The sequence below is a fragment of the Erithacus rubecula genome (genome assembly GCF_903797595.1).
Source record: "Erithacus rubecula genome assembly, chromosome: 1".
Classification (NCBI taxonomy): domain Eukaryota; kingdom Metazoa; phylum Chordata; class Aves; order Passeriformes; family Muscicapidae; genus Erithacus; species Erithacus rubecula.
This window is the reverse complement of record NC_136658.1, coordinates 59407192-59551370: the sequence shown is the minus strand read 5'-3', so window position 1 is coordinate 59551370 and position 144179 is coordinate 59407192.

Sequence of the window (144179 nt, the reverse complement as noted above, 5' to 3'; positions counted from 1 at the left end):
CATTCATTAAAAACATTATTTACTTCACTCACATAACAGTATTAAAAAATATCTAAAACTTAAAATTGCATAGATGATGAGTTGATAACTGGTGGTCTTCAGTGCTGACAATTAGAACTCAGTGTTTCAAAATCCCAGTCTTTTCCATCATTGCCTAGTATTTTCAATTCAAGTTGAGAAACTGCTGCTCCCACTTATGCTGGAAAAAATACTACCCTACCACACTATTCAGCATAATAAGACTGCTTGAGGAATAAGACACTGTATAAGACAAGTACAATCTGCAAAATATCAGCATGAATAGTATTTGAAAATATTAATCTCAGAGCAAAAAGCAAACTTTGGCAGACGCAGAAATGAAAAACTTGAAGATAAAATTACAAGCCTATAAGAAAGATCTTAGTGTAATGTGCATTTTCATTAAAGGAAAAAGAAAGCAGATAGTTACAGGAAAATATAACTGCAAAGCAATCACACAGAAACCACTTCCAAGATGCCTGATAAACCAGAGCTGAAAAAGCAATGAACTTGAAAAAAAAACAAACTAGTAAATCCTTATGAATTAAAAGACATTTATCTAACTATTTGAAATACATTCAGATTATTGGTATGCACAAAACATGTAAGATATGGTTTTCCTGGCAGGCTGACAAATAATCACTTAGCTGGATCACTCTTTGTTTCTCTCTTAAAAAAAGGTGCATTATCGGTCATATGAATTATCAGCAGATTTATGGTCTTTAGTAGTTAGGAGCTGCAACTTATTCAGTATCAAAGCAAGTAAAATTGAAGTGATGAAGAAAAACTGCATCATGCGTGTTATAAAATCCCAGAAGATAAAGACAAAATATTTTTAAAATTTTCTTTTGGAAAAAAGGGCAAACTTTTAACAATAGTTTTGTCATTCTTCTTGTCTCTTGTGCATGTTTTTACCTGTGACAAGTTAAAACCAGGATTACCACCTCAGAAATAAAGCTAGAATATATCTAATTTTATACTGTGCAGAAACTCTCCTCTATCAAAGAAGTACTGAATCAAAATAAAATATGAGAGATAAGAATTGCACTACTGTGATAAAATACCACAGACACATGCATTACTTAAATTTCATTTGTTTAAAGAGTTAATTAATAGTCTATATCTTTGTATTTTAACAGGAATGTCCAAGTAGGTAACATTTTCATTAACAAAGTAGCATTAATTTCTTTAAAAAAATAATGTTATGTAGAGGGGTTGCCTTTGTTGAAGTAATTTTCTCCTGGCTATTTTGCTAACAAGCTGACACAGTGGTAATGCTGTTGTATATTCTGCCATTGTACAGCCATTTCTTTTTTATCAGTTCTGAGAATGCATTTCTTGAACCTTCGTCAAAGCATTGTCTCCCTGCATCCTTAAAGTCCTTTTATATTTAGAGCATCATCTGATTTCAATATTTCTTTCCATCCTACCCTTCTAATTCTGCCTTCTAATCCATCCTTTCTGGTTGTAACAATTCTTTTTTCACTTTCAATTCTCCAGCCTGTCCATTGCTGTTCTTATAAAACACCACCCTAGAAAAGCCCTTACACTCATTTCAAGCTATGCCTATATTGTCAATCTTCTCTTTCCCAGTAATTTGCTTCTCAACTCTACTTTGTGTCAACATTCTAATTTATTTCGTTCTCCCCACATGCAATGGCTATTACCTTCCATGGTCTCTCAGACATGTCACTTGTCTGTAGTCAGCCTAAATCTCCTCTTCAGCTGAATTCTCAGACTGAAAGGTTCTGTCACAGCTAATATTTCTCCACAGATCTAGAGATAATGAATAGTAGTAAAAGTGGTGTTTATTGTTCAATACATATTTGACAGCAGAGTTCAGATATTGCAGAAGTGGAAGAGTAAGAGACTATGATTGTGGAAAAACCTTTATTACTAAAATCAAGTTTCAGAAAGATAAAGAATGTAAGTATAAGGAAGTTTAAAAAGAAGCAGTATACATTAGTGAGTGCATGCTGAAGAGTCAGATACTACATTTTATGATCTGTAAATGTGAATTAACAGAAAGGGCAAGAATTAATAAAAAGGGCAGTTTGGTTATTACTATACAAATACAACTTTCTTAAACTTTGACCACGTCAACTCTTAATGACTTCCTGTATTTATTTTTGCTTGGTTTATTAAATAATTACAGTGTGTATTCTTTCAAAAAAAAGAAAAAAGTGGAGCAAGAATCAAAAACTTAATTGCACATAAGGAAAATAAACTAAACAAATCAAATCTTGGACTAAATTTCTTCAAGAATGAACACTATTGGGACATTTAAGTATAGAAAAATATTGAGCATCATCTGAAAAGCATTTATCAAGCAGTACAAAAGCATGAATTGTAGCTTTCAAAATCTAGAAATCTAAATCATCTTTATTTTAAAATTTTTCAGAGTTTTAATATGTTCCAAGCACAGTATCTGTGTTGTTTAAAAGAGAAATAAATAAATCAAGCTTAACAAATTGCTTTCTTCAGCTGTTTTTACCTCCAAAGAGCTTTCATTCATTACTGTTTTGGAGAAGAAAAGCAGATAATTAAATAAATCAGATATATTTCCATTCATTATGCTATTTTCCCACAAAATGTGTATTTTTAACCTTAAAATATTTTCTATAATATTGCCAGATGGAATTATTAAAACAAACAAACCCCCCAAAACACAACCATGTGGATATGCATATATATATATATATATACACATGCAGGTGTGCATATGCAAACACAAAACAAATTTCTTCCTTTCAAGTTATACCCTTATGTTTGGAGTCCCATAAATGATCTTTCAGGTAAAAAACCCTTTACTACTAAACTCACAAGAAATTGGATTCTTTTATCCTTGCAATCTGTTGACATTGCCTGTCCACATTGTAACACTGAAGTGCCACAGCAAATATACTTTTAAAACCTTTAAATATGTTGCTTCATTCAGCTGGAAATTTTGCATTATGGAATTAGTTATTAATTATTTATAATTTTCCAGAATTGTGGGTGAATCTATTAAAAGTTCTTTCGTGTATTCTTTGTAACAAATTAGTTTATTCAAATGCACAATAGGCCCTGATTATGGTGAATTAAATCAAATTAGTTGGTCATAGGCAGGCTTGTAAAGTCTGGAGAGGAAATACATAACTCCTAATCTTAAAAACATTACTGATCTCTATACCTTCTCTATGTGAACAATGCATAATTTCACTGTAAATAAGGGTTTCTTTCAAAATGTGTGTAAAACTTTAAGGCAATTAGGGCTCATGTCTGCTGGGAGATTCTTACAATTGAGATATAAATCCCAGTTGTAGCAATATAAATGCCAAATATGTTTATGAAAAGAAAAATCATCTAATCATTTTAATTAAATCTCTTATTAGCTGAATTGACTAAAGTAAAATATACAGTGGAAGTTATATGTAGGATGGAAAGCAGCATTTGCTCAAGTAAAGGAAGAAACAATTTATTTCATTTAGCCCTTGTATGCATGTTTGTGTTAACAGTGGTAAGAGAGGGTGCCTTTACCCACAGTCCTGATCATTGGATCTTTATTTTCTCCTTTACTCTGTGTTAAAACTAGTTCTGTATATAACTTCTATTTTAAACTTCCACAGTTTATTTCTTTGAATCAGTCCACAGCAAAGATACTTTTCTCTTGCCTTAAATATCCAATTTACCCTCAAATACACAACAGCTTTTTATCGTGTATGTGAAAAGCTTGAAAAACCAGCAAGTAACTGAAGAGTAAGAAGTGGTATGATCAGCTTTTGGACATAACAATGAATGTTCAACAAATGAAAGGAAAATGACAAACAAAATTATCATAAAAGATGCATCTTCATAGCTCTGAGGATATGATAAATGCCTGATTTTCTATTTCAAAACACATGTTTTGGTTTCCCTTCCTAGCTGCTCTGTATTGTGCCAATAATGGAGGAAAATGCCTCCAGTCTTGCAGACCTTGGTGCCCCTGTAATATAACGCTTAGAGAAAAGCCTGACAAGGAACTTAGGGTGTGCTGTGGCAAAACTTGTTACTTCAGGCACCCGGTACCTACTGGGAGAAAGAACATGCAGTTGGAACCTATAATGTTCTGTAACTTCAGTGTTTTGTTATGGTTTCTTACATTTGTAAACAACTATAAAAGTTGAGAATCTAGCCTAAATTGTGCCAAGAGTGGCTTGCCCCACGATCACCAAGAAGTGAAAGTGGTGGTGCAAGTTAACTCTGTTGGCTAAGCTGTATCTTTAGTGTAGGTAGCCCAGATCAAAACAGGGAATCAAAAATTCTGTGAGTTAATTATTTATGTATCTCATAATCTTCCTTAATTATGAACGTTTCAGGTATCAGATTTTTTTTTTAGAATTTGGTTTTCACTCTTTTAGTTTTCCACTAAGAGTATTGTCCTCTGGTGGTTTTCACCAGTAAAGATTACCACTTACTTGTTCAGAATGTGCATTTAAGCAATTATAAACACACACACAGAAATATAACACAAAGATCTACAGCTGTTATTTGAATGGTGATGTTAACATTAACACACTACGATAAGTTAAAGTAATTTGATGAAGATACTACTAAATCTGGAAAATAAAATTTTAAAAAATAATTTAAAACAGAAACAAGAAACCCCACACGTTGGTGTTTTGTTGGGGTTTTTTTTGGTTTTTTTTTTTTTAACACTAGGCAAATATAGTTTTTCTTTACCCTTAATTAAAAATGTCTGTCCTAGAATTTTGAATATGTAAGTCATAAATCTTAAAATTGGAAGTTGCATCTTTTAATTACATTGTGTGTTCTATGACATAATATACTGGGTGCAGGTGCCCAGTCAGCATCAGGGGGGTTTGCAGGGGTCTCTGCAGGCACAGCCAGTCCCTGGCTCTGACAGATCCACCAGGGGCATGTCCGAGCCCCACAGCCAAAGCAGTCACACCTTGGGAAAGCATGGTTCAGAAAGGAAATAATGCTGCACAGCAGAGAGGGGAATGAGGGCCAAATTTGTGAGAAATAAACCTGCAGACAGAAGGTCAGAGAAGGAGGGGGAGGAGGTGGTCCAGACACTGGAGAGATTCACTCCCCTGTGGCCCGTGAAGGAGGCGGTGGGGAGGCAGGCTGTTTCTCTGAAGCCCATGGGGGAGATCATGGCAGAGCAAAGAAAGTGTAGGAGGGAGAGCCAGACTCTCATCTATTGATTATGATTACAAAATCTACTTTTATAAGTAATAATTTCACCATCTTGCATCATAATATATATGCTATGCATTTGTTTCATCATTCACAGCAAAGAGTAATGATACCACAGTCCCCAACCCATAGTAAAATTGTCCATACATCCTCCCTCTTATAGCCTGAAAAGCATGTCTGCAAACATGATTTCCCAAAACATTGTTAAGCAGGATAGTGACATTAACAGGGGAAAATGTTTTCTTTTTCTTTCTCTGTCGCTCTGTGACAGAAGCTGTACCAGTTGCTCAGACACTTGAACACCAGACTCCTGGCTAAACACTGGACCCTGTGCCTTACTGTATGACAGAGAGACAAGCATCAGAATGGATCTGTTTTATTCAACTGGAACCAAAGTGTACCTGCACTTCAAAACTGAACTAAAATATTTTAGCAGAGGTTAATGAAGAAAATGGAAAGACCCATAGTGACATAAATATGAAGCAAGAACTAAGCACATAAATGATTCTGTACAGCTCATTTATAATAAGTATCATAATACTGCATGTGACAATTCTAGCACTGGCAAGTACAGCTAGCTTACTTTAGCTTCCACCTTGTCCAAAACAGTATAATAATATTAAAGTAAAACAAACACACAATATTAAGTGTAGACTGGGCATTATATACTGGTGTAGGTGTTATCTGTATTCTATGAAGTGATGAGTTTAGTTTCTTTACAGATTTTGTTTCTAGTGTTCAATTAAGTTGCAGGTTAATAGTAAAGTACGGTATCTTCTATGAAAATAACAGAGTTTCTTGATATTTCTGGCAAGCATACAAGACAAAATTTACCTTAATTTATAAAATTTTACGTAATGGAAATATTGAGAGGGTGGCTGAAATTTAATCTATGAAATCCAAACATCATAAATCATCTAAGGGTTTGCTTCAGGGTTTTTTTTCTGTGTAGAGTGTAACTTCAGAAAATTCATGTAATGTGATTGTCAAAATTTAAATATGTGTCAATATTAATATGCATCTCTTTAAAATAATTATGTACACACAAATGTAATAAAGTGGCTACTGACACAAAATTACATATAGCAGATAGCAATCCTGTGATAGAAAAAAACCTCACTGACAAATCTTTCTCAAATTTAATATTGTCTTGCTGGCTTTGGTCCCATGCTGTTCTTTACAAGGTGAATAAATATTTAGGATTGTAACTGCAGTTATCTAGTAGCAGACTGAACAGACTAAAAACCTTTTTTTGTCTCATTGAAGTTGCATAGAGTTTAATATTTGACAATAATTCTTGTTAAGATGCTGTGTTATGTTATCGAAGATACATGATATGATATATGCTTTTTCAGTCATCATATGAAAGCATATTAAGATTCATGTTATGGGTTATGTTTTAACTAGCTTTTTTTTTTACTTTTTACTATGGAGCTGCTGGCTTTTTTTTTAAGCTGTTTTATTTAGCTGGGTGTTTTTTGGCTTTTTGGGCTTTTTGCTGCTGCTTTTTGCTGCTGCTGCTTGCTGCTGCTTTAGCTGCCTTTTTGCCTTCCTTTTTTTTTGCTGCTTTAGCTGCTTTTTTTTTTTTTTTTTGGCTGCTTAAACCGCTTTTTTTTTTTTTTTTTTTTTTTTTTTTTTAATTTGCACTGGCTTTAGAGGAAACGGATTTGAACTTTGAAAACTACTTTTAGAAGTTTGCCAAAAAAGCTTTGCTGCTTTTTTTGGCAAAAAATTGCTAAGTTTATTTTTTTGGGGTTTGTGCTGAGAAGTGTTTTTTTCTAATATTTGATAACTCTACAGATGAACACCATATTACAGCAAAAATTAAAGTTCAGGTCAAACTGAAGAAAGACAGAATGATAAAATGGTGAGTATAACCAGCCAGTTTCTTCTCAGCACAAAATCATAAACAATGAATGAAGCACTAAAATTGCAGACAATTTGGAATCAGAAAGTCCATATTCAATGCTTGTCTAATAATAGAAATAAATAAAACTGTGTGACAGGAGGACAGCTTATCTTTTTACAAAAAAAACCCCATGTTGATTCCTGCATATATCTTTGTTTAGGTGCTATTGTAATTTCATATCTCAGTCATTAAGTAGGATGGACATAAGATTTGCAGAAAAAAATTCAACTTAATTGTTGCTAAATACCTTACACTATGCAAATTTAAACAAAACAACACTGGGACTACAAATATGCATATTACCCTCATAGGTACAAGACACGGTTTTTAATTCCCTAAAGTATTTCAAAAAAATGTGATTTATTTCGCTGCCCTCTAAACAGTGTGACAAAACATTTTTCATTTGATATTGAGATGCAAATTAAAAATATTCTTTCTGGGCAGCTGTGAAAACAACATTGTAAAGGATTCATTCCGGGAGCATAAATTTTGTAGCCCCAGCCATTTTATCACACTAATTTCCTTTTTTTTTTCCCCCAGAACAAAGAGCTGAATGACTAATTGAGTGGGAAAACAGTTCAACAAACAAATTTTCTATCCCTCAAGCATTTCTTTAGATCTAAGCTCTAACTGTATTTTGAAATGACTTATGTCAAGGCCATTGAGATTTCTATTCTTAGAACAATAATTTGGTTTTGCATAGAATTACTATGAACTGTTTTGTAGTCTGCAAGCTAGAGAGGCAATAATAGAGGAACATTCACATGGTCCATTTACTGGATAAGGTTGCATAAATTCCATCTGATTATGTATAAGTGGTTATTAGGATAGTATCTCAAACAAGAGCCATGAGAGAGTAATAAATCCTCAAGCTGTCTATTTCAGAGTCATTTCACAGGATCTGTGGGTTTATGAGTATTGGATACTTGGTTGACTAGGATTTCTGGACAACAACAAATGGATATTTTTACTGGCAAGCTCCAAACTGTAGAGTTCAAGTGCCAAAATAGCCTGTACTTTTAAATCAGAAATATTAAAAGGAAACTGGAGGGATAGCTATTGATAACAGCAAACTCCTTTGGGGCTTTAGAGAATGGAACTTTAAAGCCTCAGCAGATTTCTTGTGGCATTATGAAGTTCTGAAGAGAGATATGTTTTCTTATGAGAACTGAATGCAATAATTTATCAGCATAAAGCTTTGAGTTTGCACAGATCCTTGGGCTGCAGCACAGAGAAATGACAGAAAAGCTACTAGTATTCAGGGGACAATTTTAAAACTAGTAGTTTGTGTCATTAAGATACAAAGTCCTGAATTCTTTAAAGTTTGCTTGTTCACTAATTCATTCCTTTTCAAGATCTGTCATCCCTACTATGATCCAAGACTATCCATGATCAGAGAGAACTTCTAGTGGGGCAGAAAGAAATCCTATGGTGCTAAAAAGACTTTGAGGGAGATCCTATTACTGAGAGTATCCCAGGGTGCAAAAAGACATAGGAGAGCACATTTAGAACATTGCACCCCTAAAATACAGTTTATACCTTGCTGATTAAAGGTGACACAATTTCCCAATACTTTCAAACCTTTTCTTTTATGCTACCCATGCAATGAAAATTGCAGTCAAATGCTTGTGTCTTTATTTTTCCTATTTATTTTTGCAAGGCTTGGTCATTTTGTGCAGAAATCTTATGAGCAGTTTTGCCACTAGAATCATTATTCATTTACATAGAATCAAATATTTATTTCACTTTTGTATAAATGTTTCTGTTTTTTAGTATCTCTTATGAAAAATAGACTTTGGGTAATAAACACTTCTCTTTCCTGGATAGAAATAAATCTTCAGATGCAAACCTGAGACCTAGTATAGGATGAGCTAAAGAAACTATTTTTGATATAGAGAAAATAGAACCTGAAATAAATTTGAATTGAACCTGCCACAAAATAAATTAAGTTAAAAACAATCAAAATATCTTGATACATTAAAAGACCAAGATATATATATATATATATATATATATATATATATATATATATATATATATATTTTTTTTTTTTTTTTTTTTTTTTTTTTTTTTTTTTGGTCTGGATGATATTTTTATTTCGAATTTAAATTTAGGCTAAGGATTCTGTGCTAAAGAATTTTTTGATGGCTATGGTATTTGGAATGGTTGACATCTGCTCACTCTTTTAATCTACACTGAACTTCAGTAGCTGCCTTCATTAAGTTTCAAAATGGGACAGGATAATTTGAGTTTGCATAAAAGAAAAAAGAAACTTAAGAGCCCTGAAGATAACTGCTTACTGTACTGTACTGTTTCTTAAGGAAAGTTGAAAGTATCTCTTGAAGGTGAAAAACTAATATTGATTTCATCATCAATATAATGAAATTAATTTAAAAAACTACCTTAAGAATATTTTCAGTAAAGAAATACCAAGCTACTTGAAGCACTTTGCAATCAAGTTTCAGCAAGTGAAGCGGAATTTCAGTGTTTCTTAGTAGACCATTTTTATCCTGAAGAAGTGGATTGTCTGAGGAAGATTATAATTATCCTTGTAAGTTCAGCGTGCTATCAGATCACCCAATTTCCTGACACCCTGCCCCTTGCCTGCAGTGCAGACAGAATCCTCCCCTGTTACTCCACAAGGGGTGGCTCTGTGTGGTAACTGTGCCGCTGTGCAGACAGGATGTGTCAGGCTCTCTCCCACATTCAGAAGCCTTTGGCACTCTCAGCTGGTGCTGCCAGACCAACCACAAGCTAAGTGTCACTGGCAGCCCACTGGAGACATGACGTCACTTATGATCCTGTTTTTGCTGTCAGTGGTTGGGTGAGTCATCTTATGGATGTGCTGTTCCTAATCTTTCTTATTGTGTCAATAAACGTATTGTGATATCTGTCAGACCCCATTTCTGTTCAGACCACAGAGCAGAAATGAATATCAGTCATTCATAAGGGAAGGGGTATCCTCAACAGACAGTCAACACAGAGATATGCCTAGACTGTCTACTTGGCTGTAGATCATCTACCTTTTTGGTACAGAAGGTGGAGAGAGAAGCTCAGAGGAAAAAAAACAAAAACCAGATTTATTAGATGGAAAGTGAAGGCAGACAAATTAAACTAGAAGCAAGTTGGAAAAACAAGAAAACAAGAACAATAAATCACTGTAACTATTTAGAATCACTTGGGAATTTCCAAGGAGAAAATACTGTGGGATTTTTTTGAAGCAAGGTAGTGTTTTGTGTTTATGGAATGTATTTGCTTAAAAAAAAAAAAAAGGAAAAGGAAAAGAAAAAATATTGCTTCCATTTGAGCAGTAGCAGATAATTACAGTGAGGTATTCTTGCTTTATAATATAACAGAATTACTACAGCTTGATGCTGTGTTTTTTGTACTGAAAGACAAAGAACAGGAAGCACAGAGAACAGTAGTAATGAGAACAGTAGTATCATAATAATGGAGCCAATCCAAATTAAAATAATGAGGGGAGACTGTGTTTTTTGAGATCCCAATTGGGCCACAAAGGTTTGCACTATTTATTTAGGTGCATTTTGCTTACAGTACTAAGGAGGTCTATATGGAATTCCTGTAACTGATCTGAAATTAGCTCCAGTCCTAAGACTCCACAATTCTAACATTTCTGTTCCTCCTCCAGGTTAGCTCTTGTGTCAAGGTGCATTGGTCTACAATGCCAAAGAAATCTGTACAATAATACCAATTTTTAGAACCATTTTGACTGTCTTTTTCTCCTTCTCCTCAGTCAGTTTTGGAAACCCCTGCTTGGGTACACAAAAGATAGTGACTGGTCAGGAGAACAACCTCTTGACTTCAATTGCATTCAGAATTTCAACTTTCTGGCTTTTATTAAATGTTAATTAAAGCATTCAAGGGGTGCAAATCATGCTGTTCTTTTTTAAACAAATTCCTTTAGATCATCTGTGTGCCTGGTCAACTACTTAGATATCAATAGTCAAGTTATTAATCTCATCTGAAATTCTAACTACTTCCACACAAGTTAGCCAAATATCAGAAAAAAATAGTCTTATATTCATGCTTGTGGTCACTAAGGTTGTGACCAGGGCAGAAGAGACATTCTTCCTCTGACCATAGTGATTTAATATAGCTTGTAGTAACTTCTTCCTCTCAAATCACTTGGCATATTGAAATAAATTATACTGCAGACTTGCATCAAAAACATGGTTTCATTAATTGAAAATGCTTGACTAGGATTACCTTCAGACAGTAAAGTAGAAAGGGACACAAAAGGAAATCCTGATTTTCTGCAACTTTCTTTCTAAAGATTTTGAATTTTAGCCATTAAGCTTAACATGTCCTTAAAGACCACAATGTTTTATGTAATTCCTTATATTCTAGAAGATTTTTGCCCCTAAATCTAAATTTTAAACTACAGGCAATAATTTATCTTTCTCGAGCTTTTAAAAAGGAAGGAGGAGACATACCTTGTTTGTCTTTAATATCTTGTTTCTGTAACAATGTTAAATTGTTAAATTATCATTTGTCGAGGATACATTGTGAAAATGTGATAATGCATCACATCTCATCAAAAAGACTGAAACAAAGCTATGCCTTATTACATTTCCCTTCCAACTTGAGTATTTGTTTTAAACTACTGTTTTCCACTGCATATTATTGAAAAATGTTCTCTTGCTTTACTTTAGGATCAATGGTCTAAATTGTATTGATATCTGTAAAAAAATTAAGCATATGGATATAGGGAGATATCTAGAAAGGAGCTATATAATTTTCTACTATAGTTAAAAGATTATCAATACATTACAGTAGTTCTAAAATCTGAGGTGTCTTAAAGGATGGATATAGAGGCCTATATCTCAAAATGAAATAATTAACACACCATGATGATCCAGTCCATTCCTTCAATAATCACCAAAATTCATTATTATTAAGACCACCCTAAAGGTAGAAAGGCAGATCTGGATGCCAGTATGTCGTGTCACAACTTCCTGATGCAATAACTAGGACAACAGCTGCTGAAGGAAATGTTCAATCTGTAACATATCTACTGGCTGAAAGAAGGGAAAAAGAGATTGGTGAAGAAGGGCATTGATATAAATTATCCTCAAAACTGGATTAATAAGAAATATAATAGAAAACTATGAGTGAACTTAGACTTCAGTGTTGCTACAAAGCCAGATAACTGCCCATTCAATACTGTTTCTAAGCTGACAAGATGACTTATAAAATAAATATGGAACTACCTGAACTTCCATCAAAAACTCAGAACAACTTGGATTTTCACAGCAAATGCCATCGTGTCCCTGTAACCTGAAAACATATCAGTATGGATTAAATTGAGTTCGTCTTTCTAAACTGAAGATATGCATGCTGTTGCCAGAACCCTAAAATGTAATGCACATAGGACTTGTGAACCTGTTAAGAATTCTCTGGCACAAGAAATCACATAGGGAAAAAAGGTTAAATAGCATGGTTAATAAATAAGTTAAAGTACACAGATGTACTGAAGTTTTTCTCGTATACTGTAACACTATATTCTTAGAAGTTAAAAACAGATGAAAATGGAAGTTCAAGTGGAAATGTATATTAATTTAATTATTCAAATCAATAACTGCTATTGTTGTTGACATGCTGCTATAAATTGAGTGAAATATCTGACACATGAACTATAAGAATGAAGCTGCGGAAGGAGTTAATTTGTGCCAAAATTTTCAAGAGTGACTGGTCTCCTTCAGTGACAGGTATTGTTAGGGTAAGACAGAAGGATAACATTTGGATACCCGATGAACCAGAGAATAAAAGTCTATCGCTGACATGAAGCAGTAGAATGTGGCATTATCTTTTACCAAGTCCACATCATCATATCAAAAACACCTGGTGAAAATGTCACTTGGTTCTCTTACTTCTTGTCACTCACAACAAGCATCAAATTTCAACAGCAAAACTCTATACAGTTATTTCTGCCTTTTATGGGAATGTAGAGTTTTTTTATGTTTCTAACTCCTCTTTATCTGCAGTGCTGGGGTTCAGATGGCTGTGACCAAGAGTCAGAAAAAGAAATGTCAGACTACTAAATCTGCTCAAGAAAATATCTGACACTTTGATTGGATGTCAGCAGGGACACCTTGCATAGCAGAAGGATGCTATCGGTACATCAGCCACACAGAAAGAATGTAATGAATCCAGTTACTGAGGATTCTAACTTTAGTGCTCTACTTAGAATAGACTCTGTCCTCACATCATAGCTGGGCCTTCTACAGGCATGATTTGTTTCAACTGGAATTTTAGTGCTAAGTCCACATACATTTCTAAAATCATACAATTTTCAGTTAAGGAGTATGTGGATTGTAAATGGCAACAGGAACTGGAAAAAGCAAAAATTATCAACATTTTAGTTCATGTCTTATGCTGCATATTCCATGCAGCAATAACTCTCCATTTTTTACCAGCAAATGCCTAATATTTTGTGTCCCTGGCCATTAGAATATCTCAATTTTAGTAATTCCTAAAATTTCTTCTCTTGTGATGCATTGTTCACAGCAAGTTCACAGCACACTGCATCTGATAGCTGATGTTTCTGCATTTAAAAAAAAAAAATTATCCTATATAATTTCACTGAATCACAGAGTCTATGTAAAATGAGTTGGATACCGACACTTCTTCAAGTGGATATTGTGACACTGCACCCTATTAGTATAATTATGATCAACCCCTACATTTACTGTTTTATTTCATTTGTTGTATTTTCTGTATTTCAGAAAAAAATCTAAATAATGATTTATAAATATGCTTCTAATCATGCATCTATCCAAGAAAACCCCTAACATTTCACTGGTATTCTCAAATAGAAATTGCAGTTTCAGAGTATCTCAGTTTTGTGATATTGTCTCACTCTAGCTTCCTTTCACACTATTGTTTGCTTTGCCCATAGGTTTCTACATTGTGTCAGGTACTGTATGAAAAATTATTTCATTCTTGATGCTCTAATTTTGCAAGATTTTTTTTTCAAGAACATTTGCAATTGTGCTGACTTTCTAGAAAGCTAACAATGTTCCTAAGAGTTTAAGTATATGTCTCTTATTTATCTTTTCTTTTTTTATGATAATTCTCAAACTCTCAGATTACTGAAGGACACATGGCCACAAGTATTTGCACCAAATGTTATGCAACTAGACAAATTTTGAAAAGCTATAGTTCATTTTCAGTTTGTGCATATGAATACAAAATAGGTACTCCAGAAAAGCTCATCTAAATGTTTCCATAAATACTCTACTTTGGGTTGTCACAGGCTACCAAGCAGTCTCTGCTTGCAACTGTGGTCACTAATACTGTAATGATAATGTAAAGGCATTATTATTGCAATGCAGATCTGTGATCCCAAAGCAGTAAAAACTGACAAAACTGTCATTTGCACTTCATTGGTCCACTTGCTGTAACCATGTAGATCTTTCTGCAGAATGTAATCCCCTGTCATTATAAAGCCTATGTCTGGAACACTATTATTTTCCAAGGCACAAACCCAAGACTGTGGGATGCAAATTGTATTTTGTTCTTGTCGAACAGGAGGTCTAAAGCTGTGCACAAGTCTGTAGCTGTAAAGTCACCTCTTCAAGGATATTGGGTTCCAGTTTCAGAAGTAATTTTGAACTACACATGCAAATTTCAATGCCTGCTTGTTTATGTATGTGAGTTTTACCATCACTGAGAGCCTTTGATTTTTCTATTAAGGTCTCAAGTAGCTCTATTTAGTGCCTGGGTATTAGGCACATTAAAATGTAAGCTGAAACAGCCATAACATTTGGTGACCAACCTAATGGTGATCTGTTGCATGACTAAGAGATTTTAATATATTTTCATTTCAAAGCTGCTTAAAGAGCTATACCCATGTTATAACTTCCATTTATTGTCCTTGTGCATGGTCACTGTACATTAGGACTTCTTTCAGGTTACTTGTGGCTCCAGGAGAAAACAAAATACAATGCTCATTTAAAAAGGTTTCTAGGCTGTATTTACCTTCTGTTCAGAATTTAGTGGAGAGTTACACTTTCCAAAGATTTAATGGCATAAATTAAAACAATGAGTCTATATTTTCATGCAACTGTGGAAGAGTCTGATTGTTCGAATTCAGCATTTTTTAAAATGTTACCTTTCCTCTTGAGAAAAAAAAAAAAAAATCCCAGTTTTTTCCTTCATTAGGTACAGGTCCTTCCACAACTTCACAATTATTCACAGTGTCAAATAACGATTTTAAATAATTGCTTTAACAGAGATGACTTAAAAATATACTGAACTGAAACCCACACTTATTTTAATCATAACAAATTCTAAGAAACTGAACTAAATTTATACAAAATAATTTTATGAGTACATTTTTATAGGAAAATGAGCTGTTGATGCTCCTTAGCATACATAGAATGGTTATTCAGGCCCCAAAGTAATCATGTGAATCACATTGTTTCTTTCTGATTTTATTTGCCTGACCTGGCTTTTGAAAACAGGAGGCATTCCATAACTCAGCTTGATGTGGCTTTGATTCTCACTAGAAGAGGATGGACTCAGCAGGGAAGTAGCACTTGAAGAAAGAGTTGCCAGGAGATAAGCAAGACTCAAGGAACTGTCAGTCTGGACATGGTTCTATATTGCTCTGTGCAAGCAAAAACCTTCTTTAGTTGTATATTCTAAGTGAAATCTGTAATTCAAAGTTCTTCATTAATGGGAAACCAGAAAAGAGAGAAAATTTTAGATTCATTATTGGATGAAAGCCTACAAATTCTTGATTATTAATTTTAAACAAAGCAAAGATATGTTACGTAATATGAATAGTAAACTCATCAGAAGTAGAGAATTTTTGTAGAGTAAGTCAAATTTCCTATTTCACAAAATATTACCAACCAGTAATATTACCAATATTATATTATTTTAAAAAGAAAAAGTCTAAGAACAATTAAGAAGCAGTTACTTTTTACAGCAGTTACTGCAACAAGGAAATACTTTTATACATTGGACCACAAGCCAGATTTTTATGGAATTTTACACAATAGGAAATTAGACCTTTCCACTATTCTGTGCAGTTGATTTCATTTCATTACATTGAGTTTTATGCTACGTTAAAGGTTAAAGCCAGCATTTCTGCTTTCCCTCTCTGAGTTTATTGAAAGCCTTGGGATACATAATGTAGTAAAAACCACTTGTGAGGCAAGAGTAGATTCAACATTTTTTCATTGTGAGAAATGAAAAACACAAAATGAAAGGGAGCTTTTCAATAACCAAATATTGAAGACACATCAGCAGGAGATTACAAATTCTCATACAATACTACCTTTCCACAAGTGGTCAATAGACCTAATGTAGAAAATCCTTATTTTGTGAAGTCTTATGCTGTTCAGTGTTAAAGCCTGCAGTTTAAGAATAAGAGATGAAAATGAGAAAAATAATTAAAATCTTATTTCAGTTTCTAAGTAAACAGGTTGTTAGCCTTATGACTGCAAAGAAATGCATGAAAAATTAACCCAAAGATACCCAAGGGGCTGAAAAGACAGAAGTCAAACTGTCTTTTATATAAAAATATTACAAGTTTTTGGGACCTAAGTCATGCATTCTTGGCAATTTGGTCTTGACAATATAACTGTCCAGACTCTGAACATGGAATAGAATTAGGGTGAAAATGAAAATGAAGTGTTAGAGTCCATGATTGTGAGGTACTAAAGGAGTGACAGTAGCAAAACCATGACAATGGATTTCAAAAAGCAAACAGTTCATCACACTCTGGAAACGGGTTGATATGGTAATAAGGAAAGGATTTTCAAACGAAAATAAAAGTAATAAATGGAACTGCAGGACAACTGGTCATTTCCAGGATGTAGAACTTAAAGAATGACTTTGGAAGAAAGGCAACTATATATGAACAAGTACATATATATGCACATAGCAGCATGAAAAATATTATTTGACTTGACATGAAAAAGAAATCTTACCATTTAAAATGGAAACAAAAGTTTATAAATCAGTATGAGATTAAAAAGAGAATACAAATTTAGAGGAGAAAGATGTCAGATATACAAAGGAAAAAGAATCTAAAATTTTAACACAGCAAGTATCAGATAAAAAAATAAATTGATTGCTTAATACTTGTCAAGAAAGGATATTGTGATTAATGAGGAAAGCAAGTAGAAGATGTAAAAGAAAATACTGTAAAGGTCAATTTCTTTTCAACAACATTCTTGAAAAAAGGGTTTGACTGTGATGAAATGTTTAACAAGTGAAAAATGGACCTGAATGAAGAAAGATTAAAGATTATGTAGATAAAGGTATTTAAGATAACATGTTCTGATGAAATTTGCTATATTTAAAGAAGACACTCAAAACCCTTTCTGAGTCATTGACAAGTATTATGGAAAATTTACAAAGGAAGAATGAAATCTCAAGAGATGGTAAAACAGCAAATACAGTATCTGTGTTTTAAAAAGATTAAGTGCATATGGGGGATTTACTGCTGGGAATTACAGCCATTTTTGGTATCTGAAAAGATGCTAGGACAGATTATTAAACAATCCATTTGTAAACACCAGGAGGATAATAAGATTGTAAGAAACAGCTTAGAGATTTATCAAGATCAAATAATGTCAAACAAATCTAATTTCCTCTTTGCCCTAGATAACTGACCAAGAAAGCAGAAAAGAGGCTGCGGAAGATTTTTTTTTCTTTACTTTGCCAAGTCATATAGACACATAAAATCTCATAAGCAAATTACAGAGAAATAGTGTAGAGTAAACAAATATAACTCTGGCACTTATGGGGATGAAAACCTTTTCCCAAAGAGTATGTATCACTTTCTAATTGCTAGCCTTGGTGGACTACTCAGATATGATCCATGTGAATAATATCAAAAAAATACATGGGTTTATAATTATTTTCAGAATATATACTGGTAACTCACAGCGATGTTTAAATGGGAATTTGGCAGAATTGTAAAGATTTTTGTACATACATTCTAAAAAATAATCTAAATTATTTTAAAATATTTTAAATAGATATTATTTTTTTCATCGTGTTGAATAAGGATGATACTGTTTATTAAAAAAACAGCCATCAAATATTCAAGATAGGCCTATATCAGAAAAGGTTATTAAAGGAATAACCAGAAAGCTGTATTCTAGACTTTTAGATCTTTCACTCTTAGGTCAGAAGAGAGGGTGGATTATATTCCTTCCTTGTGTTGGGATGACATAGCAAGCAAATGAAACAGTTTTGCATTAAGCTTAGGAGTCTTTCTCCCCAACAAAAATATAGTTGGTTGTGTCTAAGAAGCTTCATGGTGTAAGTGTAGACAAATTCTCAGTAAATTTGATACCTCAGTTTTTCTTGATAGAGTTTTTATTAACACTATGATCAGCTATTTGTTCCAGGACAAATATAGTATATCTAATGTTAGTAGATACTTGATTATTGAGACTCTCTTAATTAGAACATGGTGCTAAAATCACCCCAGATTGCAGGTTCAATCTCTGTACAGACCATTCACTTAAGTGTTGGACTGGTCTCTCTTTGTAGGCCCCTTCCACAGGGCCTCTGCTTGGTCTGATGGATGCTCTGCCATTTTCCCATTAACAAAGTCAACCTGTAGCAAAGCAACCCTTTGCTACAAGCAGATCCACACAGGACATGGACATGGATGCAGCATCATAATAATAAGCATTATAATCTGCATCAGACAAAGCTCTGCCCCCAGAAACCCCCACACACAGACTCACACCAGACACATAACATACACAGCCACATTCCCTAATCATCTTGGGCTGGTAGAGGCAAAAATAACTGGTGCAGCACACATCACACTCCCCAGGGTCACAAACACACAAACACACATTCAGGGATTTCCCAAACACCAGTCTGGCCCCTCTGCCCACCGGCACCTCCACCCAGCCACCTTTACCTGCCCCACAGATCCCCAAAAGCCAGCTGCTCCAGCTGTGTGCTCACTGGATAATCACAGCACTATTCCTTCACACCACTCATGTGAGTCCTCATGAGACAAAGCCTCCATGCACCTGATACTCCTGCCCAAACCCAGAATTCCTACTTCTCACATGGGCCTGCTTACAGTTTGCCAGTAAATCCATATACAGATCCCACACACACACAGCTGGGCATGTGTTACAACCTGCCCCAGAAGGCAAAGGTAAACCAGGTTCTTATTAATAGATCCTGTGAGGAGATTAGAGTGAATAGCACTGAATTTGTAAATATATATATATATATGTAGGAATTTGGTTTTGGAAAAAAATTGATTGTAATAGAAATCAAGTATGCAGCCATTTTTGTTGTTATTATCTATAGCAATATAAGGGTATAAAAATAGCCCTTAAGAAAATGAAAGAAAGAATAAAAGTAGAACAATATAGAATCCCTACCTGTTAGATCCAGAAATTATACTTGATTGTTGCAGTTTTGATGTCCCATGGTTGAAGTGAAGGTCATATTCCTGTTAAAATGATGATATTGATCTGTCAGGGAAAGTCCATGAAATTCAAAGATTTCATGAGTTATATTAGCTCAGGTGGGAATGACCAATCTCCCCTGGGGCAAGGAGTTTCACACTGGATGATGTAATACTGTGAGTCAGAAGTCCCAGTGGTTCCAGATGCCTATTAGGCCAGTGCAGTTGAGTTCATTACTGCCTATCAGTAGAGGTGGACACCTTCAGGCTGCGTGTGAATGACCCAGTACTTCCCAGGGAACTTATCACAGCTGAATTCACTTAGCTAAGGATAAAGAGACAGTATCCTACCTGTGTCAAAGGGTTTGCCTCTTCCTTTATTTTGTTCAACACCAGCTGTTAGACTGAGGTGTCAGGTGGTCTCTCCACCTGCACCTGTGAAGAAACTTTGCACCTTGGCAGTTTTTCCTGACTGTTTTGAACCTAAGCATTCCACTTTCTCTTCCAGTATCACTTGTGGATAGACTCTTCTCCCTAGGTCTGGGATGATTGGACTATGGTGCCCCCTTTGTCTTCTCTCAAATTCCCATCACAGTCTGTATTCCAGTTAGTGGGCATATTTGGGGAGGAGTGGGATTCGGTGGTCACCGATGAGATGAGCAACTGCTTCTTTGCAGTTTGCTTTAGTGACAAAGGTCCTCCTATGACTTTAGCAATGTTTAAGCCATCAGCCATTTCAGTCCTTCTGGGAAGGTACAGACACAGCATCCAGTAGTCAGCACTGGGTGCACTGGGGCTGTGTTCCACAGTTCTGCTCCAGTCACAGGTAGGGAGCCCTTTCCATTTGCCTTCTTCACTCCAGTCCTCACCTCGGTAGCTGGCATTGAGTCCTCACAGCACTGTCACTCACAGGACAGACAGTAGTCTTCTGCAGAGAGATCATTAAAACAAGATTTAATGTCATGTAAGAAAACAAGAGATTGTGATAATCAGAGAAGCACACAGACTGCCTGGTTTTTGTGCCCCTTTCTGTCTATTCCTGGTTCCCTCCCTCTCAGGCTCCCTTTCTGGAGCATTTTGATCTATCTGCCTGTAGTTCAATTGGCACACCTCTGAACTCCCCTAATAAATACCCAGGATTCTCACATTTGCATCCTTATCATCTTGAAAGAGCATGTTGGCCCTTTCTGAAGCGGTGCCTGCAATTTCTTGGTAGCCCATTGATCTGATCTGCAAGGTTGTTTTCTTGTAATTGTCTCTATTGTTTTTGTAAGGTCTACCTCCTCCTTTTCTTTACCATTCTGCTTCACAAAATCCTTTCCCCTGGTTTTGGCTGGCATAGACTTAATTTTCTTCTTAGTAGCTGGTACAATACTGTGATTTGGATTTAGAATAGTGTATTAGGTCTGGCTGAGACAGAGCTCATTTTCCCACAGCAGCTCTCACAACGCTGAGCTTTGCATTGGTAGCAGGAAAGGTGTTGATAACACATCAGTTCTTTGGGCTCTGCTGAGTTGCACTGGAACAGCAACAGTGATGTCTCTCAACATTCACCCCACATCAAAGGGTCAAGAGCTGGGAAGATATTGGGAGGGGACACAACTAAGTCAGCTGACCTAAATAAATCCAAAGGGGTATTCCTTACCATATGATCCCAGATATAAAAGCTGACTGGTGCCTTCAGAATGGAAATTTTGACTGCCTCAGAAAATTTGTTCGTTAGGGTGGAAGACAGAAAAGCACTTTAACAAAAATATGCTAACATATTTTAACTTTAGTTATTTTTTCTGTCTTATTTATTTAAAGTTGTTTCTCTACTACCAGCCTACTTTTATACATCTTATATATGATCAACACAAGAGACAGTAGCTTAATCCATATCTTCTCTGATTGGTTGACCACATTTTACCACAGCTTGGTGAAAATGAAACGTGGGCCTATTTGTGAATTGATAAAGATATTAAGATATAAGATACACCTTTCTTTCATCTAAGGCATTCTTTTCTTTAGAGAAGAAATATTGTAAATTTTGTAAATATGTAAATATTGCTCAGCATTGAAGTTCTTTCCCTCATTTGGAGAAAGAGCCTTGCATAAAGAAGCTGGTAACTGGATTTAAGATTCCTTGATGTTATGTAGAAATTGTTGTTCTACATCTAGTGTGTGCATAAACTTATTGGAGAAGACATCATCAAGTATTAGCTACGTATTTAATCTAAAGGATGGATTTTCATTCACCTGCACTAGAAGTTCAAAGTAGAATCATGACATTCATCCCTCACAGACACATCCTCAGCTCTAATGGAGCTGATCAACTCAAAATTATGTACATTACCTGACTTATTAAAATGATTGATATTTTAAATGTCTACTCTAAAGATATTTCTCAATTAATAAGACAATTTAAAAAAATGACAGTACTTCTTAGCATAACTAAACTAATTCAGAGAAAATTTTAATTTCCTGATTAATCAAATTTTATTAATTTGTTATGGGGTTGTCTTTTTTTTCAAAAACATCTTATACACAATTATTGTTTCCTATTTTAAATAAGAATAATTTCCAATAAATTTTATGCATTAAATTCTAATCACAAAAAATCTCAAGTCCTGTTATGGTTTGGGATATTTTTAGGCTTTTTTTCCCTTCTTGTTCATCATTCTGTTCACAATCTATTTCAAGCACAAAGGAAAAGGTCATTTTCTACCTATACCCATCCATTTGGCACTTTTGTGGATATGAAAGAATAACTCCTAAGTTTAATGGCAACTCATGCAGAGTTATGTTCAAGTGCCTTCTTCAGATTAATTTTTCTTGGGCATATTAATGCTTTAGTTTTGGCTTGGCTAGGTGGAAAATGACTTTTCATGCTTTGGGGTAAAACTGGGAAATATCAGTTAGTATCCACTGAGATAAAGTGACGTGAAAGAAGAGTTGCCATGATTTGACAAAGTAAGACATATGGATTTCCTTAAGCCTTTCTAGAAGTTGAATGAATAAGGTATTTGTTCCATATAGAATATTTTTCTGGATCATTTGTTTATATTGAATATACATTTTTAAATAACTAAGACTTCATTGTCATTTATACTTACTCTAAGAATATTGTTGCCTTGAAATCTTTAGAGTAACAGGGAATGAAAGAGAGTATGAAAGTCTGTATGTATCTGGTGATCTCTTGGGAAAAGGGTCTACTATAACTATTCCCTACAAAATAATATTGAAAAGTCTACTTTGGTGCTGTTTCCTGCTAATGAAAAGTACTGTCTCAAAAGATCATTTACTGAAATTCTGTAAAAGTCATCACATCAGCCAGCATCTAAAAAGGTATAAAGAAGACCCAAAGCAAATGGAAAATCACAGCCAGAATTAAGCTGCAATTTAATCTTGAAATCAGTTTTGTAATATGATATCCTAAACTTTGAATATTTGAACTAGAGGCAAAACTGGGGGCTGGCTTTATTTTTGCTAGATTAAATGAATAAAATAAAAAGCAGAAGAAACAACAGCAAGGACTTCAAAGGTTGAAAAGCAGAATTCACACTGATCTTGCAACAAAACTGTGCAGATGAAGACCTAGATGCAACTGACTTGCATACTACTATGCATTCCAGGTTATTCAACAGACTCTCAGAAATTGTTGAAAAGCAGTAAATGAGTAAAGACTGATAGAATTGAAAGTTTTAAGAAAAAAGATGCTGAAGGACTATGAATATTGATAATAGGAAAGAAGTCAGGAGTCAGGAACATACAGCATAGGGAGAAGGATTAGGTGAGCTTATTGTGTGGGTTATCCACTAATATAAAAAGATGCCTGAATTTTTCTCCCTCTATCTCATCTGGAATTTCTATTCCCCTGTAGGTGAATATATAACACTTTGAAAGCTAGGAGCACAAAATTAGGATTACTTAGATTTACATAGCAACTAGTCTGAATTCACAAGAGTAGCTGACTGAAAGTGTGAAATATTAAAACTGGGAAGTGGAATTGGAAGTTTTAGAGAGACCATGTAAATAGAATGCCATCTAGATCAAAATTTAAGGTATTTAATATGAGAAATATGCAGCTTTGTGATAAGCAGCTTCCACAAAAGGTATCAGACAGAAAGCTGCAACTTCTCTATGAGGTTGTAGCTTTTAAAAATTAATGACATGTTTAGAAACAAAAAAGTGAGCTGGAAATGTGGCAGGGAGATCTGTGTGTGTGGTGGGATATTAGAAAGGGAACAGTAGATGAGTACTAAATTGTTATTTCATTCCATTGCTCCCAAGAGTTCGTAGAGTTACTATAATTACTATCTAATATTTCAATCATGAAGCCATATTCACCCTTGCTGCTACTAAATATGTTAACTCTACTGCCAGCTAACATATATATAACATCTAATCACAATAGCCCCTAAGCTGTATGAGAAAAAGACCACAAAAGGAAAAGGAAACTCTTTAATAGCTTAGAAAGGGAAGGGTATGTATTTCTCTGTAAAGAGAAAAACAGCTGAAACATTTGCCTAATTACAAAAGCAGATTCTTAAATCGGAGTAACCTTGTGCTTGGAAAAACTACACATCCCGAAACCTAGGAAATCTCGGGTTTCTAGACCAAAAACTATTTTTTTGTTTATTTTTCCTGAATGTAATGGCAATCTCTAGGCATTCACATCTTCAGTCTCTCTCTGTGTTGGAAGTTTCATCTCTTTGAATGCTGATCAGCTCTGGAGGGTTACCATTTTGCTACATTCTGCTTTATCATGCAGTGCTAACACTCTTAATCATGATTAAATAACCAGACTTCATTCATATAATATGTATTTCCAGCAAGTCCCCACATCAAGAAGATCTCTACACCGACTTCACAGAAGCTGTGCAGCACAGAACTGGCTTGAAAGGTATGTGATATTAATATACATATGTACCTTCATCTATCTCCTTGCACACAGAGGGAAAAGGCTCTTTCCTTCTAAAAGATGTTGCTGACTTCTTAATCACTTTGCTACAGTCTCAGCTCTGGCAAACTGTCCTAGAGGATCCATCCGTTATCCTGTATTTTTCACCCAGATTGTTAGGTAGTTGGTGTACTTGTATGCAAGTTCCACTATCCATTACAGGAACAGGAGATGGAAAGAAAAAGGAAAAATTCGTCTCTCTACCTAATCTGCCATTTACCTTTTTATATCTGTTTTGAAAAAAATTGTTTGGCAGTTCGTTTATTTGGGTTGGAATTTTGCTGGTTTGGTTTATTTTGTTTGTTTGTTTGTTTGTTTCTTCTTTGGAACTGTCCATTTGATCATTTCAGTGTAATGAATGGAGCAGCTGACTGTATTCTTGTCCCACTTGATCACATAGGAAATGTATAGCATTCCCAATTATATCAATTGAGAGTTGAATAATAATCTGAATTGGCTAAAATTATATCATCTTTCTGCCTGAGGCATATAAATGATCCTACAATGGTGTGCATATATTATGATAAAATTAATTTTTATTCTAGGGAAGAATCAAATAGATAATGGGAGTGGTGAACATATTAATCAATTTCAAGCAATAATTCACAGTTCAAGTATTGAAGAGGGAGAAAATTGTTTTATAGGTGCAAATACTAAGAAGTGGAATCCTCATTAACATTGTCTAATCTTTTTAGTTTGAACTATATCATTTATCTGAACTGCATAATTTAAAGGTCAGATAAAGCTTCCATTTTTCAAGTAAGAATACAGACCTTGACTTTCAGAACTTCAAGCAGCCAAAAATTCATTTTGGACAGTAACCAAAAGTCTTGTCAGAGGGAAGGCTTTGATTTACAGGTGGTGAAAACTTTTCTCAGTCTCAAATGACTAGGTTTTATTGCCTTTGTAAGCAGAGATCTCTTAAAGCAAACATTTCTTGACCCAAGAAATTATTTTACTTTTTAGAGTTTCAACTGATAATTCCAGTGGCTGAGATCTCAGGGCAGTTTGTGTGGTGTTCAGCAAGATGTCATGTTTATCGTAGCTAAAGAAGACATTTATTGCTTCACACACTGGGATCTCTTTTGGGATTCTTATTGAAATACCTGCCATTAAATCACCCTCAGCCAGTTGCTGCATTGATGGCTGTGGGACATCTGCCAAAAAGCAGAGGCTGAGGCTGAATGTAATACCAAATGATTTGGTCTGACTCTTTCCATCTAACTTACAAAAGAAAACAAAAAAAAACCCAACCAACCAACCAACCAACCAGAAAGACCAACCAACAACAACAAAAACAAAAACAAAATAGAAACAAAAAAAAAAAAAAAAACAAAAAACAAACCAAAAATAATTCCATAATTTAACTTCCTTAGTCAAATCTCCATAACAATAAAATGTGTTTTATGTATGTGGAAAAAGTCTGTTTCTAAAACATGAGAAGTTTGTTTCATGTACAATATTTATAGGTCTTATAAACTGAAAAGCAAAAAGTCTGTTCATTGAAATAAATACTCTTTCCTACTATGATTTAGGAGTTATTCAGTTTGTTTAAATTATTAAATTAACTTTTTGAGATACTGAAGGTATACCTTATGATACTGATCAATGCAATATACTCACCACACATTTGGAAACACGGGAGAGCTGGAACCCAAGATTCTTAAGCCTACCTCTTGATGAGTAATACCTTCCATGAGAGACCAGATCAGCAAATCAGGGATACAACATTATTTATGTTTCCCTTTTTACTGCTATCTGAGCAGCTAGAGTAAAATACCATTTGAATTTTGTTAGGTCCTCATGTGATTTAATTCTAGAGAGATTTTCCACTTACTCAAAAGAATCTCTATATCTTTATATATAAATCTATGAAACAGTCTTCTATACCTCCGGAAGTCCCTTTCAAACTAAGGTAATTAATAATTATTATCTGAGAAATCATATTAAAAATATAATAAATTATTTTAAAAGGTAATCTAATAATTGAAACCAGTAAAGTGATGACAAAAACAATTACTTAAAATAGTTGTGTAACTCCTATATAAAATGAAATTTACATAAGTTTTAAAACAGCTGATGAGAAAGTAAAGAATTAGAGGAATACAGGAAAAAAAAGTGTGCAGTGTTTAAAATAGTGTAAAAGGTGATTCTCTAAAAAGTGTCACCAACACTTAGATATAGTGGCTAGATCTCTCTCAGACTGACCTTACTGAGCTAAATGTCGATCCAAGTTGCAAGGAGGGAATCTACAAATCTTCTCACTGATTGTCATACAGCATATCATCTGAAGATAGATAGAAGAACATATCTGTCATGGATATTTAGAACATAGACAGCTAGTTTAATCTAAATGTTTAGTTCATAGATAAATGAAATGAGTGCTGAACTTTCTACCCAATTCAGTCCCTATAAATCATATATATCCCTTTGCTTTTCCTAATGTTCAAGAGATACAGGTGTTGTACCAGAAGAGAGCACAAATGAAATAAAACAACATATGATATAACCCTGCTAATCTAAGAAGGAAAAAGATCCAATACTTCCTTCTGATCTGATAAGCCTTGGAAGACTGAAACCCTCCAATGATATATTAACCAGATTAACCAAAGTTTATAAGGATTTGCAAGTGAAATCCTTAATTATATTTTACTATTTTGGAAAAAAAAAAATCTAAAATAATTTGTTTCTTTCTGTTCTTCTATTTACATCTCATCTTTAATATATATTTAGATTTCTTCTAAAATTGATTGGAACATCACTTGCTGTCCTTAGTTTCTAAACTATTTCCATTTACTGCAAGAAATAGAAAAGTAAATTAATATATTTTATATCATGTTAGTAAAACATATTTTGTCTTGACACTTCTGAATGGGACACAATGAAAGCACATATTACAATCCCTAAAATATTGCAATCCATAAAAAATATTTTGGGGAATATTTTTAATTGCTAATACCATTTCAATTGTTTTACTGTTAACTTAGAGTCTCTAACAGAATTCATCCATGGGAATGGGTCAATTTAGACATCTTCAGGAAACAAGCCGGTAAAGGATTAACTCGTGTCATAGCATGAAATTAGAATTGGGAGATCCTTCATTTCCTCATATGATATCTGGCATTATTTCATAGAAAGAAGTAGCTAACTTCTAGATGTCTGCACTTATTTAAGCTTAAATACGCTTTTCGTTATTCTCTGCTTATGGTGTATGGCCTGAACTATAACAGTGCAGGTTGATGGGTAGCTGAACAGGCAAGACCCAAAACATTCATCTCTGATCTGAGCTTAGCTGAACATATATTAATGTATCTTACTGGCACATGCTCCTGGAAGCTTTGAGCAGAAACTGCCTTTACTGTGTCTGTATTTTGGACAAGAATTACAGCCAGTAAAATGATTAAGGGATTGAAGTATTTGACATGCAAGGAGATGCTGAGAGCTCAGAAAGAGAAGGCTCAGGTGCATTTTATCATTGTGCATAAATACTTGATGGGAGGGGGATTCAGAAAGACAAAGTCAGAATACCCTCAGAAATACAAATTGCAACACAAGAAACTCCACTCAAACATAAGAAAACCTTCTTTTTACTGCGAAGGAAGTCAAACTCTGGAGCAGGTTGCCCAGACAGGCTGTGGAACTCCATCCTTGGAAGCACTCAAAACCTCAAAACATAGTAAGACCAGCTCATTCCAGGTGACATAATGATTGGGTCAATCATTCTGTGATTCTTTGATAGTTTCTAGCAGAGTTCTTAGATCCCTAATGAGTGGTGCCAGTCAATTTCATGATATATGTGTAGATAAAGAAATAAATAGACTTAGTATAAAAGAAAATGGCTAAGTTACATATGCTCTGGATGAGATTCTTCTTGTATGTCTTTTTGTAATATGAGATTGCTTCCTTCTGGAGGTGTTTTTTACCTCAGCTACTGCAGATAGTATGTCAACAACTAGCCTAAAAAAATATGTTTTGTATGACCAAAATTAGGAGATATTAATTATTTCTAAACATTTTCCACAAAAACAAATAAAAACAATGAAAATGGCAACAACAACAGCAAACAAAAATAAACCAAACAAACAAAAATACCCAAAACCAAACAAACAAACAAGTTAATTTAATTACCATATAACTCAAAACGAAGATTCATTAGTATTAACTTTAAAATGTAAGAAAATATTTTTGGAGGTGCATTCTGAGGCAACATATTTTTAAAGAAATTTGAAACAAAACCCTCATGAGTAATTTTTACCACAATGTAGCACAGGAGGTGCATTTCCTTGTAAATAAGAAATATCTAAAGACATTTTTCTTGTCAAAAAAAGAAATATAAATCCCTTCTGGAAGTAGGGGAAAAGAGAATTTTAATTACCCTAAGCCATGTGACAGTTTGCATTTGATAGCTTGACTTTTAATTTCAGTGGTTACTCACAGAGCACAGTGCATTTGCTCAGCCATATGACATCTTATTTCTATTACAAAGATAAAGATACATTTTCTCTTACATGGCCAAATTTCTAAGGAGCTGTACTGATAAAATTGGCTTGGCATTAACCACAAGAAGCTATCATGCTGGGCTAGCCAGTATTCTGAGAATTCATGTGTTTGTAATGTAGCTGATAAACTATGTAGTGCAGCGACTGAAGTTGTTCACAGCCTACTTACAGATTTCCTATTTAGTACTTTTAAAGGAAGATGAGTATAAAAGAAAATTCCTGCAAATAATTATTCCACTTCTCACACAGGAGAGATCTAAAAATAGCTCTTTTATATTTTCTTTTCTTTTCTTCTTAAAAATAAACTAGATTCTTCTAGTTTGTAGTTTGTAGTTGATTAACTCAAAACTTTTTTAGCTTGTGTTCTTTGTATTTCACACTTTTCATAATTACAAGGAATTTCTGGTTTCATATGTATTTTAGAATTGTATCACTATTAAAAATGGCAACTTTTGCACAAATGCATTTTTTCTTAATAAATATTAGTATTGATTTTGCAGTTTATAATCAGAGTAACCAGTGTCAGAACAGCACATGGGGAGTCAAAATGCCTTTTTTTGTTTGTTTTTCTTTTTCCCTCTGGCATACAGGCCACTTCTTGTCCAGCAAGACTCCCAGGCCATATTCTGTCAAGCTGCTTTCCAGTCAGCAGGCCTCACAGTCCATCTTGGTGCCTTGGATTGTTCTTGCCCCTTGCCCTGTCATGGCACTAGTATTTCCCTTGTTGTGCTTTATAAGATTCCCATCAATCCATTTCAATAGCTTGTCAAGGTCACTCTGAATGGCAGCACAGCCATCTGCTGGTACCATTCCTTCCAGTTTTGCATCCTCTGAAAAATTCCTGAGAGTGTACTCTCTCACATCATCTGGTCATTAATAAAGAGATTAAAAAGTACTGGGCCCAGCAGCAATCCTCACTGTATATTGTTGGTGCCTGGGATTCAGATGGATTTTGTGATGCTGATAATGAGCCCCCAAGCCAAGGGACTCATTTCACTTTTCAGTCCACCTTCAGTCCTAATCACTTAAGTCCAAATTACCCTGCCATGCCAAAATAGCTTTTACTACCCTATCACTGAAAACTAATTCAATCATATATATAAAATCAGTTTTAGTACTTACAATTAACAGTAGCACTAATAAAGTTGAACTTTCTGTAAAAGGTATTTTTTTCCATAACTGTAAACATATTTTTTTGCTCCAAATCACTGAAATTATGCTGTTTAAGATAGATGATGTTATGGCTAGGGAATTATAAGATCCTCCCCATAATGAAATAGAATCCTTAGCCAGAATTCTTACTAAAGAGATGTGAAAATAGTACAAAATGTGTAAAATCATACCTTTTATATTATTGCTGAAATTTACTACTGTTGTTTGAGTAGTGGAAAAGTACACCATGTCCATTTCTGGAAAATATGACTGATCTTCCTAGGTACTCAAGAATAAAGTCACACAAAGGACCATTACAGAGCTTCAACGTTGCAATAAAGATCTTTTTCATATGTAGAAAAAGCCTCAGCTACAAACTAATTTTTTTATTATTCTGGGAAACAGTCCTTTACCTGTTTACCTAAATGCACTTTCCTTGTTGAAGAATGCAATTTGTGGCCACTGAGTTATTTCTGAATGGCATTTGAACTCTCATTAGGAAGCATTGAATATACTATGGCTACAAAAAATAACACTTGAACATGAAATTAACAAAAACAGAGAGTGATTTAAAAATTATGAATATCCATATCATGAACAGTTGCATACAAGTTTTATAAAGGTAAATTATCTTTCCGAAGGAAACGGAAAAGATTTAGATTTTCCCACACCCACCCTTTAGAAAGAACAGCAGAGAACAGAACTGTTTCAAAAACTCATAGCTGAAAGCTTCTTTGACATAAAGAGTTAATTAATTCCAGATCCCTCATATAGGAGTAATGCTAAAAGGGGTTTCAATAACAATTTATGGTTTGAAAATCACTGGCACAAATCTGGAGCAGAAGAGTCCATTTCCACCAGCACCAGCAGAAAACGGAGCAACAGAAATTCACTGCTGACTTGTATGGTGATCTGACCAGGAAATGCTGAAGTGTGAACCAGAAAGACTCAATTGTATAAGGCTGCAAACCAGTCAGCTCTGAAATATGACTTGATAACTCACAATTCAACTCCAAGAATAAATGAATGTCTGGAGTTAAAGCTCTGCCTAGGCCAGCTGTGAGAACACTGTTCATTTTACTCAGCTTACTGGATTACTATCATTCCGTCAAAAGGCAGACACTACATATATATTTAGAATAGGTAAAAGGGTTGATTCAAAGCTAGAAATCCTTCTGTTGATGGCCCTTCTTTTACCCTACTGTTATTTTATATTTGCCAGCACAAAGAGATCAAGTGCTAATGGCAGTGGCGTTCGTGGTTATCTGGTGGGCAATAGCTCAGTTTTGTGATTAGCAAAAATGAAATACTACATTCTCTTTTGCATCATAATTTCAAATCTCTACAAAAGCATTTAAATTGTTAATTATGCTTAAAAGCTATTTCAGTATTTATAACTTTTCCTGCATTCATATTCCTGTACTTGATGATAAAGACTACTTGTATAACCCAATGATCTACACCCACTGTCTTCAGGAGCACAGATTAGCTTATTCATGTCAAAACATTTAATTATAAAGCTGATCATGTTGCTTTAGTACATCTTCTAAGAAGGGAAAAAAAAAAAAGAAAAAAGCTTAAATTTTATCTTGAAAAGTCTTAAACATAAAATAGGAAATAGACATGTAATTTAGGAAGAAAGTAACTTGGCAGTTCAAGGTAATTAATGAGCTTCTTATACTCTCTAATGATGAAAATGACTACAGTACCCAGAAAAAATAACTCTCATATGCGATAAAATTATGACAGATAATGAAAAGCTGCTCCTAAAACATATGCAATTAGTAATTGTGGTTTCACTTCTGTTCATGGCTTTGCTCTTCCCGACAGTTAACAAAATAATAATGTAAAATAAATATGCATAGTAGACTTGGCTAAAAAATAGTGTTCTTGTTTTTCAGTAAAATATTCTTTTCCTCCACATTTTTTGCATTTGCATGAAGATGGATTAACAGAAATCCAAATGAAATAAAATGGAGTTTTCACTAAGAATTTATTTACTTTATGTGAAAGGAAGATAAGGGTTTTCTTCCTCAAGGTAGTTGAACTGCATAATTGGGGGATTAAATCTGGGATTTCCTTATTTAGTGTGATGTGGAAGGTCCTCTAGGGAGGATAGGGGAAACTTGCAAAATTATCAAATGATCTGAATTTCACAGAGATTTGTTGTGATTTTTGTACTTCTGTGAGTTCTAGGAAGGAATGTAGAAGTGAATTAGAGTGAAATAAGTTCTACCAGCAAATGTAAGGAAAAGGTACACTGCATCCTCCAGCTAAGAAATCATGCTCTCTGCTGGGATTTGGGGGTAATTAAAAAAAAATGCTGGGGATGGGGGTAAATGTGTGATGGCAAAACCTATTAGAATATTAATACACATAAACAAAAAGGGCTGCCAAAGAGGGATATTTTCAAGAGTTAGAGATTCTACATGCTCTGAAAGGATAGCTGGAGAAACAGTTACTAAGGAAATTTTTGAACTGAAAGTCCAAGATGAGCACAAAATATTCTTCAGCAAGAATTCAAAACCATTATTGGTCAACTCATACATATCGTGCATCATAATGTTTTCTTGTCCCCAGTGAAGAACTTTCTTTGCTGGCATCAGCCCTCTGGTTCCATTTGCACGCTGTCTGCATTCCTGTATTATGCATTTGGATTGCATAAAGATCACAGTTATCTGCTAAGCTAAATGAGTGATGCTAATGAGACACCAGCTTCAGTTGAATGTGCCTCTCAGTTACACTGTTGAAGAAATAGCTGCAAAATCATCATTATAAAAACTTCAGGTGATGAAAAATACTTCAGGAATGTTGGCAGTGAACACACTGAGTATAAAGTTCCAGTCATATGAGGTCTTCTAGAAAACCCTAATATAGCACTAAAGGAAAAACTGTCTACTCTGAAAACCATTAGATCTCTAAACCAAGAATGGATGTATACTCCTTAACAGAGAATTGTCTGAACTGTACTTTGGGTAGGAGATCCATTGTTTTGTTAAGAAAAAATTAAGCTTGCTCAAATGCAACAAAAGGACATTTAACCTAGACGAGGAAAACCATTAAAAATTAATACTGATCTTCAGTTCTTACTTGAAGGAAAGCTGACACAAATGCAGATAATAGTGAAAAACCTCTATCACTAGATGACTTAAAAACTTATAATGATATTTGGTAAAATACCCCTGTTGCAGCCCACACAAGGAAAACAAACAATCCTCATCTACCATTGTTTCAGGCATTAGAAAATTTGTAACAGCATCCTGCAGATAAAATTGAGGTCGGTTTGTTTCAACAGAGAAGTTGACAGCAGTAAACATTTTAGAAATGGGTAAGAATTTGAAAATGGTAAAGAAAAAGTGGCAATGATGAAAATAATGAAGAGGCATAGAACTGTAAAGACAATAGTAACAAAGCTCAAGAAATGAAAAAAAAAAACCTAACCCCAGGGAAATTTTTTATGTATCAATCACAGCTAAGTAATACAAAGGAATCTTTTGAATGCAATATTTAGAGGGTATCTTTGTCTTAGGTTTTCTACTTGGTCTGATACAATAGTTGCTTTCTAAATCACTGTAGTATGCTGTCATACACGTTGTATGGGAGATGGTCTCCACTGTAACTGTGGATTGTGAGAACACAGTCACCCACTGGAATCATTTGCCAGCTACAATGATTTTACTGAGAAAACAAAATAAGTATTCCCTATTCACAGTCTTGTTTTTGTGAATCTCTTGCACTATATGCAGTAGGATAAACTTGAAGTGAGTTACCCTTTAGGCAGTATATTTTGTTATACATTTTTGTAGGAATGAGGTCTAAAGCCATGAGGCAGGTGTTGAGAGAATTTCCATGAGAAAGGAATTAATGTGGGTGCACTATCCTGCTGATGGAAGTGACAGGTTATCAGGCAGAGGTATCTTATCAACCTCAGGGGAGATCAAAGAGAGAGTGATACCAACCTGTCATAGTTTAGTTCCACCCTTGCACAAGATCCACAGCTTTTGTAAACAAAGCTCCCCGTATCTCTCATGCACATGTAAAGTCCCTGCCCTCTCACCATTATGACAGAAACCTGGCATTTGAAATCCTCCATGGCAGAGGAGGAGAATACAAACACTATTTCACACACAAGTCAACAGGCTGGCTCCTCTCTTCTCCCCAAAACAGAGATACCTCTGATAAAATCTGAGTCTCTGACTAGGTCAAATGATACCCAGGTGAAATGAAGCTTAATTGATTACAAAGTTAAGATTAATGAATTACCAATTGTTTGGGTTTTTTTCAGCATGTGTATTAGCACTAATGCATTAAGCACACTTATCAAGGGTAATTTCCAAATTACCCTTGTTGTATTTTCTATGCTTCAATAAATCCTAATATTGTTACATTTGTGATTGTGAATGTTTTTTATTGAATGCAACCAGGCTGACAGTGTTGAACTGTTATAGTTAGAAATGAAGTGCAACCAACCCCATGTTGAGATGAGACTTTACTGGAAACAGCAGTTGGAAATAGCAATGAGATAAGAAAACAAAGAGGAACAACAATATTAATAACAAGAGTAAGACAAAGAAACTGTCTGCACGGAAAACCTGCAACAAATATTGACCACCTGATGAGGGCCCAAGCAGAACCCACACCCCTTCTCCCAGAGCCAGAGTCCCTTTTACCCTGCCCCTGTCAATGACAAGAGGTGATACTGAGACATGTTAGGGTCTGGCCATGCTCCCTCTCAGCTGCTGCAAAAAAAACACCTCTGTCCTTGCCTGAAACCATAACAATAATAAGAATAAAAAGAAGCTATTTAAATTTGTCAATATAATAAATAGAAAAAAATTAATATAACAGTAATAACCTTCCCTCTAGTCTATCTTGGTTGTGTGATATGGATGGTTAAGGGGTGATTTTATAGGGATGAAATCCGTCTTCACCCAGTGGACATGAATTATGAGTTGATTGAAACAGAAATTTGAGGTAGCTGGTATGTCCTGTTTTAGTCTGTTTCTGTCACAGGAAGGACTTAGAGATGGATAATTTAATGTAAAGGATTTTAGGACATATTTTTCTTAGAAGACAAGATGAAAGACTAATGGCCCAGATGTCAGTTCTTTGTTGTTTGAAGGCATATTAAAGGTAATATTGCTTTAAAAAGCTTAGTCTAGTTCCCATCAAGAGAACTGCTTTGTCACCTAACTGATTTTGCAAATTTAGCAAAAGGTAAATAAAAACGTTTTTCACCTTTCTTCTTTATAGCCCAATTTAAAAGGTATCATAGTGAACAGCTACATTAAATAATGTAATGGGGATTTAGTTGCATAAACATTGGTATCTAAACGCATGTGAGATGACACTAGATTAGTGCAAATGTGTACCTTTCTGAAGAAGTAGCTGTCAGGTACCCCACAGGGTCTGCATTTTGAGAACTGAATACCAACCCTAAAACTTCATTTTCCTCTACCTTGCAACTTGATGTGCACAATTTTTATATCCTTGATGGATTATATTATTTCAGGTGATGCAACCTTCTAGGTAACTTCACATATTGGTCTATTGCCCCCACTACTGCCCAGTCTGCCCTCAGCCCTGCTTGGATTTTTCTCTCTTCCCTTGCTTTTGCCTTTTCTTTCTTCTGCCCTCCTGCCTTTCTTGTCTAGGACGAAAGTCTTTGAATATTTTCATATGGCCAGTAAGACTAAATGTTACCCAAACATTCTGATGATGATGCCAGCCTTTGTATTTCATGTCCAAAAAGTGTTATCAAGACCTTAATTTGTTTCATCTGGAATATGTTGTCCTGGTTTGAAAGGACAGGTGTCTGCCAGTAGGGGCAGAAGTTTCCCTTTTTGGAATAGAGACTTTGGTTCCACTCCCCTCCCCCCAAGTATTACAATTGTTTGAATCAAGGACTCTGAGGCAGAGATAAGGGGGGTGGGAATAACAGCTCTTTTACTAATATATCTAACTATGCAAACAGAAAACAATAACAGTTAAAATTGCTAACAGAACGAAATAGATAACTCGGTGTCAGTCCCTTTAGATGCAAGCACGCTGTCTCTGTACTTAGTCCAGAGCCCGGATTTGCCAGAGGGCAGATGGGAACGAAGGCAGGAGGGAGGGGGGAGGGGCAGCAGTGGCCACGCCGGTCTCGGGCGGGAACGGGCTCACCCTCACCGAGGGCGGCGGCTCCTCACTCACCGTGTGTGTCCGGGGGATCAGCTGTGTCCGCAGAGGCAGGAGGCTGGAACGGGGCAGATGCAGGGCAGGTGATCGCAGAGGGTCTGGCTCTGCTGTGCTCGGCCGCGTGGCTGAACGATCCCAGGCGTCCTCCTCCCGGCTCGCCGGAAACGCGAGTGCCCTCCCGGAAGCCTCAGAGGCCCCTCCGGGGGCCGTCCCCACCCACCCCCTTTGTCTGGACCCATCAGGGACCCTGGGAGTAACCCAGCCAGCTCCATTGGCATGATAATGGGAAAAATTCTTACAACTGACACAGTAACAGAAAAACACTCAACCCCGAACATTATCCACCCCGAATTTTTCCATGCCATCATGCTACATCATATTGAAACCTTTAAATTATATACATACATGTAGTTACGGGCACAGTATCATATATAGTTCACCCTAGAACAAGGTCCCCTTGGGGTATGCATCGGGTCTCTCCATCCTTTTGCATCACCCACCAAGTGCAACCTGGTCCTTGAGCGAAAACCACCCCACGAACAGGATTGTCTTTGCTGGAAGCAGAGTTCACCCAGAGTTTTTCCTAACATGCCTCTCAGGTGTACCACTGGAACCTTATCTCCATCTGCTGCTCCCAAGGGCTCTGACTGGGCAGGGCCTACTCGGTTAGTGGAACCTCGGGTATTCACTAACCATGTGGCCTTTGGTAGATTGATCTCCCAGTTCTTGAAAGTCCCCCCACCCAGTGCCTTTAAGGTGGTTTTAAGCAGACCATTGCATCGTTCGACTTTCCCAGCCGCTGGTGCATGGTAGGGAATATGGTACACCCACTCGATGCCATGTTCTTTAGCCCAGGTGTTTATAAGGCTATTTTTGAAATGAGTCCCATTGTCTGACTCAATTCTTTCAGGGGTACCATGTCTCCAGAGGACTTGCTTTTCCAGGCCCAGGATGGTGTTCTGAGCAGTGGCGTGGGGCACAGCGTAGGTCTCCAACCATCCGGTGGTGGCTTCTACCAGGGTCAGCACGTAGTGCTTGCCCTGGCGGGTCTGAGGCAGTATGATATAGTCAATCTGCCAGGCCTCTCCGTACTTATATTTGGACCATCGCCCCCCATACCAGAGGGCTTCACCCGCTTGGCCTGTTTGATGGCAACGCACGTGTCACAGTCATGAATAACCTGAGAGATGCTGTCCATGGTTAGATCCACCCCTCGGTCTCGTGCCCACTTGTAGGTGGCATCTCTGCCCTGATGGCCTGAGGCATCGTGGGCCCATCGAGCCAGGAACAGTTCCCCCTTGTGTTCCCAATCTAAGTCTATCTTTGAGACCTCTATCTGTGCAGCCTGATCTACCTGCTTGTTGTGCCTGTGTTCTTCATTAGCCCGACTCTTGGGAACATGGGCATCCACATGACGGACTTTTACGGGGAGCTTCTCTACCCGAGTGGCAATGTCTTTCCACTCATCAGCAGCCCAGATTGGTTTTCCTCTACGTTGCCAGTCAGCCTTTTTCCACCTTTCCAGCCAACCCCACAGAGCATTGGCTACCATCCACAAATCAGTGTAAAGGTAGAGCTTTGGCCATTTCTCTCTCTCAGCAATGTCCAAGGCCAGCTGAACAGCTTTGAGTTCAGCAAGTTGACTCGATCCACCTTCTCCTTCGGTAGCTTGTGCAACCTGTCGTGTGGGGCTCCATACGGCAGCTTTCCACTTCCGGTTCATCCCCACAATGCGGCAGGAACCATCGGTGAAAAGGGCGTAGCGTGTTTCATCTGCTGGCAGCTGGTTGTACGGTGGAGCTTCTTCAGCCCGGGTCACTTGCTTCTGCTCCTCTTCATCAGCGAGACCAAAATCTTCACCTTCTGGCCAGTTCGTAATTATCTCCAAAATCCCAGGGCGATTTGGGTTACCAATATGGGCGCGCTGCGTGATGAGGGCAATCCACTTGCTCCATGTGGCGTCGGTGGCATGGTGAGTAGAGGGAACCTTTCCTTTGAACATCCACCCCAGCACTGGCAGTCGGGGTGCCAGGAGAAGTTGTGCTTCTGTGCCAATCACCTCTGAGGCAGCTTGAACTCCCTCATAGGCAGCCAAGATTTCCTTCTCTGTGGGAGTGTAGTTGGCTTCAGATCCTTTGTAGCTTCTGCTCCAGAATCCCAGGGGTCGGCCTCGGGTCTCACCAGGCACCTTCTGCCAAAGGCTCCAGGACAGACCATGGTTCCCAGCTGCAGAGTAGAGCACATTCTTTACCTCTGGTCCTGTCCTGACTGGGCCAAGGGCCACTGCATGAGCGATTTCCTGTTTGATATGGGCAAAAGCTTGCTGTTGTTCAGGGCCCCAATGGAAATCATTCTTCTTGCGAGTGACCTGGTAGAGAGGGCTCACAATCTGGCTGTACTCAGGGACGTGCATTCTCCAAAAGCTGATAGCACCTAGAAAAGCTTGTGTCTCCTTCTTGCTTGTTGGTGGGGACAATGCAGTGATCTTATCGATGACTTCAGTGGGGATCTGGTGCCGTCCATCCTGCCACTTCACTCCCAGGAACTGGATCTCTCGGGCAGGTCCTTTGACTTTGCTCTTTTTAATGGTGAAACCGGCTCCCAGTAAAATCTGGATGATCTTCTCTCCTTTCTCAAACACCTCCATTGCTGTGTTCCCCCACACAATGATGTCATCGATGTACTGCAAATGTTCTGGAGCCTCACCCTTTTCCAGTGCAGCCTGGATCAGTCCATGGCAGATGGTAGGACTGTGCTTCCACCCCTGGGGCAGTCGGTTCCAGGTGTACTGCACGCCCCTCCAGGTGAAAGCAAACTGAGGCCTGCACTCTGCTGCCAAAGGAATGGAGAAGAATGCATTTGCAATGTCAATGGTGGCATACCACCTTGCTGCCTTGGACTCCAGCTCGTACTGGAGTTCCAGCATGTCCGGCACGGCAGCGCTCAGCGGTGGAGTCACTTTTTTCAATGCCCGATAGTCCACAGTCAGTCTCCATTCTCCATCAGATTTCTGCACAGGCCAGATAAGACTGTTGAAGGGTGAGTGGATCTTGCTGACCACCCCTTGGCTCTCTAGATCACGGATCATTTTGTGGATGGGGATCACAGCATCTCGATTTGTCCGGTACTGCCGGCGGTGCACGGTCATAGTGGCAATTGGCACCTGTTGCTCAGTCACTTTCAGGAGTCCTACTGCAGAGGGGTTTTCTGACAGTCCAGACAAGGTGTTCAACTGCTTAATGCTCTCTGTCTTTACAGCAGCTATTCCAAAAGCCCACTTGAACCCCTTTGGGTCTTTGTAGTAGCCGTTCCTGAGGAAGTCTATGCCTAGAATGCACGGTGCCCCTGGGCCAGTTACAATTGGATGTTTCTGCCACCCCTTCCCTGTCAGGCTAATCTCAGCTTCCAGCAAAGTGAATTCCTGTGATCCCCCCGTCACCCCAACAATGGAAACTGGTACCTTCCCCACATGTTCTGATGGTATCAGGGTGCATTGTGAACCAGTATCAACTAACACTTTATGTTTCTGTGGCTTTGACGTGCCAGGCCATCGCACCCACACTATCCAATAGATCCTGTCATCCCATGCCTCTCCCTGGCTAGAGGCAGGGCCCCTCTAGCCCTGGTTATTATTTCTTTCCTGGGCATACATAGTGGAGGTTCCTTCCAGGGGATCTGACAGAACATCCTCCTTGCTGTAATACCCTGCACCTTGCTTGTGGGAGGTTGAGGCTACCTTCATTTTGGTGCGGCTCCCTCGGTTAGCATTTCCCTCCCTGAGCTGACGCACCCGTGCTGCCAGGACAGAAGTGGGTTTCCCATCCCATTTTCCCATGTCTTCCCCATGGTCTCGCAGGAAAAACCACAGGTCAGCTCGTGAGGTGTACCCTCTCTCCCTAGCTGGGGGACGTGAAGCTCTGACTTGGGGGCCTGTGACTCGTACTGCTGCTACGCTGATCTTCCTCACCTCCTCAATTCTCTCTATCATCTCCTCCCTCATATCCCTCACCCTATCTTCGACCTGTTGGAGGTCCCTGGCCACAGCAGAGACATTAGCCTGCATTGGGCCATTCATCATGCTCTCGAAATTTCTGAGTTTATTGGCAACAGAACACACTGTCTCTGGACTGTTATCGGCATTAATCATTGCTATGTAGGTGGTATATTGAGATGGACCCAAGGTTGCCAGATTCCATAACATCTGCCCTGTGCACTTGACCTTGTCAGGGTCATTGTCATGCTGTCCATCCCTCCCAAAGAGTACCTCTAATACTGCTGTCTCTCTCAGCTGCTGGATCCCTTCCTCAAGGGTCTGCCAGCGCATCCTATGGTGGCGCTCCTGCATTCTCTCTCTGTGTAAAAACTTCTCTCTTACACTCATTAAAAGCCGGTCCCAGAGGGAAAGGAGGCCTTGCTCCCTTACGAATATCTGGTCCACACCTGAATCCTGGGCCAAGGATCCCAAATTCCTGGCCTCAGTTCCATCCAGTTGAACACCTGTTCCCGTAAGGTCCCAGACTCGGAGTAACCAAGTTGTAAAAGGCTCACGGCCCCGCCGAGCAATGTCTTTACGCAGGTTACGGAGACTATCGTATGAGAGGGACTCGGTGACAATCTCAACCTCTGGCTCCCTTGCTGGTTGTGAGGACCCTCCTTGCTGATCCCCATTATCTAAGTGCCTCGTTTTAATCTTAGATTTCCTAGTTTCCACAGGAGCAACTGCTGCTGGCTGTGGCTGCTCCTGTGATCCAGCTGGAACCTGGACAGATACGACATCTACGGGTTCCACTGCAGCACCATCTGACTCTCCCTCTTTAGGGCAGAGGGAGGGTTTCTCACCAGCTGGAGAAAAATACTCCTTCATAATCTGGCTATGCTCTTTCAGCATTTGGCCTATATCCTTCACTAGAGCCCCCACCCACTCTGGATGGCTCATTTCTGCAGTGGGCTGTGGGGCATCATCCCTAGTCCCTGGGGCAGGTATCAGAGTTGTCATCCAAGCCAATACTCCCTTGTTTCTGAATGCTAAGTAAAACAGGCCAATCAGCAACATCAGCCACTGTATAATAACAGTGGCAATTAAAACAGATCTGAAATCCTTGAGAACCAGTGGGGTAGCCTCAAAAAAACTGGGTGATGGGTTGGGAAAAAAATTCCCTTGCACTCGTTACCTCACAGTAAGTACCATTACTGAAATAGCCCCAGAAACATGCAGTTAGAGTACGATAGCTCCGGATCCATGCAACCGCTTCCCAGAAAAAAGTAAAAACCCATGAATTCCTGACATAATCAATCCACCAAACTAATCGGACAATAGCCACAGCAACCTTGGTGAGGGGGCCCAAATTCAAAAAAGGGCTTACAAATGGGAGGGAGATGGCTGTGACCACATGGAACACAAACCAGATTAAACCAGACAACATATTGCCAGTTAAGAGAGGTGTTATTCCTGTCTTAACTCTCAACTCAGTGCCCTCGAGCCCCACGTTGGGCGCCAAAATCTGTCCTGGTTTGAAAGGACAGGTGTCTGCCAGTAGGGGCAGAAGTTTCCCTTTTTGGAATAGAGACTTTGGTTCCACTCCCCTCCCCCAAGTATTACGATTGTTTGAATCAAGGACTCTGAGGCAGAGATAAGGGGGGTGGGAATAACAGCTCTTTTACTAATATATCTAACTATACAAACAGAAAACAATAACAGTTAAAATTGCTAACAGAACGAAATAGATAACTAGGTGTCAGTCCCTTTAGATGCAAGCACGCTGTCTCTGTACTTAGTCCAGAGCCCGGATTTGCCAGAGGGCAGACGGGAACGAAGGCAGGAGGGAGGGGGGAGGGGCAGCAGCGGCCACGCCGGTCTCGGGCGGGAACGGGCTCACCCTCACCGAGGGCGGCGGCTCCTCGCTCACCGTGTGTGTCCGGGGGATCAGCTGTGTCCGCAGAGGCAGGAGGCTGGAAACGGGGCAGATGCAGGGCAGGTGATCGCAGAGGGTCTGGCTCTGCTGTGCTCGGCCGCGTGGCTGAACGATCCCAGGCGTCCTCCTCCCGGCTCGCCGGAAACGCGAGTGCCCTCCCGGAAGCCTCAGAGGCCCCTCCGGGGGCCGTCCCCACCCACCCCCTTTGTCTGGACCCATCAGGGACCCTGGGTGTAACCCGGCCAGCTCCATTGGCATGATAATGGGAAAAATTCTTACAACTGACACAGTAACAGAAAAACACTCAACCCCGAACATATGTGTTTGATAAACTGACATATATTGGCATTTTGTCACCATTTGTGTCAGTACTGTGCTCTTGCTCAGAGCTGTATGATAGATTATCCTCTAGTAGCTACTGTTGCTTTATTAACCATAACTTTAGGCCTTGTCTTTTTCTGGTTCACTGAAGATCTATCAGCTTCTTATCTGTGTTGCCTCTGAAATATCTCTCTGCAACGTATCAGTAAAGAATCTTAAGATCTTCCTGTTGATCTCTTTCAAGTTACTTTAATCAACCCCTATTACTAGGTATTCTGTTTTATCTTTTTATTTTCCCAAGAAGGTGATCTTTCTAGATTAGTCATGAACAAGTACTTTGACTTCAAGTGATTGCTGATGTATTTTACTGCAATTGATATGATCACTTCCAAATTCACACACACACAAAACTGCTCTCCACTGTTCTCAAAAAAAATCTGACATTTTCTGTGGGTTTTTTTCTTTCTGCAGCACATACACCTATATATCACACACATTTGTGTTGCACTTGATTAGATTTTTGTGTTTTATTCATGGCAATGAAGGGGTCCTACTGCCGCAATACCTGTTTGCAACATTCCTGTTTCTTCATCCATTTTGTATATAGGAGAGTGCTTACTGTTTTCTTTTTTTCTTGCCCTCAATATCCCTGATGCATCACTTCACTTTCCAGGTCACATCCATCTTTGAGGCATTTTTTCTGTTGTAGGACATTAACAAACATTACTTTATCTCCTTTGTTGCATCTAGTGTTGGCACAAAAGCCTGAATTAAGATGAAGCTAAAGTCTAGGAGGGATTATTCTTTTTCTGTTATGCAGATTAGACTCCTGCTGCTGTCTGGTAATTATTTCCTGATTTAGAGAATATGATAATCCATAATTTTTTTTTTTTAATTTTCTGTATACCCTGTCTTTTAAATTATCTCATATATCATTTTCATCTTTGAAGGTTTTTTTTGTTTTTTAACCCCAGAAGCAACTCATCTTAACAGAGCCAGTCCCTCACTGGCACTGTTGGGTGGGGGATGGAAATGTAAGAGAAAAGTTGACTATTTATACATTGATAAAGATGATTTTAATAGCAAAATCTCTGCATGAAAGGACAAAGCATCAAGAAATTAATTCTCCACTTCCCATAAGCAGGCAGGTGCTCAGTCATCTCCACAAAAACAGGTCTCTGTCACCTGCACAAGTGACATCATTGATCTGAATGACTCCTCTTCTCCTCCTCCTCCCCAGTTTGCATGCTGAGCATGACACCATATGGCCTGGGATATCCCTTTGATCATTTGAGGTTATTTGTCCCAGCTGTGTCCCCTCACAGCTTCTTGTGCACCCCAGCCTTCCCCCTGATGGGGTAGGTTGAGAGGTGGAAAAGGACTCAGCTCTGTGCAAACACTGCCCAGCAGTAGCTAAATCATCCCTGAATTACTGTTTTCATCATGAGTATAAGCACAACCCTCTGCACCAGCCATTATGAAGAATTTTAACTGTGTCCCAGCCAAAACCAGAACACATATTGAGCACAATTTCTCAAGTATTTAAGGGCAGCTGTGGAAAGACATTATACCACAGAAATGAGTCAGTTTCTAAACCAATGTTTCTGATGGAGGATAAAGCTCTCATGCTGAATAATACTTGAAGTGTATGTTCAGTTCTTGTTCTCATATGACTATTTTATTATTTTCATGGATAAATAAAAATGCGCCTGGATTTCTCTCCACTATATTTTTTTCCTCATGGAGATTTTTACATTTTTAAAGACAATATTGCAGTATTAGTTCCACATCAAAATATTTTTACAGCATTTGTCACAGTCAAATCATTTAGGAAAGGTGAGGATCTATGAGATTTAAATCAAACTAAATATAATGGAAATAGACTTATGTGAAAATCCAGACTAAGATCAAATCTGGGTTTTTATGCTTCTTTTATGAACTTCAGAATTGAATCATGATATAAAGAAAAAATGTCAGCAATAGAAATATGTTTTAAGATATGTTAAAGTCTCAAATAGCCAAAACTTTATCCTACAAATTCAGATTTTTATCAAACTAAACTGAACAGAATAATGTGCATCTTGTTCTTTCAATCACACAAACTTTCCTTTTAGACAAAATAAATATCTTTTTAGCACTTTTTTTCTTCATTCCATGTGCAATAAATATAGAGATATAGATGCATGTATGTGCATCTTTGCATATGTATGACCTTTACCCCTCAAGGTTGTTGTACATATGTATTTCTAGATCCATTTGGCTACATGTAAAGCCATTAAATATATGTATATGTATATTAAATATGTATAGCATTTATCTGACAAACCAGTTACAGGAAGTTGAAAGGTTTTAGGAGCTTTATAATTCTCTTAACATGGTTCAGGTAGAAATATTTTATGTAAACAAAATTGATTTTGACAAATACCCTTTAAAAGAAAAAACAATGATGACCAACTTTACATATAGAGATATACACAGATAAATATATATGATGAGAAGAATTCTGCTTTCAAGAACATAAAAGAACACAATTACTACTAAAAAGCTTTTTTTCCCGAGATAAATCAGATCTCATACAAACACTTTACTCTTTTTATTCATTAATCATTAATATTGATACTGGAAAAAATGGAGTACTGTATAAGAAAGAAATCTTCCTTATGACATATATTGGTTTCAATTTCTGTTTAAAATTTAGAAAGAAATATAAGAGGAAAAAATATTTAACTCTTATACAGCAGTAACTGAATTTTGAAGGAAATATGTGATTTACAGATAATATATCAGGCCCTTCAAAGTACCATTCTATTCCTTCTGAATAGACCTAGAAAAGAATAAATATGTAATATTTTGAATTTCCTTATTACTTTACTGCTTCTTTCTCTTACTGAAATGTTTCACTCACCTACTGGTCTTGGAATATGAGCTTCCTAAACATATTTAACCATGACTGCACTTTTGTTCTTACTTCCAAACAAAAAAAAAGCCATATCTCAGTGTAGGTAATAACAGAGTACAGCATGTACAACATGCAAAGTTAGGTAAAATTCATCCCCTTCTCTGACTCCAGAATTTTTCTACATCCACCATCTCTTGTGCCTGAACAGATTCCATCTCCATCTCCTCTCGAGCATTATGCTTTGAGTTTTTTCTTTTGTGTTTGTGAGCATATTGGAAGGTGTCATAATGCACAAAGCTAACTTTTGGGGATCAAGACTTTTTAGCACTAACAAAATTCTTCTCTGACTGAATTGACAGAGATACACTGAAGTCTTTTTTGTGGTTTTATGCTATTCTTATACAGAAACAGATCCAAGGGTATTTATCTCCCATAAACTGGACAAATCATGTAGACTCAAAAGGTTTACCAGCAGATGAGAAGAAGTCATAGCTGCTCCGAGATATATGATGATTATGAAAATCTTATGACAGGGAAAAAATTGCCATTTATTTCTTACAATGATACTGGCTCATGATAGTAATATTAGCATATGGAAGAATCATCAGCAAATGATGGGAACTGCAAATGAGATTAAAAGGAAGTGTTTTGTGGATATAAATACTGTGGTTTGGGAACCTCAAAGGATGAAAGCCTAAAGTGTGACTTTGTTCCTTTTTTGACGCAATTGGCCTTCCTACAGTTTTGTTTTCTTTGATCCAGTATTTGTCTAAAAACGTCATGGAACAACATAAATATATCTTGAAGGATTTCCAAGGAATTTGATGAACAATTCCGTTTTGTAAAGAGAATTTAAACACCTTTCAAGTATTTTGTTTATATCAAAAGGTATATTTTAAAACACATATCTCCCATTCTTGCATTTCATGTGGATTGATAAATGGTGAAGCCTGCACAATATGTCCATGTATAGGTACTATAACATTGAATATGTTATTTTATTAACCTACTCAACTATCCCTAATGCTGTGCTGTCAGCATCAAATAGTGCTAATAAACATAAATGGCATTGCATTGTGGGATTATTAGAAGAGTGATGATTTTAAAACTTGTAAATATATGAGTTCAATTTTAGTCAAAGGCATATGTGCCAGATCTAGGTATCAAAACAATTTTTTTCCCAGAAGATAATGAAAAATACATATCTAAATCAAAGCCTGGATATTTATTTTGTTGAATTTTAGCCTTGTCATTTATTTATTTGCTGTTTTCTTATGCTCTCAGATACTTCTCAGCAGTCTCTTGTCGTCATCCAGCATGTGGCTCTTTCCTTTGCAAGTCTGTAGGGGTTGCATCTTTCCCTCATGGTAAGGCTTATCTTAGCTGTGCTGATGTTGTGTTTCTGAGTCTGTTGGAAGCCTTGTCGAGCTCCAAATCCAAGAATTGAACCACACATGATATTTTGCTGCTCGACCACCACACTGACACATAAATATACATGTCCCATGTTATCATGGGAACCCAGAATGGAGTTGTTATCTTGAACAGTGAAGCAGATGATTTCATTTTAATGTGCTAGTGAAAGCTGAAGTATATTAGAAAAGTTAAGGGTTTTAACAGGGGCGCAATTCTGAACATTATGCAACATGTGGTAAGTAGCACTGCTTTGTAAGCTTAGTGCAGTGCTTGTTTTCTTTCATTTCCATTACTGCCATGGGAATATAGCTATTTCCAAAGTCCTGCAAACACAGTGACTAAATTCAGCAGCTGTGTGAAAGGTTAAGTGTAAGGCAAATGGATTTCTATGTTACTGTCTCAAGGACATTTGATAGGGCAAAGTCTTCACAATCCAACCAGAGAGTAATCAATACTGAGCATGCAGACGTTCCTACAGAGCTTGTAGAATATAAATAGAGTCTAGTTTTAAAATTCCTCCTTACTGAAACAGCTACCTCCTGCCCTGGATTACAGCACCTAACCTCTTTGGACACAGCAGATGTGCCCACCTGCCTTAGCCATGATTTTTCGTGATACAGGAAATATTAAAATATTAGCATTCTTTCAGTAAGATATGTTGAGTACTTAACAACTATTCCTATGGCTAAGGAAAACAAAACTAAGTAGAATTTGATTTCATAAGTCATTTAAACAATTCTGGCAGAATGATTTAATTAGTACAATTATGAGCCCCAAGTATTTTTAGTTTGTGAAAATGGACAGCTGTCTTATTTAAGAATAGGTTTTTATTATAGTCTAATGCAAATAAGATAAGTAATTGCATAGCTGTTGATAAAATTGTGTCACGCTTTGAGTAGGGGAAGTATCATTATAGGTAGATTTGAATTTTAATAGGATAAGGGAAGAGAATCTGGCCTGAAATGTTAAAATATATTAATCCCTATAATTTAGTTCAGAAAAAATATTGAGCATTTAAGAATTAATCGCTTCTGATTTTCAGTATCTACAGTCAAAATTGTTATTCTAGGAATTTCAGTTTTCTTGTTGAAGGCAGCTAAAACCTATTAACTCACATTTTCAACACTCGAGGACTTTAGGGATCAAAGTATTGGCATTTTCAGAAGTCTGCTATTCATAATTAGACAAAGCAATTAACTTTTTGTTAATATCTACAATATCTACAGGGAGATGAAGCAATAAAGTATTTCTTCATCTATGTGGACCTAAAGCTTGATCTGATCATCTTGAGTTTGATCATATATTGAAAGATAGACCTTATACAAAAGCATATGAAAAGAAAGGAGCAATCCAGGTTATTTGACTCATATGATGAGGATAGTCTATCTACCCAGGACACAGAGTTCCAGTTTTCTTTCATCACACACTTGACATTCATGGCACAATTATTCTGCAAAGAACATTTTGCTTATCACATTATTGTGTTTTGCACAAAAAAATAAAATATCCTAGAGGCAGAAGAATTCAAATTATTTCTTTGTTGGTAATTCTCTAATTTGAAATTAGATATTCAGAAAAACAAATGTTTAAAACAAGATATTTTCCTAAATATGTTGCATAATACAATCAGATGAAAAGCTTAAATTCTTCATAAAGCCATACACGAATGAACAACAGCGAATAACTAAAAATCATACGTAGTCATTTTGCATCAAAAGCTTCAAAATGATGTCAATAATGTAAAAAATCACCTGAAGTAATAACCAGAGGATTGTAGGTTTTCTATTTTTTCTCGAAACTTAGTTTACTAGTACTACTTACAGGAAGAGTTACCAGCTGCCTTTGAAATAGCTCTGCATTGCAGCATGGAACAGATTTGGGGCTTTCTCATTTGTTTTGCATTCTCTGAGGCTGTCAGCTTGTGTGAGCTTTTTTATTTTGTCTTCCTCAGACCATCTTTTTAAATGGACATGACTTATTTAGAATTTCTTAAAAATGCATGTTACTGAGTTGAAAAATTCCTCCAGGTTCATAGCTGTGAAAAGTCAAACAAGGCAGAAAGTCTAAGCCTAAAGTATCTTCAAAAATTTGGAGAATTCTAGGCAATTCAGGGACATAAAATGATTGATATTTAATTATGTAATAAACATGGGAGAAAAGGCTTTACTTCTGCAGTGACTACTATGTGTGTGTTATAAGCAGGTTCTGTGACAGCACTAAGTACATAGAGGGAGAAGACAGAACTGCAGTGAAAATACAGATTTCACTCTTTTTCATTCTTTTTCACCAAACTGAGAGACCAGATTGTATCTACTTAAAAAGGTGTTAAAGGTTTCAATGCTGAACTAGGTTATTTAATCCACTTTTTGGAACTTCTACATCAAATCAATCTTGAACAGAGGATACATCTAAAACTACAATATTTTTTGCTTCCTTCTTGTTCTATACAACCCTGAGATAAATTACATTTAGGCAAAGTTACAGTTATGACACTCTGCAAAACAATGAGGGGCATATGGATAAATTGGTAGATATTTCAAGAATGACAATGTAATCAAGAAAAGCACTTAGACTTTTGAAATACCCCATGGATGCAGAAGTTCAAGAGTTCCATGAAGGAGTCTCTCCTAGCCTCCAAAGATAGTTCTGCCCCCCCATCATGCATCAAGCCTCAATGTGGCCCTTTTCTGGCATATGAAATTGTACTGGAATAAATGTTCACATCTATCTGTCTAGAACACAGGTTAGAACAGCAGCTGCCTCCTGAGAAAAGGCATAAAACAATCTTGCCTTCATATAACTTACTAGAAAAGTCCAAATATTTAGCCAGACATAAACCATGTTCCCTCAATCAGGCTACTGTCCAAGATAGTAGGACAGTAAAAAGATGATAATCAAAACACTTGTAAAGGAAGGAGATTCAGGACTTTGCAAAAGTAGTCTAAGGCTCAGCCTTCAGTCTGCTCTGCATAAAACTTGTTCTCACAATTATTTTGGAAGCAAAACTTTTTACTGTCAGAAGTGCTTGTTCCTCTAGAATGGTGAATAGAGGACAGACAGGCAAAAAAGCATTTTGATCTCTGAACTGTTGCTGGATTTTTTCTGCAGCAGGTCTCAAAAATTACAGGAAAAGTGCATGCACTTTGTCAAGGCTGATCTTACTTCTGTGCTGTCATTAAAAAGGCAGGCGTCAGCTTTGCCAGCTAGCACCCTGGTGCTAAGTGAAAGACTAATACCCACCTTAATGGAAAGACATTTCTAAGAACTGTAGGAATCTTATCCTCAAGCTAAATGGGGTATCATCGGCAGTGTAGGCAGATTTATAAATCACATAAACTCAATTACTTTCTGGATCTTGGATTTTTAAGGATATATGTCTTTTTTATCTCTCTGTTGGCATTTTGGCTAATGTAGATATCTCAGTGAACAATAAGCAGTGTGTAATAGATCTCCAACTTGTTATTCCATCTTCCTAATATATTCTACATTTCTTGTCAAAACCTGTGTCAGTACTGGGAAAGGTTTGTTTCCAGAATCAGATAATTCCATTTTAGTTATTTGGCCTCAGGTTCAACTCTTCTTTCTGCTGAAGCCTGCATCCCATTTACAATTTATTCCCATTGTTTTCAGTACAGATCTTCACACATATGGAAGCTGAAGAACCTTCAGAAGAGCAATGCTGTTCATTAAGTTAAATAATTAGAAAGATAAATTGTTCTAACTCATCGTTGACTGCATCTACAGATGTTTAATTCAGAAATCTTTTTGGTATGCTAACAGTTATCACATATCCAGTTTTGAAAGAAAAAGTTTAGAGTTGCTGTAAAAAATATACCTAGATGCTCATATAGCTCTCATTATTGTCAGAACTTCAATCACACAAAAAAGGACAAGAAAAACCTTTCAAACAACTTGCAATGGGACCTTTTCTGCAAGCAAGGCTCTCTGGCTGAGACAAAAGTCAGTGTTTTCTCAGCTACACATGAATTATAAAATACAAAACCATGTAAATAAATTGCTATTACAGAATGTTAGTTTTGGGAATGGCAAACTTTCATACCACTTCTGGTACCTTTTTAAAGAAAAAGCTACTCTGTTTTTCATGGCAGTCAGTTGGAGACTATCAGTCAGTCCAAAGAAATGTTTGCTCCCTCTTTTGGACAGGCAGATCTCTTGCCGTAGTTGAATCCAGGAAACAGAAGGCAAGAGAAAGAACAGACCATCTGGCTACTTCCCACTGTAGTGCTACTGAAGACTAATGAAGTATTATTGTAAAACCTCATAACTTGATAGTGAGCAAAGAATAAGGAATATCAGACCCCAATCCTTCAAAACTAGGAAAATTCAGTATAGCAGCGGTATTAACATCAAACTTTTACAACAAGACCTAGTATACCATGGTGCAGAGTTGCTTCAGTTCAAAGGAAAAGCTGAATAAGCTGTTGGAAAATGATTAAAGGACTTTAAGAATTCTAGTATTCCCATCTCTAGAATTATGCAAATAACAATTTTAGCTTTTGTTGAGTGCATGAGATGTATTTAAGGATAAAAATACGTCTTAATCCACAGAGAATTCTGTTTGTAGAAATATGCATCAAGAAGACACTTTTAGGATACTTCAATTTATCCAAAGTAAAGCATAGTTAAGCTATCAAGTGTATCATGTGTAGTAAAGAACCTTGAGTGAATTCTGCTTAGCTTTAAGACTTTATTATTTTTCTTCAGGTTGGGTTTTTTTTTAAGTAAGATATTTTAAATGTAGGACACCCTTGCATAAGAACAGAAATATGTACTTTCTCTGATTAAAGGATCTTTTCTCCTAAGTTGTTCTCTCATATTTTTTCATTGACGGGGCTGGATTTCAGTTTGTCAAAAATAACTGGTTAACATGATGTCTGTTGGCTCAGATGTGATGACTGAAATTAAAGGCAGTAACAAACAACCTGTACTAAACTCATTATCATAAAAGTATATGAATGTCAGGTTTTATATTTTGAGGGCAATGCACAGTTCAGCGTTTGAAAAAGACAAAAAAGAAATGTGAAGAATGCCCACTGAGGCAGAAGGTAATGTTTTAATATACAGTCAGTTAATGCCTTGTTGACCACTTTCTAAGCCCCAAAGGATCCTCATGGTAGAGCTGATCCACAAGAAAAAAGGTGCCTAATTGAGTTTTGGTAGTATTCTCACATTGATTTAGGAGTCTTAAGTCAAACTCAGGGCTGCAAGCTGAAGAAGAAAAATAAAATAACATAAATTAATAACATAAATTCAGAAATAATTTCTCAGGTGATATTTATTTTCTTAAAATTTATTCTTTACTTGTGATTGAAAAAATCACCACATTCTGTAAAATGTAAGAAAACCTATGTTTCTTTACTTTGATTTGATGGTATCAAAAATGTAAGAAGAGAAAGCAAGAGCAAAATAATTCCATTTTTTCTCTGGTAGGAAAATTTAATATAATGTGTAACTCTTTTTTATCTATGTGTTTCTGTAATTATAGTAACAATATGACAATAAACTCAAAGAAACCCCAAGAAATCCTTCTTACATAAATTTAATCTCAATGACAATTATCTTATTCATTTTGCTTACCATTACTCTTGCAATTACCTTGCTCTTCCATCTCAAACACATTTCTAGAATGAACTGACTGAATTATGACAGCCTATTTCACCTGAGAATTAGAGTAAAGGTACATTAAACCTCATTCTGTGGCATTGCACTCTACTCACTCCCTTTTTTTTCAGGCCATATATATTTATTCATTCCTTCTAGGGAAGTTGTCACAGTTCAGTTTAGTTCAAAATCTCCTTAGACACAAATTTATACTGCTATCCACACATAATGATTTTTTATTTATCATGGCTACCTAGAAACAGGTAAACAATAACACCTTAAACTCATTAAAGGCTTTGAGGCTGCTGAATCCACTTACTGCAGTTGTTGCCCTTTAATTGGGCATCTCAGTTTCTGCAATTTATAATTTTTTTCGCAATACTAATTTGCTAGAGAACACCTAGTTCCAATAGGCCTGAAATGGTAGGTTACAATCAATAGACCAATTGAGAAGCTTGTCTGGTCTTTAGAGGTGATTATGAGGTCACATCAGAAGTTGCTGTCATGTGCACATAGGTTTGGGTTCAAAGGTGCAGCATACCTTGAGAAACGTTAATACATGTTCCTGTGTTTTCTGTAAATAAAAGTAATACTATTTTGATTTAATTATGTGTTTGGACATTTTCTGGCCCTTTAATTCATCTAAACGCAGAAGAACAGACTGAAAACATGGACTTTTCAAGCACCAAATATGTAGAAGAGGTAAGGAGGAAATTAACATTACAAAGGTGAATGAAAACTAGGAGAAACAGGAAAACAAATATAATAAAGGATATATAGGGAAAAATGCTTATCAGACAATAAATAGGAAAAATACTGCATAACAGGATGATGCAAGATATAATCTGGAAATTATGTAATGTATAGTGTCATATAACTACAGCAAGAAATTTGCACAATATCCCATATTATCCTTATAGCAAAACTGATGAGGCATAGACTGGATAAGCATAAAATGAGCAGAAAACTGGCTAGACCATCATGATCAAAGTTGACCCTTACTGTACTGTGACACTGGTGGAATACTCACTCATAACTGGTGCTTCCCCTCAAGTACTTGGGCCACCACTGATGAATGTGTGCACTAAAATCTTGATTGATGGCATGGAGAGCACTCTGAGCAGCTTTGCAGACAGTAGCTCATACAGGGGAGCAGTCAGTATACTGGAGGGTAGAGTTGCTGTTCAGATGGAAGAAAGACTGACATAAATCTCATGAAATTCAGAAATGGCAAATGATAAGTCATGCATATGGGCAGGAATAATCCCATACACCAGTACAGGTTAGAGACTGACTGTCTATAAACATTTTTGCAGAAGTGGACTTTGGGGCCCTAGCAGATGAGTAGAAATTTGAGCCCCTATTGAATCCTTGTGACAAAGATGGTTACCAGCATCTTGGGCTGCATTAATGAGATGGCTTCCTGTAAAATGGCATAAATTACATTTTCCCTCTCTTTACTACTTGTGAGGTTACATGTGGAGTGTGAAATCTAATTTTGAATTCCCTTGCACAACACAGAAAAACATTGATGTATTGGAGTCTTGCATTCAGCAAGAAGCTACCCAATATTCTTGGGACTGGAAAGCCCAAAGTACAAAGAAGGGCTAAGTGGATTGGATTTTGTTCAAACTTAGGGGGAAAAAAAAATTAAAAATGAGATATTAATGCTAATAACTAAGAGTAGAGGTTGTGGAGGTGGTGCCAGAATCTTCTTAGATGTGTATAACAACAGGGTAGGAAGCAACAGACTATATTTAACAACAGAGGATATCCTCAACTGATGCAGGAAGCAAGAGCTATCAGAGATGCTGGAATACATGGTAGGCTTCCTGAGATACTTGTGGAATTTCCATCACTGGTGATACACAAATTTTGGCAGGGCAAGCCCCCCGAGAAGCTTGATAGAACTGACCAAGTTTTCTGCAGTGGATTTGTGGTGGGTTAATTTTGTGCAGCTGTGAGATATCTACTCACAGGAAAAAATGTGACAGAAACAATTATGGGTCTAAGTAAAAATGGTAAGATCACTTAGTCGTTACCATTATGTGCAAAAATAATTTATAAACATTAATTTATTGCTAATTAAGATAGATTTGAGTGGTAAGAAAAAAGGTTAAAACATCTTCTCCTGCACCCTCATCCTTTCACAGTCTCATTTCACTCCTTCCATTCTCAGTGTCCTACAGCGGATCTGTTTTGGAGCTGCTTCCTTCCAACTTAAATTATTTTCTGATTTTGTGATCCACTGTCAGTGGCAGACAAATGGAAAGATGAAATAAAGAGACTGACACACACACAGCAGTAAAAACTTAAAGGTACAGGTGGAATGTATGGGGGAATGGACAAGAAGAAGGGAGAATAAAAAGAAACAGCTGCTCATCAGCCTTATTTCAGTGTATGTCTGAATACAACAGTAATCCTTATCATGATGAAACTACAGGAGGTCATTTGTGTCTCTATGACTGCACATAAAATGTGCAAATAATATGGTTTAAAAACAAAACACGTTATGGAATAGAGAGAATCACAATGTCTTAATATTTTCAGATAGCAGTGTTGATAATTTGCAAACAAGTCTTCATTAACTTTACAGGATGATTTGTAGACTGATTTATGCACTCAATAAGTAAAATAGATAGGGCTCTATGTTTCATGATGAATTTGATGCAGAAAAAGTATGTATGTATGTATGTATGTATAGACATAAAGACATTATCTTTTAAGTTACCAGTGACTGTTGGATGCATTTATTACAATTTTAGTGCATCTATGCCACAGGAGGCTGTATCAGCACAATGCAAATCTTTTCATAGACAAAGAAAAAAAAGAAGCATTGGTAAAAAATAGTTTCTTTTTGAAGTACCAGTATCGTCTCCAATCTTTGTAAAAAATAAATGCAATCAATCCAAACTTTATCTCTTTCCAGATTTCACAGAAAGTATGGTTTTCATAAAATAGGTAATAGCAGTGCTCCTCTTTAGCTTAGCTCTAGTCACTACTGTGATTCTCAATTTGATACTGCCCTCCAGGGAAATACCCACACACTTGTCATTTGGGCTAGGAGTGCAGTCATCACTGCATAGAACCATTTCTCATGCTTGTCACTCAGCTCTTGAAAGGATACACATCCACATATTGTATATCACAGACATTCCACACACCATAAACAATCTCCTCACACTTTCAATCTGCACAGAAAAAGATGACTATTTACAGAGCTTCATATTGGGATTTAAATTGAAATAATCTCCAGACACCTAGAAAGTCCTTAGCACTTGAATCTAGTTTAGATGCATTCTGTGTAACACTGAAATTAATGTTTGCAATCTATTTATCACAAATTGCATAAACTAAGTTTTCCTATGCAGTACTTCTATTTTATTGAGACTTTGTGCTCACAGGAATATTTACAGTTTTAAAAATACAGTTCCACCATCCAAGGAATTCCATGTTTTTTTGCTGAATACATGGGCTTTGTATAATTTGCTTAATAAGCTGGATATATTTATATGTTAATAATTTGACTTATTGATGTTTCATTTGACAAAGCAATTATTTACATGCAGACTTCTACAGCTGCAAGATATTCATGTCTCATGAGATTAGTTTTTTTTAAAAAAGGAAAGAACAATATTACAACTCCCTATGGAAAATGGACACCAAAGGTTACTCTTCAACAGTTTTGAAAACTCCATTCACACTGGGGGAAACAATGAAAATTTTATTGCAATCATTCAAAAATGAAGACCAATTTTGCCTTGACTCCTCACAGAGAGTAATTTATCTGCCTACAAATCTATTCAAAAGAGATAAATTATAACTTCTTTTACATTTACTTACTTCTACATACAATATCTTCATTATATTGGACTCTGATGCCTGTATTCTGTGATTTTTCTTTTATTATGAAAAGAGATTTTCATCTTTTCTTCTTTCATTCCAAGAATACAGGACACAAAGCAGTATGGTGCTCCATATGAAGCTGGGGTGAAGCTTCAGTATTTGTTACAAAGATTTTATTTTGCAATTGAACCTAAGTGTTTTCACAACTTCTCTTTTTGACTTCTATTTTCCACCCATTTTTCTCCTCCTTCCCAACATTTTCATTCTCTTCAAATTATATAAGTGAAGAGATATGCTAGTCCACACCTTAGAGTCACTTCTAATTTTTTTGCACAACATGTTCTGTTTTTTAGTGCAAGCCTGCAGGTGCAAAGATACATTTCATAAACATTTAAAAATACACAGAAGGTATTTTTTTGCACATTGTGAGCTGTCTCCTTTTGTCAAACTTAAATTAACTCATCAGAAACTAAAAAAATTCTAGGTCAGTTAGGACCACAAAGCATTAGGAGATGGTTGAAATATTTTGCCACCAATTTGGAATAATTATAGTTATCCTAAAAGAAGTCATTCAATAAGCAAAAATGGAGAGTAGAGTTCCATCCTTTCTTAACGTTCAATATTTTTTTGCCTACATTAAGATGCTTATGTTTCTCTTGTCTATACTGATCACTAAACTTGATATAATTTACATTATTTGTGGTATTAAAACCTGTGTTTTCATCTTTCTTCCAGCAATTATTAGTACACTTAATTGTAAGACTGTAAGAGTTTACACTAACAGATTAATAGGATTACTTTGGATGCCACATAATCTGTGCATAAAGTAGCTATAAAACTCTCTGCAGAATACTGTGTAATTACAGAATGACGTGTATAAAAATATCACACAACTACTATTTCAAGATGAAGATAAGTAGGAAATCACCTATTTCATCTTAGTGCCTTATTTTTATCAGACTTTCATTAAACACATCTGAAGACAATGAAGTTGGCATTCTATGACTTTGAAACTAGGACTTAATTGGAAACATATATAACACACCCATGTAACCTATATGTTCCTAATACTTTATTTCAAGACCAGTGAATGCATGACATTTGTATTTGTAGTGTAAAGAAAATGTTTAAATACATTATTTCTATTAGGAATATAAAGAAAAAAAAAAGTCATTTACATCTTAAAAAGTGGAATCTACAAAAGGTATTTTAAATGTTAATATTAAGGAATATGGATGTTTGAATAATAATCAGGAAAGTCTTTTTATGATGTTGAAAGATAAAACTTCATCAATAATTGTTTTTGCTTTTATTGTTAAACTAATCTTGTACCTTTTTGAGTCTGGGTGGAAGCAAATACCATCCTGTCCTGTACAAGATAGTGTGGCCAGGGCAATGATTATCCCACTGTGCTTGGCACTGGTGAGACTGCACCTTCAGTGCTCTGTCCAGTTCTGCCCACCTCATTACAAGAAATGCATTGAGGTGCTGGAGCATGTCCAGAGAAGGGAAAAAGCTTCTTCCCAAGAAGCTGGTGAAGGGCCTGGAGCACAAATCTTCAGAGGAGCAGCATAAGGAGCTGGGCTTCTTTAGACTAAAGAAAAGTTCACTCAGGGGAGCCCTTGTTGCTCTCTACAGCTACCTGAAATGAGGTTATTTCAATGCAGGGGTCGGTATCCTCTCCCAGAAAACAAAAGATAGGGCAAGAGGAAATTGCCTCAAGTAGCACCAGGAGAGATTTAGATTGGATATTAGGAAAAAATTCTTCACTGGGATGAAGGTCAGACATTGATGATGATAAGTCCTCATCCCTGGAGGCATTTAAAAGATCTGTAGATGTGGTGCTTAGGGACACAATTTTCTGGTGGACTTGGCAGTGCTGGGTTTACAGCTGGACTTGATGATATTGGTGATCTTTTCAAACATAAATGTTTCTATGATTCTATGATTTTAAAACACAAATATCTTCTGTGGGTTTTTTACTTCCATTGCAATCTCTGATACCAGACCTCTGTCAGAAACAGAACAGACTATATCTTGTATTGAGTTTATTAAATCAGTTCTATTTTTCACATTTGGTAGAAGAGTATGTGTTTATGCTTCCAGATAATTTACCAATTAAATGTCTCAAAATATTCAAATGTTAATCATGATTATCCAGAACAGTGAAGAGAGAGTTTTAAATAATGAAATAATTACCAAGAGAAAAAATTATTTCATGATCACAAACTGAAAATGAAACAAGTTTCTTTTTAAGTTTAATAATTATGTATGCCTTCAAATAAGATTTCAGTCCAGAAATAAGAAATTGTATTGGAACAACAAGCCATGCATTCAGACTTCATCACCACTGTCGTCACCATCTAAGCCGATTGTTTTATCTTTCCCTTATTAATTTTAGCTATATTCTCATTCTCTTGTGATGTTAGTGGTGCTGCAAATCATTCTTATTTTCTTTCATTGCTATTTAGACATCATGTAAATCAAAAGTGTCTTTCTTTGATTCAGACTTGGTTTCATTTCACATACACCACAGACAGGTTTCAGTAAAACACACACACACACACACACACACACACAAACACACACAAACACAAACATACATATATTTCCTCAGTCCCCTTCATCTTCTCTCTCTCTTCACACTGAAGAAAAAAAGGAGGGTCACTTTTCATGTCTCCTTGAGTCAGTTAACCATGTTTTTTGCCTGTGTATCTTTGGGCATTTAACTGTCATAAGGGCAAAGCAAGGGCCTTTTCTTACATTTTGAAATAATACATTGTCTCTTTGGAGATAGCACTGCCATTTGTTTTCATTTCACCAGCACGTCACTCTTCAGATTGAAATATATATTAAAGGGAAAGTCCACTTTCTGAGAAATGCAATGAAACGGATGAGTTTTCTTCAACTGCATTTCATCTGAAGCAAAATTCTCTTACAACAAATGGTATGATGGATTTTAAAATATATTTGGAAATTCAATACTCTTTTGTTGCTTATATTATTGTAATTCTAGAGGATAACACAGGAGACAGGTTGTCTTCTTGTCAAAATTTCAGCTTCATTTTACAAGCTTGTCTATATGCAATTTTCTCAGAAATAGTAATCTGAAGTAGTGCATATAAATACATAAAAATATTATTTTTCTTGTATCTTTTCTTATGCCATATATTATTGAAAACTTTATTTCCCTGAAATAGCAGAGGGAACAAGAATCAAATAAGCTTTTAGATTTGTAGAACCCAACAGTCAAGAATACAGATAGGTTTGAATATGACTTACTATTTACCTGTCCATTTGAAGGCAATTGCTGAAATATAATTCATTTTATGGACAACGGCTGCATGTGTGTTGGTGTGCTTTGATGTCTTTACAAGTTCTCATTGTCAAACTCCAGAGACTACAACAAAGAAAAATTGAAGTCATGGATATTTCAGCATCAGACAATCCATAGACCACCCAAAGATTTTCCTTTTATATATTCTAAAGAGGTGCAATAAACCCTGCTTCTGATCCAGCAACAACTGAATGATGACTCACAGAATGCTTCAATGAAGCATGAAGCAAAACACACTTACAATGAAATTATGAAAAATTGTCAGATATGTCTTTGTAATTGATCATGGGTATTGTTACTGTAGTGGTTTGGTGGGGTTTGTTGGTTTGCTTCTTTGTTAGTTTGTTTGTTTTTGAGGTAATTTTTTAAGATGATCATCCAGGAATGTATGTAAGTTTATACAAAGCACATAGGCCTTTCATCAAGACAATATTAAGAGCAATAAATAAAATCCCGGGAAGTTTTTTTGTTAAAAGAATTACTTGCAAAAGGACTGAAACCATCTGCTTCAGCTATTTCTACTTGTTCTCTCCTGAGCTTCTAACTTATTTCCTGTTTTAGCTAACTGCATCTGTTTACAAGCATAATCTCATTTTTTGTATCCTTACTAAATATTCTTCTCGTTGAATTAATATTATATTAAGTTTTAACATTCACTAGAAGTTACATAAATGGTTAATAGAGTAATGTAGACATCTCTGAAATGTTATTGTTCTTATGATGAAAATTCATAGAAAATTGAAATAACAATTTCCTCAGTGTTATCTGTACAAATACAATAAATAAATCGAAAAGCCAAATCTACAGAGATTTGTACATTAATTTAATGCCTCATCATCATAGGCAGGAAAACCTGCAAAAGTATTTTATAGGAAAAAGAAGATTTAGACAAATTTTATGCCAAGGACAAAAAATTATTTTGAAATTACACGATTCTCTTTTCTGAGACAATACACACTTGGAATTCTTTGTTTAGTCTATTGATGACAAGCCATATTCGACATTTGCAAAGTAAAAAACTTCTCAAGACAGAAAAAATGTTATCATGTAGGGTTTTTCTTCCTCAGAAGTCTTAGCCAACAGAATACATAATTTGGTGAAGTGTGAGACCAGTTGAAGCAAGTAACCCTTCATTTTCATATGATTCTGTGAGTCAAAATTTTGAATATAGCTGATATACTTTATCATCATCATGGTTAAAAGTATCAACTAATTTTTCACAATATTTTGAGGCATCTGAATTCTTAATGCAATTCCAAAAGGTACATAATATTAAAAATATATATTTTATTTTTGTAAAAACACCATCATTAAACATGAAAAAAACCCCAATCCTGTATTGAGTATTGGAATCTGGCACTTCTATCATACAAAGTTTTTTTCTCTTGCTTCAAATAGAGAGACTAAATTGTGTTAGAGGAAGATAATAGAAAGAAAATGCTTTTAAAAATAAGCCTGGCAACTTATTTTTAAACCATTCCAACACACTACCTCTGTCAGAATCTAGAATTACTCTAAAATATTACAGTAATATTCACAATAGTGATGAATGATCAAATAGATGCATTAACTAAAATGAAAGGAGCAGCAAACATAAGCAACATAAACAGTATATAATAACTGTGATTGGACTAAAGTCAAAAGAGGGTATGAAAAAATTGTTATATCCTTTGAAGTCCTTTGGGTGAATACTCCTGGTCTATTCCTTCACTGACCTGTAAGTTTGCTTGTAAGAGCAGCATGGGGTTTTCAAGACTAGGACTTGAACAGTAAGAACCAAGAAACATTGGGATGCTAACCACATTGAACAATACAATAATTTATTGAGAATTTCTTCTTTTGTATCTACTATATTCTTTGTGTGTGAAATATTTGTGTGTGTATGAGTATGCAAGCAAGCAACTGCACAATCTTCTCTAGGCTTCTTAACTTATGACTTTAGAAAGTAGTATACACCAGCTACTGCAAAGCAAGCCTCTCCAAAGTGTCTCAGCTAGAATAGTGTATATAGATTATTTTGCAATTTAGAAGATGAATGGGGGGAAAGGATAATGGTTCTTTTCTTCTTCTTCTTCTTCTTTTTTTAATTAAAAAGTAAAATAGTACTTTGTCACTTTAAGCAATGAGCAATTAGAGGAAAAGGATGTATGTAACCATAAGTATTTTTGTGAAAATGTAGGTCTCTGTTTTTTCTCCCTAACCAGCAATATTCTGCATATTTAGATCAAATCATATGATGAAAACCACATTTTTATCATGGTCACCTTTCACCAAAAAAAGAACAAAACAATGGAGAATATTTAATAAAGCTTTATTTTTGTAAGGTCCACAAAACTGAAAAAAAAAAAAAAAAACAAGCAGAACTAAACAACCTGTTTTTCCTAAATGCATCATGCTCAGGCTTAATTTATGAAATAATAGTTTTCCTTCCCTGAATGATTTTAACTGAGCAGTCCTCGAAAGGCACTTTTGACAAACACGCTAAATACTTCAGAAAACCCGTGGATTCAGCATACACTCTGCCTGTTTAAAAGCCTACTAAGCTGGTGACTGTCATTTCTCCAAGGGGAAAAGCAGGTAGGTGAATTGTTTTTCCTGTATAAGTCATTTGAATGTGTTAGGTAGGCTCTTACTACTGCAGGCTGGAATGCAGTATTATCTCTGCTCCCTACATTTAACTATGAATGTGCTTATTCAGTGTTGGAGGAGCACATAATGAAGAGGTCTTGTGCCTTTATCTGCTAGTTCTCATCCTTACTGTGGTGAACATTTCTTAAGGAACATTGAGCTTTTCTAGCTAGAATTCTTAGAAGATATTAATCAGCTTAATAATCGACTGCTGAGAAATGTGTTCCTTCAGCTAAAATTTGGACATGAGTCAGTTTTATATGTAAAACACATAAAAGAGTTATTAACTCTGACCCTTCTCTTTGCTTTAGGGGAAGAATTCTGCCTCCAAAGCCAAGATAGATTTGTCTTCTTCTAATGGAAAACCTCATTTCAGCAAAACCAGACAAATTAGTTATAAAACTAGGGAAACCAAAGACGTAGAAGACATTAATTTCTCTTCTCTAGCTCTATTAGCTACCACAGGATAAGTAGATATCTTAACTGGATATAACAAGAGCAGACATCTGGTATGGGTACCAGCTGTAGGGAGAAAAATCTTGCATTTACTACTGAATCGCAAGACAAACAAATTTTGTGGACATAAACTAAGAGAGAAGTCCTTTCTTATAAATAGTGTATAAGAAGTGTTTTTCTCCTGGAAATAAATAATCTAAGATACTTTTCTACCAATTTTCCATATTTTTGAGGCACCTATCTGCAATCCATAAACACAAATATTATTGCTTTTTTTTTTATCCCTTATCATTCTCTTTCCCTGTACTCTATATCTTTTCCTATGGTGACTGAAAGATAAATTCCAGTGTTGCTCTCTTTCCTTCTTTTTGCTGACACTGCATATCAGAATTCAACAAACACAGAAGTGGAAAACATTTTTGTGTTGCTACGAATTTTGTGTTGCTACCATCATAAAGATACTAAGAGACAATGATTCCATTTTTGAAGTTATACTATCCTACCCAAAAAGTATACTTTATTTACTTTTTTTTACTAGGAATCTTGGCCATCTATTTGTATGATATTTTTTAATACATATCATCTGTCTCAGTATGGCAGCTTCTTAGAAGTTAATGATGATAACACTTTTCTAGTTACTGCATTTCCAATTCTAAGAAATATACCTGAAGAAGGTATCTAGATTGTATATATGAACTGAAGGAGCTGGTAAAAGATTACAAAAATCAGTTTAAAATGACTTTCAGTTCATATTTACAGGATGCTTTACTTTCACCTGCAGCGCACAATGAATAATCAGAGTTAATTTTAAGGAAAAGATATTTGCCATTCAGGAATGACAATAAACCAAATAAACCAAATTTGCACCAAGACCAAGGTAGCTAAGCCATTCTTTCTTATGATTACTTGCTATGAAAATTTTGTCTTCAACTGCTGCTTAGTGAAACCTACTGAAACAAAATACATTCTGTACTTCCACAAAATGTATTATTTGTGTCCTTCACGATTGGTCAAATTGAATACTATAATTTAAGTTTCCTGAAACTTAAACGAAACTCTCAAAAGATGCTTTTTTATGCAAAGATTTTAAATTAAGCTTTTGCATTTTTTTTACTATAGAAAATACTTGGGATAAACAGGAATATGAGGGAGATCTTAAAAAAATTATAGTCAGACCCTACAACTAGCATAAGAGTTTATCTACTAATGTCCCTGCCTGGTATGTGTGCATGTGCGTGTATGGGAACATTTCAGGTGGGGGAAATGTCAGTTAAAAAATGAAAAAAGATTAGCAAAAAGCTACTATGATTGGCTGAATTGCATTGACATTTACTGTACCAGAAAATTATGGAAACGTTAGAGCTATTAGCTGTCAGACATTTCTGTGAATAGTTCTAAAATAGGGTTGTAGAAAAATATCTGTGTAGCTTATTTTTTAAAGTGTATTTCACAGAAGCCACAGAAGTGTTTAAAAAGTGCTGTCATAGAAAGTCTTTTATTTCTTTTCCCCTCCAAACACTATGAGGCACTGAGGACCATAGCATTAGTCTAAAGATCATTGTAGAAAAGTAAAAAAGAAAAAGGACTTGAGGGTCAGAAATATAGAGCAATTCAGTGTGGAACCATATAATTTTAAAAGGCAATTTTTTCCCCAAAACCTGAAATTTGGAAAGGTCAAACTAATTTATACAACTTATTTTTTTAAAGAAATAAACAGTTTTACCATAATGCTAGGAAATGTTCCTTCTTTATTGCTTTCTTCTTTGAGAACACTCTGCCCTGGAGACAATTTCTGTAATTCACTGAAAGAGAAACTGGAAAAAAACAGAGAGAATGATGGAAATTCAAGCACCTGTAAAGTTTGAACGTGTGTGCTTGAAGCAAACTCCTTAAAGATAAGTTATTTAACCGACCCCATAAACCTTGCTCTACTGATTTCTGTTTCTCAAAGCAGCGACAGCACACACTGATGCTAACTTTCCACAGGTTAGAAAACTTCCTCACATTTGATTCATTTTATTTTTTTTAAATACATAACACAGTGATGTTAAAAAAGTTACTTGTAACAAATTTGTCTGTTGCAAGTAAAAAGACAAGCAAGATGTCTCAAAACTGATACTCATTTAAACTTTATTAGTAACTTTTACTGAAAAGCTGCAGTGTCATCCAAATAGTTACAGGAGAAGGATAAAACTACAAAAATAATTTCTCAAGAAGTATGGCTGCTAATACATGATATTTAAACTTTGAAAAAAATTACACTATCTTTTTTTACCTTTTAAAATTCTTATGTAGAAAAACCTTAGGATGCTTTCCTAAAATCCTACACACAATTATGTTATTAAGAGGTCTCTAGCATCTGGCCATGACTGCAGTATTCTGGAAGGCAGTGTGTTATGCATAGCCAGCATGCTGGCTGCACAGGTTTATGCACAGCAAAAATCTATCACTCTCTTCACATCAACACTAGGTGCACCAACCTGCTTATTGCTGTAAGCACAGCTTTGGATGCCTCCTTTGTCTTTCCTGCTTTTCATGTCAAAGAGTACGTGATATTTGCTGTACATATATGTTCTTCTCCTTCATCTTGCTGAGTTGTTACTCTTAGTGGCTAAAAGCTTAGATGGCTCTTTCCTTAGCTTAGTAGCAAACCTTTTACATTTTAAGGCATTTTGAAGCTACTTTTTCAGGCAGTGTAGCTTCCATGCACAGTCCTCTCTGCCCACTCACAATCCCACCTGGCATACACCTTTGGCCATGATGAAACTTGTTTGCTCATTACACCATGGACCTCAGTGAGGCATTTAGGGGGACAAGCTCCTTTGTTTTGGAAGAGTTTGCCTAATGCAATGTTTGCCTATTCAGTTTGTTGAATGCTATTTTGGTGAAGTTTTGAAGAAACAACTGATAGATCCATCTTCAGCTAGCTCTTACCTTGGAAATGCAAACACTGTAATTGCATGTTCATTCTTTCCACAACACAATTTTTATTATAGTCTACTTGCTCCTCAAGCACACAAATTATGATACAGCCTAATCATCCTCTTCACCTTTTCCTCTGTCAAATATTTTTTTGTTGAAGGATTTGAATTGCTTACAGTCTTTGTCACAATCTGAAACAATCCATTAATTCTAATTTTAAATTACTATTCCCAGAGTATATGTGTGTGTGTGTAAGTGTGTATGTGTATGTGCATGTGTTTGTTTCTAAACACTCCTAACATCGTAGCAAAAGCCTTCCTTTAAAGCAAGGCCTGCAAGCAAGGTTCACAGACCTGTCAAACTAGTTGAGAGAACAAATTTTCAAATCCTTGGAATTTAAGGTGTTTTCCTGGCCTACTCCATAGGATCTATAGCAGGACAACACATCAGTTTTCTATTTTTAAGTGTGAAGTGGGTAAATAAAACAAGACAAACAAAAAGGAAGGAAAAATTGTTTAAAATTTAGTAAATGTTTTGTTAGCTGAAGATACTTGTGTCTTCCAACAGACTCAGACTGGGGGTGCCCTGCTGGAGAGCTCACAAAATATATGAGGAGAAAGACAACCTGTAGGGGCTATCTAAACCAGTATTCTTGCTCCAAGGGTGGTAACATAGAATGTCCAGAATATTGTGAAATCAGGTCTCTAATCTTCTAAAATAGACATTCTCCTAAATTCCTATTTAATCTCCTAAAATAGACATTCTAAAACCTCTTTTAGCAAACTAATCAGCCTCACAGGAGGCACAGACAGATGTGAACAGGCAGGAGAAATAAAGAAAAAGAAAGAAAAGTTTTATGTTCAAAGGTCTCCCTGCTCCCCCTGTCCCCTCTGTTCACATAAAAGACAATTCCCCTCCTCCCCTGGTCTGCTCTTCCTGATGAAATGGTGACCCACCCACAGCAGCAGTCCAATCATGTGAGCTGTCTCTCCATGTGGCTGAAATCAATGAAATTGCAAGCCTTGGTCTGCACACAGATGTCTTCCTCCCTTCTTTTGCTCCCTGTTGTGTGTGTGTTAGCATAGAGGTACTTCAGAGAAAATCTCAGTCATATTAATTTCATGGAAAGGGTATGAAACCTCTTTCTGTAAATGTGTCCTACTGACAATTCCTGATTTGTGTGTGTAGTATTCAGATGACCCCACTTCAGCCCTGGAGAAATCATACATGCCCAATTCTTCTTTGCCTCAAGCAGAAAGGAGTCTGTAAATGTAGAAAGTGAAAGAAAAAAGTAATCTTGAAAAATCTCTATAATATAGATAACCAAGACCAGAATGAAAGGAGGGATGCTCTCAGTGAAGCAAAACCACAGAGTTAATCAGATATTTACTTTTAACTCCTTTTACTGTGATGGTTTGCTTCAGACAGCTAAGAAAACACTTTGGAGAATAAGTTATGTGGACTAAATTATTCCATACTGTTTTTCCATCAGATCACACTGTTTAATTAACTATGAATAAGATTCATAGGAAGGAGCTCAGAAGTCTGACAACAGGAGTTGTCTTCAGACACAACGTTCCTGGTAGGTAGGAAAGTTATATTTACCATAAATTTTGTCTCAATTCTCATTCTGATTTTCTTCTATGCTTCTAGTTTTCCTACAAAAGATTCTTCTACCTAAGCTTGGAACAACCAACCAAGGCTATGTTATTTTACTCTGTGGTAGTAATCAGCAATGCCACATGAATAGCTACCTAGAAATTACTATCTACTAAAAGTGGGAATTACAGCACACAATTACACGAAGTTGAATTAAAGCTGAAATAAATTTAGGGAGTAGTTACCTGCTTCTAGACAGTCTTTATGACTGCAAAAAGATAAGCTAAAATTATTTCCATTCAGGGCAAGAGTTAAAGATGTGAGGGAAGCCACAGAAATCATCAGCCTTTGGAGCCCAGGAACTCCTTCCTGGCATCTGGAGCCCAGCCTGGCAGAACCTGAGATGCAGAGGACTCAATCCCAGGCTGTTAGATAAGACTGATGCTTTCTCCTTTGTTAATTCATCCAGTTTCAAGGCTGACCCCTAAGCACACAGGACACCAGTGCCAACAGGCACTCAGACTGCTGCCAACAGGGCACTGCATTCAGCAGCACCCACAGAGAGCGCTACCACAGCTCATCAAGGCAAGCAAAAATGGCCCAGTCCTGCCCCTAACCTCTGGCTGATCAGGGCTGATGTTTCCAAGGGTAAACACACTTTCCACAAGCTCACTCATACTTAGGTAAGGCTCTTGAACCTCTGCATGGGCCCTGAACACATCTAATATCAACACCCAGATCCTGGGCCCACTTATCCAGCATAAAGGTCTCCTCCTACTCTCTGGGTGTCAAGCTGAAATAGTGAATTGCACATATACACACACAATATAAAGTCCCTGGGTTAATTTATATGTGTGTGTGTCCTAGGTTAAGAAGGTCAGAGTCATTAAGTTCTGCTAGTTCCCTCAGGGCTTGATACATGCCATCAGAAGCCCCCCTAGGTCACTTACTCATAATGGATACCTGAAATATCTGATGGATCAGCATCTAAATTAATTTTTTAAAATCAGGTGAGTGAGTAATCCATCTTTACAAAATATAAGTAACCATTATTCACTTACTGAACTCTTCATGATGGCAAGAAACACTTGTATTAGTACACTAAGCCAAGAAAAATCAGAAAATATTTTTTTATAATAATGCTTGGTATGTTATACCATAAATATCAAGTCCATAAATTTAAATAGTATTTTAGTTAAATTGCAATATATATAGAACTCTTAATCCTATTAATAATGCAGTAGCTTTCTTAGCAATATGTCTAGAAAAATCACAAATCAAACCCTCTCGAAAATTTTATGAGCTAAGAAATTTTGGAATTAAAATAATGTGCTCTATACTACACCATTTATTCTCTTCCATCTTTTTGCACTCAGTTGTATCTCTGTCCTTAATGAAGCAGACTGGGAGGGGAAGATATTTGCTCTTAACAATCAAGAGTGTAGGACATTTCTCAGATGGAATACTTAATGAATGACTGTATTATAGGTGGTTATGACCATCTGTAGCAATATTAATTCATGGGCAGATGACTATTAACATTATTAAGTGAATGAAAAAAGTAATGAAAATTGTCTCTGTTCTGAAAAACAGTATTTATGTAGTTGTTGTAGCTCCTCTGTAGCTTCTCCAATGGCTTTGCTGGAAGCTGAATGTGGCTGCAGTTCATGTATAACTGCAAATAAAAGTGAGAAATGGCCTTTGCCTCCATTTCTAGTTCAATGTATGACTAACAAGATGAAAATCAGATTTTTGGGTAGGAGGAGATTTTCTGATAATTACTTCTTTTAAGTGCTACTGACCTACTGAAAGTAGAAGATATATTTCTATGCTGAATTAAATTTGAGCTGCAACCTAAAATGAACTTATTTGTAGACAAAAGAATGACAAAAGTGAAGCAAAGTTTAGGTAAAACTGCCAAACCCAAACCGATATCATAAAAATATGAGAAGTTTTCTAAACTGTTCTTATTTCCAAGGATCCTTATTTATTCTTATACTTAATTACCTGGGACATTGCTGCTCAAGCCCCATAAAGAGAATTTTGTAGGGAAAATTATAAAAGTATGATTAGTTACACGATCATAAAAACATAAAATTTAAGACATTGTGAGAATATATGTCATTGGGTTTTCTTCCTATAATGTTATTGAAAAATACTTTCCTAAAAAGGAAGTTAAAGGGAAAAATATTTTGTGGGGAAAAAAAGTAAATTACAATAGGAGATTTTTTTTGCAGGGGAGGGATTCTTTGTTTTGTGTTTGCATGATTGGTGGGTTAGTATGTTTTGGGTTTGGGGTTGTCTTGTTTTTATTATGTGTTTGTGGTTTTGTTTGTTTGTTTCTTTTGCTTTTTTGAGATTTTTAAACATTTATAAGAGCAGAATGAGCTCAAAGCTATGTTCCAGGACTCAGATCTAGTATCATTTTTACACCTGTATGACAGCATGAATTAACTAAAATACATGAAAATTTGAAAAGTTTCTTTATTAACAAAAGATGATTCAATTTTTGAAAGATTAATTCAAATCTTTAATATTATACATTGACCTAAAACTTTCTTGGATAAACCTGCAGTCTTCAGAGCACAGATGATTTTAAAATCAATTCTTAGGTAAGAGACTTCTACCTCATTAAACTGATAATGGCATTTATCAGGTACCAAAGCAAAAATATGCAGAAAAAAATTATTCTTATTCAGAAGACAGCAAAAAAACACAAATTGTTCTGTCTATATCTCATGTCTGTTCTAATAAAGAACAAAGACATGCTTCTCAAAAATTTCATCCAAAATTCCCGGGACTTTGGATGTTACTACATATTTTAGCTTTCTATTGTTCTGAGAAAAAAAAACAAACAAACAATTTTTAAAAGCAAATAAAAATCTAGATTTTTGATTTGGGGTTAAAACCCTCATGAAAATAGAGGTTAATTTAGTTTTTATTACAGTTCATTCAGGCAAGATCTGTAGAAAATTCTCATGTTTAAAGTTCTTAGCTCTCTCTTCAAAAAATCATCTGACACTAAGTGAGTGAAATCTATAACATTGATTTGCTTTAATTCATTGCCCTTTTAGAGTCAGCTTCTCAAAAGATGTGTCTAGTTTGGGTTTAAAAAGGGCTTGATCACTAGCTCAAGCTCTTAGCACCAAGAGATTTCTATATCCACATTTCATGTGTGTTTATTTCAGTTGCTTACAAAGGAAATATATATATATATTGGAAATATATCTCTTCTTTCCATATTAATTAACTATATAATATAAATTTTAATTGACTAAATCATGTTGCTTTATGCTTTCAGTCATAGTGCATGGTTTTGATCACACTGTTATGGAGCAAGGTTTTAATGTCTTCAAGTTAAGAAAGCTCTTTTAAGTAAACATTCTTCCTCTTTATCTATGGATATTCAATTTATCAGAGCGAAATTTCGCTTTTTGTAAGAAAATTCCAAATAATATCACAAAATTACAGGCAGAGAGAAATTTAAGATGAGATTAAGTAAGCTTGAATATATTCTCAACTGTTGTAATAAAAATGTGCTGTCTTTTTTTTTTTGTTGTTTTTTACTTAAAATTTATGGAACTTAATCCATAAAACATATAGATTCAAGCAGCACAATACTTAGTGGCAAGCTGGGAAAAGACACTCCCATGGGTCCTAAATAAACTGCTTGCTTTGAGCTATAAGCTGAAAACATGATTCCAGTGTGCTGCTCTCATCACCTGCAGCTGCACCATTTGTAGCAGTTACCACTGCATCTGGATGACTTGCTGATGACTCAAAGGGGACAATAAATGAATAACAATTAAAGGGAAAAAGAGTTACTCCACTCACAGACATCATAATGCTACTTGTTCTGCTGCTGCTGGTTGTGGCAGAATTCTTTCCCTTTAAATACTTCCTCACTTCCTTCATTGCTGAGATTGTTCCTAAAGAAGGATAAATTGATTGTTTGAGTGGCTTAGTTTTTTTCTACACCCAGTCAGCAAAAGAAGTGATCAATGAATAATATTGAAACTCCTTGTCAGATTATAGTGGTTTTGAATATGGACATAATCTGATTGTATTTGCCTGTAGCCATGTACTTCAAAAACAAAGAGAATTCTTTGGTTACAGAAGCATTCTGAACATATGTACAGAACATAGAGTACGCATAGATACATAGAAATTTATATCTAATTTATTTATTTGTTTGTTTGTTTGTTTGTGCCTATACAAAACAAAAAAACAAAAAACAAAAAACAAAAAACAAAAACAAAAACAAAAACAAAAAAACAACAAAAAAAAAACCCCACAGAGATTTTGAAAGCAGAAATTCCAAAAGAAATATCCAGGAGAAGAGTATTATTAGCAATGTTCAGTACATTTGAGAAACTCTGCATGCTTTTTTACTTAGTGTGAGCATTACCAGTCAATGAGATGACTGGCCCCTAAGCTGCAACAGAGCACAAAAATACTTGCACATACATGCATTCATGATCAGGGGAGAAGAGCTGATTTTGCTAAGAAATAAAGGCATAGCATGCTATCTTCATTTTTATTAAAAAGACCCCTTTTGAAAAGGGTGGTTTTTCATGTTTATGCTATTAATCTTAAAAATCTAATCAAAGAAGGAAAAACAGATAAAAACTCCACAACCTGTTCTGTGGCTACTAGTGCAAACATTAAAATATTAACTACATAAGTCTTAAAAAAACAAAAAAGGGGGAGGGGGCTGGAAATTCGTAGTATAATCCTTTTTTTGTTTTTTACATTGCCTCTGCCATGTTCCTTTCTAACACATTGGTATTAAAAAGGTGAATAAATCAAGTGTAGATGGTTTAAGTCTGTAATAAGAGTACCCTTACATATTAGTAACTTATGGGGTGTGTTAGTGCAATGTTAATGCAAGTCCTAGATTCTTAGGGACAGATTCATATGTGTTTAGCAAGTGTAAGAAACTAGTCAGCATCTGACAGATTAGACAGAAGTACATCTGCTGAGGACTTGAATTTGCAGGAGCTGCAGGCAGAACTCTATAGCTGTAGTAATGTCACTGAAACATGTTTTACATGCTAGAATAAAGAGAACAGAAGAAAGGTACAATTGGGCAATTTACTTTAAAATAGTGGAAACTTCACAGTATTTAACATACTGCAGATAACACTTTATATCTTTGAAAAATGTATTGTGCCATTTCTATTACATCACTATTTTTACTGTTCAGCTTTTGTATGGTTACAGCACCATGATTTATTACCTGCTGCTAGGTGCTCTTCAAAGTAATTCTCAACCCGTTTCATTTCCTTCATTAGCTCTCCCCTTGTTTCTCTCCTTCACCCTTAATCTCCCTTGCTAACCTTTCCTGTTTAATTTTCTTTTCCTCTTTAAACATTGTATCCAAAATGCGCCCTCCACAGTTTTAAGAGCAAAATCCCCAGGCGTTCACCTTTCCATTCTTCAATAAAACTCCACTTGCAAAGCGTGTAACTATCTCAGCATGTTATTAGTCAGTGTTGAGCAAAAGAAATGCTGCAGTGCTAAATGGAGTCATTAAAATGCCTAGTGACAACAATAAGTGCTTGAGGAAGCTGGCGTTTCCCATTTGCTAGTCTAATAGCTATATTAGGGCCATCTTTCTTCTGTGGAGAAGATAAAAAGAATATATTCAGTATTTGACTGTTTTCATTCTCCACCATTGCGCTGCTTGTGCCCAGACTTTATTGTTCCTCTGAAGCTTCATACCCATTTCTGGAAAACTGTTAAGCCTTTTTCTCATTCCTTTTCAATCAATACTAGTTTTAACATCAGCTTCAATGAGCTGTGTGTATCGGGCTCTGGAGGGGAAGGTGGGTCTCCACTAAATGCTTTTTGTCTCAATGAGTGTTAAGTGCACCAAGCCTACGACCACCTTCCTGTTACAGATATCTTAGGTGCATCTTAACAGGCTAGTCAGGGTTCCAAGAGAAGCATAAATATGTTAGCATAGCAGTCAACACAAGTTTAATTGACCCAGATGAGAAGCAGGATATTTTATCTAGAGGCACAGAGGGCTCTTGTTTGTATGTCATGGAGGTTCTTGCTAATCAGCAATTAACAGCACTCTTTCTGGACTCCAAGTGGTGTGCTCTTCTTGAATATTCTGAATATTTTACAGTCTTCTAACAAAAATTGTGGGCTTGTTCTGGCTTGAGTTTTTAAGTGGAAGGTGGTTTATATATAAATGCATTCAGTGCATCAGACTTTTGGGGCAGTTAAAATATACAAAAATGACTCCGTGAACACATGGGCCTTGTGCTTATTTCTTCCCAGTCATACAAATTATAAAGAAATTCAAGGAATTTCTGATCAAGATTTTTTTGTAAAGCAGAAGCATGTCAGGTAAATGAAGTAGGGACAGTGTATGTAAAAGATGTTGTAATTAAAAAAAAAAAAAAAAAAGAAAAAAAGAAAAAAAAAAAAGAAAAAAGAGTGGCTTTTTAAACATAAACCTCTCAGTCATGTACCAACATCATAATGGAGAAAATGCTTTTGTAAGCCTAAGTATTAAAAACATTTTTAAAAAGTCAAAATTCAGGTCACTGTATGTTACAGTTGCTTTCTTTGCCCTCATATCTGTATCTCTCACTGGACATTCATTTATCAGTCCTGTCACACCATTTAGTCCAATTTAAACTGTACTAACTGACAGAATAAATTATGCAACATAACCTTAAGCAAGAAATAGTTAAGAGAGTCGGTATGTCCTGTCATTAAGCATCTGCTATTAGAAGTCATGCTGTATGTTGAGCTAGAATCCCCAGACTGAACAAAAGGAAGTGGCTGATAATAGTTCCATCTGTCATGAAATTATGGGAAATTTGCCACATTAGAGTAAATTCCTCAATAGCATAAATATATCCATTTTTCTCTGAAACCTTAGAGAGCAAATAGGCTGGTAGATGCAACTTCCTGTGACAAATTATGAACATCAACATTAAATTGTTTATCTTGTGATTATTGGATTCTAACCCCAGATAACAGGCACATATAGTATGTAGAGCACCATTTTAATGTTTAAATGTCATCTGTTTTGGCTTGTGTTCTGCAGCTGGTAACTGAAGTTTTGGAGAGTTTTTGCTTTTTGTTTTTTTGTTGGAGAGTTTTTTGGGGTTTTTTGTTTTGTTGTGGTTGTTGTTGTTGTTGTTTTGTTCTGTTTTGTTTTGTTTGTTTGTTTTGGCTTGTTTTTTGTGGGTTTTTGTTTTCTTGTTTGGTTGGTTGGTTGGTTGGTTGATTTTGTTGTTGTTGTTTCTTGTTAGCATAAGACCATCATGGGCACTTGAGCTTTTGAAATTTCTCTGCTCTAGCTTTAGATAGCTACACTTAGATGTGCATAACCCAAAGTTACCCAGCTTTATCTTCTTTTGTCAATTTTTGTCAATTTGTCAATTCAGATGAATTGCCCTCCCCTTGAAGGTTCCTATTCATTTGCATTGACAATGAAAAGATAAATTCTACTACTGCTCTCAGTGATCAGTCCTGAGCTTGATTCATATAAAGCAGCTTTTGATAAATATATTTTCCTCATTAATTGTCCTTTCTGTGGAGGTCACTTGATCCCTTTATATTGCATACAGAAAGAGCAAGAGTAACACCTTCAAAAATGAAGTAAAGCTGATTCCTTTTGAGTAAGGATTTTTAATTGCACATATAATTAGAAAAAAAAATAAGATAATTAAAATTTTTGTTTGGATTTACTGGGTTTTTATTTTTCATCTGTACTTGGTCTTTTATCCACTAGTTTTCCAACTCAAAAGCTGAAATTGTATATATTAAGTATTCTTGGAAGTTTTTTAAACCTATCTTATTTTAAAGTATTTTAAACAATAATCCAGTACTGAAATTTCTAGTTTTATTTTTATTTATTGCATTTGTTTTAGGAAAATAATAATAAAAATTTGACCAAAAAAAAAAAAAAAATTGGTATTTGTAGTTTGCCTGTTTCTGCCAAAACTACAACGATCAGTTATCACACACTGTAATTCCCTGACCTGATGCAAATATGTTGAAAAATCTCTGAAGGATAGATGTAGCCTGAAGAAAAAGGAATCAATTGTTATTTTCAAAAGTCCCAAACTGTCTCACTTTATTAGGAACAGTGAACTTAACATTTTCAAAAGCTATCTCTCTGTTTTGCAGAATATTAATATACATGTAAAGCAGTTTCAAATGCAGATTCTTAATGCATACAAAAAAGCCAATAGAAAAGAAAAATAACCCCAACCACAAAATTCAACAAGTATCTGTCACTACCATTTTCAGTTAAAATAAACTAATGCACCAAGACATGTACATAATAAAAGGATAGATCTAGAAGAAAATGAGTAATACATCGGAGAAATTTTTTAAGTCATGTTGCAAATCATAGAATCACAGATTGGCTGAAGTGATTGCTGTAGGTCATCTGGTTCAACAACTCCTTCACTCATGAGGGACAACCCATAGTTTGTTACTCAAGACTGTGTCCAGATAGGCTGTGCAGACTCATTAACCTCTCTGGGCATTCTGCTCCAGCATTCAGTCATGCTCATGGTGTAAAAATGTTTCCTGAAGTTCAGACAAAACCTCTTGCATCAGCCACCCCCAGATCCTGTTACTGGGTCTCACAGCAAAGAGCTTGTCTCAATCACTTTGCACCCTTCCTTCAGGAATTTATACACACTGATTGATAATTTGCTCTTTGAGCCTTTTTTACACTGGAGAGTCACAGCTTTCTCAGCTTTTCCTCATGAAGGACAATCTGCTCCTTTAATCATCCTTGTAGTGCTTTGAGGAACTCTCTGCAGTGTTCTCATGTCTCTCTTGTACTGAGCAGTTCTGAACCAAACACAGTACTCCACATGTGGGTTCATCAGATTTTGAGTAAAGAGGAAGGATAACCTTTCGTTATGACACTGCTTGGTGAGCATGAGGTTCTGCAGAACACCTCTTCTCATTAGCTCCTCCACCACAGAGAAAAGGAGGTCGTGAATGCACTCTGTGAGCCCCCTGTACTCCTTATGTCCTGCTGTGCTGCCTCTCCAGAAAATATCAGGGTGGTGGAAGTGCCCCTTGAGGAACAGGACCTGTGAATATGAGGCTGCTCCTATCTGTCCTGACCCACTTGGTTCTATGGAAAACAGAAACACTGCCACAGGATTGAGCTAGTGGGGATGAAGTGCATTCAGAGTTTTCAAGAAAATGTGTCATTTAAAGTCTGTGAATGAGTTTAACTGTCTCGTGGATTACTGTGCAGGGATATTCCAGACAGTGACCAATTTAATTAAATTTTATGTATCTGGAAAATAAAAAAGCTAAACTTTTGACATATTCTTTATTTTTTAAAGTCTGATAATGCAGCTTAGCTTTGTTCCCTTTTAATGTTGCTTAAGGAAATGTTCAAGTTTGCTTTTAAAGGGGCAGCATAACCTTCCCAGAAGCAAATTCCAAACCATCACATTTCTACATTATCTGATATTCCTATTAGCCAATTTACTCCAAACAGGAATTTTGCAAAACTGTGTTTCTGCCTCTTATCCTAAATTAACTGCATGACAGTGCCACATGCATTGGACTGGAAATGAATTCTCTTTTGCAATTCTTCAGCAAGATGCATTTGCTCTTGTATATGTCCTTTTAATTATGGCAAAATAATAATTTTGCTAATTCCAGGGTTATTTAAGAAATGTTCAAATATCTGACGTTTCACAGTAACAGAATTTAGTAGCAGACACTTAGTGACAAATTTCATAAACATCCTTTTTTTTGTTTCATGGGGATTTTAAGTGTACTACTTAATATTAGAAACTTTGGAATGCATTTATGAGAAATATAGAGTTCACATTAATCGACATAGAATTTAATTTGCTCAAATTTATGATCTAGTTCTAGATTAATTCCAGGCATACCCTATTTAAAAAGAATACAGAATTTTAATAAACTTATGCCAAATCAAGAGGAACTAAAGGATGTATCTACAGATTAAAAAGTAATCAAGCTCTTAGTGTAGGAATCCAGATCTAGTTTGGAAATCTTTTTTTTTTTTCTCAATTTTACACTGTCTCCTAACAGTTTCACAGTAATAAATATGGGTTTTTTTTTCTTGTCATAAATCACACCTTAGGTTATAGATTGGTCATCACAATATAGGGAAGAAGATTAAACTGCAACATCTCACCACAGAACTGGCAAACTTTCCACCAAGATGGTGTTTGGACCTTGAATCAGCCCCCTCAAAAAAATCATCTGTATTTCTGCTACAATATTTCCCCAGTGAAAGTAAAATATCTTCCAGCAGAAGAGACAATAGGAAGAGCACACTATGGTGAGTAAACTGTCTCACATGTGCTGCACAGTAAAAACACCCACATACATTTGTCTCAGTTTCACTATTAACTTAAAGTTTACATTAAAGTCTTGAGTTAGAAAAAAAGTGGGCATCAAATTTAACTTATTATCCTAGTACTTCATTACAATGAATTTTTAATTTTCATTTAAATTCATCAGATAAAAATAATAGCTCAAATTCTATCCCTTATGTTTGGCTTATTTAATGAAGAAAATTAAAAACCAGTACAAATATTGTTTCATCTGTACCACATTTCTTTTGTGATGCTGCATCTTCTAGTATTTTTAGTACCTTGTTGCTTGCAAGTCATTTGTGTAGATCTGCAGTGTTTTAACAAGAGGCTACTGGTTTGCTAAAATATTTATTTGAAATAGAAAACTACTAAAAAATGGATTAATGCAGCTTCAATTCTAAATGAAGGAATAAATTTTTTTGACTTCTTTTTAACTAGAAGGCATCTTTCCTCCAGAACAAGGGTAAATCTAGTGCTAAAATGAAAATAATTTATTTTCTTTTTTTGGTTCATGATCAAAACTTGTTTTTCATTTTTTTCTCATTTCTGTCATTATTAGTAATTCTGAGCAGTTTAAAAGACAGTTCATTTATCCCGTCCGTATTACTGCTATTACAAAATAAAAATAATTTGGGGATAACACATAATTTCTATTTGTACCAGCTAAATTGGTCAAAAATAGTAGGCTATAGCCAACTTATTTCCAATGAGATTATAAAATAATCACATATATATTTTGTAGCATATTTTTAATATTCACTCAATTTAAATGCTAGATTTATACCTGTTAGAAGATTTTTTTTTTATTATAATATTGACATGTTAACCACAAAAAATTTAAACTCTTCTTTATAGTTGTTTTGCAGAATAATTTAAAATTTAATTGGCAGCTTTTTAGTTTACACTTTGTGCTTTTGTTATATAATCTATTCCACTAATAATTTAGTTAGATGCAGATCCTTTGATGGGTTGGATATAAGACTGAGTTTTGAAGTGAAAACCTCCACAAGGTCTCTCAGAACCAACAGAAATGTTCTTTTTTAACTCTTTGGGCATAGTTTACTGTTATTATTTTACTGTGGCTACATACCTTGATATCATGCTTACAAATCCCATCTGAAGACACTTTATTTTTGCTCAAATATTCAACAAAAGAACAGAAGGAATTATTTAGAGCAGTGCAAATATTTCAGATGTTTAGCTTTGAATTAATCAGAAAGAGAAACTTTGATTAAAAACCATACAGTTTCTGTGGGTTTTTTTCTGGATTTTTATAATAAAGGCAATTACTTTTGAAAACTTACAGAATAAGTACTAATGCATCTAAATTAGTACCTTCTCCTTTTATTGATTCTAAAAAGCATTTAGATGCTTTCAAAGAATTGGTCCAGATTCAAGATTACCTCTGCCTCCCTTCCTTTCACTAAGATAAACATGAAACTGTAATAGTGGGTCGTGTTTAGACCTTTAGCATACAGGGAAAATTGTGCATGAAATCAGGATTCTTAGGAACATATCAACAATAACATCACCTGTATTTGTTTGCCTTCTCATTCTCAAAAGTTCTCCTTCTACGAGTTATCATTCAGAAAAATTCAATGTACTTTTTAGATTCTTTTATGAACAATGATACCTTTAGAACTGTTTTTTGTTTGTGTATTTTTCCTTTAAAAGAGAGTGGCTGCAACAGAAGAAAATCTCTAGAGAAATGGCATCTTTGCTGAACAAATAGGTATGCCCCAGGAGAGAAGCTCCAAAGCCTGTAGGGTGAAAACTACACAAAATACAATGATAGCAAGTGTGAAAAGGGCTCAGTAACACCAGGGATTTGGAGTACTCTCAGAACAGAGAAGCTGAAAAAGAGTAACAGGAAAAAGACAGTCCAGCTATGATGGGGATGGAAGGAGAAGGTAGTGAAGGATCAGAGTTTTCTCTTAGCAGAATTTTTCACAATCCAGAAACTGCAGAATGTGCTGATGCCTTAAAGTATGACCCACCTGGTGATGATGCAATTGGAAAAGCAAATTATAAGATATTCAGTTACATTTTTATGATCTAATCTCCTCAAGCTTTCTCTGTTTAAAAATGTCTTGGAATTTTTAATACATGTGTTCAATAAAACTGTCTTCCTATTTTTAGTGAGTTTGGATTAGTTTTAGGTTTATTTTAAATATTTTTCCTTTGGGCATTGGGGAGAAGGGTGTTGTTTCTTTGCTTTTTAGATTTTTTTTTTGAGAAATGTAGTATAAAATAGCTAGTAAGATCCACACAAAAAAATTGTTTATTCAGGGTCTTTTTACGTATTGGTTTATAGATTGGGGGAAAGTGGAGCTGGAAAGGAATTCAGGGTAGAGATCTACTCTGCCCCCTACCCAAAGATATGATCAGCTGTATTTAAACATGTCTGAAAAATGTTTTTCTAAATTGCTGTTAGAAAGTATAGTGAACACAATTTCATGTAAAGAATACAATTCATTCTCTGAAATGGCTTTCAACTCTCTTGGTCTTTCAACTCTCTAAAATACCTTTTGGATTAATTTCTTTCAGTGTATTCTAACCCTATCACTTCTCAGTCTATTTGCAGAAAGTTAAAGAGTTAGATCTTACCTTTTTTTATCAATTTTTTTGTTTATATGTTTGAAAGTAACTTTTGCTGATCGTCATCCTTCTCATTGTCTAAATGCCTTTTAAATGCTGGTGTTTAAGCAAGTCATGCTTAGATCCTTACAATCATTCCTGATATTCTTTTAAAAGGTTTTTCAGTTGTTCCACATGTCAGAAATGAACATAATATTTTAGCAAGAGTTTCTAATTATACTCCCCTGTTTTCACACTCAGGCACACACACGCATATGTGTATGTGTATATCTAAATACATGCAACCTATGCTCATTTTAATTATTTGTCCCTAGAATCTTTTGGTAGTTTGGAGTTTTTTAGGGTTTGGTTTTGATTCTGGTCTTTTTTCAGTTTTCAGGTGGTGTTTTTAATTGATCAATTTTTTTCAGAAGCTGGACTTTTCGACAAACAATAGATTAATAAATTAATTACAGAATTGGGAGAATTAACATTGTTCAATGTGCAAAACCAGTTATTCTGTACCAGTAAGATAAAGACTACCTGAGATGCGTTAGTGCAATACCAAATTTCAAGTAAGCAAGTCACAGTGTTTTTATCACAGAATTACAGAACTCTTGGGGTTGGATGTGACTTCTGGAGATCACCTAGTACATCCACTTTCAAGGCAAGGTCATGTAAAGCAAGTTACATTCTGGTAGCTCCTTGTCTTTTTTGGACTGTGGAGACCACAATTGAAGACCTGATTCCAGAGGTGGCCTCATATCACCCTTGACCTGCTGGCCACACTCTTCCCAATACACCCCAGGATACCTTTGGCCCTCCTGGCTGCAAGGGCAATGCTGGCTCAAGGACAACTTTTCCTCCACTATACGGTACTTCCCAGTCCTTCTCAGCAGAGCTGGTCTCCATTAGGTCAGCCTCCAGCCTGTACTGGTCCTTGGGATTATTCCTCCCCATATGCAGGACCCTACACTTAGCTTCTTTACTGGAGTTCAATATGTTTCTCTTCACCCAGTTATCCAAGTTACCTCAGTTATCAAGGCTCTGCTGAATGTCAGGGCAGCCTTCAGCTGTGTCAGTCACTCCCCCAGTCTCATACCATCAAAAAACTTGCTTAGCTACATTTTATCTCTTCAATCAGGTAGTTGACAAATTAATTGAATCAGGCTGGACCCAGTACTGATCCCTGGGGGCTGTCAATGACTGCAGGCCTCTGACTGGGTTCTGCTGCACTCTTCAAAACCCTTTGATTTCTGCCATTCAGATGATGACCTGATGATAAAGTTATCATCATCATTTGATCATCAACATCATAGGATGATCCTTATAACAAAACCGGTAATCTCAGCAAGTCCAGTTCAGCTGTGGACCTCTATTTCACTTCTAGAAGTAATTTGTGACTTTCATTAAAACATATATCTATATGCTTGAACACTAGTACACAGTTTCCAAAGGAACATAATTCCAAGAGCTGATGCTGACATAATGCTGAAGTAAAGTTTACAGTACTAAAACAAACAAGAAACAGACTATTTTCTCAAACTAAAATTCCAATGGAATTTTAATTTCTCCAATCCTTTACAATCTATTTAAAGACCTAATAAAGAAAGTTAAACAAATGAGTCATGGAGTCCAATACTAAACTCAATACTGGTTTATGTTGATCAATATTACAATTTGTCTAATGCAATTCAACTTCTTTTGTGATTTTTGTCTACTACACGATGTTCCTTTAAGTTGACTTGCTATTCATTTAATTATTGCAGGGAGAGAGGCATTCAAATTAAATTAAATCCAAATACTTTGACACATGGGAGGCATTTAGCAGCTGCTAATGTGAAACACTAAATTGAACTGAATCTAAACAAGAGTTTTAGAAACACTCAAGTGAAATTGCTTTTCTTAATGCTTCTGTTGTTGATTTTACTTTTCCTTCCCTGGAAGAATCTTTCAAGAGAAAAACTTTCAAGGTAGCTAGGATGTCAAGGCTGTGACAGTGGGCACAATCTTACCCACCAGCAGAATTTCTCAATAAGTTTTTTTTACTCATTTTTATTACCCATAACTCTATTCTTCTTCAGGATTTGTTTCCATGCAAATACCGTAATGTCAAAAAATTGCCACCATAATTAACTATAGAAAACAGAAATTAAATCTAAAATTTGTATTTGAACTGTTACAAACAGTCATGTCTTTTCTACAAGACAAATAATTAAACAAGTTTATTCAACAAGTTAACCACATGCAGGCCTAATTTTTTGCATTTACTATTCATAATATTTGGTATTTATAGCATCTCTGCATCTTAATTTATCTATTATAACTAACATAGCAGTATTTTAAGTTTGAAAAATTGATGGTTTTCTTTTCTGAATCCATACATCCAGGCTCAACAGAAAATGTGGCAATTTGTCTTTTATTAAAATATTTGGCTTGCACCATTGCAAGGCACAGCAAGACCTAGCTGAGTAATAACTCAGTAACTAAAAATAAAAAAAAAAGAGAAAAAAAATTAAGTAATTTTAAGACAATCTTTTTACTTTGTTGAAGGAATATAATGATTTTGAATGCTTGAGATTCCCTAGCACATCTGCAAGATGGAATATATTTCTACAACAAAAATTTTTGTGAGTGTGTAGATTCCTTTAACAACTGTGCTTCACTCACTTAGTAGGTGAATAAGATTAAGAGAAAACATACAATTTATACAACTTTTTAAGATGACATATGATACAAAAGAAAAAGAAGTAAAAGGGGGGAATAAATAGAAGTGATAGTTCAGATCCAACAGCATCCTCAAAGCAGTACCAGTTTTGAATTACTTAAAGTAAAAATATTCAACTGCAGGCTACTTATGTGATAGAAAGCTGAAGTACCATACTAGTTTCTTCTCAATGTTACTTTTGCTCCAGCAAAGCAGATACACAGTCTTTGGCTGCTGTTTGCCTTGTCAATAGGGCTTTGACTGATGCAAACCCATAGGGAATTTGTAAAGTCTCAGAGACACCTAGCAGTCAACCTGGAGTAAAATTTTGACACCCTTACTTCCCTGACTCTGGGCCATAATCACAAAACTAGTCCAGCTGCATATTTTTTATACATTTTACTTTGGATGTTTATTTTAAAAGTTTATCTTGAACACACACAATAAATAAAATGTCAAAGATGTGCTAACTGTATTACTCTATCACTTCAGAAAACCAGGGAAAATGCAAAATTAAGCTATTTGTTAGGTACTCAAGGCCAACTCTTAAATGTCTTTGTGAGAAGCATGTGTTTCCATCACTTGGTGACTTTATATACTTATGTGAGTACCTTCCCCCCCCCCCTTTAATTTAAATATGTGTTGCCAAAAGACTGTCAAGACAAATATAAAGAGTATCCTGTAGTGCTTTGTAAAATTTTATTGCTGCTATTAAGAAACCATAAAGCTTTCACAAGGCAGTGGCTATGTTCATGTAAAAGTGAACAGCAAATCATGAATTTCTACATTACCTACAATGGCAAGACCTGTGTGAAAGGTTTGCTTGTTCTTTTTGACTTTCTTTTCATTAGCAAAAACACATTGGAAGTACAAAATTTATCTTCACATTTTAAAAGGAAGAAAAAAATAATCTCACAACAACCTAAGCCAGGCTAAACTTTGTGGTATGTGAAAGCAAAGCCTAGGCATAGCATTTTTAATTCCAGTATCAATATTCATTATATCTTTGCACAGCCTACCTCAAACTTAATCATAGCAGACTATAGGATAATTCTCCAACTGGATTTTTGCCTCTCCTTTATATAAGCATGATGGAAAACATTTTAGCATTATTTCAGTCAAGAAAATGTGAGTATCAGAGTAAAGAGATACATAGTAAATCTTGACAGAATGATTAAATGTCCTAACCCAACAGGCAGCCAAGGTAGAACACAGGACCCATCATGATTGCACTCCCTCTCTTCACCTACCCTTTGATTCCAACTCTTTTGATTAAAGTGTCCTTGTCACAGAGGTCAGTTTAATTCTATCTCATCCAGATATTCTAGGTAAAGTATGTTGCACATGTGCAGACTGCAGGCTCATTTGTTACATTATTGTTTGCTGCCACTTTTGAAGGTAGGTGTCTGTTTGAAGAATGTGCAGTGGTTGGAGGGTCAGGGGATTTGCATAAAGCTTGGAAAGAACCTCTTCAAGCACAAAGAGTGGGGTGGTACCACTGCCTGTGTGCACAGAAAGCACACAGCATTCAGCTCATAGGAAATGATGATGCCATATGTATATCTAGCTCTTTTTTTAATCCCCAAATAACAATGGCTTAGCAATACTGTCAATTAATTCACCATGAAACTGATTTACTGTTCTGCTGAATTGTCCTATTTCATTTGTGGATCACTGATGACTCTATTTTGAAAATATTTAGATGTCTTTCAGTTAGTTGTTATTTTAGTAATTTTAACTTTCAGGAATGTAAAAATATTGTGGAAAGTAATTAATTGGTTTAACCACAGATAAATGCTTACATAATTATTTCAAAGGCATACATGTGTTTACAAGAAGAAAGGAGACAGTGATTGCTTCTTGAGTTGTTTTACATGTTTTGATTATTTGGGACAAAGGATGACTATCTTTACATTTTAAAAGTTCCTGTGACATGAACAGTCATATACATCAAAACTTTCACATCTTACTGAGCTTCTATGACTAGAGCATAAAGATCTTCCATAACTTTTCTGTTTTGTAATAATGTGCGAAGACATAACCTGCTTTCTGCACCAGAAATGTAGGTAAACAAATGTATATATTCTGCTAAATATAATGCTAACTTCACATGGAATAACTTTCATTCAACCCAAATGTGCACAAAAAATCAATGAGGGATAAATACATCTCTGACTTAAACTCATCCGGATCTGGAAGCAGTATTTCAGTATTCTGTTCTCAGTTGTCTTCAGTAAAATCTTCAGCTCCACTTGCTGCTGAAGGGTGTTGAAGCAGTTCAATATACCTATTACTTACATGAGCTCTCTGAAATTTCAATATCTGAAAAATACCTATGGCTAATGTTGGCTACTCCCATCTTAAAGGGAAGGACTCAGGTTGTTTATATGAAAAAAAAGTCTATACATAAGAGTGTTTTCTCATTGTTATCCCCAGCTTAAGTAGACAAGGGTCACAACAAGCAATCAATTTGTTCAGTTTGCTGAGGTCAGTCACTGCTCAGTCTTTCTGCCTCTCATTTTCTCATTCTGTATGATCAATATATCACATCTGCCTGCCTTAGTCTTTATTATGGAATTTCTCTTTTCAGATATAAAACAGGAAGAGTTGGAATTTTTTCAGGGAACTATGAGTAGTGGAAGGACTGCACTTGCATTCCAATGGATTCTCCAGAGTGTTTCCTTTTCACCTAAAAAATGAAATATTAGAATATTAGTCTATATAGTGTCTAATCTATTAGATCTCTTTAAGGACATGCATAGTTGCTGTTCTTCTTGGCATGCTTCACACATCAGGCTAGCAAATAGAATACCTTTCACAAGGTCAAAAGAGTAAAGAATGCATTTCATTAGTAGGAAAAAAAAAAAAAAAGGAACTGTATTTTGTGCAGTTTTGTTTCACTGAAGGTGCTCTATAAATCCTTAAGCAGTAGCTTCAGAGAACCACAAATTATTGCTTACCCTGTTTCAATGTTCACATGCAGTACATTGGAATAGCATTAACCAGGAAGAGAGCTAAATTCTGTATTGGGTAGTTCTGCTGCAGTTTATGGTTGCTTCTTTAAAAGTGCTATGAAGATATTTGAGATTAAAAATGGCTTATTTTGATCCAAAGGATAAGCTATTTCAAAGCTATTAAATAAATGTTTTTATTCCACAAAGAGTAAAGCTATCAAAAGGAATTTCTGTTGGCCTAAGACTAAGACTGAACATTAATATTCTCAGTGACTTTCAAGTGGAATATCAATAATACAGTATGTTGAATTTAGACATAAAATTCAAAATGTTATGTTTATCAATGAACCCCCAAAGATTTATCTGTGCAATCATATTCTAAACAGTATATGCAAAATACTGAATGTAAAATTATATACAGATATCTAAGCACTGTCAGAAATCCATGTTTTCATGCAGTGCAACTGGGGCTGTCCAGAATGGAGCAAGAAGTTACTGACAGATGAATCTCTGGGAACAGTGTCAACCTATGAAAGTTCTTATTTTAGGTTGTTCTAGTGCAATTATTTATGATGCAGGAAATCACAGCAATTCCATTGTCAGATGTGAGTTTGGGGATTGCCCCATAAGACACCATCTAGAAAAACTACTCAGACTTCCAAAAACCATTAAAGTATTTCTAATTTTGCTTACCTGGTGGTTTAAAACTTGGGGCTAAACATTTTAATCAAACATTTCTTAACCAGCCAAAGAGGATTGTCTGTCTGTACATTTGCCTATAGCTGGTTGCCAGTCTAATATTTTATTGATGCAATATTTCCATTTACATTTCCAGAGTGCTAACCAACACAGCAAATTTCTGTCACATTAAATGATACATAATTTTTTTACATACAACAGCCCTGATTAAAAATTAAGTTCTTTTCAATTACAGCCATAGATTGTAGCAGTAAAATGTAACATGAAGGAAAATGCAATTAAAACTGTAGTGAACATTTATGTAAATCAAAAGTCAGTAGTGAAGCAAATATAATGAGCTAGTCAAACTGTGACTAAATCAGATTTGTTAAAGTTTTGTAGACATATATTTTCACAGAAAAGAGTGTTGATTCATTTAATCCCCTTTTTTGGACCAAATACTGAGATGGCTTCTGAATTATTATGGTGAACCTGAGCTACATGAATATATATCTCATTTTTGATATTTCAGTCTCTGAGAATTACAACCTGATGTCTTTTTAGTTCCATGACCCTAGTAGTAGAGTTACTCAACCATCAAATCATCCCTAGCTTGGGACAAACAATCTATATTTAAAATCTAAGGAATTTACCACTGAACTACTTCTGAGATGTTAACACCTGCCTTAATTTGTACTTCTCACATGTTGAGATATGTTGAGAAAATATCAGAATTGTCAGAGGAAATCTAGTCTTTGAACAAGTGCAAGAGTTCTTACAGCTTCAAACACGAAAGGCAAATTCTTTATGTCTCCTGCAATGTTATCCCAACATCTGCGTATGGATCAGGTTTTCATACACAGCCACTGTGTGCATATGCAGGTTTTTTTCACCCTTTTCAGAAATTCCAAGTATTCTGCATTGCATCCAAAATAGACTTCTGCTGCATGAGGTTTTTTTTTCTGTTTTGTGCCACTCAAGTCAATTTAAAGGTATATTATTTATCTTTTAACATTAAAAAAAACTGAATGAATGATGTGCTACTACAGACTCAGTGGTGCAAATGTTCCAAAGGAAAAATCAATCGTAATGGAGCAGTACCTGCTAAATGTGTTGTTCATGATAAGAGTTAATGTTGTAAAAGGAGCATTCATTTTAGGTAGTTGTAAAACCCGAAGATTTTGACAGACTAAATTCTGTAGGGTTAACAATCTCCCATACCAGCTACCTCAAACATCAGCTCAGAACTTTGCAGAGATTGTTATCAAATTTGAAGTACTTATTTAAAATAGCTGATCAAAATTTCAATAACATCTTATTAGACATCTGTGAACTGTTTCTCTGTAATGACATCTCAGATATCTGTGTCTCTTTGATGTTATGCTATACACAAAAATAACAAAAAAAATGAGAATAAATTGAAGCACAGGGAATTGGAAGAAGACTTCTAACTAAAATCTGGTTCTAGGAGAGTACTAGAGCTGGAGTCATCAACTAAATAAATGAGAATTTAAAGAGTAAATGATCATATAAGTATTCAGCAATTCAAAAAATAGGAGCTTATCCTTTAATCATATGCATAATTTCTGTAATTTCTAAGATTCATACAGGTTTGTTACAAAATAAATCCATGAAAAATTCAAGCTAACATATTTACAGAGGAAATTAGGAAAGAAATATGAATTTTCACTGTATTTCTTTACCTAAATGTTGCATATGAAGGGAGAATGGCTGGTCTTATGTCTATTCTCATAATATGCATCTTCCTCTCTTAGTGACACTCTTGATGGTGTTCACCCACCAAAAATAGCTACTGACTCTTCAGCTAATCATCCTAAATTCCATTTAGAGCAAGTAGAAAAGATTAAGCACTTTCTAGAGAGTAATTTATTTTATTCTAAATCAGACATACAACAGGTCAGATTAATCACCCCCAGAAAGTGCTTATTTCTTCACATTAACTATCATATGAATTCAGGATAGCTAGTTCATATGTAGATAATTACAGTATTGGTGTCTGTATCTAGATGACAGTAGTCACCAGATTGCTTACTTTGGATTCAAATTATCTATTTAGCAAGTTAAATGCTTAAAAGTTTCTACTACCACCAAAAATCACAACCTTTGGAATTATTAGAGTTTATAAAACACAAAATTATGCAAACTGAAGATAGTTATTTCACCAGCCTCCCAGCCCTGAGCCCTAATTCTGTATTGGAACATTGACGGTGAAATATAAATTTGTAATCATGAACTTTAGAAATACAGGAGCCTAGTTTTGAGGAAACTTCCCTATGCAGTTGAAGAGGAGGCTATTAGAAATATTAGAATCAATATGTGTATTTCAATTCATATAAATACCAACCAAAAGGTACTCTACAAAAACATAAAAATTCATAAGTATTTAAACAAGCATTAAACATTATTTTAACTGGGATAGTTTTCCACAAGATATTCAGCCTTATATAAGTATTTGATGAAGAGGGTTCAGTAATTCCAAATACATAGCAGCTGTAACAACTATGCCAGTAAATGAATCATCAACAAGATGCAAGATCCAGCAGGTTAATGGCAAACGAATTCTCAGAGGACCAAATCATCTTTTTTTTGTTGTTGTTGTTGTTGTTTATTATATTTACAGTTAAACACGGTGACAGCAAGTCAGATTATTTTTCTTGATTGTGAAATGTATGTCTCTGAGTTTGGGGTTTTTTTCAGTATTCTTAATTTAACAATTCCTAAACTATGCTGCAATCTTAACTATTTTTTCAGTAGTCCAGAATACAATAAACAAATTATACCATAATAACAACAGATAACAAGGAAAGGATGGACCTCTCTGCATAGTGTCTACATGATGAACATTCATGAGTACTCTGTTGCCATATCCCCCTAAAATGATTATTTTTAATTTCTGGCTCCTACAAACTGAAATCAGCTTGACTATTCCATGACATTCAACTGTCAGTAGAGAGTAATTCACTAAAAAAATATTTTTGACATTTTCATGCAGCAATATCTTACGATAAAAGGACTTTGACTCGACTTCTTTGGCTATATGTCTTCGGGGCATTCATGTCAGTATCTTGTTATTACCTACCATCTTCAATCTTGTTAAGTTAACAGTCAGCATAGCCATTTACTTACCATGCAAACAGAGTTAAGGTTATGTTTAAAACAATAGCTTCTAGCTGTTTCCAGCTTCAATCATTAAAAAAATACAACATTCTGGTCAATTGAGAGAATAGCTGCCAGTTTTGTTCAAAAATATAATTTAGCAAGTGTAGTAAATAAGAAATTAAGCTGTAATGTAATAAAAGGCTTTTAGATTGACTTCCACAGTGCTGGTGCTTGGCTGCTGCATATAAAAGATAAAAATAATGTATGCAAATTAGATTAAGTTGGAATTAAAGATGTCTAGCAGAGAAGGGCTAAAGAAGACAATTTTATTTTATTGTTTGTAAGTGGATAAGTATTTCTCTAGTAGCCATGAAAACAGCAGACACTGTGTTACTGAGTTAATTTGAGTTTTTCATTCATTTCTCATCCTCCTTCAGAAATTACTGGTGAAAAGTTGTTAAATCACAAAAATACTTCAATCTACTAACAGTCCAAGGTGAATTTTTAATACTTGGAAAGTAGCAGGAAACACACAGTTTATCACTAGACATTATTTTCAAAAAAAATTTGTCAGAAATAGCTATTTACAAGATTATCATTCCTTGTTCTGCTCATATTTTCAACCTTTTCACTTACATACATTATTAAGATGTTGACAATTGCTGATATTGCTACAATTACACAGCTTTTTAACTTTGATTTCACGCATTCACACTTTCTGTGTCACTTCTTTTTCTTCCTTTAGAAACATATAAGGACTGCTACATTTTTTTTTTTTTCTTAACTTCCTTAATACTAAGTGGAAGGTGGCTTAAAATGCTTTTAATGTATTTCATGTATTCACATGTATTCACAGTTGCTCAGATGAAAGGCTCTGCAGTGACAGAACAGTGCCCTCTGCTTATTAGACAATTTGTTGTTTCTTCACTTAGGTGTATGCACCAGTTCTATCCACTTTTAAATTTTAAGAGATCAAGATAAAGCCAATCTTTTTGTTTAAATATGCATAAAACCAAACAAAATATTCATCTTTGATTTGTCTTTGATGCAAATGCAAACTTAAAATACTGTCTGGAAACTCCCAATGTTTCTTTGAGGATTTTATTGTTCACAGCAGTATTACTGCTTCCATTTTTCAAAGGAAATATGAGACTAAGCGAGATTAAGGAATAAACTCCCAGGAATAGCCTGAGAAGCACTATTAAAGAAGTTGGTTTTTAAGTTCATCTACAAGTATTATCCTCTGTATGCTGCTCAGAGTTGCAAAGGAAATCTGTGACAGACTTGGGAAAGTACCTACAGCTCTACCTATTCAAGTTGTTTAATTCTAAAATAACTAAAGTAACTTAATCATAGCCATCACAGATTCCATAGTTTTAAAATAAGAACATCACATCGAATCAACTGCCCATCTACATCATATCAGTAAGAGTTAATGTCCTCAGTAGCCTTAAGTATCCTAATATATATAAAGAACAGCAATATTGATAGGTTCTGGTTTCAGTAACTCCTCATTTTATTTTGTTTCATTTCTCTAGCTCCTAAATATTTATAATATTTTTATTTTTCTAAAAGGCTGGTACTGGGTTTGGCCAGATGCTGATCATTCTGCTCCATGATTATCATTGTTGTTGCTGTCATTATGCTTCCATTATTATCTCAGTAATTTGTAAGTAGATGGTTGTGTAATTGGCGCCTTGATAGAGAATTTCTCAGTGGTGAAGCTGGACATGTTCTGGAAGACTTTAAATTGGCTATATTTACAGGGCTTCCAGCATGACTTCATGATGCAGTGCCAAGCACATTACCTTTGCTCCCTGCTAGTGGCATAACTCTGACTGTTACTACCTGGGTTTGCTTTCAGCAACTGATCCCATCAAATTACAAAATCTTAGAGTTGTGTGGATTTGAAAGGAACTTAAAATCATATTTTATTTTCATATTCCTATTTCCAACCCCCTGCTGTGGGCAGGTGTTGCAGCAGACCTCTTGTTAGAGGTAGAAATGATTAAAGATACAGACTCTCATTCATAAACATGAAAAAGGTCCCAGTTTATTTTTCTTTACAGCTTTGCCATCCTGACTCTGACTACAGCAAGCTCCTGCTGTAGGGTCCAACTGCAGACTCTGGCTGTGGCTGTTTCCTGCTGGACTGTGACTGCAAGCATTGGTTTTCAGACTCTGAGCACAGCTTTCACCCAGCTCAGCTGTGACTGCAGGCTCCAGTAGCATCTCTGACTCCATCAGATCCAGACTGACCTCACAGCAGATCTTTTACTGCAGCAACTCCCTTCCTTGTTTCATTCTTCTTTGTGCCTCTCTGGGTTCTTCCTCCCACCCTAGGGCTCCTCTAGCTCCTCAAGGTTGTCTTTCTCCAGGTATTCTTCCTCAAGGTTTCCCCCATTTAGCCAACCCACCCCTTTTATCACACTTACCTTTATTAGTCACTGCTGTGACCCATTAAGAGGAGGGCTGTTCCTCTTCTTTGGTAATTAGTACAAATGTGACTTATCAGGGGCAAGGTTGACTGTAATCTCTTCTTCTACACCTACAGGCAGGAACATCTTCCATTGCCTTGAGCACTTCCAAGGACGGGACATTTATTACTTGACAGGTTCCCTTAAAAATAGAACTTCTCTACTTCTGCTTTCACAGGACTGCATCTAGCACACTTTCAATCAAACCAAACATTAACACCTGCTGATGTAAGCATATCCAACTCCTCAAAAATAGCTGTGTCAACATTGTCAAGTAGCATGTTTTCACATCACTATGAAATACCTTTTTTTTTTTTTTTTTTTTTTTTTTTTTTTACTACATTGATTGTATTCTGATCCAGTTAGAAGTTTTGGGATCCACCATCTCATTGACTTTAAAACAAAGCCTGGATTCATTCAGGTGATACTTCACATCTAACAGGCCACTTGGTCAAGTTCCTTAAATTTTCCTATTCCACAAAACAAACATATATTCACAGATTGTTGCAGTGATGATGCAGCAATAATGTGGGCACAGCACAACCTTTAGATTACTTATAAAGCAAAACAGTAAAATAAAAAATTGCAAAAGCCCCCACATAAGTACAGAATGGCAACTGCAATTTAACAATAAAAAAGTTGTGATGCAAAGCCTAAAGGAAGTTTTGATCAAGTATTGTGCAATGAAACACAAAACAGACTTTTCTGTTCGATTTTGAAACTACTGATTATTGTCTGAAGTTTGCTGGTTCAGAGGTATCTGTGTAACTAGTACTTTATGTGAAAACTCAAACACAGTTCCACATCTTAAAACAAAGAAGGAAATTCTCATAAAGTAAGCCACCACAACAGAAATTGTGGTAAATGTAGATGGTGACAACAGGAGCATAATTCCAGGCCTGGTGAAGCAGATTCAGACAAAAAAATTGCCACCATGGCGAACTGAAGGAAAGGGAGCAAGGGCTTGTAACATGCCACATCAAGTTTGGGAATGGCATCTATGCTCTATAGATAGAGGATTTGGACTCTACAGAAGTGGTTTCTTCAGAAGAACTAATCTGGGACCCCAATACCAAAACCAGGGTGAGGAAGGACCAGAGGGATGTCACAAGAACACACATGATGGTGACATCTTTTGTATAACCACTCTTTCCCTTTCTTTCTCTTCCTTTTCCCCTCTCTCCCCATATCTTTTTATCTCTCTATGTCACATTTACTATTAAATAAAATCCATAGTATTGACTTTGGCATATTGTAGGAGAGCACATTATGAGGCATAGGGAATGGGCTGTGGCCAAGCCTCATCCCTAATGGGGTGCAGCTGTGTGAGACAGGTGAACAGCACTGAAGGAAAAGAAGCGTGGAATGCTGATATGTATTGACCAATCACAAAAGAGTAAAAGGCATGCAGACATTATGCATGTGAGGGGAAAGAATATAAAAGATTGTACTGGGGAATAATAAAGTGCTGATGCCTCAAACCATTCTTGGTATCAGTTGTGCATGCATCATCAATTGGTACCCTGTGGGAGGAGCGACCAACAACAAAATATGGTCTTGTTTGCACTTTTTGGGCAGAGACATCTCTTATAATTGAATCATAACACCTAGTAACTCATATTTGACTCAGTGAGATATGTCATGTAATGAGAAGATAAATTTTAACTTTAAAAATATTCCGTAATGCACAGGAGGAAATTTCCAAGGTTTGAAATCTGCTAATGTTCTTTAAGAATTGAATTTGCTGAATTCTGACAATTCATGATTTGGGGCAAATTTTGCTTCCTTTTCAAGCAGTATCATTCATTCTGTAACTAAAACCTGTAGAGTTTGCTCTCACGTAGTTTATCTCACATGCAGTAGAAAATATGAGACTTTAACTAAACTAAGTGCAAATAAGCAAAGGAAATGTTCCAGGGTGAGAAATAAAGTTAAAATAGTCCACCAGTCACCTATGGCATTTGTCCAAGAATCCAAATGAAATCCAAGGAAAGATGAGCAGTACTGGTAGGAAAATCACACAATTAAAATTGTATTCTGCTGCCACTAAATTTAATGAGTCTTCAACTAGTGACAAAGGAATCAGGATTAGACCTTTCATCATTAAATAGCTATTAAACCAGAGACCGAGAGAGCTGACAACATTGTACTTCTTTTTAAAGAGGTGCTACAGATAATCCAAGAAATTACTGCTTGACATGATTTATTGTGGTGTTGGGAAAAAATGTTCTCAAACAAAACAAAAAACCTCCATTAATGGAGGAGTCATAAACTACCTAGACAAACCTAATACATTAGAGAGAAACTAGCAATGACTTTTGAAAGGTGACTTATGCCTCCTAGAATTCTTTAAGGACTCTTGCAAAATGGAGAGTGGAGAAATATATGTACTTAGCTTGATGTAGCTCTGCATAACAGAGCTTGCTCCTTTGTAAAGTGCTATTATACAAGCATTGGAAAGGCCTGGTAAAGTAAACATCTGAGGTAAAATAAAGAATATTTCTGTATAAACATATTACATGAAGTCTTCATCACTACTGCTATGTAAATACTACTCTGGCATTGCTAAACATTTGGCTTTAAAAAGATGAAAGCATAGGCAAATGTGTTTATTCAATCTAATCATTCTCAGATTTATTAAGAAAAATGTAAATGCCATTCAATCTTTGACAGCCATGAACACAATAACAGTAGTGTCTCTTGAAATTTCATGCAACCACACCCTGAAAGCTATGTTTGAAAACTTGTCTCTTAGAATCAAATTCTGCCACTAGATTAATGTTTTTTTTTTTCCCAGAGGTAACATAATTTTTTTTATTAATTTAATAAAAAATTCCAAATATCTTACATAATTTTTTTTGTATCTTTGATTTCTTATTCAATCTTTCATTACATTGAATCCTGTTTATGTAATTAATTATCAAATATAATGCTGCATAAAAGTTTTAATTTTTCAAAATATTATACACAGCACTTGAAAATAAATAAGAGAATTTTGATTAGATATTTAACATTGCATGGCTGTAGTACTTTGTTAACTAAATTATGCTATTATTTATGGTACATTAGAAATGTAGATTGCCACATATATTGCATTTTTAAGAATAAAAAATATAGACTACAAGTGGTCAATTTCAAAGTAATTACAGTAATATTCACAGCATATAAATTCCACTGGAGTGAATGATATCTGATTTGTATGCATTCATGTGTTGTAGATATATTTAGTAATTCTACTGATGCACACAATTTGCTAGCACTATATAATATTGGAGTGCTAAACTTCAGAGATTATTCAGAATCTACTTCTAAAGGTGTGATAATTTACAGTGTGGTATTTTTCTTGCCCCCTTAGTCTTCCCTTCTTTTTAGCTAAGTAAAATAATGCACATATCCATTCAATTGCTGAAGCATTTCCTTTGCATTGCCCTATCCATTACTGCATAGGCTGTATTAGATATAAGGTAGTGCTTAATTTAGGAAAGTGTTCAATATGATTTTCAGATGCTGCACTGACAATTGTTTGGTGACCTTCTGTAAAGTTAATCAATTGCATTTATCCAGTAATTGTTTGCTCAACCTATGCCTCAAAATTTGCCATTTCTTCTTCACAAAGCAACTATGCATATTATGATACACAATAAGAGGAAAGTAAATCTTAACAACAAAATAGGACCTGGCTTTTGAAGACATTCAGATTGGAAGTACTAGCCATTTCATTAATTCAAAGTATTCCTGAATTACTGACTTTCAATGCATACCACATGAAGCAGGTTAAAAGTTACTATGTCTTTCAAAAAATAATGTAGATATATATGCAAACACCTGCTGAATTTCTTCCATTTGCTAAATACATAATTCTATCAGAAAAGAAAAGTGAGATTTTTTGCAAATATCCTGCCAAGTATTCTTATAGTTCTATTTAGTTGTTTTGAACTAAACAGTAAATATTTTCTGTAGAAAGAACCTGGAGAAATGGGGAAAAGAGTGGTCCCCATTAGAAAGCAAGGAGGAAAACTCAATTTCCATTGCTGAATCCCCTGAGTTTAGACAGTATATTTAGGACTTTAGTGTACACAAAGACCAAATTCCCTCACATAAAACCACTATGAGTTCAGTGCTCCTCTGTGATGTTTCATTGCAGTTGAGGTCTTCATAGCTTCAAGGTCTTAATAAGTTGTGGTTTTTTCCCCTCAGTGCAGTTGTGGTAAGATTGAAAAACAGATCTCAGCAGAAACTATTTTTGTCTCAATCTATTCCTCTCTGCAATAGTCCTATTTTGAAGACTGGTTACACAGAAGTAATCTTCAGTTCTCTTAAATTTCAGCTCCAAACAGAAAATTTTATATAGAGACCTCATCATCTTATGTAGCATCTTCATTAAGTAGATAGATCCTTTATAATGTGTTGTCACTCTTTACCAATCAGAGCAAGACACAGATGACCATGGTGCCTTTGCTGGTTTTACTTGGATCTGTGAAGCAGAGAATGGTTTTGTTCTCCTGCTACCAATATTTTATCACTTCAGAAAAATTTCTACTATTCACAATTTTTCTGAAGAACAATTGCTGTAATACTTACTGGATCTCAAAATAAACAATAAATTCAGTCTGGAAGGGACTTCTACATCTTATCTAATGCCACCTTCTGCTCAAAATGTTACCATACTCACTGCTAGAGCAAGTTGCCTTGGGCCTTCTAAGGCAGAAGGGGCTTGGATGGGGAATTAGGAAGCTGGGCAGTTCTAGTTGCCTCACTATGCAGCCACCAATAGAAAGTTCTCAACAATGAAGAGGAAAAAATAAGGGATCATAATTATATTTTTTTTAAATGGGAACATCTGGAAAGGAAAAGTGGAGAAATATCTTTCCCAAAGCTGTCTGGGAATCATGGTCATCTTTTCAGATATTGTACAAATGATCTACCCTTAGAGCAAAACAATTTTTTAGACAGTTGAACCCTGTGGCACAGAGCCTGGACTGTGATCTCTCTGAATTTATGTATTTCATATAATACACTCTGTCACAATAGAGTGGTGCATCAGGATTCAGTCATAGTAGCTAATTATCCACAACAAATCATGATAACTAGGCGTGATTGCATGATGCAGGTGACGTGTTTACCATGCTGATGAGAAACTGTTAAGTAAGCAGGGAATGAGACAGAGAGATAAATTTCTTCACTTAAAAGGTCTCCATCAGTCTCATTTTTTGCAAAATACTGATTTCAATTATTTCATTTATTTTGAAAAGCCTGCAATGTTGATTTTTATTTTTTTTTTTTTCACTCTGAATGACTAAATTTCCTTTCTTTTTCTTTAAAAACCTAGTTTCTCTGCCTCAGGAAGTTTAAGTATCTTAAGACAAGTTATACTATAATTAGAGGATATCAGATTATAAATGAGGTACCAGTTGTGGGATTTGAAAGTCTATAGCTTTCAGAAAAAACTCTCAGTGCAATATAATTATTCTGATTTCTTAACACATCGCACTGAGTCAAATTCAAGGGTTCATTTTGTAGCCAAATGGTAACATTTTTCTTATTAATGAGGAAAGCATTTTAACCTGTTGAAGAAAAGTATTTCTGGAAATCTCTAGACTTTCACTTGAAAGCACTAGGAACACACCTCACGTTATATAAGTTCTCCTTTGTTATTGTCTGCTCTTGCTTATTTTTTTATATTTTGAAAAAGAAAACATGCGATCTCTGGTTTTTTTTATTCTAGAAACAGCAAAAGTAGATACAGATGCAGCAGCAAGATATAAAAGCAGCAAATTAGTATACAGAATCAATAAATAACAATCTTTTGATTTGAAGGGGAAAAAAGCTGCTAATGAAGTTAAATAAGAAAAAAAACATATTTTTATTCGGAAATGACACTAGTGGCAATTTATTTGGAGATTAAATATGATTTTTAAATTTTCTTGAACTTTTTAATATTTTAAAAGATGGGATTAAAGTTTTATTTTCTTTTTTCAAGCTGACCTCAGTCCCTCAATATTTAAAATGAGAAGATTGATTATAAATTTCAAGCCTGCTGTACAAGATACATTTTTCTAAGGAATCAAAAAGGTTTCTTTACTCTTTAGTTATAGAAATGGTAAGTTTTGAACTTTGAAAATTTTTATTTGATGATGAAGAGATAAGAGGTAGAAACATGTAAGTTTCATTTTTAAAACAAAATGAAGGAAACCTGGCAATGTGAAGTATTTTAAAAAATCAGTTTTCTGCCATGAGAGGCCACTTGAATCAGTCAGGTGCATCCCTTTATAATGTAAGCTATCAGATAATATGAAGTTTTCAAGTGCTGTTTGAAAAATAAGAGATTATTAGTCACAGGAACTTGAAAGAAGGCACATAGGCATAATTAGAAACTCCATTTTGAGAAAGGAGAGCCCCTTTAAAAACAGGAAGACTGCTACAAGGTGTCCCTGAGCCTTCTTTTCTCCAGGCTGAACAACACCTTGAACAACTCCCTTGGCCAGTCTTCACAGCAGAGGTGTTCCAGCTCTCTGATCACCGTCATGGCCCCCTCTGGACTTGTTTCAACATGCCCATGTCTTTCTCATGCTGAATCCTCCAGACCTGGAGGCAGGATGCTCCAGGTAGAGTAGTGGGGTAGAATGATCTCCCTTAACCTGCTGGTCACGTTTTTTTTCACACTGCCCAGGATATGTGTGCACGTCAACAGGTCCCATGAACCTGTCCACCTTCAGATCCCTTAAATAGTCTCAAATCTGATGTTCTACAGGTTCTTCATTCTCCCAGTCCTTGCCTTTGCAACTTGGGTTTTGTGGCTGGAGCACCTGCAGGAGAAGACTGAGGAAAAAATTCTTGAATATCTATCTCAGCCTTCTCCATGTCCCAAGTAGACAGATTTCCTATTTCTTTCTGGAGACATCCCACTTTTCCTCTAGTCTTTCTTTATCACCAGCAGAAAATTTTCTTGTGGCTCTTGACAACCCTAGCAAGATTTATTTCATTTGGGGCTATGGCCTTCCTAACCTGATTTTTGGATCCTCAGAAAATTACTTTACATTCCTCCCAGGCTACCAGTCCTTGCTTCCATCCTCTGTAGGCTTTCTTTTTGTGTTTGAACTTGTTTAGTAGCACCTTGTTTCTCCATGCAGACCTCTTGGCATTTCTCATGATTTCCACTTTTTTGGGATGCATCACTCCTGAGCTTGGAGAAGGTGGTCTTTGAATATTAATCAGCTTTCTTGGGCCCGTTTTTCCTCCAGGGCTTTATCTGTGAGGAGGCCAAAATCTGCCCTCCTGAAGTGCAAAGGAGTGAGCTTGCTCTACACTCCCCTTGTTGGCCTAAGAATCCTGAAGATGCATGTCATGTCTGTTATCTGTCTATAATATGTTGATTTTTTGTCTTTCAATGATTATTCATTTTTTAGTACTAAACATTTCTATCATAATGTTTGTTTTTCATAGTTGTGTAGAACTGAGGGTTCTACAAAAAGACAAAAGAAGAATTTTGTCATAAAAGGTCTAGAACTTCAAATCTATTAAGCTACATCCACAGCCACAAGGAAATAATTTAGTTTTTTCTAATCTATGGAACAAAAGCAAAGTTGGAACTATTAAAAAGCAACATTGAATTTGTCTCCTTATCACTTGATAGAGACTAAATGCTTCATATGCCAAATGTCAACATATATTATTTTGAAAATCAGATTTTGCAATATCTGAAGTAGGAGTTTTAATTAAACAAATTATCAGACTATGATATTCCGTACAGACTAAGAATTTTGTTTTCCACTTGTACTCTTTTCTTGAGAGCCAATTGTCTTAGCTATTTAATTTTCAGTACCACATCACTTTCTCAGAACATCTTAGGATGCATCCATTACTGCCCTCTACCTTTACTGCATTTGCATATTCTTTCCTTTGCTTTCATGTAGGAGATATCTGTGTAAATTTTGGAAGAAACTGATAGTCTTGCTGCAGTAAATCAAAATTTGCAATTCCAAAAGTACTCTGCATTATTATTTGTTTATGTGAATCATAAGAAGGGAGAACTACACACTGGTAAATTGAAAGACAACAATTAGGTTGAAAAAAAAATATGCATTTTATACATGTAAATCATAGAAGTCACATAATAAGATCAACCATGCAATTTATATACATATCTCAGAGATTTAAGCTGTGTGCTTTTAAAACAGCACTGATGTTCCCCTTTGCAAATGGAATTCAGTATTCGGCCCTAGGCCTAGGCTGAGAAACATTGCCTAGAGGAACAGATTTAAAGGTCTGTTTTTAACTTTAATTGTACCAAAGCTAGCTGTCTGGTATCTTTCTGGGCTCTGACTGGTGTGACAGTCAGAGCTGGTGCTAATCTTATTGTTAATGTCAAAGACCAAGCGTGACGGCAGCAGACAAGATAGGCTCTGGTGAATGACAGAGTAATCAGACTGGAATAAAAGTAGTTCATCCATAAAGAATCAGGCTGTGAGAAATCAGTATCAGCATGTCCACATGTTTACTTCTTTTTTCATTCTGATGGCAGTTAGATTGTTTAACAGCATATTTCTTTGTCAAAGATTTAGTTGAAATTCATGTTATTTTAAGACTGTAAACCTAAAGGGAGACAAATCATTAAGTCTGCCTGTATTATCAGAACTGAACATTTTAAGATATAGTGAACATTCTTATGTGAAAATAATTCCAGATATAATTTAACAATAGGTTATAATGAATGTCCCCAGTCCTGCAAAATGCCTTTTCAATCTTCATTCCCAGTCATAATAGATTATCATATATCTTTGATAGTCAAATTTTTTAAAAAAATAAAAAAAGGAAAAGAATTTGAGAATAATTTCTCCAGCAGCAGAACTATGACATGCTAGCCAACTTAAAACCTTTGTGAATTCATAATTAAATGGAGTAATAACAGATATGGGCCTGTAGCTCTGAAGAAGTGCAGTAGAAAGGGTTTGCACTTAAATGTGCAGTTAAACTTCTAACACATTTTTTTTGGATACACTTAGAAATTTCCAGCTTCTGTCCCTAGCTCTTGAATACATTCTCAAAGATCTGAAACATTAGTAACTTACAAAGATTATTTGCAAGACACACCAAGTTTACAGGCAACACGGATATTTAAACTTTTGAAGAGAGAGGATGACACAAAGCTGTTTCCTTGTGGATGATGCATCAAGTGAGCTGGTGATAATCAAAACAATAAAAAAAATCTGAGCATTCTATTTAATTCAGATGTTTATATGTAGCCCTGTGGTGATTGATTTATCTTTTTTTTTTTTTTAATAACATATAAACTACTTTTCATGATATGTGACATATTATAAGAAAAGAAAGAAAGAAGAGCTCATTCCTCTTCAGGAAAATGAAAAGACAAATGTGTTTGTTTTAATGGATATTAAAATATTTTGTTTAACATGCGACTAGTTCAAAACTTTGAATGGCTAGGTTTTTTGTGGTTTTAAATATCATGAAGCACTATGTAAAACAATTGAATATAGACACTATGCCAGGCAAGTTGTTTAGCTAATTTTTGATTGGTTTCAGTTCATGCAACTACCATTCTTTAATTATAATCAAGCTTCAACCCAAAGAAAGGTAGTTAGTGCTGTGTTTTCAGTGTGGCCTTCATCAGTGTGGCCTTCAACACCTTTGGGCAGATGTGCCCCTTACATAAGACAGCCTGTCTGACAATAGAACAGAGGTGAAAGTAGAATTTTGGTCTCAGATTTCCATCCTGACCCTGTCTGTGATGGCGTCTCCAAGTGCACCAAGCTCTGTGACAACTGCATCGCAGCAATAGTACTAATACTCTCTGACTACAAAGGCCTTGCAAAATTCCCTTTTTGATACACAAAGAGAGGATACTGTCTCCCTTTATTTTTTCTGCATGCCTGGCAATGACTAATGTGAGTCTAGCTCAATGGGACATTTTATACTGAGGTCTTACTTTAAATGAGAAAGAGGAGGAGAATAAGGTCTAGGTAAGGCCATCAGAATTCTTGCTGATGTACAGATTTCCTTGAATAAGATTCAAGAATGCCTTTGAAGTGCCACAGTATGATTTCTATTCCATTTTCAAACTGACCTGTTTTGAAGTCTTAGAGGATCTCTGCCAGTTCTGGTTCCTGGCAAGATCTAGTTTTGCTTTCTTTTAACTGCACAGAAGTACTCTCTTTCCACAAGACAGGCTTTTAAATCTTGCTGCTGTTGGCAACAGCAATTAATTATAAGAGTTGTGCATTTCCAAGCAAACATAAATTTACAAATGGAACTAATTTTATATAATATTTTGGCTCAGGAAGGTCAAGTTTTCAATTTTGAATACAATGCGAACACAAAATTTTCTCTCTGTGAATTAGAGGTCCAGCACTTTACAACACTCCTTAAATCTTATCTTCATCAACTATATTTTTGCCTTTGTGTTAGGCATTTCAGTAGACCGGATGTTTTTTCACAGCTATCTATACTATTCTTATTTTCATTTTCCAAAAAGCTTTGCTTGTATGTCAACAGCCAAAAATAAATATACTTCATAAAACTCAAGACATTCAAAGTGCTCCAGCCAATGAAATTATCTCCTCCTAAATTTTGTGTGAAAGTGTTGATTAGTAATAATAAGTTTTGAGATCCCATAGTTGGACTTCAAATGAGATAATTATCCAGCTGATGGCAAAATAGTGGCTGATCCAATGTTAATCCAAAGATATTTTAACTGTAACAGAAGAACAGGTGCTCATTAATAATAAATCAATTTTCTCAGTATTTACAGGTGAATAAATACTAAATGCCTAAAAGCAAGATAGTAAAGGTTATATCTCAAATGTAGGCAATCAGAAGAGTGTAATCCAAGCATAAGTAATAGCTGAAAACCCAAGTGATTAATTACATGATTTACCCAAGTGAACCTTTTCACCTAGAAAGGTTGTGCATAGAGTTCAGTGTACATAATTTACTTACTATTTTCAGATGATGTTGCAAGTTCAGGAAATATTTTAGCTCTCAAAAATGCTATAATTTCCACCTACAGCCTCCCAAACAATCTTAAACTGAAAATAGAATTTTATTTTATTTTTTGCATTGACAAGAAAAGCTCAGTATGGAATAGGATTGTAGAATAGAGGACAGAAGGACCTGCTTTCAAAAGACACTGAAAATTGGACTTTAAATTTCAGGAAAAAGTCAAAAGCAAAATATACAAAAAAAGAAGGGAAAAAATGGAAAAAAGAAGCAGGATATAGAGCAGAACATAAAGCATTTCAGGTTATGTGAATAAATTTTTGAGATATCATTATTAATATGGAGGATGAATGAGAGTTCAATTCAGCATAGCTGCTTAGGCATACATGGTATGCTTTAACATATACAATCTATAGAGTAATAAGGATAATTGGAACTTTTGTTTGCTCAATATTTAATGAGTATCCTTTTTGTACAATTACAAGGTTATAATCAACAGCTAAGGAACAGAAATATCAAATTCATATCACTGGACCAAGATAATACTGTATGAGATGTATCCATCAAGGCAGTGAACAAATACATTTTAATTAGGAAGCTGATAATCAGTGGTAGTTTTTATGAGCATCTGCTAAGTCTTTCAAGAACAATCATCCCACTACCTGGCAGAGTGAGGCTATTTGATTATTTAATTTCAGTATCAAATGGTCAATTTACAGAAGTATTTCTCTATTTAAATCTGTTTGAGATGGCTATTTTTCATTAATTGACTTCAACTGCATGCAATCAACTTAGTTAAAAATAAAAAGTAGTTCAAAAGAGAAGATTAAATGATAAATATTCAAAATATAAAATAAATGGCATCTGTGAAGCAGATTTAATTTCTGTACTTCAAAATGTGCCATATTGCAATTACAAAGATTTAGGTAAATTTAACTACTTTATGTAAACTCAATAAGGCAAATCCAATTGTGTTTCATTTATTTTAAGTTAATTATACCATGTAATATGTTTCCTTCAGTTTGGAGGCAGCACTGGAAGCACCCAAGCTGTTTATGAAACTTTAAATTAAATTTTTGGATGTACTCAAGATGCAAAGTAGAAAAAAAAAAGCTAACAAAAGAATTGCTAAAATGAACTGAGTCTTACAGCTTATTCTTTCTTTTCTTTAAGGCAGATGCATGAAATATATACGTTCATGGAAATATATGTGTGTATATATGCAATTATTTATTTGTAACTAATATTAACCTTTGTGCATTCAATTTTTCACTCAAGAATGAGAAAGCAGCATTTAAATAGCCAAAATATTTTAGGAACAATATTTGATAATATATATAATACTTGATGTATAATAACCTGATGTATATGTTAACTAATAGTCTGGACAATTTTGTTTTCAGTTCTGTGTAACATATATACATTTCACTGTCAGAAACAAGAAAAGGAACACTTCTTGCTCTAAGATTTTGGGCTCACTGGATGACAGAACACATTTTTAACTTTTCTTTTGGAAAACGTGAAAGTCATTTTCTATGATACAAGTATTCAATACTGATAATTAACTTTTCAAGTATAGATGTATACCTGTTTCAGAAAAGCCTTAATAAGCCTCACAAAAATGTAGCATTAATTAATTTTTTAAAAAATGTTATGTCTATTTTTTAATGTTATTCAAAGTATTTAAAATAATCTCTATGAATTCTTGCAAAATAGCGCATTCGCTACTGCATAACACTCTATCAACTGAGAATTATTTTATCCATAATAAAATTTAGTATTCAAGATATAACCTTTGTTATTTGTGTTCACAAATATTAAATTACTTTAGAGTAAAACCTTGACTTGGGCAGAAGTGTCGAAACATAAAAAGAATTCCCTTTCTAGGTCTCTGAATTAATTTACAGATCCTAGAAACCCTGAAGAAAAATGATTTTGTTAAAATGAAAAGTACACATCTCCAGGGCTTGAATTCATTTGACTTCTACAAGCAAATACCTCAAATTTGTAATGTGTTGGAAAGGTGAGAAAATGAAAGTTTTAGCTTAAGAGAGACATTAATAAACAGGAGTCACAGGTTAATGTTTTCTTTAGATTTATATGTTAGTGTTTCAATTGTTAAAAGCACACTAAATGTCTAATGTTTAGGCAACTGAAGCTTTCTTCTAGTTGATACATTCACTCTGGAGAGCAAATCAGCCCACCAAATGCAGATGTCTGTTCTAGGATGTGATCAATACCTGGAAATCATTAACTGTGCTGAATGGATGTTTTTGACTAGGGTGAGTTTAGACACTCAGCTGTTATACAGATTCTTATAATGGTGAGTACACAGATTTAGCTATCTGAATGCTTGAGATTCAGGCCTATCCTAAATACTTTTCTCAGATTCATATCCATTTGTCTTTTGCTAGGTTTAAAAGGCATTACTTTTCCCACTGCCTGTCATTTACAATAATTTTTCACCATCATCAGTCTCTACTTTCTCCCTGCAAAGAAGACTGGGACCTAGCAGACTGCCTTTGTAATCAGTAGGAGCAGTTCAGAAAAGAAATATGGAGTGCAGCCCATGCTGAATCACGTGTAATCAGAGGAGCCAGAAGCTTCTGTCCTTATCCAACAGAAAAACTGGAAACATCATTTATCCTTGTCTGATTGGCACTTTCATGGAAATCTTTCAGGATCAGGATCTCCACATATGGTAAATTTTATACAATTTCCATCACTCAAGAAATCAAAGAGAAGTAGAAGAATTTTCCTCTGGGACTTCCAAATTTCAATACAGTGAAAATGTCTGTTTTAATTCCCCATTCACCTTAAAAGAAGGATTAGGTCCCCAGTAATTCAAATTACTTGGAAATTTCCTTAGAAGCCTGTCCCTTTCAACAGTGCGGCACTGTGAATTATGCTAAAAATTGAAAGACTCTTCATTCTGTTCTTGAAGCTTAAAGAATTTTTAGTGTGAGTTTCAGAGTACGTGAAAATTTTCAACTATATTGAATCATTAAAAAAAAAAAAAAAAAGGAAAAAAAAACCCCAAAAGTTCAGCTCATCAAGAAAATTATGAACATTGGAAAAATACAAAGAATAAAACTTGGAGCCAGAGAGTTAACCTTTTCTACTATCTGGGGGAGGTGGGTTACATTTCCTATACTTGTTTGGTTTTTGCAAAATACATCACAAATGCTTTCTTTTCATTATTGATTCTCTGGTTTTTATTCTTCCATAATATATAACTATCTCTATATTCTTTTAACAAATAGTGGTCTAACATTTTCAGTGGTAGGTCAGGGAAATTCTTTCTCACAGATAGAGTTTAGTAATCTTATGTTGATTTAGCTTAAAAATCTTACCATTACAAAAGAATATCAATTCATTTTTATTTGAATTGTGAGGTTTGTGTGTAACATAAGTAAATATACTTCAGAGAACTGCAGTTCAGTCATGCTTGAAAAACTGTGACCCTTGACCATCACAGACAGAAGGAAGCAAAGCCTTTTAAAAAGGATTCCCAGGCTTACTCTTTCCTTTCTTGTTATCCTTAAAATACACATAATAGTTAGCATTGTATAGATATTAGACTAAAGCAAACAAATAAACAAGGCATGGGACTAAATATTGTACTTATACAGAGTCCTCCATGAGATCAGTGCTCACAAGCATTTGTACACATCCACATGAATTCATAGAAAAACTCATGCTATTAAAACAAGCACAAATACAGTATTTTCAGGGAAATAACACTATTTTTATGCTCCTTCAAAACTGCAAAACCGATGTTTTCTACTGCAAATATCAAAAAAAAGTGAACTAGGAACTAATCACTTATTTTGAAATGCATGAGAACTACTGTTCCTGAAGTAGGGGAAGATATAAACTGGTTCAAAACAGCTTTAGCGAGGTGTTCCTCCTGCATTGCTAAAACTATGGAGTATATTACCATGGGAAATTTTGAAACAATCTTATATGAAAGTTAAAGCAATTAGAAAAATTTGTGGAAGAATAACTGACAAAAAGAATCTGAGTTTCTGTCTAATTCTATGAAATTCAAATTCTACTTTTTTTTAGCTTTGGTTTCCTAAAAAAACTTAAGAAGAGACAGAAATATGAACACAGAAGTACTGACATTGTGTCTAAGATTTCATGTATGGTCATTGAATATTTTTTCAGAGACTCTTTACCTTAGATTACGATTCATTTTGATCTGAATCAAGGTTAAACATTGAAGGTAATTTTGTTCTTCTACAGAGTTTCTTGATGCTGAGATATTACCATTATTTATGACATACTGTTTTAACGTTTGTTCATTTTATGGGTGTCAGATTTGGGATCAGCTTTTCTGAAAAGATAAAAATTCCCTTATGTAATAATTATAAATTAACTTTGCTGTTATTTACTATTAAAAATGTGAAATACTCCTAAAAATAATGGTGTCTTAGACTTCACACTCAAAATAAGCAGAAAAAAATTTATTTTAGTCTCTCTGTGTTCTTTGTTATAAAATTTGAACTTTCCAGGAGTACTACAATTAGGAATTTATATTATGGTGTTTTCCCTCTGACCTTTTTATTTTGTATTCAGAACTACTTTAATAGTTTACAATCTCTAAAATAGTCTGCTATGGATAAGTCAGGGGAAAAAACAAAACAGAGAAGACACAAAATATCCTGAGTTGTTGTTCAGAACCTAACAGCTGTCTATTTCTATTCTGCTGCCTATGAATAAATGTAACAATACAGATGACACAAATAAAGACAAAATGTAACATGTTTGCACAAGGAGATTAAATGAAAACACATAAGGAGCTTTCATGGCTTTCATAATTTTATAAATACCAGTGCTTAGGTTTGCAGTATTCTGTTCTGGTCTTTTTTTTTCTTGTCTATTGCAATGTGTTCATGTGTATGTGTGCATGTGTAAATAAAATGTATATAATTCTATGAATATTTCTTAAAATTTGCTATTCTGACAGATGCATGAAAGGGCAAGACTTAGACCTTCTTTGCTCAGTGCAGTGTCACAGATTTTGCCATGTGTAAAAAGCAATTTTTATTTTCCAAAACAGCTGTTCACAGAGTGGAAATATATTGGAGATTACTTAGTGAGGAGAGCAAAGGCTAAAGACAGCAAACAGTAATTTTGATTTGGCTCTTTAACCACACAGAGATGATTCATGTACTAAAGTTTAAGTTGAATAAGGAGTTAGCAAGTGTCTCACAAAAATAATCTGAAGACAGGTCTCTAAATCTGCTCATTTAAAAACAAATATTCTTTAATTATGTTTGCTCCTCAGTTCTATATAAGTAATATCTTATTTAAAATAGTTGTCTTTGTTTCTGGGTGATCAAAAGGACTTAGAAGCAAGGTTATTTCTTTTTTTTTTTTTTTTCCCTTTATTGTTTTATCTGTCTATATTTATCTATTCTTAGCTTTGTGATTTAAGCTCTCCTCCTTTGTCAGTTTCACTTAAATTAATCCACAATTTGTCATTTTGGTGGGTTTTGTAAGCAGTTGGTTGTCTTTTCTGTTTATGTATATATAAAACACATCCAGATAAACTACTCATTCAATTTATTTGCTGTTCTCTCCCTTTTCTAGGGTGCATACGAAGATGGACAGCAGCCCTATACACCCTGGTTGCTGTTTACAGGAAGGAAGAATCCCAATCCAGACAGGAACTGAGATTCCTTCTAGCAATAGGGGTAGGAACTAGGTTGTATCACACATATAAAAGACCAAGCTAAAAGCTAAATACAATAAGAAAAAAAAACCTGCACTGTCTGGTTAGTGGAAACTTTATGTGTATATCTCAATATTTGGCCTGAGTGCTGAAGAACTGCAGAATATAGCATTTATCAAAAGCTGGTCTCAGGCAGGATGCATGGAATAAAAACCTCATTGCAGTGGGCCAAGCTTGCTGAACACATTTAATGTGTTTCTGCCAGAGGAAAGCATAGTGAATAGTTTTGTTACCCAGTTTCTTCTTTTGCAAAAAACATTTCTCTAATTCTTCTTATGGCAGACACCTATGGAATTTTGTCATTGAAAGCAAGAAAATACCAGCATTGAAAGTCCATAACTTTTCAAGATTTTGTGTGGCATTAGAGTCTCAGGGAGAAAGATATGAATTTGGGTTGTTAAAGATGCTGGTAACAACTTACTATGCTGAAAAAGTACAGAAGAGAGAAAGGAGAGCACTCATATAGGCATAGAATTCTGTATTCTTCAAATTTGTCCTTGATAAACATTCATAAACATTTGTGAAAGGAATAAAAATAATTGGAAGAGAAACATGTATGCCTCATGCTGACAAAAAATATGTTTGTGACTAATAGATTGGAGAAATTGTTTGAGAATTGCTTATTCTAATGGAAAGATTGCCCTGTACAGTGCTGCCAAGGACAGTTTCAGCTTGAATGAAACCATCTATATAATGACATTCACTTAAGTTACAGTGACTTAACTTTTAAAGTAGACATCACTGCAGAGGTGCATAGGCTTTTTATGTTGGTTTCTTTTTTTTTTTTTTTTCCCCTTCCAACTGAATGAAGAAATGAAAAGTGGTATTAAAAATGTAGCATGAAAGACACACATTGTTCCATGAAGGTATGTTCTATGGGACCAAAATTTCTTATATTGAAAAAGAAAAGGTTTTCTCTTAGTGTATTTATAGTTTTTACGCATTTGCAAAAGCATTCAATTTGTTCCTCCCACAGACAGACCATTATGTAAGTGGAAATTACCCTGTGAAAATAAAAAAATAGCTGTGATTCTACCTTTTATATGTAGATTTTTTGGACAATAATATGCATTTTCAAAGTCTGTAAGCAATTGTTTGTAGTGAAGGACACAAGATTTTCTTCTGAATATACCAATTATCTGTGCTCTTACACTTTACTGAAGTATTGTACTTGATGAGGAAAACCCAAATTCTGTATTCCTCAGTGTGACTCTCAGACAAATTAGCAGAAAGGTTCTGGTAGATCAAGCAGGCATCAGAGGAATGCACTATACCAGGAGCACTTTAACAACACTGCAGTTAAAGATGGAACTATGCCTTTTCTAGAGCTAAGGCTCACACATTCCCATAGCAGTGGATCAAAAAGCTCTACTGAATATACCTGTTCAGGAAAAAAGTCAATACAAATTATTAAGGTATTGCAGTTATGAAGGACCATGGTTAACATGCAACATTCTTCTCACCTATGTAAGCAACAGAGTTGAGAAAAAAAATATATAGCAACTTACATGTTTTTGAGAGTGTATTCTTTTCAGTCTACAGTAAGGATGATGGAGTAAATACTATATGTCAGGAGTGATATTAGAATATGAGGTTCTCCTTGGAGACTTCAAATTTCAAGAAGTAAAGATTGCACACACAGTACAAACTTTGCTGGGTTTGTGTTTTGTTTGGTTGCTTGTTCGGGTTTTTGCATTTTTGCATTGTTTTGAAGTTTTTGTTGTTTATTTGGTTTTAGTTTTGTTAGTTTTTTTTCTCATCACTACTCAAAGAAAGAATTCATTCCACACTTACCATGCTTATTACCAAGAATTCTGAAAAATAACAAGATAAACAGATGATTTCTGAAAGGAATACAGAGCCACAGATTTATGTAATATTTCCATCTTCCTTATCAAAATAAAGCACAAAATGACTAATGCCTGAAAGCCAAAAAAATGTCCCTGATGTTCATCAGCTTCCTTCCTGCCATCCCTGTTGCATGGCCATATAGCACAAAGACAGAGAGAAAGGATATTTTCATGAATATAAGTGATGTTGTCTATATGGACAAGGTTGAAATAAACATGGGTAGCTACTTCCTAGCACACCAGTGTCAGCATCGAATAATTCTCTTGTAGAGCACCAGTGAGCTCACTATTATTCTGAATGTAAGATGGAATAGATAAAACTACTTCAAATGAACTGATGAAAAATAAGGTGAAAAAGTATATTTCTAAGGTTGATTACTATAGCAATGATATCATGATATCTTTTGTTTTATTTCTATTTCATGTTGATTTGTCCTCATGGATGATATCCATCCATATGTGGGTATGGATGTTATAAAATAAATATACATGTGTATATACATAGGTGTTTGCTAAGTCCATGGGAAGGATATTTTTGTCTTCCACTGGGGCTTCATAATGAAACTTTATTTTGATAAAGAAACAACCGTTTGGGATGTCAGTTTCCTATGATTCAAATTTTAACAATACTTTTGAGATAAGAACATAAGAATACATATGCTGCATCAGCCTAATACTCACTGACAGCTTTTTAAAGATATTTTATAAGATATTAGGTGAATTCCTATGCTCTCAAGAAAAAGAATTCATGGTTGTGTTATAGGTATTGTTTTATGCTTTTTAGTCAGCTAATTTCCAGGATTTTTTTCTCTCATGGCTGGATAACTGTAGGAGTTCAATGCACTTAACTGGAGTAACATAGACATGAGGAATAGCTGGCAACATACTTCAGAAGTAGGTTCTATTAAAAAAAAAACAGGTGACAAAGTGTATTTAGATAGATGATAGATTAGACAGACAGATGGATAGATAGATAGATAGATAGATAGATAGATAGATAGATAGATAGATAGATAGATAAAATTTTCCCAACATTTATATAATTTATCATGTTAGCAGCAAAATGATAAGAGTGAAGCAAAATATCTTTGTTGAGAAGTCTTGTTCCTGCAATTAAAAGTTAATTTTCACTTCTTTGCTAATGAAAAAATCCTGCTATATTTCCTCAGACTCTATTCCCCAGTCATGATCTGACTGCATCACCAGCAGTTGATGTTAGGTTGTCATCAAAAGCAAGAAAAATCTATACATTACTTGTTGCCAAAATATGAGATAAACCAGAACTGCTTTTAAATGATAGACTGAATTTTTACAAGAGAAGGAACAAATCTACTTTTTTGTTAAGACATTGGTAGGCTCTGTAAAAAATCAACAGGAGCTTAAAAATAATGAAGAGTCATTATTTTACCCATTTGAATGCTGTTCAACAGCAACACTGTTTTTTATTAGCAAAAAATAGTTATATTTTAAAAACACCTCTTTTATCCTGGCAACCAGGTCTAAGAACAAACAGTAAGGGGTCTCTGTTGAAGATCTGTGTAGATGAATAGTCATTTGTTCTAGTAATTAGAAGCAAAAAGTGCAAATGTTAAGAGTCCATGAATGTAACATTTTTAATTTTACATATTGTAAGTGCTACATGAATAGTCACAAGTTTACTTTCATAAGACAACTACCTGCTTTTTCAGTGGATTTACTAAGAAGGAAAGGTACTAAATCATAAAAGTAATTAAACTAGAGGCTCCTCCATTTGTTCAGCAAAATTATGCATTCAAAAAGAGTAACCAGATAATGAAAGAATGCGAAAGGTTCTGTACTTTGCCATGTTCACCTTTTGTTTTGGATGCTTCCTGAGAGTAATTAATTCTTCTTCAAGGTCTCTGACTGCAACTCTTATTGTAATATCTCACACAGATTTTTCAGCTCTCGGACTCTCTCTCCTTTAGCTTCTGCCTGTCATCTTTTCTTGTTTCATGCTATCAGTTAAAATTTAACTTGTTCAGAACTGATTGAATACTAATTTCTTTTTTCCCTTCTTTCCTGCAGCTCTTGTTTCAATCATCTTTTCTTTATGGCCCTGTTCTCCATGTCACTTACTTTTCTCTGAGCTTGATGTCAGCCTCAGTGCTACAATCCTGTCTCAGACCAATAAAATACATCTTTCCAGTCTCATTTGACACAGATAATTTCTTTCCTTTTCTTTATTTATGAATCCTTTTTTTGCACTGGTTATTAATTCAGACTTCTTGACATTTTCAATATTTTTGAAAATGTTAATGTTTTTAAGACTAAGTATAATCTTGCTACTCCTGTTAATTGCCTAGGTTACTTCATATTCTCCCTACTGATTTGGAAGATGCCAATGACCTACCAATTATATTTTATTGAATTAAGGCTAACTACGGAGACAGGGAATAAATCATATTTAATTTATATTCAAATAGAAAATAATGTTCTCAAAATGCAGACAAATGTACACAAAATTAGCATTAATGAACACATTTTCCAATTTTCAACATAATAATCAAAGAATAAGTTGTCTGGCTAGGCTGTGAAATATCTGGCAGTGGAGATATTTTAGAAAAGCTTTACAAATATCTTTATAGAATATAGATAACTGATACAGGAGTATGGTTTCAGAAAAAGAAAGTAATACCTGAATTTTCAAGGTTGCTTTCAGACTCACTTTCTTTTTAGCCTGCTTTTCTTCTCTTCTAGCACGTGTCATAATTAATCCCCTTCATTCATTTGTTCTGCATCTCTCATTTCTCTCAGAACTAAGAGATTTCCCTTTTCCTTTCTACCAACACATAACAAGAAGTAATCTCCAGTTATGAGATGCTCAGGCAATACTCAATATGCTGTGTTCTTGTTTCACTCTCCTACATGTTGGGGCACAGGGAGAGGTCTTCCAGAGAAGCAGTGGATGTCCTGCTCTGGGAGTGCTCAAGGCCAGGATGGATGGAGGTCTGAGCAAGCTGGTCAAGCTAAAGGTGTCCCAGCCCATGGCAGGGCAGTTGGAACTAGATGATCTTCAAAGTCCCTTCCAACACAGGCAGTTCTATGACTAGGATCTGCTTGAATGTCATAACGCTTTCTGGTTTTTATTTAGCTTTTCCCCCTTTCTGACCTGAAGAGTTTCATGTTGTTTCCATTTTACAACCAAATAACAACTTAGAATTGTAACATAAGTGTGACAGCAGTTAAGTTTTTCCTCTATTCATTCATGGTCAGTTCACAAAGTATTGTTTTCAAGAAGAGTTAATACATTTCAATGCACCTTTCCCTTGTTGCTTAAGAGTTTCTTGCTCTATTTAAACATTTTTTTATTATAACAGAGTCAAAATTTTTGTGCAGCCTCTCTGTAGCTAGTAGGACTACTTTTAAGCTACATTATTTTCTAGAAAGGGGAAATATATAGGAGAAAGTAAATATTCCAAGTAAATAAAATGAAGAGAAAAATTAATATCTAAGAATGATCATTCAACTCTTATGTTGAAACTATTGTAGAGTAGTAGAGTGTTGCAGAGTAGTAATACAGTATGAGAGTATTACAGATTTTAGAAAAAAAATATTACCTCTCTGTACCTTTGAATGCTAGCAAATGCCTGAAGAATGTCATAAAGCAGGCAGCAGAACTGAGCTAAGGTAGGCTGATGCAGAGAGAGAATAACAATCTTGTTAAAAATTAGAGTGTTTGTGCTTTCTGTATTTTTTATAATTAAATCAAACCTTGGGCTTTATCATTTATCATCTATCATAGCAGATTGTATTATTTATAACTAGAGTGATCTGTATATGTTTCCCACATAATTTGAAACATCCACCTTGAAATGTTGCCTTCTACATGATTTGCAAGTTTACAGATATTAACTCCTCCGGGTTTCCTTGCTGAATTATAAGTAGGGATGAACTGTGCTCTGTGACTTTGTTTTGAACACTGAAAACTTGCAAGATGTCTTGTGGTTTATTCCTGAAGTGACTATGTGCTATGTTCTTATTAAGCTTCTGTAAAAACAGATGGTGGCTTTGAGTCAGGATCCTCTGAGAACATTTTATAACCCATCTGCAAAGTGCACTAGTGTTTTTATCTAGCTGTAATACTTTGCTGCTTCTTTTATCTTTTATCCCATTAAATACCCCAGATGAAATAGGATTAATATTATGATACTAACGTGTGTGTAAAAACAGACACTGCAATGAAATTGGTATGAATGTGTTGGCAAGGCTATGAAAGTCTCAAAATGGCCCATATGATCAGGATTTAGAGTTTAGTTGCCTATATTACAACCTGCATCCACAGACTATCCTTAGCAAGACAATTGCATACACTGAGTCACCTAGAGAAAAAGTATTTGTGAAGGATAGTCTAGATTTCATTTATCTATGTGTACAAAGCTGACTCAAGGTGCTGTTAAACTCCTTGACTGTTATACTTCCACTGTATAGAAGTGTTTTTATTATTTTGGGGGGGGGGGGGGGTTTGTTTGTTTTTTTAAGACAGAGAATTTCCTTGAAAAAGGGAGAATTAACAAGATGACTACAGGTAAAAACGAGTATGATTTGGTGTGCTCACCAAGAATTTAAAAAGTGAAATTCTGTGAGATTAAAAATAGATTAGAAACACTTTAAAAGTATTGGTGTTTTGACAGTTATTTAAAAGGTATTTGAAGTTTAAATCAAGTATCTTTTTTTCTTTCCCAGCATAATTTCAAACAAAGATCTTAAATGCAGCCTGTTATTCCTTATTTTGAGGGTGTCTGCTATACACAAAATATGAATTGAGCAATAAAGTCTATGAAGCTAGGTGATTTAAAATGCTGTAAAATTTTAAAACCCTTCACCAAAGCCCTAATATGGTTATTCTAAAGTGTTAATTTCTTGTGGGTAAATGACTAAGTAAATAGAATAGGTTCTCTTCCAGAATCTGAATTTCCTGCCAAGAATTATGAAGAAACACATTTCTGAAAACATTACATTTTACTCATGAGAAAACCTCAGACTTATGTAATAAATGTTACCAGCTCTTTCTCTTTTCTAGGAACTATGTAAAATTTAAAAATCTGGTGGTTTGTGTTAGCTGAGAAGGCTTTTAAGCATATAAACTTTTTTGTGTATACAGAACACATTTTCAGTATCAAACTTCTTTGTCTTATAACTTTCTGTATTGTCTTGAAAAAATATAAGCACTGAAATCACTCACACCAAGCAAATCTTTAAAAACTTTGAGAAGAAATCAAATGCAGTGTCAAGGTAATCATTGCAAAGGAAATTCAATGCTTACACAACCTTTTCTGATGTTGTATCTCACTTATTTATGCTATTCAAGTATCAGGAGACTCAGGAAAGCAATAATCTTCAATTTTAAAATATGTTCCACCCCTGAGGTATTAAACATCAAGTTATGATTTTCTAGGAGTTTTATTTGTCCTTGGTGGGCTTTGTTTGGTGGCTTATGAGCTAAGCAGACTGATGTTCATCAGATAAGTTGGGAGATCACAAATGGGTTTCTTCATTTTGGTTTCCCTGGGTGGTAGAAACTAATGGATGCTAGAGCTCTTGGTCCTTCTCTGCTGAAAAGGTTTAACTCCTTCTAAATGCAATGCTAAAGTGAACTAGCACACTAACCACCTGGACAGACACTTGCAATATCTTCTTTATACTTCTTCTTTCAGGTTCTTTGATGCAAGTTACAGTGTTTATGGGGGACTTTTTGATTGGTTATTGGGTTTTTTGGTTTGTTTTTGTTTTGATAGTTTTGGTTTGGTTTTTGTTTTTTCCCACTTCGTATCAAGACCAGAGTTCATTGACATGGATGGGCAATAACATTGACATGGATGGGCAATAACATTCTCCAAAGTCATTTAATAATTTAAAAATGTCTTAGCTGCAGTGTCTTATTGTTGTAATTAGGCTTTAAGTAACCAGAAAAAATAAAAACTGAGATGATAAACTGATCCAGAAAATAAGAACGTATTTACACAGAGAATTTGACCTGTGTAAGAAAAAGGAAATGTTTTCATGCAATAGAGATTGTCCAGTATCTACAGTGAGTTTATTTTTGTGGACTTTTTTCTGAGAAAAAAACACATGATTCTAAAAGTATTATCTTGCTTCAGAAATTGTAATAAAAATAAATAAAAAAAAAAGAACATCTGAGATCAGTGCCCCCAAAAAATGTAAGTCCAGATCATATGTCTAATATATCTATGAGAAGTAAGATAATCAGGAAGTAGATCTGGAAGGTTAAATAGGGTGAAAATCCCCAGTCTTGCAAAGTACCTGCTATTTCATTTGACTATGATAAATGTTAAAATGTTCACAAATAATCCATACACAGAAAGATCAAGTGTTGAAATAGGACTTTATAAATGACAACTGTGGAATTAGATCATGTTGCTTTGCTTATAAAAAGTATTAGCTGCAGTTTGGAAAGCAAATTTTTAGCCAGCACAGTGGGGATTTTTTTTCTTTTAGAGAGAGAGAGTTTGTCAGTATTATGGAGCATGCACAGAAAACATCTTAGTTTCACATGGTTTTATTTCCCTCCCACATGTTCAAGTGCAATTTTTGTATGGTACATTAGTCTGTCTACCATTTAGTTTGCATACAGGGTAGCTAAAACCAAAAATAAACATTTGGTGTAATAAGACAAAAGTAGTTTTATTTGTCTTAATTGTTAGTGCCATCCATTTTAGAACTGGAAGGTGGTTGTACTTTGCTGATCCTTTGGGATCAGAAAATTTTCGTAAATCTTTTTACAACCATTTGTAGCCTGGTAAAGAATTTTTCATTTTGACAAGTAATGCAATGGACATACAAAAAAATGATGCAGAAATAGCATACAGGGAAGATACATGGATTGATTTTAGCCTGAATTTATGTTCAAATAAACAGTCCCACGTGAGCAGGTACAGCTAGATTTCTTGTCCTGCCCATTCCACATTGTTATTTGATAACTACAGTCTGCTCCCTTGATCTTTTTTTGCATATAGATCTGTGGGAGGTGTTTATTTCTCCTTGCCATGGTTTGAGATCAAATGACATTATGAAAGCTAAATGGACTTGGATACGAAAGCAATTAAATCACAGATAAATTAAATTTTTCCAATATTACTTCTTTGTGTAGTGAAGCAGATGGTGCAGAGAGGGAAAGGAGTCAGGCACTTTAATGCAAGGTTTTCTTATGTGTTTTTACTGTCCTTCAGGAGAGATAGCACAGTCCTGGAGAAAGTTTGGACAGGTCAGTGTTGCAGTACCCCCACACTCAGCATAATCACGGGGCAGGACCATGTGGTCCACTGTGCTCTTTTTTGTTCCTTGTATTCCCTGACTTACAGAGATGTACTTGGATTCTGACACAGGATTGGGGGCTTTCCTTCCATAGAGAGTTTTTCATCAATTCTTGCTATCCCAGTATTCTTATGTGTCCTTATTTATAGGAAAGTCACTTCCAGATTTGTTTTCTCTGTTGTTGACACTCACAAACTGCTTCTCACAATCTCTGATGCTTTTGCACTTCTTGGTTATCAATCAACAGGTTGTTTCTATAGCTTGGCTGTCTTTTTCCTTGAGCAAGCTTGTCATTTGGGACAAGTGGTTGATCACCTTTAATCTTCTACTTACTTTCCTAGTAAAGTTCATGGGCTTATGCCAAGAGCTATTCTAACTAGGACTTAATTCATGCCAAGTGCTATAATCCTCAACACTAGATTTCTAGACTTACAACACAGAAAGAGAGATTTTTGTTTTTTTCCTTCAATTATCATTGATTGTGAAAGACAGAAAGGTTAGAAAGGAGAACAAAACAACTAATGTGCAATCATCCCAACCTCAGTCCTTTAAAAGATTATGAAGAAAGTCCTCATGGAAATTATTTCTACACATCTTGTGGAAAATAAGGTGATTGGAAACAGTCAACACGAACTTTTAGCAGTTACAAATTGTCATGGACTACCCTGATTGCTATTCAACATACAATTATTTGTTATACAAAGAGGATAACAATGGATGTTTGCCTAAATTTTAGGAAGGCTTTTGGTTTGATTTTTTACATCATCCTTGTATTTAAACTGGGGAAATATGAACAAGATGTGTACACTGTGAACAGAGGATGGAGCTGGCTGGACTGCCGGATGTGAAAGGTAATATTCAGCACTTTGAATCCTAGCAGGCAGGTAGGTACCAGAGATATTCCTCTGGGCTTCATACTCATCTTGTTCAATGTGTTCAGTAACCTATGCAACAGGATAGAATACACTGACAACAAACTCATGAAGGGTTTTGAAACTTGGGTGGATAGTTATTAGATGGAGGCCAAGGTTGCCGTGTAGAGGTTTCTCAATATACTATAGGAATGGGACAAGAATCTAAAAAAATGGAGTAAACAATATAGAATTTATTATTTCATTCACATTGTGGAAGACAATGCTATAAGAAATCAGTTATTGTGGTGGATAGGGAATTCAGTTCTAAGTCTTGGCTACAGATGTCATTGAGATATGAGACTAATTACAATATCCCAAAAATTACCACCCCTCCTCCCAAGTTAAGGAAATATCTTTGTACCCCTACTTATGCTTAGTAAGTAGGGAGGGAAAGCATAACTACTGTCCTAGTTATGCTTAGGACAGTAACTACAATTACATCTATTGGTTTCAGTGGAGTCTGGTAATTTTAGAGAAAGCCAGTTCAGGTGGTTTATTTTATTGAACTATTCTGATTTTTCTTTTATTTGTACTTCAGTCACAGATCAGAGCTCTATTGTACTGAGTACTGTTAAGACAAGTAATCAAAAAGTAAGCTTCTGTTCTAAATAGTTCCCAATCTAGACAGTAAACCATGGAGAGGAAGCACCAAATGGAGCAAAAAGAGAAAGGTGGTAATGGTCAGATATCTTAGCTGTCAGCTTCCTGAATTGATTTCTGCACAGTCACACCCAAAAAAGGTGCTGGATATTTTCACGTGGATTATCTTGCACAGTGGTGTTCAAGATATGACCCTGGGAGCAGTACAGGAATCCCTATAGAAATCTGATAGAAATCTGATAGAGGAAGAAATAACGTTATTTAATCAATAGAATGTTTTATTAGATGCTTTCTCATTATGCATTTTGTCTTTGACATTTTGTGGTTTGTTTTATCTTCCTGTTTCCTCCACACCTTGTTTTCTTTTTTCTTTTTTTTTTTTTTTTTTTGTGTTCTTTTTTTTGTCGTGGTTTTTTTTGGGGTTTTTTGTTTGGTTTTTTTTGTTGATGTTTTTTTTTGTTTTTTGTTTTTTTTTTTTCTTTTTTTTCACAGGTGGGGTCCAAATTGCATACTTAATCTTTATAAGTATAATATTTTCAGGCAAGAACTTCTTAGGCACTTTTGTCAGACATAACATATTCATTTGCATGAAATGTATGTGGATCCCAGATATGTAACAGACTCCTTCCTTTCATTGCCAAGTTAAAAACTGAGGTGTGAAGTTTTATATATATTCTATTTTTTTCATTTTTCATTTTCTAATTAACAATGGGAACATAAGATGGCATTTTGAACATGACTGGTTTATTTCTTAGCTTTATTCCTAAACTGTTCCAATTTCTGTTTAGAGGAATGCCTTACAAAGCACTATGTTGTACTGCTAGTACAACTAATGTAATCTGTTGTTTGATTAATTCTTAAGGTTTGATGCTTCCACATATGAAGAATTTGGAAGTGAAATTCTTCTCAAAATACCTCAAATATTTGACCAAGCAATTGAACAACAGAAGTGTATTTGAATCACAAGTTGTGATTTGGACAACTCTGGTTTGCAAAAGAAATTAATAATCCTCCTTTGACTTTGTATATGGTAAATATGAAACTAACACCGCCACTTAGTTTTTCAGGGAAAAAAATGAACTATATGCAATTAAAAAATGTTCGATTTTGTTTTGGTTTTGATCAGAAATGAAATTTATAATTTCATATTGAATTTCCCATTCTCTGACAGAAGCACTAGTTTGCAGGATGCTCACTGCTGCATTGCCTGACTAACAGCACAAAAAGAAAGTTAGTTGTATTATGACCTAGTGTGATCAACAGGGAGTTCATTAATACTAAACAACGCAAATTTAGCATCATCGTCCATTTCCCTCGGATTCTTTCTCATCTGTGTTACTGAAGGAACTGTGATCCATGTAGGATTCACAGATGGATGCCTTTCATCAAGATAGGAACTAAATGAGCTGCTATAAAAGGAGAAGCATGACCACTCCTTTCATTTAAAGGAAAGCTGATTTAAGATATCTTTCTGATTTCTAAGACTGGATCAGTAAAGATGAGTTTCGCAGACAATATACCGTACCACATTCCACCTAAAAGAGTTTCAATCTGCAATAATCACAGTCTCAAAAGAAGCCATTCTCCTTACTATAATGTACTTACAAAAAAAAAAAGAAGTTAGCAGAGGGAACTATTTTTTTTTCCTTTTCCAAAGCCTTGCTACTTGTAACATGGGTTATCCAGCATTGAACATTTGAGATGTAACTGGTGCGAACTTGGTTTTATCTGTGCATATTTGAAGCATAGAATTTTCTGGTAATGGAAATGATCAAAGTAAAAAAAAATTGCACAGATCAGGAAATACTACGTACTCTAATAAAAAAACAGTAATACCTATTGCTACCATAATAGAAATCTGGAAATGTTTGTCATATTTCAAAGCTTAAATCAGCATAAAATAGGATGAAACAGCATGAGATTCAAATTGCATAGATAAAATTAAATTAAATCTAAACTGGCAGGAGAGAAGTTAAGACTATTCTTCTTGCTTCCGACAGAAGATACTAGATCCTTTCTTTATCCTGTAGGCCTTGAAATTCTCTGTGATGTTGTTAACCTTGAACTTATTGCATTTATGGTCTTTGGATAGGGAGATTTAAAAGAGATTCAGAGGAGTGACGTGAATTGTGCAGCCTCATAAAACTATTTTCACTGAACAAGCAGAAATATGCACACATCCCAGAATAAGCACTGTCTGAACCAGTGAGTCATGTGAAATAGTACAGTCTCCTGTGCAATTATCTGTGTGGTTCCAACAGCATTTATAATTGCATTTGTACTAACACAGCAAAAATAACATGGCTACATAGTTTTCAAGCCTGAATCAGCCCACATCCACCTCTTGCGTGGGAGGGGGGAATTTGCAATGTGCTCTCATTGTTCATTACCATGCAAAACATGGCAAGATAAATTCATGTTTCCTACAGAACAGGCCTGAGGGCTCCCAAGGTCTCAATGTGCTACACTCTTCATTGGACATCATTACTACCACCAATAGCACAATTTCTAGAATTTCATGCTTATGTATTTGCTTAATTTTTTAAAGATTGCTCTCCTAGATGCTTTAGAAAATAAAAATGAGGAAGTTGTACCACAGGAGCATGTTCTACTTTAATTCTACTCCCAAAAAAACCCCATGATCTTACAAATACTGATGAGGTCTGTATTCCACAGACAAATTTCCAGCTCAGAAAGATTTACCTGAACAACCCTTTGAACATTTGTCAATAGCAATGACAAAAAAACATCAGCAGGGATTCTGCACAAATTATTATGTAAATAGCTCAAAAAACAGTTATATAGCTAAGTAGGTTCAAATGTTCAAAATTGTACAAATCTATCAGAGCTGCATTTACATAGCATTAATGAGTTCTTTTGCAATACCACATGACAAACTGTCTAATGGATATAAAGTATACTGTAGAGGTGAATGTTACTTACCAAAACAGTTCTAATTCAGTTCGTACAGTTCTGTCTGGTTGCAGATTTTTGTTAAATATTTATTTCAAAATTACAAAGAAATGCATTGATTAACTGGATTATTAAGTGTCTTTTGATGTATTACTTATTCTGTTGTAAATAATACATGTCTGGAAAATTGTATCTTTTTGCTGACTTTATATTAATTGTTGTACTCAAGGTCTGACTCCTTATGCACAGGACTTTTTTGATATTTCAAGCACCTTAGTTGTAACATCATGTGAGAGACTGGACTATGACTCAAAAAAATTGTCCATTTGTGGAAGCACCAGGATGTTTTGTTGGGGCCAGGTTTGCATTTTCCTGAGGAGAAGGACGTGAAGTTTTGGGTGTGTGATGGCAAATTTCTGGTCTGCACAGAGGTGTGAACTTGTCACTGACAGGCTACAGAGTGGGCTTTGAGGCCAAGAGAGGCAGACCCTGTGGAGACAGGATGGTGTTTTCCATCATGCCAAACTGCCCTCCCTTACACACTAGCCCCACCCTCCTCTCCCCTCTACTGATTGGTGAGGCAGCTGTCACGTCTTAGAAGGTGTCATAAACCATCAAAGACACCTGAAAATTCCCCAGACTCATTTCTGAGGCCTTCCACCAGAGTACTGTATAGACAGTATAAAACTTCCCCCTCTCCCAGGTGAGTCACTTGGACATTTTCACCTGAACCTCATTGTACATTAGCCATCAGGCTTTGTATTTGATGGGCTTTTCCTCCCACCCCAATAGATCCTTTGATCATCACTTTGACCTATAGCAACAATCAGTGGCACCCATTGGAAATCCATGGGTGGTGATTATGTGTCTTTCTACTCCTACCCTTCTTTCTCCTTCTTCCTTTATTTTCCCTTGTACATATTCTTAAAGTGAATGATAGTTTTATGCTTTCATATTGCCATATTACTATAGATAACTATAACCAGAATGGCTATGTATCTGCTTTTCATTGCAATCAAATTGTTCTGAAATAAATCCTACAGATATATATATATATATGCAAATACTAATCATTCTGTGTCACTCCACTATAATCCATTCCAAGAACATGGGTTACCCTTCCTTCAGTGGCAGATCATAACACATCAGAGACTCTAAAACAAAAAGAAAAAAAAAATAGCTTTAGAGAAAACACTATAAGAATTTTGCATTATGCGTTTTTGAAAAAGTGCAGTAGTTTTTTCTGATACAGATAAAAGAACAGAGTTACACAATTCTTTTTATTCTGAAAATATGTATCCCATTGGAAAGTAAAATAGAAAATTTATCATAGCTGGAAAGCAATATGGTTGTTTAGGGATGTAAGCCTGAAATGAGTGATGAAATTTGTATTAGTGAAGAAGGAGTGAAACTTCTATTCATGGTTCATCACTCTCAGGAGTGTCATTTATTGCATAATTATAACCATCTTCCTTCTATGCTACTTTATTTTTAACTATTCAAAGACTGCAACTGTTTCTTCATCATTCCAGCTGTCAATATTTTTCTCTACTTTTATGTGTTATCTTCAAGAGAGAAGTAATAAATTTATCAGTTTAGGAGTGGGAGAAAGACCTGCTTTTTCTTTTTAAAATAAAAAAAAACTTATTTAGATCCATGTATAATTTTTAGTAAAAGACAATGATTTTTATAATTTTTAGTTGAAGACAATTATTTGTTTCAATTAGTGATGCTTCTTGTTGGTAAAATAAATACTGTTTCTTGAAGTAAAGGCTGTATAAAGATTACTCTGTTTTACATGTTACCCTTCCTTTTGTGTACAGATAAACAATGAAATAGTTTAGACAAATAAAGGAATGCATATGCAGTGAATAGTGACTGAAGTTGTACTCCAAAAATGCAAAGTATAAGAGTGCCATCTTCTGGAAATAATATTTCATAGACTTCTCATTTCAATTTAATCCTTGGCTCATAAGAGGAATTAGTTAAAGATTAACGATGTTTACTTGCCTGTTTGCCCTGTGTTTCCCTTTTCATTTGTCTATGCTGGTTTTAAAGTTAGTAGTTGTTCTACAAACTGTTTTCTATACAAGGGCCAGGAAAGTGGGAATTTAATAATCAGAGTTTAGGTTTTCAGGTAAGTAGCTGTACAATCCCCAAGGGTTAAAACAATCTGAACAATGACCTCTTAAGAGAAAAAAAATCAAAACAAAACACTTTATCTGATTCTAAAAAGTTGTAATCCTTTATCTTAATAAGCTTAGACAAACTATAAAATAAAATGAGACTTACTTCTCATTGTTCTCCAAAATTTTAAACTCAATAGCTTTCTCTCTTCATCCTGTTCTACACTGGGAGCAAATCACTGATTTTTACAATATGAAACTATTTGTTCTTCTGAGTCAGACAGAAACACATACTCATACTCCACACACAAAGTCTTCAGAGCCTTAGAAGAATTTTACAAGGAAAATATTTTGGTCTATTATTTCCTCTTCCAAAAATATATCTAATTTCTACAAACTCTGATAAGAATATGTTAGTGAAGGTACCTTTATTTCTGATAAAAAAAATGGAATATAGTTAATTTTAGTCCCACTGTTAACAAAGAAACTCCTATGTTCCATAGACATAGACTAATCAGGGACCCTTTGACTTACAGAAGCCCTTGCATCCATAAAACATGTGCTGAAAACACATGTTAGGGCTCTGCACTGTCTGGGAGTTAGACCTTGGGGAAGTGATGTATAAAACACTGTCCTACCTTCTTGCCTTGGAACCCAATAAAATCAAATCTCTCCTCCTGTACTTCAAATGGGATTTTTCTGTCTGTGTTTATTTTATATATATTTTTTCAGTCCCTAGCCTTCATTTTTCATGTCATTTTTTGTATTGCTGCTACCAAAACCAATAATCATTTGTCCTGCATCTCACTCATTCTTTGTGCTCTTAAAAGCCTCTGAAATGAAATTCTCTTTCTTCTCTCCTCTTACCTTCCTAGATTAAATACACCTATTTGTCATCCTTCCAAGCTTTCTACTTTCTACTGTCAACAATCACTCCACCCTTCTAGACCTTCTGTCCCAGAGGGATTTCCACTTTGACCAGATCCTATTTTCCGTTCAGCTAATCAAAGCATGCTTCACATCTTCTTTCAAGGAGCTTTTAAAGCATGTTCTTGTAAATTTTGTAGATAATTCTTTCTTCTTAGCTAAGAATCAAGATAAGAAAAACCTAAATAAATTAAGACTTTCCAAATCGGTTTTAATCAGATTAACATTTATATTCATACAAGAGGTTTTCAAGGTTCTCAAGTTATCGCTGTATGTATTACATCTATTCTTCACCTCTTATCAAATGTGAAGTCCTCTACATTGTTTGAGTTGGTAATATGTATCCTTGCATTGCTTTAGTTTCTAATTTTCAATTCCAAATTGCATTTCATGATGTTTCTGCCAACTGTTAATACCAATTTGGAAAATTTCAAGTCTCACTACTATATTCTTGTATAACAACAATGCAAAATTATTAGCAATTAAGATTTTTAGCAATTACTGTTATTAGCATACAAAAACCACAAGTCTAGAAAACTGTCATTATTAAATAAAGATGTATTTTTTTTTTTTCTGTCTTGTTACTGTCCCTCTATGGATGATGGAAACAAATTAAAAGAGTCCTGCACAGAATTTGGAGAGGACCCAAGAGCTGTAAGAATGTCAGGACTCAAGATATGGACATAAACACATGGCGATACTATAAATTGTTTTGTAGATATATAAAACTCTTCTATTGCTCTAGCACTTTAATATTTCAAAACAGAAAATGAGATTAAGCAACTCAGAGAAATATTTTGCAATACTAAAGAGTGCAGTGGAAACATTGATCAGACTAAATGATAATTTCTTTGCGCAAAAACTTCCTACAGTCGCTTATTAATACAGTATAAAAGTATAAGAGGGTATTTGAAAAATTGAAAGATACAAATTAAAACAAACAAAAAATGCTTATTTACTGTGCTTAGTTATTCTAAAGGCAAGGATTTTAAGGTGAACTCTTCAAATGCATAGACTATGAGCAGAACTATGAAGGCAAGGACCTGTAACAGTGCTGCAAAAGAAAACTGAATGAAACTTATTTAGAAAGTATTCCTTTATTGTAAGAAACCACGTATCAGGGTTCCAAACTAAAATGAGAGTGCAACAATCAAATAGACTAACCAAGCCACTTTAATCACAGATTTGGAGGAAATATTCGAGCTGTCCAACGTTGCTGTCCTGTGCTCTCCAGGAGGAGGATTGAGCAAGCCAGGTGGTCACAGCACCATCCCAGCCCTGCACTGCGGGGCCTGTTTGATGTCACTTCAGTGCCCTTTGTAGCTATCTTACCACTCCTGCCTTAAGAATCACTATTCTTTACAGAAAACTTTTTTGTTGTTTTAATTTGTTTTTGTTTCTTCTCTTACAGCCTCTTACAGATATTTTGTGACTCCATATGACTTCTTTATAGGCTTATTCATTTTTATGCTTTTTTTTATTCCTGTCACCTTTTGAAAACTACACCAGTCAATATTTTTTTTGTTTCCAGCCAAACAGGATCTTTCTTAGAGGCCCTCAGAACAACATCTTGAAGGCTGTATTATGACCTAGTGGGGAATTTCTCCAATTTTAAAGTTATTTCTATTGACATCAGAATCTTTTTCTATCTCAAACAATACTTTATCAAAATATGTGTTCCCTGAATATGTCAAGATATCAGTGTTTTCTATCTAGTCCCTTACTTGAAATATTAGGTATGGCCTCAGCACCCATACATGCAGAGTTTCACTGATAAGTTCCCTACACACTAATTATTCACATTTTTGCATAACCTTTATGTAGAACATTTTTTTCCTTGTTTATCCATTTCTTTCTTTTGACACTCCTCAGACATACCTAATGAAGTTCAGAGAGTTTTTCTAGGCCAAACAGTCAGCTGATATTGAAAAAAAATCAAGTAATCAGGCACAGTCTATTTTTGAAATAAGTCAATGTTGCAACTGCTAGTACTGCAACATTAAAAAACCCAAAGCATTATCATGAGCCTTGTGTTAAAACTGTGAGTAGTAGTATCTTAAACTGAAAATAATCACTGAATTTGCAAGCTATTTCACTGATAGCTATAAAAAAATTAAAATCCTGCCCTTACTATAAATTTTAATTGGTTCTGTATTTTTATAGGTCCAAGAGTTAAAAATAAATAGCAACAAAACAACATTTTAGAGTTATTAGAATTCTAAAATTCTGCCAGCTTATCACCTGTAAACATTCAATGTGACAGAAACATGAGAAACAAATTTGGTAAGACAACACAGTGTATTTAAAAGTCAGTCTACAAAATGGTATTGGACAAGCAAGAACCTTTAGCTGTAACTAACGTACTGTCCTCATGCCAGGTTAGATAATTTTTTTTCAACTTTGACTTTCATAGTTTGACACTGACTTACCTGGATGTCACATTAAATTATACCAAAGAGAGGAAATTCTCCTAAGTAATAGTGAATGGGTGTACCGTATTTAAAAAAAAAAAACACACAGCTAATTAAATAGTTACAATTACTATTACAATTCTTTATCATCCACAGGTAGAAATAGGCAGACTTGACATTAAGATGAACTTTAAATCTTTATAAATGCACAGAGTGAAATAGCTATAAAGATTTTAAACTTGTCATGGGAAGTGCCCTTTCATTACTTTATTATTTATTTATTTGTTTTAAGCAAAATAATGCCTTTTTCTGTCTAAGCAATGGCCAGTTTAGAAATCTCATCATAGGTACATATGTAGTTTAAATGAGTAGCTATAAGAATTTTAAAAATCCATAATTTTATACATCAAGTATGAAAACAGGAGAGGAATCTAAATTCACTTATGCTGAAATATTTTCACATACATCTGCCAGTAAGTCATCTTCAGTTCAAGGTATTCCTTTGAAAACAGGCCCAAATAAAGAAATCTGAAAGGTTCTATGAAAGATTGTTTTTCTTCTCCACAGCTCAAGAATACAGCCTTGAAAATGCACATAGAACTGTATGGTCCAAATTAAGAAAACCCTCAAAATATTCTAAAAATGAAATTAGTAATTTCTGGATATAGGCACTCGACATGAAGAGATGCCAAAGCATAATTCCTCCTTTTCAGCTTGCTGTCAGACAACCAATTGAAGAAAATTAAATAAGAAAAGAAATAGACAAATAATAAATGAAGGTGCTTTCTCTGAAGTCCTCTGCAATGAATCAGAATACACTGAAACTGCAGTAGGCAGTGAGTTATGGGCAGAAATATTCTTAACATTTTATTCAGTATTTTGACTGGCTGAGAGCTTACAAAGATAAGATATCAGAGGCCATCCCTATAGATAAGGACATTGGATTAAATGCCGATGTTGGGTTATTCAATTAAATAGTGTGAATTTCTGAACCTTCTAATGTCCTTTTGCAACAGGACAGGTAAATTGAATAAACAAGATTTATTTGTGGAGTTACTTGGAAGCTGAACAGTTAATTTGTCTAAAAAGAATCATACCTTGCAAAATTCAGTGTCAGATATACTTATGTGAACTCAACATATTTGTTTTACTGTTTGAAAGTCTGTAAAACCTCAGCTACACTAGTGAAAAGGAAGAAAGGACAAATACATGGGCTTGCTTCATGGACTTCTCTTTCCCTAAATGACAGAAATTTTCCCATGCTTTGTGACTTCTTGTCATAACAATGTAATATAATTATCTTCATTTCTTAGAGCAATTATTCTAAAATTCCCTGGACATGCAGAAAATTCCTTGGCACACTACTATTATCTCAACAGAATTTACCCAATTTTAATGAAGATAAAAATAATTTGAAAAGCCACAAGTAATGTTTCGGGTTTTTTTTCTTTCAGTTTATTTGTATATTTCCAAAATCTTCAAGCATTAATTTCCCAAGAAATAGTAATATTTTGCTAAGTAATATTTATTTTAATGTTGACAATTTATTTGTTATAATGTACGTATATACATTTCTCTAATGTATCAATAAGAAGCACATACTAGGAGAGAGGCTGAAAAACATTGATAGAACTACAAATAAAGGTCCCAGTCAAATTATTAACAAAAAAAAGAAGGTTTGGGGGTAAATTGATAATAATTTATATATATCTTAAAAGAGAGCAAATATGAACTATTAATAGATTCTTCGTTTTAATGATGAAGGACATAACAAAGCAGTGGAGTAACATGAAGAAAAAGATTATTTTCAATTACAAAAAGGACTAAAAAAGGATAAGTGTTGAAATAATAGTAGCCATTAATAATAAAAATTGTGAAATATTAATATGGAAAGTACAGAATTGTTCACATCTTTAAATCAATATAAATGCCCTTCTGAAATATAGGTTTAATGAAATAAGTTATTGAGCTCAATGTAGGAATAAATGGATAGAATTCATTGGGTTATAGAAGATCAAACTAGATGATCTAATGAAACTTCAGGCCTTAAAATATATGAAACTGTGAAGAGTTAACCAATAAACCACATGGTGATAATTTTTTCTGTCCAACTCAGCCATTTATATGCAATAAATTCTCCAAGAACAGAGAGAACACGTTCCAGGGCCTTGTGTTTCCCTGTCTTTTACATGGTTATATCTACTTCTGAAGTCTAAATTCTGTGGAGTTAGACAATTGTGCCTTGATGGAAGGAAAAATCCCAAGTATTTGAAGCTCTATTCATGAAAGACCAAAAAAGTAGCTTAATAAACACAATCTCACAGAACCTGCTGCTGAAACTCCAAAGCTAATTGCATTTATCAGCTTCTCAAATCTGATGAAATTTATTGAGATAAAGTTTATTTTGCCAAAAAAATTACAGTTAACATACTGACAGTATTTGAACTAGTGAATTAAAAGTAACTTTCTGCTTACAAAAACTGTCATATTGATAATAGCAATTCAAATAACATTGGATTATTTTTAAATCAAATATCCTCTTCTCTGATTTGAGTCACAACTAATGCAGGAAAGTCCTGCGGTGTGCTGTGCATAATTTATTGTCAAGATGAACAGTTTACAGAAGGTTGATTGGGCACAGAACACTGATAACTGTAATTTTTCATAATTTTTTTTACACACTACCAAAAAAATACATATCCTTACAGTAGGTTTGAGGACAAGTAACTAATTTTCCCCTTTAGACTCTATCTTATCTTAGTATTTGGTGATATTACTCCTTTACTTCTCAGATTGAGATGATTGTGTTAAAATTAATTTAATTACATGTTTTGAGTATTTGCTTAAAATATTGCAGGAAATGTTTTTGTCATCCACCTTATGCACCATAATAGTTCTTGGCCTTGCAAAATCCTTGATTCTACAATGTTATATATGACTTTTCCATTCCTTCTTGCTTTTTCTGAATCAAAATACTAATGCTGAAATATATAAAAAAAGCTTCATAGCATTTAAGATTGTAACAGAGAAAATCTAATAAAAAAATTCATCTATTGATCTGTCTACCTTTCTTTTGCTGATAAAGTCAGTACTGTTAGGGTTATTATTTAACTTTCTGTGTTTTTTATAAAATCTACACTTCTAGGTGTTGGGATTTTTTCTTGTCAGAAAATGGAATAATTGTATGTTGAACCAATTTCCATGACTGCTATTTCATCAAGCTAATCTACTAAACTCTGTTCCTCCTCAGTTCCTCTGTTCTGTTATATATGCTTGGACTTTTCTAACCTATGTGTGAACTGGACATAACCTTTGTTTAATTTAAATTGCAGCAGCGAAATAAAACGAGCTTTAAAATTTAGGACACTTAGTAATGGATATCCAACAGTTAGGCAGCAGTTATCTGGCACATTTAAAACAGATGAGGATAAAAATAAAGATATTTCTCTGTTTCTCCAGTTACAAAGCTTTTTGTTAGGTTTCTTCAAATATTCTGACTATATAGGGAACACCTTGAAGCTTGCAACAATGAAAACTGAAGGAGACGATACAAATAATTTAACCTAACCAAAAGGAAGCAAAATCTTTAAACTTCTTTTAAAGTTCAGGTCTTAGTCTGAAAGATACCATGGGGAGATGACAGATTTGCTGCCACTGAATTAAATTAAGCGCCTATAAATTATATCACCTTGACTACACTTCTCTCCCAAATCCTCACATTGAACGGAGATTCATTACAGAATGTCAGCTTGGCATGAATTTTAAATGAGTGAATCCTCAACTAGTTAATTACAAGTAGAATCTAGTTCTTTGTATTTCTGGAGCAACAAAGAAATATGTTACCCAAGCGTCTCTGAAACATAAAAGCTGCATTATAAATTTATTAAAACTAGAAGCTCAACCAATACTGCTTAGAGAGAGATATGAGGTGAAAGTGACAAAAACCCCACCTGAGAGACATCTTCAAGGATTGCACTGCCCACTGATCAGAATCAAATATTGATCATAATCAAATCAATGCAACACTTGAATTCTGTAAATTGTAAAATTCCTACGATCATGTCTACATAGTTGAAACCATAGCAAGGGAAATTTTTCTATCTCAGGATTTTTGCCAGCACAATTATTAAGAAATAAAACTGAAGATATTTCTGTTGTATGTAGTTGGCCGTATCAACCAAAGGACAAATAATTGATCAGAAAAAGTCTATTTTTTGTAACTGTGATCTAAAATCTTACAATGCAGAGACTTTATCTTTAAAAGATGTAAATTATGAATATTTATTTTGCATACAAATATGATGCAATAGTTTTCTGGGGGTTTTGCCCATGAATATAACCCCTACAAGTAATTTAGAAATACCTTTGCAATATTTCTTATTTTGATTTATTAGTATTCAGAGCAAGTATCCTCTGATTAATCCTTGATGTAGGAAGCTAAGAAATGAAATATTAATACAATCTGGGGATGTACTATAACTGCAATTCGTTTTTCCTAATTAGAAACTTGAACATTTTGTATAAAAAGCTGCATTTTTCCTTACATGAGCTGGATTTCAAAAATAGCTGCAGAGAGACCACCAATATGGCAAAACAATAAAGTGGGGAAGAATTATGAATAATCACCTTCCAAAGTATTTAAAATCAAAATCAGGTGAAGACATGATGCACCAACTTGTAATACTCCTTTTAAAATACAGGAAAACACACTTCACACAGTCATTCCTTCCCACTCAGTATCTTTATAAAAAGACTTTGTAGAACATGACAGAAATGTAGGCAAGCAATTCTGTAGGTATTAAAAATCTGTTGTCTACAAGGTAAAGACATGAGTGGAGTTTTGTACTTCACGATATTAAAAAATCAAATAATATTAAAATCAAATTAATGTCAAGTATTAAAATAATTTTTACTTAATATGGAAATATAATTTATCTCAATAAAGATTAGTCAGTAAATATTGTTCTGATTATATTAATCATTATATTATTATAACATAATATAAAATGGATGTTATACATTTTTTTTAGAGTAATAATTAAAAGAAGGATTGTCCTACAAGGTATATTCTGGAATGCTCCCCTGGGAAAGTACCCCGTGGAGATGGGAACCTTCTGATCACTGAATCCTTTCCACAGTTTCCTGACCATGCCTATTCCTTCATTGACACTGCCAGGCTTAGGGTCAAAATGAAGAAGGAGGACAGTAATTTATTTCTGATTCCATATGCTAAGCCAATAAACATTCAAACCCCTGGAGTCCTCAAAAGGCTAAAGTCCTCTATGCCTTTGGAAAAGGGGAAACCAACTGCCACAAGCTCTTGCCGAGTCCGCAGTGGCAAGGATCTGCTGTAGATAACATATGGCCAGGCAGTCTTCACAGCTCCCACGGGCCCTAGAGAAGAAAAAATTATTGAACTGTTGAGCAATTGAATTATTGAGCACAACACTGATTACTTGAAAATATCAGGGCTTTCTTTTTACTCTTTTTATTAATTCTTTCCCTTTTTTTTTTTTTTTTTTTTTTTTTTTTGTGTGTGTGTGTGAGAGAGAGAGAGAGCCTTTGTGCTTTTTTTTTTTAATTGAACGTAAATCAAAAGGGGTTTTTTTTAACTGAATCTTCCTGAAAATCTTGGAAGAGCTTTAACTCTTCTGTCTGTGTGATTAGTGTTCAAAGTTATTTATAAAGTTCCAGTGCAAGTGCAGAAATGTTATTGATTAATAGTTTAACTGCATACTGGAGAAGATTCCCTTGTTTTTTGGTCTATGCATTGAGAGAATTCAGAGTTCTTGAATACACTGTCTTTGGAGTGCATAAAAGATTTTAGGCATGAAGACTTTTAAATTCATAACTATAACCTCTAAATAAAGCATTTTAAGTTTACTTATACAACATACTGCTTCACGAAAAATCAAACCAAGTTTTATATGTGAATATGTTAAATGAAAGTTTTCTTCCTCAACATAAATATTAATTTATTTTGATAAAATAAATAGAATGAAAAACAAAAAAAGCCAAACCAAAACCAACAGCACCAAACCCAAATCATTCCCCTTCATTAACAGCTGTGAAGCTCTCTAATAATCAATTAGCAGAATGGTTTGATAAGAACAAAGCATTGTTTTGAAGTATCATCATTGTCATGGTAATGTAAATAGTGGTTTGAGTGTATGGCACTTGGCAGAATTCCTTACTTCTGCAGCAGTTGTTTGAGAAGGGCATGGCCTGTGTTGTTATGCAAAGTATCTCCTTTAATGAAGATGAAGACATCAGAGAGTGAAATACTGACAGTATCATTGCTACCTCTTTCTTCATTTCTCAGAATCTTCTCATTTTATTAACTCTCACTTTCTAGCATGCATAGAACTAATATTTCTTGCCATTAGATTTGGACACATATTTTTCCCTTTTTTAATTTTTTTTTTTTATTTTTAACCAAGACTCTAAATCACCTCTCTTCTTTTTTTCTGTTTTTCTCAGAATTCTTGTGTCTATTTTCTGATTATCTAATCTAAACTTACTATCAGTCACCTAAAGGCATCCATTTGTCTGGCCTCTTGTTTCAGCCAGTGAAGAGAAACAAGTCCTTCCAAAGGGCTATTCTTTTCTTCTCAAAATATTTTTGTAAATACCCTCTCGATGTACTAAGTTCTTTGCATTAAAAGGGACGTAACCAACTAGTTCAAACTTTAATCATGTGATAAAGTTGGGTGAGATGAACCTGACTTCAAGAAGTGTTTGTCAATTATATTTATGACTGGAACAAAACTGGTCTATCCCCTTTTCTCTAGTTCTATTCTGTCCTTTTTTCATCTTTTCCTTTGAGCACCTACCACCTTTTTCAGTATTATGTTTACTACATCAACAGGACAAAATCAAGCAGGCTACCCAGGATGAAACACCTCAGTCTGTGTTCTTGGCTCATTTGACATGAATTTCAATATATAAGGAACATCCTTAAACATGAGAAATAGTATTGAAAATTCTACCTCAATTTTGAGGACTAATTTGAATGGTACTCAAGCTATGCATAAATTCAAAATACTTTAGTTCATTCTCTAAGGTAGGTCAAAAAATAAAGAAAGGAAAGGTCTTCACAAAATTCAATGATTGACTTATTCTTACAGACAAAAGGAGAGGAAAGTTTTTTTGTAATGCAAAAATAACAAAGAATGATTATCAATCATCTAAATTATCTGTACACAAAGTGTGATATAGAATAATTCAAGGAGACATAGAAGTCATTAGATGTCAAATAGTTCTATCTCATTAGCACAATAAAAACTTAGTTTGATGTTTCACATCACTTGATCATCAGAGTGCAAGATCCATACATAATTGATAAAAACAGAGAAAAGCTAGAGATTAGGGCAAACACTTATTTCCAAAGCTTCAAAATGCCAGTGGAATTGGAATTTAAGAAAACAGAGAACTTACCTTGTTTATATGATAAAGTTAAAAAAAAAAAAAAGAAAGAATGGATGCTAATTTTATTTAAACCCGTTGTACGCTAAGATGTGCCTGTAATATACAGAAATACGTTCATATACATTTCTGAAAAATCCTTAGGACATTTTTTGGAATTTTAGCTGGGAGTATGCTCTTAATTCTGACTCAGTCATAAATGCACTCTTTATGAAAGAGAGTGATGCACTATTAGACAGGGTGTTGAAGAACTTAGCCAGAGGAAAAGGCACACTTGATCTTGCTATCAAAGTTATTACTGAGAGCAGGAGAATGGAAGAATCTTGATGCTGAATATAATGCAGAAAGTTAACATATACGTGCAGTTGCCTGAAAATTCAAAGCAATGGTTGTAATAAAGAAAATATTAAAAACAAAGTATTGAATCAAGGCTGTTTTCCCAAAAGTCTATCTGAAAGAATAAAATAGATTAATTCATCAAAACAAGGATAGAAATATAAGTGATCTTGTACAATTTTATGAGAAACATATGCCATAATATTCGGGTTGAGGTTTTGGGGGTGGGGAGGAGGTTTTGGTCAAAATGCTAATGCTTAAGTTTTACATTTTAGTACAACTTTCATGCCTAAAAATACCTCACATTATCAGTTTCTAGCTTTGAAGATATGACTTCATATTCCAAAGTCATAAAATAATCATTGATAGGGAGAATATTTTGCTTTGACCCTTGTATCTACAGAATAGTTTTTGTCATGAGGCCTCAGCTGTATGAACACAGCAAAAGTTAAGCATGCTTTTTTAAAAAAATATTCTTTATTTATTTAAAGTATTCAAGATATTTTCCTACTGTACTTTTCTAAATGTTGAAAAATGTTTGGGAAAAAGTTTTGAAGAAAGCGTGACCCAAGTTAAACCATCATATTTTTCAGACACTTGAAGGAACGCGTGCACTATGTGGTTGAACATTATAAAAGCAGTTACACTTCTAGGGGGAGTCCATATCCAGAGAAAATGGATTTTTTTGAAGCCATCATCATCATGCATTAGATTAAGGGAAGAACAGAGAAGAGTTTACAAAACTCAAACTCAAACAAGAAAAGATAGATATATTTTTACAGGAGATAAAAATAAAACAAAAACTAAGTAAAACAAAAAAAAAATTTTTAAATCAAGCTTTCAATGAGACTCTCATTCTATAAATCTTAAAATCCTATCATCCCCAGGGTTTTTTTTATGGGGGCCAGTTTTATGCCTCATCCTGTTCATATTACTTATCTTGTTTTGAAGTTAAAAAGCATAAAAACCACACTGACTCAAAGTAAGAAGCAGCTTGAATAAATTGACAACTGTGGTACCAAAAATCTGAATCATAAGAAAACAACTTAATAGGGGAGGATTTTAGTGGCTTTTGGCATTCAGTTTACCTCAGATGATAGTTCTGCATCACTCGTTATCAACTGACCATCCAGTTCAGAAAAAATGAAGAGAGTTTTTCAAATAATAGACTGAATATATTTAAAAAATATCTCTCACAGAATCACCTTTCTCTGTCATTCTTTTACTTGTTCTGTATGTATGTGTATCTATATATATAATAATTTGGATTTATATGTTCTCTTTGCTGTTTTCCCCTCAGTTTTTGAATGAATGAAAGAATTAATTAATTAATTAATTAAATGCTTTATTATTACTTTGAGTTACATACATGTTTTTTTTTTTAAAACAGTGAGGTGGGATTCTTCAGCTCAGTAATACTGCATCCAAATACTTCTAACAGAGCTAGACCCAGCTGCTCTCTGCTCTCCAAGATTCTACATCTGTTAAGTGTCTACTTTGCCACAAACATTTTTCCAGTTTGAAAAGCAGGGGTACCAATGGTCAATGTTTGACAAATATAGACAAAGAACATTCAGTGACAATTTCATAATCCATTTAGTTTCAGATGGCTAAAGTTTTCAGAAGCACATAACCCTGGGTCCAGTTCTACAGCATGAATAGTGGAGAATAGATGACAGAAATCCAGCTAAATGTGTCTTGTGTTTCTATACTTTACAGTCAACTGGAAATATAATCTATGTATATTTTCCAGATCTTTTATACCTGATTTCCCTAAGCTATTTTCAATTAAAGTGATCACTGTAATACAAGGACAATGCAATGTATAGACTAAACATGAATGAGAAGACAGCTTTCTGTCACAGCAGCAGGTAAAATATTAAAACTTTGCCTGCTGTGAACTGTAAAATGTATCCTTGGGAAATTATCATACTAACTTAAGGAACAAAGTACTCACATTTAGTCTGAAACAATGGCTTTCTGTACAGAATAGCAAAAACTACAATTTAGAGATAAGGAGAGCTTCGTTTCATAATTAGTATTAATTTCGAAAGCTAACCAAACACTTCCTTGAGCAAATTGGATACTCACCATGCAATAAAGTAGATTTGCAAAGGAACAAAACTAAATGGATTCAATGATTCTAAGAGTACAGACATATAAAAAACTCCTCTATTCAATAATTTTAAAACATCATTTAAAGAGAGGTAATGTGGGACACATTTTGACTGATATAGATACATTTGATATGTATGTATGTATGTATCTACCTACCTATCTTCAAACACACAGCTATGAAGGAATCTGAACATGACGTGTGTTGTGTTGCTTAGCGTAAGTTAACTTGTATTTCATTCTAGTAGCAAAACTCTAAAAGTTTAAATATAAACCAGAACAAAAATAAAACATATGTTGAATGTAAGTCCAAGTTCACTTCAAACACAACTTATATTGGTTTATAATTTTGTGTTTATTGTTATGATATCCAAAATATTTCGATGAGGTAATAATGATATCTGTAAGTGAATGTACATATTTATTATTGATTTTGAAAAGAGAAGCTCAAACAACACTGCCGTCTAGTTTAGAACTTCTGACTGTGAAGAAACAGTGACTTGAAAGCAAATTTAACTTTGCAGATCCTGGAAGAAGCCTGGCTTTGAAAGTAGAAAGAATGATGCAAATAACAATCTTTATGGAATAATTCAGTTATCGCAACCCATTGTTTCCATGAAAAACATCCTAACACTAAGCACATCAAGGGGATACTGTACTTATTCAAATGTTTTTCTTAAAATGAAATATTTTCCTTTTAAATTCTCTGATAAGAATCCCTCATTTCATTATCTGATAGTACAGAAACTAAGAAAAAAGGAAGTAAAATTCTCTTTTTTCATGTAATGCAAAAAAACTTTTAAAAACATTCAAGGACAATAGATTAATTCATAGAGGAAACTACTGTACTGAAATATAATACATAAAGTACAATACGTAGGAGTACAGTATTTGAACATGTTATATCTTTACAGAGTGATAAGATAACAACAGCTGATTTTATAGTAACCTGTTTAACAAAAAAAAGTAAGAAACTGAAATTGATCAGTTCTATTTAGAAAAGAGAGAAAAGGGGCTTAACAAAGGAATAAATTGCTGACACATGAGCACAAAGGTAGAGGCATAAATGAGTGAGTTTTAAAGTCTAAACTATCCATGTTTCTAAGATTCAATTTCCTCAAACTTTTCATAAATGCATCTGAAGAAAATATCTATACCACAGGAGGTAAATATGCAGTTTCCTGGTTTTACACTGACCAGGACTCAGGAATAAGAAATATGTAACTCTATACATTTCATTAAATGGCTGGGGACAAAAAAAAAAAGAAATACAAAAACTCTCTCTTTTTACTGAGTCACACTTTGAGAAATTAATTATCTTTTTGAAGGCAGAAAAAAAATTATTTTCAATTGCAGTTAGTTTTTGCCAAATTATCTCAGTTTGCGGGGGGACCATATTTCAGCAGAAAAGAAACATGAACCACTTGATCTTATACAGTAATCAAATTATCTTCTAGCAGACACAAAGGAATAGATTTATCTGTTTAAAACTAATGTGACCGAAGACACCTGAGGCTATTCAAGACATTTCCCTGCTATTAGTAGATATGACACGTGGACTAAAAAAGACTCCCTCTGTCTTTCTAGGAGCAGTTAGAGGCAAAAACTGGGTACTTGAGAGAGTCTAAGATATTGTTGTCATCACTTTTAAAACTTGCAATTAAGGTGTCTTTCCAATGAGTTAATAAGTTTCAATACCAAGGTGTACATAGTGAGTTTCTGAATGAGGAGGAACTGACTCCAAGCAAAAGGGTTTCTGATAAAAAGAAGAAAAAAAATTGAAAAAAAGTCAATAGCGTACTGAGTCAGTACTTTCTATTTACAGCGCATTATTTATATTTTATAGATTTGTATTTATATTTTATAGTGTGGCAAGATAGTAAAAAGAATCATCCTATATTATAGAAAGGCTAAATCTTGACCTTGAGATAATGCATCTGTAACCTTTACAGTAAGATTTATGTGGCTATCTGTCTGGAAACCAAATATTTTTATTTATTTTCAAATCTAAATTTGTTCAATGGACCATTTCATCTATTCTTCTTTAGGACAATACAAACTACAGAAATATCAGCTGAGGCTTTGAGATAAAAAAAATAAGCTTAGTCTGTAGGGAGGGAGATGTTAACAGAACCTTCCTGAAACAGTTTTTAATTACATCCTATTTGTATGGCTTGCATATTCTGATCTCTTTAGCAAATGTTAGGAATGCGATTGTTTTGCAAATTTATGGGAAATTAATTTTAGTCAGTATGACAGTAAATATCTGATATGCACAGATCCCTTGAGGAAAAGTAATCACTAAAGAGAGAGAATAATGTTGAAAGACAGGTAGTTAGGTAAGCCAAGAAGGGGTAAGGGGGTAGTAGTCTGTTTAATAGTATTTCTTCTTCACAAAAGCAGTTTTTTATTTCTAGCATGACAAACACTAGGACACAAATATTTCCCCCACAGCAATGAGAAATCCCTTTGGCAAGTAAAAAACTTTACCATGCATTAAAAATGTATGTGTGTTTATCTACAGAATACCACTTTATTTTCAAATGGAGAGGGCCAGAGATTCTGTTATATGAGCAAGAGATGTTCTTTCACTAGTAATTTATTAGAAATCATTATGTCCCATTACAGTCACAGAGAGTAAAGAAAACTCGAGAGTTGAAATCTGACTGTACAGTCTGGATATAACCCTTTCCTCTTTATCTGTTCAGAGGTTTCCCAGGCAAAGTCCTGGCACTGTTCAGTGAATATTCCTGCCAGTTTTTGAATCACACATAGCCTGGCAGGTCTGTCCTAACACACATCTGCTGCTGCGCTGATTCCCCTCAGTAGCCTGCTGCTCTGTCAGATGCTGGCTGAAGCTCCTGCTCCTGCCAAGGCAGGACATGCTGAGACCGAGCTGGGCTGGCCCAGCTGAGGGACTTTGCTGCTTCTGCCTCGTTTCCATTCAGTGGCCTGAATTTCCTGCTGCAACACTTCTTTTGTCTCAAAAAGACCCAAACTCACTTCTGAATACACCTGTGCAAGAAGTCTAAAGAGTGAGGTACCTTCGTTAACCATGTTGGATTAATTCTTATCTACCTTGCTATATGTCTCCCTTGACTCTGGCTCTTGTTTAGGCACTATCTCCTGATCTGAATATAAATAAAAAGATGCTTGGATTCATTAGAATTTAGCACTTCTAGGCTAATGTAGATGAAAAGAAATGATTGAGCATTACTCTGGCATGTGCATTAACCCAAAACCTATATTTGCAATGAGTTTCTTGTTACAATTTTGCGTTGAAGAATCACAAATCTCTTGGGTTTTGTCCACTTATTAAAACCACAAAAGTTTCCAGAAGCTGAGAGATCAAGCAGCTATCTGTCTTCAAAGAAACTCCACTGTGTGCCAGCAGGCACCTCACTTTGATGAAGAGCTAAAATGTTGAGCTGAAAAAGCTACACCTTGGCACACATTGCAGCAATGTTATTTCCCACCAATTTCTATATTTAGTAGGAAAAATTATGTTTTCCTGCACCTTATGCAACATCAAATCTATTTTTTTTCCTTTCAGTGAGTTAGTTGCTCAATTAGCAGTTGTTCAAGTTATATTTGACAGCATGAGATAGTGGAAGAAGCAATTTCCTGAAAGATAATCTGCAGTGTAAGCGTTTTTGAAACAGTATTTGATCAAATAAATCTCGTATGTAAATCAGTTTTTAATAAAAAAGTGGAATTACATACACACACGCGCATACATATGCTCTAATTCTCTGTGTACACATATACATTTATTTATGTCTTTATTTATTTACATAAAGGGGTAATTTCCTCAGAGGTTAAGCATGTTTCTATACTGTAGAGGTTCTTAGAGTGTGCAGTTTAAATATGATACAACCCTGTGACAGATCATAGCATATATTACCATAATTGCTGTTGCTCAAGAAGTTAAAAAATTTAACTTTTCATTATAAAAATCTTCATGGCCACACTTTTTCAGCATAAATTCAATTCAATCTAAATAACACATATGTTACTCTTACTGTCTGGTTTAGGTAGGTTTATTACTTCTGGAGTGCAAGCAATATATTTTATAAGGAAAGATAGAAGAAGGATATGCCCCAAGATTCTATTGCAAATTAGAGTTACTGCTGTCCTAAGGCCTTAGATGTTCTTTTTGTTCCCAAGAGGAGAATCTTTTTAATGGGATTCTGTGAAAAATCCCTGCTGGACATACGGGTCATATGACTACAGGAATTGGAATTGTCAACAACATGCATTTTAAAAATACATTTTCAATTCTCTCTGTTTGTGTAATGGTTTTGAGCCTTCAGGGTTTCCATTTTCAAATGTTTACTTCTTCTAGCCTAAGTACTAGAAACTATACTCTTTTATTCATGACAGCAGAAATGCTTCTATCACTAAATCATTCTAGAATCTAGGAATCAAGGAAAACATGCCTGAGTGCATGTATGTGTATTTTATAAGTGTTCATAGAAATAATAAACATATCCATATATATATATATCTATTCTTAACATTGTACAAATATATACCTACAGGCCATATCTATTAATACGACTCCCTCTCTTTCTCAATTATAAGTTCCTCAGCACCACCACTATCACTATCACCTTGGAAACACCTTTGGTTCATAATAAAAATCTGTTTTATGCAATAAATCAATATAAGTATTTGAAATGACGAAATGACGAGAAGAATATTGATTGGGGTTTGAAATTTTCCCTTTATTTTCAGGCAGTTTTTGTAGTTTTCTAGGTTTACATTATTTCCCAATCATAAAAAATTAATGAAAAAAAACCCACCAAAAAAAAGATTATCATTGTCAGGAATTTTCATTATCATAATAGTGATTATGACTGCTATTTAATTGTGCCCCCGTATGCTCTCTGAGCTCAGCCAGAACACTCCTGTTCTCAGAGTGTACCTATCAGTTTGTTCTCTGTTATGGCAGAAAAGAAACTGTTTTCAGAGAAGCATCCATTATCATTTAGCAAAGAAGACCAGAGATGGAGTTCCATTAGTTCCTGAGCACACAACAGGTAAAATTTTTTTCTTTTTTAATTTCTCTTCTGAGAAATAAATATTTCAGCCTTGGCCCTAACAGTTTGGAAGAATAGACAAGATTCCAGGAGTTCAAGTATTTCACTCTGCCTATAGTATGTGAAAAAATTCAAGTTATTTTTCATAAACTTTTTTTCGCTATATCCACTGGTCATCACATATTCATTCTGATATTGTTAGATCATGGGGACTAGAATAGTTCCAACTCTCTGTTTCTAAATTGCCACCTTTTTTACGCTTGATTTCTACATTATATTGTTTTCCCAATATGCAAATAAAAGGTTGTTTGTTTGTTTTTTCTGTGACATATACACACACACACACATTTTGGCATATCACAGGTTATTCCTCTAGAGATTTGAAAACTTTTGATCTAAACTTGTGGTTTCTGAAAAGGGAATAGACTTCATGTCCTGAAATTATAATATTTTGACTAATGTTGTATATAGTATTCAGACTGTCAGATGGTGTCTTCCATAATTGATTGCCCTTCCAAAATTTCTTCTAAAGCAGGTTATACTATCTGATAGGCAATAAATTATAATGAAGTGAGTTTTGTCACTGAATTCATAATGTGTCTGGCCTGTTGGTGTGTAATTTTGCAGCAAGATGTCAAAGATTCATTTACTTGAGATTGAACATTGTTGATAAAAAACTCCTCAGGAAAATATATTGTTTTGACTGCTGGTTTAAAATTGCACATTATGTAGACATTAAATTAAACTGAACACGGTAATTCTTGGTTTTGAATTTATTTTAATGCAATTATTTTTTTTTTCCATGGATTGACTAAATTAATTTGTGATGTAAATGTTAAATTCATTTTGATGGAGAAAAAGGCATTCAAAAGTGAAAATCTGACAAGTTGTTTATTCACCAATATTTAGTTAAGATGGACTTTTAAGATGGACTGTGTAGGGAGTAGTAGTATCCAGAGCATAAAAACCATATGCCAGTTATTTTTCTGGTAGTAAATTGTATTCAGAAGGTATTGTGTATGTACACACAGCCTCCTGGTTTTGTCTGAAACATCCTTTATTTCATAAACCTCAGAAAATAGCATGAAAATTTTCAGATTTCATATTATTTCTGTTAGACACAGTCTGCAATCAGTCTTTTAGAGACAAAAACTCTCATTGGCCCTAATTTGCATATTTTTTCTCATTATGCATTTTAAAAAATAAAAATCTGTGGAAACTGAGATGTAAAATTTTCATCAGAAAAGATCATTCTTCAACAAGTTTTATAGTTCTGAGGTCCTGTTTTCTCTAAATTCTTAGAGAATTGTCTATCTCTTTTTAGCCAAAACTGCAGTAACACTGAGAAGATATTAAGGTTCAAGTCTCACCATCACCTTTTGTGGCCTTAGGAGTTTAGT